The 122,566-nt window shown below is 47.5% G+C and overlaps 1 protein-coding gene across 1 annotated transcript; it reads left to right on the forward strand.

The window, feature by feature from the left end:
• Positions 1-17,536: 17,536 nt before the first annotated feature.
• On the forward strand, positions 17,537-85,462 carry ASS1 (argininosuccinate synthase 1). Its single transcript, XM_044269193.1, has 16 exons — positions 17,537-17,589; positions 34,798-34,874; positions 35,271-35,386; positions 36,860-36,928; positions 39,712-39,900; positions 45,872-45,928; positions 46,119-46,193; positions 56,728-56,798; positions 57,647-57,677; positions 63,198-63,288; positions 65,595-65,679; positions 66,841-66,905; positions 76,696-76,827; positions 79,388-79,544; positions 82,541-82,606; positions 85,137-85,462. Exons 3-16 carry the CDS (start codon positions 35,279-35,281, stop codon positions 85,180-85,182), a joined length of 1,242 nt encoding a protein of 413 aa, XP_044125128.1. The 5' UTR covers positions 17,537-17,589; positions 34,798-34,874; positions 35,271-35,278; the 3' UTR covers positions 85,183-85,462.
• The last annotated feature ends 37,104 nt before the right edge of the window (positions 85,463-122,566 follow it).

Here is a 122,566-nt window from a genome sequence, read left to right on the forward strand (position 1 = left end):
GGAGCCGCTCCTTGGCTATCCTGGCTGTGTGCTTCGGGTCGTTGTCATGTTGGAAGACCCAGCCACGACCCATCTTCAATGCTCTGACTGAGGGAAGGAGGTTGTTGCTCAAAATCTCCCAATAAATGGCCCCATTCATCCTCTCCTTAATTCAGTGCAGTCGTCCTGGCCCCTACCCAAAAAGCCCCCCCAAAGCATAATGTTACCCCCCCCCCCCCCCCCCCCCCCGATGCTTCACAGTAGGGACGGTGTTCTTGGGATGCAACTCATCCTTCTTTTTCCTCCAAACTCGACGAGTGAAGTTTAGACCATAAAGTTCTCCTTTGGTCTCCTCTGACCACATGACTCTCTCCCCGGCCTCCTCTGGATCCTCCAGATGGTCATTGGCAAACTTCAGACGGGCCTGGACATGTGATGACTGGAGCAGGGGAACCTTCCGTGCAATGCAGGATCTGGAACCATGACGGTGTAGTGTTCTACCGACAGTGACCTCTGACCTGGGGTCCCCGCTCTCCTCAGGTCATTGACCAGCTCCTCCCTTGTAGTTCTGGGCTGATTCCTCACCTTCCTTATCATCAGTGATACCCCACGAGGTGAGATCTTGCATGGAGCCCCAGTCCGAGGAGACTGACAGTCGTCTTCAGCCTCTTCCGTTTTCTAACAATTGCTCCAACAGTTGATCTATTTTCACCAAGCTGCTCGGCCATTGCCCCGTCGCCCTTCCCAGCCTTGTGGAGGTCCGCACTTCTGTCTCTGGTGTCTTCTGACCGCTCTGTGGCCTTGCCCATGGTAGTAGTTGGCGTCTGACTGACTGTGGGGTGGACAGGGGTCTTTACAGAGCTCAGACGGGTGCAGTAGAGGTGGGCTTTATAAAGGCGCAGTAACAGGTCTCTGAGCCCGAATTCTGGCTGTTTCTCAGGTGTTAAGATCCTTCTGTTCAGCAGCAACAAAGACAAAGACATTCTATACAAATCACACAATGGGATCTCCTGGATTATTTCCATTCTGCCTCTCGGATGGGAATCCCCTACAATGCGAGTGTCAGACCCTCCATGGTTTCTAAGCGGGAGAACTTGCAGAATCGCAGGGGGTCCAAATACTTCTGCTCCTCACTGTATGTGAAGTCTGAAAACCCCGGGTGACCACCCTGCGCCATGTTCGGATCACTCCCACGGCGGACAGGAACAGATCTGTTAATAACAATATATTAGGGAATCGATGCTTAGGTCCTTCCCCATCATATTCTGCAAAGTAACGCCAAAGGTGAATCGGCCTTTAACCCCTCCTCCACGCTGCCTGGCCCCTCCCCCTGTTACGGATTGACTGTTGTTAGTGTTTTATCGTGGCAGTGACCTCTGGAGTTTTCTGTAGATCTTAGTCTCGGTGGACAGTATATTATTGTCGGCACTGGCGGCATCTTCAAGCTTTAGCACTTTCCTCGTGTCTCATCTACGGAAAGAAAACTCTCATTGTTTGTTTACTCAGCAGCTGCCTCCACGTCATCCGTCTGTAAAAAGTATAAAAAAAAAAATCTAAAATATTAACCCCCATAATATGCACTGCGCCTCCCGCTGCCCGACCCTGATATAAATAGGAAGAGATTTCCTCTCCAAAGCTGTTACATGAGTATTTTCGGAGAATTTTATGCGCTGTTCTACAATATGTTACAAGTTTTTAGGGTTTATTTTCTCCACTTTTTATGTTGTTTTTAGAGGTTTAAAAAGAAAAATCTATATATAAAAAATTACTGCCAAACTGTATAGATCTATTTTATTCTCCATGTTCCAGGGCGCCCGCGCTCATCCCCCCCCCCCCCCCCGTAATTATCCATGTGCCATAACCATAAAAAAATAATAGCTGACGTTCAGTGTTCCTGTGCCAATAAGGATCAGGCACCGCCCCCGCTGTAGGGGCTGGGCTCCACCCCTGCTTTACCAGAGGCGGGGCTTAGAGGCCAGGAGTGTGCCATTACCTCTAGGCCTCTGCGTTTTGTGTGCTTCATTGTGTAGTCTATACCTAGAGCGCCCCCTGTGTCACAGTACATCATAGGCCGGCCTGTGTACCCCGACTGTTCGCCGGCACAGAGAAGCTTTGACAATAAGGAAGTTTCCAAACGCATGATACAATACGCCGTTCAGTTCTGAGAACTGCCGTATCGCTGGAAATAAAACTACTACCAGAACCCCCGGCCCCGTCTCTTATTCTCTGTTGGGATAGCGCCGCCCCGGTCAGATTGGTTGTCATGGGTGATGCCAGCGCTTTGGATACTTTGTTTTCTTTGTACAGATTCTGGGCTACATTGTATCTTCTTCTCCAGTCACCTCCAAGGCAACAGTAACAATTCTGAATGCCAAGTGGAATCTGACAGTCATGTGACCTAGTCTCTTAGCAGGAGGTGTCTCATGGCCTCCCACAATGCACTGTGACTGCAGCTTTGGATGTGACTGGAGTGTTAGATGATAACTCAGGATAAGGGCTCGTTCGCACAAACTTTTTTGCGTTCCGTATACGGGTCGTTTTTTGAGTTGCGTATACGGTCCAATCCATTTCAATGGCAAAAAAACCTGAATGTACTCCGTATGCATTCCTTTTCGGTTCAGAGATAGAACATGTCCTGTTATTGCCCGCAAATCACGTTCCGTGGCTCCATTCAAATCAATGGGTCCGCAAAAAAACGGAACGCATACGGAATGTACTCCGTATATATCCTCCATATCTGTTCTGTTTTTACGGAACCATCTATTGAAAATGTTATGCCCGGCCCAATTTTTTCTATGTAATTACTTTATGTGCCATATGGAAGAACGGAATGGAACCGGAAACGCAACTGAAACGAAAAACGGATCCGTTAAAAACCACCCGCAAAACACTGAAAAAGCCATATGGTCGTGTGAACAAACCCTAACGACTCATGCACACAAACGTATTTTCTTACCGTTCCTTTTTTTGCGGACTGTTTACGGAACCATTCATTTCAATGGGTCAGTGCATTCCATTTCCGTACGTCCGTATTTCCATTCCGCAAAAAAAATAGAACATGTCCTATTGTCTGCATTACGGACAAGGATAGGACTGTTCTATTAGGGGCTAGTTGTTTCGTTCTGTAAAATACGGAATGCACATGGACGTCATCCGTGTTTTTTGCAGACCGCAAAATACATACGGTCGTGTGCATGAGGCCTAAGTCAGTATTGTTGTCCTACGTGTCCTTGAGAATGGCCGTCAGTGTGGTTGTTGGAAAAAGGGGGCATCCCTTTAGTTTTGCTGATCAGTGGGGCCCCCGGGGGTCTGACGCTCTCCCATCACACATTGGTGGCCATTGATATGTTCTCCCAGAAGATTGCAGAGTGAAAGCTGTCCTAATACATGTGGCATTTGGACTGTTCCCATTTTCAGGATCTCTGCTTGCTGTCAGTCTGAAAACTGTCCTCCTGACTTCTCACAGCTGAGGGTTTGTTACAATGTATCCAGTCAGTCCTCTTTGAGGTGAACACATCAGCAGTAGTTATCTCCTGTCCTGTTTGTTACAATGTATCAGTGCTGTAATCCAGAGAAGAGTCTTTAGAGTGGATACAATTGTAACAAACCCTTGGCTGTGGTCAAGACTAAGGCCTCATGCACACCTGCGTTCTTGTCTCCCGGCATAGAGTTCCGTCGTCGGGGCTCTATGCCGGAAGAATCCTGATCAGTTTTATCCTAATGCAATCTGAATGGAGTGAAATCCGTTCAGGATGCATCAGGACGTCTTCAGTTCCGGACCGGAACGTTTTTTGGCCGGAGAAAATACTGCAGCATGCTGCGCTTTTTGCTCCGGCCAAAAATCCTGAACACTTGCCGCAAGGCCGGATCCGGAATTAATGCCCATTGAAAGGCATTGATCCGTATCCGGCCTTAAGCTAAACGTCGTTTCGGCGCATTGCCGGATCCGACGTTTAGCTTTTTCTGAATGGTTACCATGGCTGCCGGGACGCTAAAGTCCTGGCAGCCATGGTAAAGTGTAGTGGGGAGCGGGGGAACAGCATACTTACCGTCCGTGCAGCTCCTGGGGCGCTCCAGAGTGATGTCAGAGCGCCCCATGCACATGGGGCGCTCTGACGTCATTCTGGAGCGCCCCGGGAGCCGCACGGACTGTAAGTATACCGCTCCCCCGCTCCCTGCTCCTACTATGGCAACCAGGACTTTAATAGCGTCCTGGCTGCCATAGTAACACTGAACGCATTTTGAAGACGGATCCGTCTTCAAATGCTTTCAGTTCACTTGCGTTTTTCCGGATCCGGCGTGTAATTCCGGCAAGTGGAGTACACGCCGGATCCGGACAACGCAAGTGTGAAAGAGACCTAAGGCTACTTTCACACTCGCGTTTGGTGCGGATCCGTCATGGACCTGCACAGACGGATCCGTTCCGATAATAGAACCGTCTGCATCCGTTCAGAACGGATCTGTTTGTATTATCTGTAACATTGCCAAGACGGATCCATCTTGAACACCATTAAAAGTCAATAGAAAACGGATCTGTCCCCATTGACTTACATTCTGTGCCAGGACGGATCCCTTTAATCTGCAGGCAGCGTTTTGGTGTCTGTCTCCAATGCGGAACGGAGACTGAGCGGAGGCAAACTGACGCGTTCTGAGCGGATCCTTTCCCAGTCAGAATGCTTTAGGGAAAAACTGATCTTTTTTGGACCGCTAAGCCCTGAACGGATCTCACAAACGGAAAGCCAAAACGCCAGTGTGAAAGTAGCTTTAGTCAGGACTGGTTTTCAGCTTCTGGTAAAAACAATAATGCTTTAACTCACTGACAGCAAGCAGCGTTTTTGAAAATATGTAGGAATACAAACAAGGTATGGCTACTTTCACACTAGCGTTCGTCGGTCCGCTCGTGAGCTCCGTTTGAAGGGGCTCACGAGCGGACCCGAACTCTTCCGTCCAGCCCTGATGCAGTCTGAATGGAGCGGATCCGCTCAGACTGCATCAGTCTGGCGGCGTTCAGCCTCCGCTCCGCTCGCCTCCGCACGGACAGGCGGACAGCTGAACGCTGCTTGCAGCGTTCGGGTGTCCGCCTGGCCGTGCGGATCCGTCCAGACTTACAATGTAAGTCAATGGGGACGGATCCGTTTGAAGATGCCACAATATGGCTCAATCTTCAGGCGGATCCGTCCCCCATTGACTTTACATTGAAAGTCTGGACGGATCCGTACGAGGCTATTTTCACACTTAGCTTTTATATGCTAAAATAATGCAGACGGATCCGTACTGAACGCTAGTGTGAAAGTAGCCTATAATGAGAGAGTTCCATTATATGATCCTGTGCAGTTCATCACTTCGGCTTCGTTCACATCACCGTTCAGCCTTTCCGTCCTGCTTCATTTAGGAGCAGGAGAACGGAAAGGACGGACTCGGCACATAGGGGCCCACTATAGTCTGTGGGGTCCTTAGGTTCTCAGTTATGTGCCGACCCCATTATAGTCTGTGGGGTCCTTAGGTTCTCAGTTATGTGCCGACCCCATTATAGTCTGTGGGGTCCTTAGGTTCTCAGTTATGTGCCGACCCCATTATAGTCTGTGGGATCCTTAGGTTCTCGGTCATGTGCCGACCCCATTATAGTCTGTGGGATCCTTAGGTTCTCAGTTATGTGCCGATCCCATTATAGTCTGTGGGGTCCTTAGGTTCTCAGTTATGTGCCGACCCCATTATAGTCTGTGGGGTCCTTAGGTTCTCAGTTATGTGCCGACCCCATTATAGTCTGTGGGGTCCTTAGGTTCTCGGTTATGTGCCGACCCCATTATAGTCTGTGGGGTCCTTAGGCTCCGTTCAGCTCAGTTATGTGTCCGAATCCGTCCTTTCCGTTCTCCTGCTCCTAAACGGAGGGGACGCAGAGTCCGTCTGATCCTCACTTAACATTCGTATCTTTAACTCTATTAAGTAACGCAGGAAATAACAATGTAGCAGCAGAGCCAGAAGATTACAGTGAGGAGGGGGGACGTCTGTGCCATTGCCTTGTTGGGGGGGTATATAACATAAAGCATCGCCAGATATATGTCCTATGTGGAAGACCTTAAAGGGGTCCTCTCACTTCAGTAAACGGCCTTTATCATGTAGATGATACTAGGCCCTTACCATGCCCGGTGCTATAATAAGGCAGACCAAGTGGCCGCCTTAAGGCGCTAGGAAGGGGGGGGGGGGGGGGGCAGAAAAATAAAACTTTTTTTATGGATCACTTGCATGCCGCCGGCCTCCTGCGGCTGTTCTCTGTGTGGTGGTCCTCATATCTTCTCTCTGGGCTCCCGAGTCCTGACAAGTTGTTTGAGGACCTTTCCCACTTGGCCGCAGCTGTGTCAGCCAATCACTGGTCTGACACATGACACAGCTGCGGCCACTGATTGGCTGAGTGGGAAAGGCCCTCAAAGTCTTGTCGGGAGCCCAGAGAGAAGATACCAGGACCACACAGAGGAGAAGGGGCTGCTGCAGACGACCAGGGCAGGTCAGGAGCATAATGTTTCTTTTTACACAACATTAATATAGAGGGGGGGAAATGTGACACAAAGGGGGTGATGTGACATGGAGGGGGAGAAAATGTCACATCACGCCCTCCTTTTTACATCACCCCCACAGAGTGGGGGGGGGGGCAAAATGTAGCTTCGCTTGTCTGTGCAAAAATCCTTGCACCGGCCCTTACTAATGTATTGTGATTCTCCATATTGCTTCCATTCATTTCCCCATCACATTATACACTGGTTGTTTCCAGGGATTACGACCACCCAGGGACCACAGGACTATGGAAGCGCACATGTCCCGGCCACAGCTGCATCGCAGATACGGAAACGAGCAGCGTATAATGCGGTGGAAAAATAGACCGCGGCAACATGGAGAATCACAATACATTAGGAAGGGCCTTGTTTTCACTGCCTCTATAGTATAAATGGCGTTTACTGAAGTCAGACCACCCCTTTAAGCGAGACGTCCCGGATATCTACCTTTACTCAAGGACTCGCAACACAAAGTCCATTTCTCAAGTGATAACTTGCATGGCGGACATCCTCCACCCACCGCAACGTGAGTGGTTGAGGCTGTAAACCGAAGAGCGCTGCGGCCAGGCACAAAGTGCCATCAGCGGGATCCTAGCGCCCAGCGCCCGACGCGTACGACTCGTTTCAATCTATAAGGTAGATTCCCAGATCAGATTCTTATGGACAAGAAGTCAATAATGTGGCAGGAATCTGAAGATTGGGGGGGGGGGGGGTTGGAGAAACGACAGCGCAGGGCTGAAGAGTGTACGGTATGCGATGCAGACGAGGGGGGGGCTAAATATATGGTAAGGTAATCAATTCTAAATGACTATGCTTTCCAGCAGCCGCCATAGACACAAAGGACTGGGCATGCTCTGGGACCTGTGCAGGGAGGGAGAGTAGATAAGCAGTGACCATCGGGGCAGCTACAATACTCAGCATTCTCCATTTATTTCTGAGAGTTTTTAGATGAGCAGAGCAAGCATGCTGGGAGTTGTAGTTTCACAACAGCTGGAGTGCCGGAGGTTGCCTACCCCTGACCTACAGTGAATGATGGACTCTGCGGTTGTCTATAAAAAGCTAATATCTGTCATTGTAATCCTGCCTGTGATGATAATAAGATGACTATCGAAGGGAACTGTGCAGATCAGGAAATGGCGCCAATTATTAGGTTTAGTGGCCAGTGTGAGAACTGCAGGATTTTATGATTTTTCAAAAAAATATAGTGAAATGAAAAACATCACCAAAACTTATTTTACACGATGTTTTCTGATAGTTCACTGTTTAAGGCCTCGTGCACACGCCGTTTATTTAGTCTGTGTCCGTTTCACTGATTTCTTTGGGCCTGAAGAAAATTTGTGGACGGCTTACAAATTTGTGGTCTCCACATCCATTTTTCCGCATGTCCATCCGGCAAAAAAAAAAAAAGACAGAACGTTAACTATTCTGGTCCATTTTTGCGAACAAAAATAGACATTAGTGTGGGACGCACGCGGTCGGTATCCATGTTCTGCAGAGCCACGGCTTGCGGACCACAAAACACATACGGTCGTGTGCATGAGGCCTTAACAGAATTAGATTCCTGCCGATCCAGGATGAGTGGGGGACGTCTCCTTATTTCACATCGTTTCTGATGGATTTGTAGAACAGGATAATTCACAATATAAAGACTATGCACCCGGGGCGGGCGCGGGCGCGGGTTGAAGGATTTTGGTGTCCAAAATGAAGATCTATTAACCTGTGGGATCGCTGAGAAGTTTGCAGAATGACACAGTGGATGTAATAAATTGTCAGAGGCCTCAGAAGTGACACCAGAAGGTTGTCAGCTTGTGTTATCTCCTGTACAGGACCGGCTAAGATGGCAAAGGCCCCTTTCACACGGGCGAGTATCCCGCACGGAATCCGGACACATTCATTTCTATGGGGCTGTGCACATGAGCGGTGATTTTCACGCATCACTTGTGCGTTGCATGAAAATCGCAGCAAGCTCTATTTTGTGCGTTTTTCACGCAACGCAGGCCCCATAGAAGTGAACGGGGTGCGTGAAAATCGCAAGCAAGTGAAAATAATACAATCTACAGAACATTCTGTGAAGAAGTTCGGGTTTGGGTACCAAACATGCGCGATTTTTCTCACGCGCGTGCAAAACGCATTACAATGTTTTGCACTAGTGCAGAAAAATCGTGCATGTTCCCGCAACGCACCCGCACCTTTTCCCGCAACGCCCGTGTGAAAGAGGCCTAAAGGCGGATGTGACCAGGGCCTTAGACGGGGGCGACCTGCCTTGTACCACAATAGCGAGAATGTGATGGAAGCTGTGGATGAACAAGAGGGTGAGGAGAACCCACGGTTTCCAGACCCCCAGATGCATGGACCCAAGGGGCACTCACCAAAGCAGAGCTGACGGGGTGTGAGGCATCAGCCCAATGTATGCGCCCAATCTCGCCCACCAGGGATGACTCCGACCTGCTCCACTTCAGAGGGTGAGACATCACAGAGGTGTCAGGATAAATAAGGGGTATGTGGCGATTATTTTGCTTTTACCTCGAGACCTAGTAAAATAGTTTATAAGGCTGAAAAAAGCCCCCTGTCCATCCAGTGCGGCCTGTCATCCTGCAAGTTGATCCAGAGGAAGGATTAGAAAAAGCAAATATGTGCGGACGAGTAGACAATGCATAGAATGATAAGGTCACAGTCCGTTTATGGAGAAGTCCTCCGAGTCTGACCCAGTTTACATCCAAAGACGCGCGTGGTGATCTGAAGTTCAGATGGAGTCCTGCTGGGCCGGATCATGGAGATGTCCGTGCCCTGGGACATACTCACTGGTCCTTGGTGGGACAGAGACCATGTTGTCCCAGTGGATCCCTTCTTGCTATACAGCAGCTGGATATCCTACCAGGATTACTAATCACCAAAAACTACTTCCATAGAACCTCGTAGAAGGAGCAACGTCTCACACAGAACGACTCCACCTGCGAATCCAAAAAAGCCTTGACTACCCCTCCCCCACTGACCGCTGCTGGATCATGTGCAGGTGACATTGAGATAGTTCTACATGATGGGAGTATTGTGATAGATGAAGGTTATGCTCGCAGGATGGCGACACTGTTTTTGACCAGCGCTGTTGCAACCTGCTGACATGTCTGTGTCCCTGTCAGGTGATAGCGGCGGCAAACAAACAGTGCAGCGGCCTTGACTCGGGACAAAGCAATGAACACATGTATCATCCTAACCCCAGCATAGGAGGGCATAAAGTAGTCATCATAGTGGACAGGGACATCCTGCAACTTATACCATCGAAGAACACTACAGTCATCCTCCCCCTGAAATGGCTGATAACAGGGGTCAATAGACTGTATTCTCCTGTCCTACAGTCATCCTCTTCCCTGAAATGGCTGATAACAGGGAGCAATAGACTGTATTCTCCTGTCCTACAGTCATCCTCACCCCTGAAATGGCTGATAACAGGGAGCAATAGACTGTATTCTCCTGTCCTACAGTCATCCTCTCCCCTGAAATGGCTGATAACAGGGAGCAATAGACTGTATTCTCCTGTCCTACAGTCATCCCTCACCCCTGAAATGGCTGATAACAGGGAGCAATAGACTGTATTCTCCCTGTCCTACAGTCATCCTCTCCCCTGAAATGGCTGATAACTGGGGGCAATAGACTGTATTCTCCTGTCCTACAGTCATCCTCACCCCTGAAATGGCTGATAACAGGGAGCAATAGACTGTATTCTCATGTCCTACAGTCATCCTCATCCCCTGAAATGGCTGATAACAGGGGGCAATAGACTGTATTCTCCTGTTCCTACAGTCATCCTCTCCCCGACATGGCTGATAACAGGGAGCAATAGACTGTATTCTCCTGTCCTACAGTCATCCTCTCCCCTGAAATGGCTGATAACAGGGGCAATAGACTGTATTCTCCTGTCCTACAGTCATCCTCTCCCCTGACATGGCTGATAACAGGGAGCAATAGACTGTATTCTCCTGTCCTACAGTCATCCTCTCCCCTGAAATGGCTGATAACAGGGAGCAATAGACTGTATTCTCCTGTCCTACAGTCATCCTCTCCCCTGAAATGGCTGATAACAGGGGAGCAATAGACTGTATTCTCCTGTCCTACAGTCATCCTCTCCCCTGAAATGGCTGATAACAGGGGGCAATAGACTGTATTCTCCTGTCCTACAGTCATCCTCTCCCTGAAATGGCTGATAACAGGGAGCAATAGACTGTATTCTCCTGTCCTACAGTCATCCTCTCCCCTGAAATGGCTGATAACAGGGGGCAATAGACTGTATTCTCCTGTCCTACAGTCATCCTCTCCCCTGAAATGGCTGATAACAGGGAGCAATAGACTGTATTCTCCTGTCCTACAGTCATCCTCTCCCCTGAAATGGCTGATAACAGGGAGCAATAGACTGTATTCTCCTGTCCTACAGTCATCCTCTCCCCTGAAATGGCTGATAACAGGGAGCAATAGACTGTATTCTCCTGTCCTACAGTCATCCTCTCCCCTGAAATGGCTGATAACAGGGGGCAATAGACTGTATTCTCCTGTCCTACAGTCATCCTCCCCCCTGAAATGGCTGATAACAGGGGGCAATAGACTGTATTCTCCTGTCCTACAGTCATCCTCTCCCCTGAAATGGCTGATAACAGGGAGCAATAGACTGTATTCTCCTGTCCTACAGTCATCCTCTCCCCTGAAATGGCTGATAACAGGGAGCAATAGACTGTATTCTCCTGTCCTACAGTCATCCTCTCCCCTGAAATGGCTGATAACAGGGGGCAATAGACTGTATTCTCCTGTCCTACAGTCATCCTCACCCCTGAAATGGCTGATAACAGGGAGCAATAGACTGTATTCTCCTGTCCTACAGTCATCCTCACCCCTGAAATGGCTGATAACAGGGAGCAATAGACTGTATTTCTCCTGTCCTACAGTCATCCTCTCCCCTGAAATGGCTGATAACAGGGAGCAATAGACTGTATTCTCCTGTCCTACAGTCATCCTCACCCCTGAAATGGCTGATAACAGGGAGCAATAGACTGTATTCTCCTGTCCTACAGTCATCCTCACCCCTGAAATGGCTGATAACAGGGAGCAATAGACTGTATTCTCCTGTCCTACAGTCATCCTCTCCCCCTGAAATGGCTGATAAACAGGGAGCAATAGACTGTATTCTCCTGTCCTACAGTCATCCTCTCCCCTGAAATGGCTGATAACTGGGGGCAATAGACTGTATTCTCCTGTCCTACAGTCATCCTCACCCCCTGAAATGGCTGATAACAGGGAGCAATAGACTGTATTCTCCTGTCCTACAGTCATCCTCTCCCCTGAAATGGCTGATAACAGGGGCAATAGACTGTATTCTCCTGTCCTACAGTCATCCTCTCCCCTGACATGGCTGATAACAGGGAGCAATAGACTGTATTCTCCTGTCCTACAGTCATCCTCTCCTCTGACATGGCTGATAACAGGGAGCAATAGACTGTATTCTCCTGTCCTACAGTCATCCTCTCCCCTGAAATGGCTGATAACAGGAAGCAATAGACTGTATTCTCCTGTCCTACAGTCATCCTCTCCCCTGAAATGGCTGATAACAGGGAGCAATAGACTGTATTCTCCTGTCCTACAGTCATCCTCTCCCCTGAAATGGCTGATAACAGGGAGCAATAGACTGTATTCTCCTGTCCTACAGTCATCCTCTCCCCTGAAATGGCTGATAACAGGGGGCAATAGACTGTATTCTCCTGTCCTACAGTCGTCCTCCCCCCTGAAATGGCTGATAACAGGGAGCAATAGACTGTATTCTCCTGTCCTACAGTCATCCTCTCCCCTGAAATGGCTGATAACAGGGAGCAATAGACTGTATTCTCCTGTCCTACAGTCATCCTCTCCCCTGAAATGGCTGATAACAGGGGGTAATAGACTGTATTCTCCTGTCCTACAGTCATCCTCACCCCTGAAATGGCTGATAAGGCTACTTTCACACTAGCGTTCGTCGGTCCGCTCGTGAGCTCCGTTTGAAGGGGGTCACGAGCGGACCCGAACGCAGCCGTCCAGCCCTGATGCAGTCTGAATGGAGCGGATCCGCTCAGACTGCATCAGTCTGGCGGCGTTCAGCCTCCGCTCCGCTCGCCTCCGCACGGACAGGCGGACAGCTGAACGCTGCTTGCAGTGTTCGGGTGTCCGCCTGGCCGTGCGGAGGCGAGCGGATCCGTTCAGACTTACAATGTAAGTCAATGGGAACGGATCCGCTTGAAGATGTCACCATATGGCTCAATCTTCAAGCGGATCCGTCCCCCATTGACTTTACATTGAAAGTCTGAACGGATCCGCGCAGGCTACTTGCGCACTTGCGAATTTTTTTAAAGTTATTAATGCAGACGGATCCGTACTGAACGGAGCCTCCGTCTGCATTAATGTGATCGGATCCGTTCAGAACGGATCCGATCAAGCGCAAGTGTGAAAGTAGCCTAACAGGGGGCAATAGACTGTATTCTCCTGTCCTACAGTCATCCTCTCCCCTGAAATGGCTGATAACAGGGGGCAATAGACTGTATTCTCCTGTCCTACAGTCATCCTCTCCCTGAAATGGCTGATAACAGGGGGCAATAGACTGTATTCTCCTGTCCTACAGTCATCCTCTCCCCTGAAATGGCTGATAACAGGGGGCAATAGACTGTATTCTCCTGTCCTACAGTCATCCTCTCCCCTGAAATGGCTGATAACAGGGAGCAATAGATTGTATTCTCCTGTCCTACAGTCATCCTCTCCCCTGAAATGGCTGATAACAGGGGGCAATAGACTGTATTCTCCTGTCCTACAGTCATCCTCTCCCCTGAAATGGCTGATAACAGGGGGCAATAGACTGTATTCTCCTGTCCTACAGTCATCCTCTCCCCTGAAATGGCTGATAACAGGGGGCAATAGACTGTATTCTCCTGTCCTACAGTCATCCTCTCCCCTGAAATGGCTGATAACAGGGAGCAATAGACTGTATTCGCCTGTCCTACAGTCATCCTCTCCCCTGAAATGGCTGATAACAGGGGGCAATAGACTGTATTCTCCTGTCCTACAGTCATCCTCTCCCCTGAAATGGCTGATAACAGGGGGCAATAGACTGTATTCTCCTGTCCTACAGTCATCCTCTCCCCTGAAATGGCTGATAACAGGGGGCAATAGACTGTATTCTCCTGCCCTACAGTCATCCTCTCCCCTGAAATGGCTGATAACAGGGGGCAATAGACTATATTCTCCTGTCCTACAGTCATCCTCCCCTGAAATGGCTGATAACAGGGAGCAATAGACTATTCTCCTGTCCTACAGTCATCCTCTCCCCTGAAATGGCTGATAACAGGGAGCAATAGACTGTATTCGCCTGTCCTACAGTCATCCTCTCCCCTGAAATGGCTGATAACAGGGGGCAATAGACTGTATTCTCCTGTCCTACAGTCGTCCTCTCCCCTGAAATGGCTGATAACAGGGAGCAATAGATGGTAGAGCAGGACATTTACTGCAGTTTCAATGCAGCCCACTGGAGGGAGTAAATAATGCAGAGATCTAGGGGTAAGTCCTCTTGGTTGCTATATTTTGGGGGGTGTTCACACATGACACATGCCGCACCCCTAACGTGCCCCCACATGCTCAGAGCTGCTCTACTCCCCAGGCTGAGATCATTACCGTGGTGTTACCCATCATGTATGAGACCTGGCAGGAGGTGTATAGACTGGATGTGGATTCCTGTTCCTGGTGGGGACCTGCGTCACCTGCTAATTTCCCAATTCTCTTTGGGTTGCGCCACCCGCCTGGCCCGTGGCCACGCTGTTTGATCTGCAGTCACATTATCAGTTCACCCCACATCACATGGCCGCCCCTCTCTGGGTGTTCAGCCGTCATGTCATCAACCGGGAGAGGAAAAAAACCAGGAAGACAAGACAGCGAGAAGCAGCAGCAAAGTCTGATGTGACCAGGGCAGTTTCTAGGGAAATTTACCAACAGGGCGAACATCAAAAGAGTCCTCCACTGATGGGGGCGGCGGCATTCAGTCTGCAGTGCCGGATCCAGTCAATTCCGGCAGGCGGTTTTCAGCTGGAACAGCCCGCCAGAATCACTAACGCAGTTGTGAAGGTAGCCTAATACTGCGCCACATACCTCTGACATCCAGTGACGTCTCCTCTGATGTAGATGTTCTCTTTCTTTATCTTCTCCATTCAGACCAGACCGCCATGATGACTTCTTTCAGCCATCTCTTCTCTTTTTAGAGTTTGACAGACATCTTAGTTTCCTGCTTTTCCGTCATCCTCCCACCTTCTCAACATCCCATCATGCACCCCCAAAACTAGACTGCATAAACCCCCAGAAAATACTAGTTACACACAGATAGCGCCCCCTTCAATAATTATTGGAACACAATGCTCTTGTCACGGTGCGCTCTGTGCGGAGGCGGGGACGCCCAGGGCGCGCTCGCGTCATCAGCGCGCCCAGTGTTGCCCATTCCCATGGTAACCGCAATGGGGCTGAGTGGCGAGCTGCTCACTCGGCGCTCGGCTGTGTTGGAACTCGGGAGTCATGTGACGCTGGCCACGTCACATGACTCCACCAGATTGCCTGTTATTGAGGTCCTTCCTGCGTTTACTGACCTGGTTTGCTGGTCTCCTGCTCGTGTTGTGTCTCATCCCTTGGTCTTGGCGTTCCCTCCTGGTTTTGACTTCGGCTTCTTCCTGACGATCCTCCACTTGCTCCTCTGCTAATTTGCTGCTCTCTCGGTTACTGACTCAGAGACGACAGGAACGTTTTCTTTTTCCCCAGGAGACGGTCTAGCCGGAGGTCTGTCCTATGAGGAGAGCCGATATCTCTTCTGAGGAACCCATGCAGGTCAGGATGACTCCTCGAGATCAGCGTCCCCGATGTGGGGCTTGTTTCTATTGTGCAGACTCGGACCATTGGATTAATCAGTGCTCCAAGAAGCCTTCCTGGATTAATCTCTTCGTGCCCCCAGTAGAGCCAATGTCCCCGGGATGCCCTCATGTGTTCCAATGACCCGTACTGTGTGCCACTAGAAAAAACACTCAGTGCCCCCAGTTGAGCTTAGGTGCCCATAGTGCCCCTATAACTTGTGCCAGTATAAAATACTCTTATATAGTGCCCCCAGAAGATGCCCCATAGTGTCCTCCATACTGTGCCAGTATAAAATGCCCCTATAGACTGCCACACAGATGCCCCCATAATGCTCCTCTACCCCCTTCCCCATAGTGGCACCAAAATAGGTTATGCATTAAATGCAATATAACAAACAAGGACAGGCGCCTCTGGCGTCTCACTAAGCTCTCAAACCGGTGTTAAAATGGAGAGATTAGCCAACATGTCCTACGTGGGGACGTGTCTGAGCCCGAGCGCCAAGGTTTCTGGAGGTGTAGAAACTCCTGGTCTGAATGCGCCTGTATTTCCACCCACAGGCAGCCCTGGGGCACCTGTGAGGCCCGGGCTCTATCAGCCGGTCTCGGGTGGGGCCCGAGCTCTCTGCCTCCTCCCATTGTGCACGGTCACAAGCTGGAGGTTACTGGGAGATTGCTGCGAGTCGGACCTTGCTCTCCTGTAATTTGCCCACTGGCTCCTGGTACTGCCCACACGGCCCAGGTAGGTTTAGCCCCCCCATATTGTGCCAGTATATAGGGCCCCCTTCTTGCCACAGTATACTATAAATAATAAAACCAATAGACTCATATACTTACCTTCATGTCAGCGATGCCATGCAGCCTCTTCCGGCCTGTGTCCTGTGCTGTACGGCTCAGGCAGCGCGATGATGTCATCGCGCCGCCTGCACCGGCCTCTGATAGGCTGCGGGCATTGTGCCTATAGCCTATCAGAGGAACGGGCAAGGGAGACGCCTCCTCCGCACCGTTCATCTGCATCCTGAGGACGGCGATACAGATGAATATGGAGATGAGCGCTTTCACAATGGAGGCGCTCATCTCCACTCCTGCTGCCTCCGGACAGAAAGGGCCCTGCTGACGGCGCCCCCCCTCTTCTGTCCTGAGTGATGCGCCCCGTGTGGTCGCACCCCTCGCCCGCCTGTAGAAACGGCCCTGGATGTGACCCCCAGCTGCAGCCACTGATACACTGTAACAAACTATCAGCCTATGAGAGGGATGTATTCACCTCAATGAGGACTGTCTAGACTGCATACACGTGTAACAAACCCTCAGCTGTGAGAAGTATTCGATCTGGACAAGTTTTTAGCTAATGGACGTAAACAAAAATGTTTCCATTCAGTGGAAGCAAGTAGAGATTTTGAAAATGATGAACACAAAGAACTTTTCATTATACAGTGATTGGCCTTTACTGTCATAAGAATGGGAAACCCTATATACAATACCACACTGTTATGGGGGATCTGTGGATGACACTGTTATGGGGGATCTGTGGATGACACTGTTATGGGGGATCTGTGGATGACACTGTTATGGGGGGATCTGTGGATGACACTGTTATGGGGGGATCTGTGGAGGACACTGTTATGGGGGATCTGTGGATGGCACTGTTATGGGGGATCTGTGGAGGACACACTGTTATGGGGGATCTGTGGATGACACTGCTATGGGGGATCTGTGGAGGACACTGTTATGGGGGGATCTGTGGATGACACTGTTATGGGGGGATCTGTGGAGGACACTGTTATGGGGGATCTGTGGATGGCACTGTTATGGGGGATCTGTGGATGGCACTGTTATGGGGGATCTGTGGAGGACACTGTTATGGGGGATCTGTGGATGGCACTGTTATGGGGGATCTGTGGAGGACACTGTTATGGGGGATCTGTGGAGGACACTGTTATGGGGGATCGGTTGCTGATGACTGATACCAGGCAGCATGGGGTTTATATAATGGGGACTATTTCTAGCACTGTCAGGGGTTGGAACTTGGAGCAGCAGTTTTGCCCCTCATTTGGATAACAGAGAGAACAGGTAGAGGGGCAGGTACTGGGCAGATGATGTCACAGCCCCGCCCCTCCCCTGCTATGTAAGGATCTGGAGGAGGCAGCAGCACAGGATCCAGCAGAAGCAGCTCTGTGAGTACCATGCGCCCTGTCTGCTGCCTCCTCTATGGCCCCCTCTGCTCCTGCCTGATGCCCCTGCCTCCTCTGCTCCTGCCTGGTGCCCCTGCCTCTTCTTCTGCCTCCTCTGCTCCTGCCTGGTGCCCCTGCCTCCTCTGCTCCTGCCTGGTGCCCCTGCCTCCTCTGCTCCTGCCTGGTGCCCCTGCCTCTTCTTCTGCCTCCTCTGCTCCTGCCTCTTCTTCTGCCTCCTCTGCTCCTGCCTGGTGCCCCTGCCTCTTCTTCTGCCTCCTCTGCTCCTGCCTGGTGCCCCTGCCTCTTCTTCTGCCTCCTCTGCTCCTGCCTCTTCTCCTGCCTGGTGCCCCTGCCTCTTCTTCTGCCTCCTCTGCTCCTGCCTCTTCTTCTGCCTCCTCTGCTCCTGCCTGATGCCCCTGCCTCTGCTTCTGCCTCCTCTGCTCCTGCCTGGTGCCCCTGCCTCCTCTGCTCCTGCCTGGTGCCCCTGCCTCTTCTTCTGCCTCCTCTGCTCCTGCCTCTTCTTCTGCCTCCTCTGCTCCTGCCTGGTGCCCCTGCCTCTTCTTCTGCCTCCTCTGCTCCTGCCTGGTGCCCCTGCCTCTTCTTCTGCCTCCTCTGCTCCTGCCTCTTCTCCTGCCTGGTGCCCCTGCCTCTTCTTCTGCCTCCTCTGCTCCTGCCTCTTCTTCTGCCTCCTCTGCTCCTGCCTGATGCCCCTGCCTCTGCTTCTGCCTCCTCTGCTCCTGCCTGGTGCCCCTGCCTCCTCTGCTCCTGCCTGGTACCCCTGCCTCCTCTGCTCCTGCCCCCTCCTCCTGTCTAGTAATAGCCTGAGCTACTGCCATGCAGGGGTACGCAGGCAGGGAGTGGGGGCCACTAGTCAGAGCCTCAGCTCCTATCTGTTTGCTTCAGGCTTTGGTGTAGCTGTGTGGCTCTCCAGTTATAGAACTACGACTCCTTTTATGTCTTAGGCATGTCTCTGTATCTTGTAGATATCACACCGAACTCCAGGCGGCTCAGGAGTCTAGTATTAGATACATGGACACTAATAGAAAGCATTGTGGGAAGTCAACGAATTGTTCTATATTGTATTAAGCAACTGTTCACACTAAAAAGTTATCATCTGTATTGTGTATGTGTCGCTGCAGAAGGTCATTATAGCTCCTAGTTATTCTGTCTGGTTACAAGGGAATAATGGCTGTAATATAGGAACACAGTATACACTGAGCTCCCCCTAGTGGTGGCTGTATAATCTGTATGTAGTGAGCTCCCCCTAGTGGTGGCTGTATAATCTGTATGTAGTGAGCTCCCTCTAGTGGTGGCTGTATAATCTGTATGCAGTGAGCTCCCTCTAGTGGTGGCTGTATATATCTGTATGCAGTAATCTCCTGAGCTCCCTCTAGTGGTGACTGTATATATCTGTATGTAGTAATCTCCTGAGCTCCCTCTAGTGGCGGCTGTATATATCTGTGTATTTTTGTGCAGTACAACATGTGACTCCTGTATGGGACACTCACAATCAGTGCAGTGTGTAATATATAAACCTGTTTGGGCAGGAATCCTATATTAGTCATTATGTAAACCTGTTTCTGCCAGGTCTCCTTCTAACACCCCTAGTAGTCCTTCAATCATCCTCTTCCTTCACGCTGCTTCTTAGTTATAATTCCTTCTTGGAGATCTGGGTGACAACAATAGAAGGCTTTATATTTACTTTGTATTTTTTTTATTTTGGAGGAACCTGTCCATTTAGGATTAGTGCACTCGGGGGATGCCTGTGATTCATAAGATCTAATGTTCTGCTATTAAAGGGGTGCTCTGACTTCAGCAAATCACATTTCTCATCTAGATGCAGTTAGTACCAGGCACTTACTAATGTATTGTGATTCTCCATATTGCCTCCTTTGCTGCGTCGTTCATTTTTCCATCACATTATACACGGCTCGCTTTTTCCTATATTGTGCGAGCACGACCACTGCTGCTGGATTGCTGGGTGGTCGTAATCTTGGATATGAGCAGTGTATAATGTGATGGAAAAATGAACCCAGCCAGCAAAGGAGGCAATATGGAGACTCACAATACATTAATAAGTGCCTTGCATTAACTGCTTCTACATGATAAATGCCGCTTGCTGAAGTGAGAGGACCCCTTTAATTCCAGACAAGTCGTTTTGTGTCTCGCACTTTCACTTTCTACACAAGAGATTCAGCACTAATGATGGCCGACAAGTGCACACACCGTGCGCTCACAGGCAGCCTTCCCTCTAACCTTGGCGGCTGCTGAGTGGGGTCGGCTCAGAGGTGGGCGACAGGACAATCAAACAAGAGATCATCGCCGACATGTTGGCCAAACACTGAATCTCGCACACAAGTTACTCTGCTTACCATGGAAAGCAAAACTGTTTATTCTTCTCATGTCATAAAATGTCAATCATCTGCCAATCTCCTTTTGGAAGTTTATCATGTAGGCAACACCATACAACCAAGATATAGCATCTGAAAAGAACATGCAACTAAGGCCTCTTTCACACTTGCGTTGTCCGGATCCGGCGTGTACTCCACTTGCCGGAATTACACGCCGGATCCGGAAAGACGCAAGTGTACTGAAAGCATTTGAAGACGGATCCGTCTTCACAATGCGTTCAGTGTTACTATGGCAGCCAGGACGCTATTAAAGTCCTGGTTTCCATAGTAGTAGTGGGGAGCGGTATACTTACAGTCCGCGCGGCTCCCGGGGCGCTCCAGAATGACGTCAGAGCGCCCCATGCGCATGGATGACGTGTCCATGCGATCACGTCATCCATGCGCATGGGCCGCCCTGACGTCACTCTGGAGCGCCCCGGGAGCCGCACGGACGGTAAGTATGCTGCTCCCCCACTCCCCGCTACACTTTACCATGGCTGCCAGGACTTTAGCGTCCCGGCAGCCATGGTAACCATTGAGAAAAAGCTAAACGTCGAATGCGCCGAAACGACGTTTAGCTTAAGGCCGGATCCGGATCAATGCCTTTCAATGGGCATTATTTCCAGATCCGGCCTTGCGGCAAGTCTTCTGGATTTTTGGCCGGAGCAAAAAGTGCAGCATGCTGCGGTATTTTCTCCGGCCAAAAAACGTTCCGGTCCGGAACTGAAGACATCCTGATGCATCCTGAACGGATTTCTCTCCATTCAAAATGCATTAGGATAAAACTGATCAGGATTCTTCCGGCATAGAGCCCCGACGACGGAACTCTACGCCGGATCCGGACAACGCAAGTGTGAAAGAGCCGTAAGCCAATCCTATTAACTTCTTCCCTTCAACCTTGGAGAAGTAAACCTAGTGGAAGACGAGAGGTACACGTGTGATGCAAATCAACTGGTGGAGTGGAATAATACAGTAAAACTCTGACTGTACTTACCAACAAACGTCAACTGTTCAAACTTTGCAACGTCTATCTTTTGCTGTGACCCATTTGGAAAAGACTTTGTCTATAGGTCAATCCTTTGTCCAGAATTCAGGAAGAACTTGATCCTCATGAGCATTTCCAAGTGTGGCCCTTCGAAACCATTGCGACTTTTTGTCTTGATCATATTCATTAGAGTGAAACCACGTTCACAGTCACAACTGGAGGCAAGGAAGCCTCCTCAGATATCTGCTAGGGCGGCAACATCTGTAAATTGCTCCTCTTTTAACACAAATTGCACAAGATCTTGAAAGGACTGAATCCGGCCACATTTTGTTTTCTTGGCTAGAACAATACCAGGATTTAAGAGTTGCTCTGTTACTGTCTTCACTATATCTTGGTCATCATCTTTGTAGGGCAAACAATCTCCAGAGTATCTTGAAACAAGTGTTGCAATTTCCTGACAACCTTTCTGATAATGTAATGCACCACTGAATGTAGACATATCGAAAATTCTCCATTCCATCTGCTTATTTTCTAGAAAACGACATTCCAAATGTAGACATAAGCGCCCCACAAACCTAATAATCGGAGCCATGTTGACTTCATTTTCATTATCTTCCATTATGTTACACACTTGCTCACTCCAATGTACTGTCTCACCCAAGAACTGTGAACGTAGCATCGAGAGTAGTAAGATAGTGGGGTTTTTTAACTCTTACTTAACTCTGCTTGCTGGCTGACAATGTCGGGAAAAAACATACAGAGCAGCAGAAAACTGTGGGTCCAACATTTTCTTCTGACCGTATTTAGCAATTGGATCGTTGTGTTTCTCTACTTGTTTGTTGCAATACGCAAGTAACACTTCAAGATTTCTCATTACTGCCCGTAAAGCCATGTGTGGACAGGACTGGTGCAAGGATTTTTGCCACCCTAGGCAAAAGCTAATTTTGCCGCCCCTTGACTCCGCCTACTGACCACGCCTCTTTTTTGTCACCCACCTATTTATACAGACTTTACCCTTCATTGTGGTAAGGTCATGTTTTCTCACAGATCCACAGATCCCCCACAGGCGTCATCCACCACAGATCCCCCCCCCCCCCCACAGGCGTCATCCACCACAGATCCCCCCCCCCCCACAGGCGTCATCCACCACAGATCCCCCCCCCCCCCCCACAGGCGTCATCCACCACAGATCCCCCCCCCCCCCCCCACAGGCGTCATCCACCACAGATCCCCCCCCCCCCACAGGCGTCATCCACCACAGATCCCCCCCCCCCCACAGGCGTCATCCACCACAGATCCCCCCCCCCCCCCACAGGCGTCATCCACCACAGATCCCCCCCCCCCCCCACAGGCGTCATCCACCACAGATCCCCCCCCCCCCCCACAGGCGTCATCCACCACAGATCCCCCCCCCCCACAGGCGTCATCCACCACAGATCCCCCCCCCCCCCCCACAGGCGTCATCCACCACAGATCCCCCCCCCCCCACAGGCGTCATCCACCACAGATCCCCCCCCCCCCCCACAGGCGTCATCCACCACAGATCCCCCCCCCCCCCCCCACAGGCGTCATCCACCACAGATCCCCCCCCCCCCCACAGGCGTCATCCACCACAGATCCCCCCCCCCCCCCACAGGCGTCATCCACCACAGATCCCCCCCCCCCCCACAGGCGTCATCCACCACAGATCCCCCCCCCCCCCCCACAGGCGTCATCCACCACAGATCCCCCCCCCCCCACAGGCGTCATCCACCACAGATTCCCCCCCCCCCCCCACAGGCGTCATCCACCACAGATTCCCCCCCCCCCCCCCCCACACAGGCGTCATCCACCACAGATTCCCCCCCCCCCCCCCCACACAGGCGTCATCCACCACAGATTCCCCCCCCCCCCCCCACAGGCGTCATCCACCACAGATTCCCCCCCCCCCCCCCCACAGGCGTCATCCACCACAGATTCCCCCCCCCCCACCCCAGGCGTCATCCACCACAGATTCCCCCCCCCCCACCCCAGGCGTCATCCACCACAGATTCCCCCCCCCCCACCCCAGGCGTCATCCACCACAGATCCCCCCCCCCCCCACAGGCGTCATCCACCACAGATCCCCCCCCCCCCACAGGCGTCATCCACCACAGATCCCCCCCCCCCCACAGGCGTCATCCACCACAGATCTCTCCCCCCCCCCCCCCCCCCCAAGCGTCATCCACCACAGATCCCCTCCCCGCCCAGTGCCACCTCCTAGCTAATTTATTTAGTTCACTTGCCCCTGTGTAATCTTGCACAGGCGCACTGGCAGAGGCATCATCGAACGAGGTGCGCTGGAAGACGGCGCATGCGCACTTTGCTCGACGATGCCTCTGCCGAGATTACACAGAGGCAAGTGAACTGAATAAATTAGCCAGGGGACGGCACCTCCAGCAAGAGTGCGCTCTACGCGGTGGCGTACCCTGCTTATGGGTGGCACCGGCCCTGTGTCTAGATAACGAACTTCATTTAATGCCTTAAAAGAGAGTGTCTCACGTTCCAGAACTTCTGAGAGTTCTTTTAACTCTTTCTTGACAGATGACCTACTAAACATAGTATAAACTGTTCTAAGAAACATCTCAATCTCGCCCATAAGTGACACTTTCTTGCATGCATCCTCCATTCCCAAATCCTCTGAGCTCCACAATGTTGTTCAAGCAAATCAGGGATGTCGTTACCAAGTCGAGCAGCAACACCATTTTGCTTTCCAAGCATAACAGAGGCTCCGATGCGAACATCACCATTTTCTGCAAATCCAAGTGATTATCAGAATAAAACTGCTTACTGCCACTAATCACAGCTGGTCATCTTGTAATGCCGGAAAAATTGTGTTAAAAGGATGGAACTTTGCATACAAAATAAGCCTTTTGCCTACTGATTTATCGGCGCTCTCATCAACTGCAAGCGTATGAATAGTGGCCCTGCGTAATTCAGCCATCATTACAGCTTGAACTGTCTCATCAATACATTCTACAAACTCAAATGCATAGTTTTTCGCACGCCAGGGCTGTGGGATTGCTGGATACTTTGCCGCGTGATCATGTGTGTCTTGGACAGAACGCATGGAGGCATTCATATTTATAGCAAATAAAACGTATCAATTTTTATTTGTTTGCGAAGTGCTATCTCAGCATTTTTTGGGTCTTTCCTCTGCAGTTTGAGCCATCATCTGTAATAAACCTCCCGAATTCTGTCGTCTAAGCTTTGCAACTGCCTCAACGTGGATTTTCTGCTTTATATGCCTCTTCAAGTAATCGCGCTTCCGACTGTCCTGCCACCATTTTCCTGCAGTAAAGTCGCCATTTATACCTGCTTTCAAGCACATTTTGCTGTCCCGAAATGTAATAACTTCACCTAATGTCACCTTCTGTTTTACGGCAGAGTTTGGCATTTCAGTCTCTATGACCTCACATGGCCGTTCTTTTTTTAAAACGACTGCTGGACTTTCATCCATACAGAATATAATCCAGGGGTCTGAATAAAAACAAATACAGTTGCAACGTGCCGGTCCGCAGGGGTAGAACACGTGAGGTGCACGGTGGGCCGGAATGTACATACAGTTCATCGGTTACTCGCGGTTTAGCAGACGCCTCCCTGGCCGGCAGTGCAGTGAGGTGGAGAACAGCGCTGGATTCTCGGGGGCACACTCGGTTACAGGGGACACCAGGTGGTGGTCGAGGTGCCCTTGATGGTGGATGGGTGCTGAGTGCTTGTGCGGCTGGGCCCTTGGTTTAAGTAATGTCGTGACACCAGCACCTTGGTGGTGCAAAATGTTGAGAGTAGTAGTGATGTGGAGTTAGAAGAATGAGGCAGGTTTAAATCCAACGGTAAACTTTACTATAACCAGGCTCTTGATAAGTTTACATCCAGCAATAAAACAGTCTCTGATACACATGCAGGCAGGATGTGAGGAATCCCAGTAACAGGCTGTACTGGTGGTGCTGTGTCAGGCTAGGGCGGTAAGTTATGTACTCACTGATATCCAGTTCCTTAATCTGGTTCTGTTTCTGCAGCTCTTTAGTGGTGAGGCTGCCCGAAGCTAGTAAGTCCTTCACCTTGAATCCAAAGGTCCTTGAAGCCTGAATCAATGGCTGTTGTCCTTTGTGTTTATATCCACTCTGTTTCCCTCAAATTGCCTTGCATCTAAACACAGCTACAGCTGCACTCTCACTCCTTCACCTCCTACTTCCTTCTCTCAACTGACTAACTAGGCCTGAACTGCACTATATATACTGTGGTGCTCCCCCATCTAGTGGTGGATGTATGTAGTGCACCTGACAGCCTGGTAAAAGGGATTTCACATAACACAATGCAGCATGATATTACAGAAGATGACAAAAAGCTTTTGCAGTTCCCACATGAGCTAGTGGGACGCTGCATACCCCCTTCGTTTAATATGTGTCGACCTTGACACATTCTGGACGAAGTCTCCTGAAAGATACAAAAGAGGCAAGCATACAGGTATAAATAACATAAAAATGCACATTATCAAAATACACTTTAGTATAATCTTGGTGACAAGGGGCCGTCATCTTCTTCCAAGACTGGTGAACTGGGGCGCTGACCTGGCACAGCGAACAATGAAAACCAGATAGTCCATAATAAAATAAACACTAATCCTTACAGGAGGCTCACAGGCTATGAGTCCATTCCCTGAGCAAAATGTAGAGGAAAATCACGGAGGCTCAGGTACGTTAAAGCCCATCTCCGGGCACAAGGCTTAAACGTTGCAACAAACAAGTAGAAGCAGTTTGTAGAGAGTCCTTTGGGTAAGGCAAAACATTCAATGTAATAAGTCTCTCACCCGGCCTCTGTGGCTTCAAATTGTAGGAAAGGGTACTACTGTGGAACAGGCAGGGCTGGAAGTCTTCTTCTCGGCCACAGCTGCAGAAATTCTCTGTAATGGGCAGGCGGCTGTCCCTTAGTAGTCCGGTCGACTCTCCGAAGTGGTAGTGACTCCATAGACGTTGGTTCAAGAGAACTGGGTACATCAGGGATTTCCGAGGATCCTCCATGAGGTAGTTCTTCTGGCTGAGGTGGAACTGTATTTACCTTTGCGGGTACAGGAATGTTAAGCCACAGCATAAGGAATCCACTGTAGAGGATCTGATTCCAGTAACAACTTCTCAATGGCCTGCATTGGTCCTTCTGGTTCAGCTGGTTTTTCAGGCACTTGCACTGTGGATGGAATTTCCTCTTGAACAGCTCTTTTTAGACACAACTTAAGATGGTTGCGATGCACTATTTGTGGTGCTCTGTTTTCCTTAGTGATTTCAATAGACCTCATTCTCACCATTAGGAATAGCTGTGATGATGTAGGGTTCTCTTTCCCATTTACTATCCAGCTTGCTAGTGCAATGGTTGTTTCTCAGCCACACATGGTTACCAATTTCTAAAGGTTCGGCTTTAGCAGACTGGTTATAGTCGTTCTGTTTGCTTGCGTGCATTTGCCATGCGGATTTGGACAATCTCCTGGGCATCAGCTAGGCGTTTCTGATGTTCACTCACCCAATCAGTTTGGGGTAGAGGATTATTTAAATCTGGAACTTGCACATCCAGGGTGTGATCTGCAGGCAACTTTCCTTGGCGGCCAAACATAAGATAATATGGAGTATATCCAGTAGAACAATGGATGGTATTGTAAGTATACATCTATTGAGGTAGTAGAGTTGGCCACTCGGTTGTCTTAGCAGGTGGTACAGCCCTCAACATTTCAATGACGGTTTGATTCATATTTTCCCAAAGTCTGTTACCTTGCGGATGGTAAGCTGTTGTTCTGATCTTCTGACAATTGTGAAGTGAACACAGTTCATGGAACAATTGGGACTCGAAAAGCGGATCCTTGATCCGTAAGAATCTTTTCAGGCCATCCATAGGGCAACAGGAAGTTTTTCCAGAAAACATTGGCGGTGGTTTTGGCCATTAAGTCTTTAACAGGTACGGCTACTACAAATTTGGTGTAGTGATCAATTATTGTCATGGCGTAGGTATACCCTGAGCGACTTGGTTCTAACTTCACATGGTCAATGGCCACTATTTCTAGAGGAGTTTTGCTCACGATGGAATGTAATGGCGCCCTTTGGTCATGTCTTTCATTTGTCCCAATGGCACAAGTAGAAAATTCTCGACGCCAACTCTCGATATCTCCTCTCATTCCAATCCAATAAAATCTGCGGCGGATAGTAGCCTCAGTTTTTTGTACCCCAAAGTGTCCTGACTTATGGTACATTTCGAGAACGATTCTGGCATCTCGACGTGGTATTAGGATTTGGTACAGCCGATCATTGGTAATTGGATCTAGAGTTCTTCTTAACATCAAGCCCTTTTGCATGAAAAGTTGCTTTCAAGGTCTCCATAGTTTGAGTACCTCTGGATCTGCATTTCTCCGGCGGATTCGTTCCGGGGTTCTTCCACTGGTGAAGAAGTCTTGAAGTTCACCTAAGACTCTGCTTTCTTGATCCAACCTTCTTTTTCAACTTGGGATTTTGGATCTGTCTGGTGTTGGAATTGGAAAACTTCTTTACCTTTTGGCAGTGATGACGTCTTGGGCAAAATGTCGGTAAAAAGCAGGCATCTCCACTTCTTCCCATACATCTATCTGTTCAGTAGGATCTTCTTTGGTAGGCAGCCGAGATTTTCATTTGACTTGCCTGTTCTGTACTTGACGGTGAAGTCATAGTTGGCAAGACGTGAGGCCCATCTTTGTTCTAAGGCTCCTAACTTGGCTGTGTTGAGATGCGCCAGTGGGTTGTTATCAGTATAGGCCACAAATGGGGTTGCTGTGAGATAGTCTTAAAAATTTTCAGTGACGGCTCAGACAAGTGCTAGGAACTCTAACTTGAAGGAACTGTAATTCTGGTCATTTTTCTCAGCACCTCTAAGAGATCTGCTAGCATAAGCAATTACTCTCTCTTTACCTTCTTGCACTTGAGACAGGACAGCTCCCAGGCCTCTCTGACTGGCATCAGTGTAGAGATGGAAGGGCTGTTGATAATCCGGATCACCCAAGATAGGTGGTTCTGTCAACTTCTTCTTCAGGAGTTGAAAAGCGATTTCCCTTTCTTCATTCCATTCAAACAATATCTGGGACTTCTGGAACTTTTTAGGATGTCCTCTGAAGAGCTCTTGTATCAGTTCAGCAATCTGAGCGAAGTGAGGGATGAAACGTCAGTAGTATCCTGCAAAACTAAGAAAACTTCTCACCTCTTTTACTGTAGTAGAAGTAGGCAAATTCTGGGCTGCCGCTATCTTTTCAGGATCTGGCTTGACACCTTCAGAACCGACAACATGTCCCAGGTACTTAACCTCTGACTTTAATAGATAGCACTTAGATGGCTTGATCTTGAGTCCATGCTTGATGAGGACTTGGAAAACTTCTTCTGCAAGATGTTTCAAGTGGTCCTCATAGGATTTTGAATAGATGATAACGTCATCCAGGTATAGAAGGACAGTTTCAAAGTTTGTGGCCTAAGCATCTCTCCATTAGTCTTTGGAAAGTTCCAGGGGCATTGCAAAGTCCAAAGGGCATGTAGTTAAATTCAAATAGGCCCATAGGGGTAGTAAATGCAGTTTTTTTACGGTCTTCAGGGGCTATGGGTACCTGCCAGTACCCACTGGTAGAGAAGTAAGCTGAGGATCCTAATGATGTCAGAGACTCCTCGATTCTTGGTAAAGGATAGGCATCCTTGTGGGTGATTTGGTTAATTTTTCTGTAGTCCATGCAGAATCATATGTTACCATCTTTCTTTTGGACAAGGACTAAAGGTGCAGCCCATGGACTATGGCTGTCTTGGATGATGTTTGAATGGAGGATGTGAACCGGTAGAGATGGTGTGCTTGATTACACTGACTTCACCATAATCCGTAGGGTGTTTACTGAAGGCATGATGATGCTCTTGCACAACTTTTAAGACTCCTTCCATTTGGTCCTCAGGGGTAGAGATATCCCTCACATTGAGTTCTTTCCACCATAATGTATCTGAAGGGTATTTTTGTGTATTTAGCTTCTGAGCAGATTGTTCAGTGATAGCTGAAGGCCTGCTGATAACATCTTGGAAAGTGACTTGTAGTAGTTGAGCCACGGGGCAATGCTTGGTCAAAGTAATACTGTGATCGCTTAAATTCAGAAGATAAATAGGCACTCTACCTTGAGATACAGTCACTAGGCTCCTCGCAGCTCAGACTAAAGGATGGTCTTCTAGAGTGATGGGTTCTACCAGGGCCCGGTAGTCTTGGCCTTGGATCCCAAGAGCAGCTCGGCACCACAGGAGTGTTTCAGTATTTGGTTTAAGGATTACTGGTTGGTTACCTCGGATGCGGGCACAGCAAATCTCTCCTTTCTCCTTGGCAAATTTCTGTTGCACACTTAACACACGGATAGTCTGCTGTAGCATCTTTTTGGAGGCAGGTGCGGCGGTAGGCATAGATTTGTGCAAAGCGTTAAGCATTTCAACATAACAGTTCCTAAGGACGTTCATGCCTAGGACTACCGGAGGGTTGTTGTCCTCCCTGACCTGTACAACAATGATACCTTGCTGGGGCAGTGTAGTTCCTCCTATTAGGAGAGTTGGCTCCCAGTAACCATGCACTGGCATGGGTTTGCCGTTGCTGGCTATAAGACTCAGCCAGGATTCTGGTGGTTGTGTCAACTGGTTCTGATCCCAGTATTATTTAAATGTCGACTGTTGAATAGTTGTGACTTGAGAACCGGTGTCCAATAAGGCAACAAAGGGAACCCCATTTATTTGAAGAACCACTTCTGGACAAGATCCTACATATCTAGGCATCCAGAGGGGGTCTTTTGGACCTACTGGTTTAACTCCCGAGGGACGGTCCTCGACCTCGAGGGTTGACCGTTTAACTGCCAGCACATCATTTTGGTATGGCCTATCTTGTGACAGTATGTGCAAGTGGGTCGTCTCCGAGCACTGGAGCGGTCAGGAGGACGTCCTCCAGAATTTCTGGGATATGTCTCTTTATAATCCGGAGGGAAGAGTCTCCTGGATACCGGTGTCTCATCCTCCAGAAAGAAGGGCTTTTCCCACTCTAGTTTTTTGCACACTTTCTCCAGACTTTTGGTCAGAAAGTTGACTTGCGCTGTCAAGGCGGCAACTGCATCAGGAGCCGGGGCTGGAGTTGCTTGACTGGCTAAGGAACAACATTTTGGAGATACAACTGGCGTATCCATAGGTATTTCGCCAGGCCTAGTAGGCTTTGATGGTGTTTGTCCTCATAATACTGATGGCTAACTCTTTGAAGTCTAGGAAAGTGGAACTTGGATGCTGAGCCGATAACATCCTTAACTGACTTTTTAAGGCTTCTGGGCTAACACTTTCAATGAATTGCTCTCGCGTATCAATGGGCGCGCGTACGCACGTCACGCTCCCCTCTTGTGTGCGGCTTCTCCCTCCAGTGTGTCTGACTGACAGAAGAGGCGGCAAGAAATTGTGCATACAGGGCCGGCCTTCCCGGATCACTACGATGAAAGTATAGTGGGCCGTTCGCGTTATTTTGTATATAGGGGCGGCACTCTATTTTTCCGCCATACAGGCCGTTTTGCAGAGTGATGGCGCCATTTTAGGTTCAAGGTTGAAGTCAATTCAATCACAGCAAGTAGTTCTAGTGACACAAAAATATGCGATTTTCTCAATTTTAACTGTGCGATTTCAAAGCAGTCAATTGGCACAGTATATCCTCGCAGTTTAAACATTTCTTTAGCCCAGTAAAAACAGTCAAACAATTGGGGCTCAGTCACATACGGCACAGAGGATATTGATCCTGTTCGTGACGCCAGTTTTTATGCAACGTGCCAGTCCACAGAAGTAGAACACGTGAGGTGCACGGTGGGCCGGAATGTACATACAGTTCATCGGTTACTAACGGTTTAGCAGTCGCCTCCCTGGTCGGCAGTGCAGTGAGGCGGGGCACACTCGGTTACAGGGGACACCGGCCAGGTGGTGATCGAGGTGCCCTTGATGGTGGATGGTTGCTGAGTGCTTGTGCGGCTGGGCCCTTGGTTTAAGTAATGTCGTGACGCCAGCACCTTGGTTGTGCAAAATGTTGAGAGTAGTAGTGGTGTGGAAGAATGCGGCAGGTTTAAATCCAACGGTAAACTTTACTATAACCAGGCTCTTGAGAACAGTTTACATCCAGATAATAAAACAGTCTCTGATACACATGCAGGTAGGATGTGAGGAATCCCAGTAACAGGCTGTACTGGTGGTGCTGTGTCAGGCTAGGGCGGTAAGTTATGTACTCACTGATATCCAGTGCCTTGCATCGAACACATCTTCAGCTGCGCTCGCACTCCTTCACTTCCCACTTCTCCTCTCAACTGACTTCACTTCCTAACTAGGCCTGAACTGCACTATTTATACTGTGGTGCTACCCCCATCTAGTGGTGGATCTATGTAGTGCACCTGACAGCCTGGTAAATAGGAATATCACAGGATGACACAATACAGCATGATATTACAGATGATAACAAAAAGCTTTTGCAGTTCCCGCATAAGCCAGGGGGGACGCTGCGCAGTTTCCTTAGAGGTAATGTGATTTGGAATATTCAAATTTTGCTCAGTTCCAGTCTATATAGCAATATACACACACAAAAAAACTTAAATTTTGGCGTTTACTCCTCTCCTTCCTAATATGCTATTTTCTAAATTCCACTGTCCCTCCATACCACAACAATGTCCATGATTAGAATAGAAGAGCCACTTACCTGCACTAGGACTGTGATCTCTTCAGTTTGATGTTCATGCAGGACGCACTATTTTGGAAGGACCTTTAAAAAAAGAGACTGTAAGAATACATCTACCAGGTTATGAGAAGCCCAGTATCCCCAGTGACCCCTCAGAACTTACCTCTGCCCCCGGCGCTGCCGCCTGGCCTGCGGAACGGAAGTGGAGAACGAACAACTGCAGGAGGGGACGGACGGTGCGACAGAACCGCGCACAAAATGTCTCCTGCGGAGGGAAGACCTTGCTAAGTGCTGCTAACCCAACACTGGCTAGGACGTCTGACGAGTGACGACTAACTTATACATCTTCTTGTATATAGTGATGTGGACCATGCTGGTATAACCTGGGTATCTCCTGTATATAATTATATATGTACAGCTGGTATAACCTGGGCATCTCCTGTATATAATTATATATGTACAGCTGGTATAACCTGGGCATCTCCTGTATATAATTATATATGTACAGCTGGTATAACCCGGGCATCTCCTGTATATAGTTATATATGTGCAGCTGGTATAACCTGGGCATCTCCTGTATATAATTATATATGTACAGCTGGTATAACCTGGGTATCTCCTGTATATAATTATATATGTGCAGCTGGTATAACCCGGGCATCTCCTGTATATAATTATATATGTACAGCTGGTATAACCTGGGCATCTCCTGTATATAATTATATATGTACAGCTGGTATAACCTGGGCGTCTCCTGTATATAATTATATATGTACAGCTGGTATAACCTGGGCATCTCCTGTATATAATTATATATGTGCAGCTGGTATAACCTGGGCATCTCCTGTATATAGTTATGTTTCCCCCCCATTTTCCTTGGCTGAGAACAGCAACATTGCCAATGCAAAACCTGAAGCGAATGCTGTTCCAGAGAGACTCGCTCTCTCTAGCCTCTAAGATGGCGCCGCCAACCAGCATTCCCTTCAGGTTGTGCATTGGCGAGTCTGCTGTGATAAAACCTCCCATACAGCACGTGCTGTTTTCGTGGCTTTCCTAGGTAACGAGGCTCCTGCCGCCCACATGAAGGACTTGTCACTATCCGGCTCGGCCAGAGAGACTCCTTCATTCACTCTGAGCTATAGGATACGAAATAACGAAGTGTTTAGTGTTCTCCAGTGATGCCCACCACTGACGTTCTAGTGCCACTCTTGTCCCCGCTGTTCTCCACTTCTTGTCACGAGTGAACATTCTAGAAATACCAGTAGAGACCAGTTCAGCAGTCACCAATCTCAGTGACGTTTCCTGGGATTTTACTTATTGTTATCTAATTGTAGCCGGTAAGAGAGACTCGCTCTAGCCTGAGCCTCTGGCCTGGCTCTAAGATGGCGCCGCCGCCACTACCGCGCCCTGCTGCTCAGTCCTCTTCTTCCTGCAAAAAGGAGGAGGCAGCAGTAGCGCGGCAATGTGTGGCAGGCGGCGGCGCACCGCTTCGCTTAGCCGCAAAGGATTACGAGGAGGACGTCAGCGTGAGGGGCGCGCTGTGGCTGAGCGGGGATTCGAAAGTTGTGAGCGGGGCCACAATAATTGCTGAGTGGCCGCCCACCCGCGCAGCTTACAGGGAACACAGGATTACACCTATACAAGCACAGACACAGCCCAAGGCATACAAAACCCTCTCCTAATGTGATGAATCCAGTGTAGCCTCGTCTCTCTAATAAGAGGTGACACATACGATCTGTGCAGACTATACACATGACTGAACCCGTGTACTGGCCATCCTGACGCCACAAATCTACCTACAGGCTACAAAACGTCTGGATATCACCGGGCACATGTACAAAGACAATTCTATATAATTATAATACTGCCCCCTATGTACAAGAATATAACTACTATAATACTGCCCCCTATGTACAAGAATATATCTACTATAATACTGCTCCTATGTACAAGAATATAACTACTATAATACTGCTCCTATGTACAGGGATATAACTACTATAATACTGCCTCCTATGTACAAGAATATATCTACTATAATACTGCTCCTATGTACAAGAATATAACTACTATAATACTGCCTACTATGTACAAGAATATAACTGCTATAATACTGCTCCTATGTACAAGAATATAACTACTATAATACTGCCTCCTATGTACCAGAATATAGCTACTATAATACTGCCCCCTATGTACCAGAATATAACTGCTATAATACTGCTCCTATGTACAAGAATATAACTACTATAATACTGCCCCCTATGTACAGGAATATAACTACTATAATACTGCTCCTATGTACAGGAATATAACTACTATAATACTGCCCCCTATATACAAGAATATAACTACTATAATACTGCCTGCTATGTACAAGAATATAACTACTATAATACTGCTCCTATGTACAGGAATATAACTACTATAATACTGCTCCTCTGTACAAGAATATAACTACTATAATACTGCCTCCTATGTACAGGAATATAACTACTATAATACTGCCTCCTATGTACAGGAATATAACTACTATAATACTGCACCTATGTACAAGAATATAACTACTATAATACTGCTCCTATGTACAAGGATATAACTGCTATAATACTGCTCCTATGTATGAGAATATAACTACTATAATACTGCTCCTATGTACAATAATACGCGCTGTTTCGGTCAGAGCTGCAGTTTCGGGCATATGCTCACTGGACTGTATGGAGCTGTACCTGTGTGGCCCCTTGCGTCCTGTGGATCGGGGGTCCTGGGGCTTCATTTAGTATGATAGTGTAGCATTGTGGCGTCGCTTATCTCTCCGGTTTTCTTTCTGATGTATCATCTGGTAATATTATTAGAGTCATTGTTGCCATTTCTGGTGAATGTTTCGGAAGCTCCGCCCCCTGCACTGTTCATTATAAAGTGTCGCATGATTAGAGCTTTTCTTCCTCCAAATCATGTGATTTGTGCTTTGGCGAGTTCTTTTTAGAAACCCCTTTGGCGGCCATGTCACAACAGATAAAACTGAGGAACTGCTCTATGAAACCGCCGCTGATCTCCTCACCACCACCTGGTCCTGGAGAGCAGCGGTGACAGCCATGTTTCTCTGTTCACAGGTGGTCAGGATATCTGTCCGGGATCAGGCGGCAGCTCGGCGACAGACACTGAATCATCTCCCATCATAACGACCTAGGTAAATGAAGGCGGTGGAGCACCAGAGGATCCTGCGGGGCCCGGGCTCTGACACCAGAGTGGCCCCAGAGGTCCAGGAGAAAAATATCACTTGGAGTCAATAACTTGCAACCAGAGTCTTTATTATTGATGATATGGGGGTTGGGCCCCTAAATAATCCCCTCTGGTAATCTGATGGGCCCAAAGAACCCCAGTCGGACGATAGAGGGATAGATATGAGATACAGTTTCCTGCTATATACTCGCTGTTGGGGGCCCCGGGGGGTGGGGGGAGACGGGTCTTGTTCCCCCCCCCCCCCCTCCCCTGCTGTGATTTCTCTCTGGTCTGTGCAGACAGCGCCACCTTGTGTCCACATTTTCATAAACCATCACATTAGTTTTTCTTTCTGTCTCTGCAGCAGGCGACATGTCCCAAGCTAAAGACACGGTGGTCCTGGCATACAGCGGGGGTCTCGACACCTCCTGCATCCTGCTGTGGCTGAAGGAGAAGGGCTATGACGTCATCGCTTACCTGGTGAGCTCCATGTTGTGATGTCACCTGACCTGGTACAGAGGACCGCCCTCCTGCATAGCTCCATGGTCCCAACGTGGGAGGGGCTATCATAATTGGGGACATGCTCGTGACAATTTGGCTTGCCACATTCCAAAAACAAGGGGGACTTGACTCTTTCCAGAGCCCCCAAGTCCTCCTTTTGGTGGACTTCCCCTTTAAATCTGGTTATCATATGTCGAACCTTAGGGGGGCGCCCCCCAGCAGCACTGTGTGGGGGAGGGACAGTGACTACTGGTTCCACAGTATGGTGCTGGGAGCGGCTGTACATTTCTCCGAAGCAGGGAGTGGCAGATCCCGGGGAGGGACAGGTTCATTCTCTTCAGGATGTCTTGGTGCCCGGATGCGCTGAACAAACACGAAGCAGAGTTAACTACATGGGCCCTCCGGCTGCGGTATTCGGGCCCCTGATGTGATCCCTAGACTGTCCTGCAACTTTCTAATCTTACTTTGAGATTCAATTCCTAACAATTTTTAAGATCTCTGGTTGCTGTCACTGAACAAAAACATTCTTCTTCTTACCAAAAATCAATCCTGAGCCAATACTTCTTACATCTGAGGTTTCGTTTCAATCGCGTCTAGACAATCCTCTGTGATATAAACACACCCACAGGACAAATCTCTAACTTGTTACAATGTATCGAGTCTACAGAAGTTTGGATGGATTAGATGAAACTGTAACAAATCCTCAGCTATCAGAAGTCTAAATTGTGTTGGCCTCTGAAAGTAAATGAAAGTTCTCTTTTAGTGACGATCAGTTCGCAATGTTCGCCAACAAACACATGCGGGCTGCCATCTTGACATCGGCGATGCACAGGTAAGCCCTTAAGTACCTGTGCCGGGAGCCAGTCTGAAATCAAATGGGAGTAGGAAGTTCCGAGGACAGCCCACGGGGGTCTTCATCGGGCTGTTCTCGGAACTGCCTGCTCCCGGTGACCACATTTGATTTCAGATCGGCACAGGTAAGGGCTTACCTGTGCATCGCCGGACGGGTGAGTCAAGATGGCAGCCCAGATGTGTGCGTTGGCGAACACTGCGAACTGAACATCACTGTTCTCTTTCACTGACAGCAATCAGAGATCATGAAAACAAGAAGGAATTGAAACCCCCCAAGTCTATTAGAAAGTCCTTTAATCCTGCATCAATAGGACCCTACAGGTGTCTTATCTATGTGTGGTCACCCAGCTTTCCCCGGCCCCTGAATGGCTGCAGTGATTCACCCTCTGCTCCTATAGTGAGCTGTGTGGTCAGACACCAGGAAAGCTGGGTGACCTGTATAATCCCCTTTATGAAGGAGTTTGCAGTTTATTTTTGGGAACATAGCAAACGATAACATGGGGGAGGGGGACCTGGGCCCCAATAATTCAAAAAAGTAAAGGGGTCACATGTGGTTCTGGACGTCCAATATGATCATTTTAATTTTCCACTCCTAATCAGGCAAACATTGGGCAGAATGAAGACTTCGAGGAGGCGCGGAAGAAAGCGATAAACCTGGGAGCAAAGAAGGTAACGGCAAGATGATAATTTACTGTCCTACAGTCATCCTCTCCCTGACATGGCTGATAACAGGGGGTAATAGACTGTATTCTCCTGTCCTACAGTCATCCTCTCCCCTGAAATGGCTGATAACAGGGGGCAATAGACTGTATTCTCCTGACCTACAGTCATCCTCTCCCCTGACATGGCTGATAACAGGGGGCAATAGACTGTATTCTCCTGTCCTACAGTCATCCTCTCCCTGACATGGCTGATAACAGGGGGCAATAGACTGTATTCTCCTGTCCTACAGTCATCCTCTCCCCTGAAATGGCTGATAAGAAGCAATAGACTGTATTCTCCTGTCCTACAGTCATCCTCTCCCCTGAAATGGCTGATAACAGGGGGCAATAGACTGTATTCTCCTGTCCTACAGTCATCCTCTCCCTGACATGGCTGATAACAGGGAGCAATAGACTGTATTCTCCTGTCCTACAGTCATCCTCTCCTCTGAAATGGCTGATAACAGGGGGCAATAGACTGTATTCTCCTGTCCTACAGTCATCGTCTCCCCTGAAATGGCTGATAACAGGGAGCAATAGACTGTATTCTCCTGTCCTACAGTCATCGTCTCCCCTGAAATGGCTGATAACAGGGAGCAATAGACTGTATTCTCCTGTCCTACAGTCATCCTCCCCCTGACATGGCTGATAACAGGAGGCAATAGATTGCATTCTCCTGTCCTACAGTCATCCTCTCCTCTGAAATGTCTGATAACAGGGGGCAATAGACTGTATTCTCCTGTCCTACAGTCATCCTCTCCCCTGAAATGGCTGATAACAGGGGGCAATAGACTGTATTCTCCTGTCCTACAGTCATCCTCTCCTCTGAAATGGCTGATAACAGGGGGCAATAGACTGTATTCTCCTGTCCTACAGTCATCCTCTCCCCTGAAATGGCTGATAACAGGGGGTAATAGACTGTATTCTCCTGTCCTACAGTCATCCTCTCCTCTGAAATGGCTGATAACAGGGGGCAATAGACTGTATTCTCCTGTCCTACAGTCATCCTCTCCCCTGAAATGACTGATAACAGGGGGCAATAGACTGTATTCTCCTGTCCTACAGTCATCCTCTCCCCTGAAATGACTGATACCAGGGGGGCAATAGACTGTATTCTCCTGTCCTACAGTCATCCTCTCCCCTGAAATGGCTGATACCAGGGGGGCAATAGTCTGTATTCTCCTGTCCTACAGTCATCCTCTCCCCTGACATGGCTGATAACAGGGGGCAATAGACTGTATTCTCCTGTCCTACAGTCATCCTCTCCCCTGAAATGGCTGATAACAGGGGGCAATAGACTGTATTCTCCTGTCCTACAGTCATCCTCTCCCCTGAAATGGCTGATAACAGGGGGCAATAGACTGTATTCTCCTGTCCTACAGTCATCCTCTCCTCTGAAATGGCTGATAACAGGGGGCAATAGACTGTATTCTCCTGTCCTACAGTCATCCTCTCCCCTGAAATGGCTGATAACAGGGGGCAATAGACTGTATTCTCCTGTCCTACAGTCATCCTCTCTCCTCTGAAATGGCTGATAACAGGGGGCAATAGACTGTATTCTCCTGTCCTACAGTCATCCTCTCCCCTGAAATGGCTGATAACAGGGGGCAATAGACTGTATTCTCCTGTCCCACAGTCATCCTCTCTCCTCTGAAATGGCTGATAACAGGGGGCAATAGACTGTATTCTCCTGTCCTACAGTCATCCTCTCCCCTGACATGGCTGATAACAGGGGCAATAGACTGTATTCTCCTGTCCTACAGTCATCCTCTCCCCTGACATGGCTGATAACAGGGGCAATAGAGTTATGGGTTACTGTTCCCTTAAAGGGAACCTGTCATCAACTTTATGCCGACCTCACCGAGGGCAGCATATATCAGTGAGAGAAATGCTGATGTCAGCGCTGTGTCACTCATCAGCTAAAAGTCAGTGGTTGCCGAGAACCAGAATCCTAATCATTGCAGCCCAGGCCTTGTAAAGAGTCACATCTACCTGAGAAGAGTCCTGGTTATTATGATCTCCTGCTCTCCGACCGTCTGCTGATGATTGGCAGTTCTCTCCTAGAGAGAGAGGGAGAAAACTGGGTATTAGGCCCCATGCACACTGCCGTGTTTCACAGCCGTGTGCGGGCCGTGGAACCGCGGCCTGGATCTCTCCTGAGAGCAGGAGCGCACGGCGTCACTGGTTGCTATGACGCCGTGCGCTAGCTGCTGCCGGCACAGTACAGTAATACACTGGTATAGATCATACCAGTGTATTACTGTATTGCGGCGGCAGCAGGGAGCGCACGGCGTCATAGCAACCAGTGACGCCGTGCGCTCCTGCTCTCAGGAGGGATCCAGGCCGCGGTTCCACGGCCCGCACACGGCTGTGAAACACGGCAGTGTGCATGGGGCCTTAGACTGCCAGTCATCAGCAGGAGATCATGGATAACCAGGACTCTTCTCCGGTGGCCGTGACTCTTTTCCAGGCCCAGTCTACAATGATTGTGATGTTGGTTTTCGGCAACCACTTACTTTTAATTCTTAAATGACCGACCGCTGAAATCAACTCCCCTGTCTCTTCTGTATTCTGCCGTTAGTATGGGCAGCATAAAGTTGATGACGGGTTCCCTTTAAGAATTTGTCGTTTCTGTGTCCCTTCCGTTTTCTGCCGTGTATCTGGGGTGTTTCCTCTAGACCCGCCCCCTCGTTCTCACTGTTGCCCCCCTGTGGTAGAGGACTTTGGAGATATGACCACTCTTTCCTTCAGGTCTTCATTGAGGACGTACGGAAGGAGTTTGTGGAAGATTTCATCTGGCCGGCTGTCCAGGCCAACGCCATCTACGAGGATCGCTACCTGCTGGGCACCTCGCTGGCTCGTCCTTGTATAGCCAAGAAACAAGTTGAGATCGCCAAAAGAGAGGGCGCCAAGTACGTCTCCCACGGGGCCACCGGGAAGGTGAGTGTCCTTTTAATGTTCAGATCTGGGGGCTTGTAAGTGTAAATACCCCCCCCCCCCCCCCACCACCACCACACCGCCATCCCATTCTGTGCTCTTTCCCAATAACTGCCCTTCCTGAAGGATTCTGCTTCTTCGATAAGAAAGGAAATACCGTGAGATCAGATGGAAATGAAAGAGTAAAGCAAACATGACCTCAAGCGCGTGATGTAAAAGCAATAAAACAATGCGCAGAAATCTCAGCAACTGTTTATAAAGCACAGCGATCCGCCCTGCACCACTGCATCCGCCCTGCACCACTGCACCCGCCATCCGCCCTGCACCACTGCACCCGCCATCCGCACTGCACCCGCCATCCGCCCTGCACCCGCCATCCGCCCTGCACCACTGCACCCACCATCCGCCCTGCACCCGCCATCCGCCCTGCACCACTGCACCCGCCATCCGCCCTGCACCACTGCACCCGCCATCCGCCCTGCACCACTGCACCCGCCATCCGCCCTGCACCACTGCACCCGCCATCCGCCCTGCACCACTGCACCCGCCATCCGCACTGCACCCGCCATCCGCCCTGCACCACTGCATCCGCCCTGCACCACTGCACCCACCATCCGCCCTGCACCACTGCACCCGCCCTGCACCACTGCACCCGCCATCCGCACTGCACTACTGCACCCACCATCCGCCCTGTACCACTGCACCCGCCCTGCACCACTGCACCCACCATCCGCACTGCACCCGCCATCCGCCCTGCACCACTGCATCCGCCCTGCACCACTGCACCCACCATCCGCCCTGCACCACTGCACCCGCCCTGCACCACTGCACCCGCCATCCGCACTGCACTACTGCACCCACCATCCGCCCTGTACCACTGCACCCGCCCTGCACTACTGCACCCGCCATCCGCCCTGCACTACTGCACCCACCATCCGCCCTGTACCACTGCACCCGCCCTGCACCACTGCACCCGCCATCCGCCCTGCACCACTGCACCCGCCATCCGCCCTGCACCACTGCACCCGCCATCCGCCCTGCACCACTGCACCCACCATCCGCCCTGCACCACTGCACCCGCACTGCACCCGCCATCCGCCCTGCACCACTGCATCCGCCCTGCACCACTGCACCCACCATCCGCCCTGCACCACTGCACCCGCCCTGCACCACTGCACCCGCCATCCGCACTGCACTACTGCACCCACCATCCGCCCTGTACCACTGCACCCGCCCTGCACTACTGCACCCGCCATCCGCCCTGCACTACTGCACCCACCATCCGCCCTGTACCACTGCACCCGCCCTGCACCACTGCACCCGCCATCCGCCCTGCACCACTGCACCCACCATCCGCCCTGCACCACTGCACCCGCACTGCACCCGCCATCCGCCCTGCACCACTGCATCCGCCCTGCACCACTGCACCCACCATCCGCACTGCACCCGCCATCCGCACTGCACTACTGCACCCACCATCCGCCCTGTACCACTGCACCCGCCCTGCACTACTGCACCCGCCATCCGCCCTGCACTACTGCACCCACCATCCGCCCTGTACCACTGCACTCGCCCTGCACCACTGCACCCGTCATCCACCCTGCACCACTGCACCCACCATCCGCCCTGTACCACTGCACCCGCCCTGCACCCGCCATCCGCCCTGCACCCGCCATCCGCCCTGCACCCGCCATCCGTACCAACAATGAAGGGAGAAATCCCAACATAAAGTCCAGGAGCAGGAACCTCATTCTACATTGTAATGTCTACGAATGGCCACCAGATGGTGATGCAGGCCAACATTTGGTTTCTGAAGAGACCCAGTGAACTATCTACATAGGGAGACGTGTGTGTCAGGACATGCTGGAAGTTCAAAGTAGCTCCTCAAGCACAGGTTGCAAGTTATATATAAATGTACATATACAGTAGAATGCAATAGTCTGTGCACTCCCGGTCACAATACCTGTCACTGTGAACAGTTAAAGGGAACCTGTCACCAGGATTTTGGGTATAGAGCTGAGGACATGGGCTGCTAGATCGCCACTAGCACATCCGCAATACCCAGTCCCCATAGCTCTGTGTGCTTTTATTGTGTAAAAAAACTGATTTGATACATATGCAAATTAACATAAAAGAGTCATATCTTACTTGTGTGACCAGAGAAGAGTCATATTTTCAAGCTATGACTCATCTCAGGTTAATTTGCATATGTATAAAATCATTTTATTTACACAATAAAAGCACACAGAGCTATGGGGACTGGGTATTGCGGATGTGCTAGCGGCGATCTAGCAGCCCATGTCCTCAGCTCTATACCCAAAATCCAGGTGACAGGTTCCCTTTAAGAAAGTTGAAGATGAAATGGTCTCCAAAAGGCATAAAGTCACAGATGACGCGTTCTCTTTGTATTTTAAGCAAAAACATTTTTTTATTTTCATCTTTTACATTTTCAGAATAACAAAAAAGTTAAAGGGCCCCAAGCAAAACTTTAGGCCCCATGCATGGTTATTACCTAGTAGCGCCCCCTTTGGCAAGTTTCACAGCTTGTACATGCTTTTTATAGCAGCCAAGTGTCTCCCAGTTGTTTGAGGGATTTTCCCCAATTCCTCCTTGTAGGCGTCTTCCAGTTCTGTGAGACTCCTGGGCCGTCTTGCATGCTCTGCTCTTTTGAGGTCTATTCACAGATTTTCAGAGATCAGGGGACTGTGAGGGCCATGGTGAAACCTTCAGCAGATCAGTGGACTGTGAGGGCCATGGTAGAACCTTCAGCAGATCAGGGGACAGTGAGGGCCATGGTAGAACCTTCAGCAGATCAGTGGACAGTGAGGGCCATGGTGAAACCTTCAGCAGATCAGTGGACTGTGAGGGCCATGGTAGAACCTTCAGCAGATCAGGGGACAGTGAGGGCCATGGTGAAACCTTCAGCAGATCAGTGGACTGTGAGGGCCATGGTAGAACCTTCAGCAGATCAGGGGACAGTGAGGGCCATGGTAGAACCTTCAGCAGATCAGTGGACAGTGAGGGCCATGGTGAAACTTTCAGCAGATCAGTGGACAGTGAAAGCCATGGTAGAACCTTCAGCAGATCAGGGGACTGCGAGGGCCATGGTGAAACCTTCAGCAGATCAGTGGACAGTGAGGGCCATGGTGAAACCTTCAGCAGATCAGGGGACTGTGAGGGCCATGGTGAAACCTTCAGCAGATCAGGGGACTGTGAGGACCATGGTGAAACCTTCAGCAGATCAGGGGACTGTGAGGACCATGGTGAAACCTTCAGCAGATCAGGGGACAGTGAGGGTCATGGTAAAACCTTCAGCAGATCAGGGGACTGCGAGGACCATGGTAAAACCTTCAGCAGATCAGGGGACTGCGAGGACCATGGTAAAACCTTTAGCAGATCAGGGGACTGCGAGGGCCATGGTCAAAGCTTCAGCAGATCAGGGGACTGCGAGGTCCATGGTAAAACCTTTAGCAGATCAGAGGACTGTGAGGACCATGGTGAAACCTTCAGCAGATCAGGGGACAGTGAGGGCCATGGTAGAACCTTCAGCAGATCAGGGGACAGTGAGGGCCATGGTAGAACCTTCAGCAGATCAGGGGACTGTGAGGGCCATGGTAAAACCTTTAGCAGATCAGGGGACTGTGAGGGCCATGGTAAAACCTTTAGCAGATCAGGGGACTGTGAGGGCCATGGTAAAACCTTCAGCAGATCAGGGGACAGTGAGGGCCATGGTGAAACCTTCAGCAGATCAGGGGACAGTGAGGGCCATGGTAGAACCTTCAGCAGATCAGTGGACAGTGAGGGCCATGGTGAAACTTTCAGCAGATCAGTGGACAGTGAAAGCCATGGTAGAACCTTCAGCAGATCAGGGGACTGTGAGGCCATGGTGAAACCTTCAGCAGATCAGGGGACTGTGAGGGCCATGGTGAAACCTTCAGCAGATCAGGGGACTGTGAGGGCCATGGTGAAACCTTCAGCAGATCAGGGGACTGTGAGGCCATGGTGAAACCTTCAGCAGATCAGGGGACTGTGAGGACCATGGTGAAACCTTCAGCAGATCAGGGGACAGTGAGGGTCATGGTAAAACCTTCAGCAGATCAGGGGACTGCGAGGACCATGGTAAAACCTTCAGCAGATCAGGGGACTGCGAGGACCATGGTAAAACCTTTAGCAGATCAGGGGACTGCGAGGGCCATGGTCAAAGCTTCAGCAGATGAGGGGACTGCGAGGGCCATGGTAAAACCTTTAGCAGATCAGAGGACTGTGAGGACCATGGTGAAACCTTCAGCAGATCAGGGGACAGTGAGGGCCATGGTAGAACCTTCAGCAGATCAGGGGACAGTGAGGGCCATGGTAGAACCTTCAGCAGATCAGGGGACTGTGAGGGCCATGGTAAAACCTTTAGCAGATCAGGGGACAGTGAGGGCCATGGTAGAACCTTCAGCAGATCAGGGGACAGTGAGGGCCATGGTAGAACCTTCAGCAGATCAGGGGACTGTGAGGGCCATGGTAAAACCTTTAGCAGATCAGGGGACTGTGAGGGCCATGGTAAAACCTTTAGCAGATCAGGGGACTGTGAGGGCCATGGTAAAACCTTCAGCAGATCAGGGGACAGTGAGGGCCATGGTGAAACCTTCAGCAGATCAGGGGACAGTGAGGGCCATGGTGAAATCTTCAGCAGCCCAGGGGACAGTGAGGGCCATGGTGAAATCTTCAGCAGATCAGGGGACTGTGAGGGCCATGGTCAAAGCTTCAGCAGATTAGGGGACTGTGAGAACCATGGACAAAGCTTCAGCGATACTAAGCGCGGCCACTATACAATGTGTGGCGCTGTGCTTGGTGAGCGGGGAGAAGGCCGGGACACTCACAGGAACGCTGGTGCCTTCTCAGACAGCTGATTGTCAGGGGTCCCGGCTGTTGGATCCCCACTGATCAGATACTGGTGACCAGTATAAAACTCCTGAAAAACCCTTTTGACTTTATGTTTCAACTTTCTTAACTGTTCACAGTAACAGTAATTGTGACCAGGGGTGCCCGAACGTGTGCATGCCGCTGTATGTACCCTCATACAGGGTCATCAGTGTTCAGCACTGCGGACAGTTCCCAAACCACCCAGGGCAAAGTACCATACACAGGGGAACTGCATAAATAACAACTCCCAAATAGGACTATATGGGGAGATTGCTCCTCACTGCCTCCCTGGGGATTGCAGCAGCCTGCATTCTGTCTATGGAGCTGCAGACACAACATCCCATCACCGTCGCTGGGTGGGCAGATGAGCCGACCTCGCCGCTCCCTACAGTCCAGTCCCTCCTACATCCACCTATTTAATGAGTGCAATGACCAGACTGTTATATCAAGATGTGGCCACAAGAGGGAGACACAGATCACTCCCCAGACCATCCTCAAGCAATGTCATGTAAGGGGTTAACCCCTCTCCCGAAATAATCCATAGATCCCTCATCATCCTCTGTATCCGATCCTGCACTGACATCATATAGGAACATTTGTAAACCAATGTAGCAGAGTTGCATTTCTTAATGTGTTTCTATGTGTTAATATAGATGTCTCCTGCAGTCCTATGTAACACCACAGATAACACAGTGATAACTCTCTGAGTACAGATAATGTAGTAGATGTCACCTGCAGTCCTATGTAACACCACAGACAACACTGTGATAACTCTCTGAGTACAGATAATGTAGTAATGTCACCTGCAGTCCTATGTAACACCACAGATAGCACAGTGATAACTCTCTGAGTACAGATAATGTAGATGTCACCTGCAGTCCTATGTAACACCACAGATAACACTGTGATAACTCTCTGAGTAAAGATAATGTAGTAGATGTCCCCTGCAGTCCTATGTAACACCATAGAAAACATCTTGATATCACTTTGGGTGGTGCCACGTGACAGACTCGGCTCTGCTGCATTAGTACAGTGTTCGCTCACCTCTTGCTCTCTCTTTCAGGGTAATGATCAGATCCGCTTTGAACTGACCTGTTATTCTCTGTATCCGGAGGTGAAGGTAAATCTCATGTTCTCTGCATCCACCTGTGACCAATGGAAAACCTTCTCATGGGGGCGTCAATACTACTGCAAATGTACTATTATATCTGTCCACTCAGTGCTGTATACATATATCCGTGCACCCCACATACAATGCATAGAGTGGAGCCGGGTGACATTAGTTACTGACATTTTCCTTCTCTCTGCAGATCATCGCTCCATGGAGGATGCCGGAATTTTACAACCGTTTCAAGGGACGCACCGACTTAATGGACTATGCCAAGGTACAAAACCTATATAATATGTTCACGTCAATAGGAGCAGTATTATAGTAGTATTATTATTGTACATAGGAGCAGTATTATAGTAGTATTATTATTGTACATAGGAGCAGTATTATAGTAGTTATATTCTTGTACATAGGAGCAGTATTATAGTAGTTATATTCTTGTACATAGGAGGCAGTATTATAGTAGTTATATTCCTGTACATAGGAGCAGTATTATAGTAGTTATATTCCTGTACATAGGAGCAGTATTATAGTAGTATATTCCTTGTACATAGGAGCAGTATTATAGTAGTTATATCCCTGTACATAGGAGCAGTATTATAGTAGTTCTATTCTTGTACATAGGAGGCAGTATTATAGTAGTTATATTCCTGTACATAGGAGCAGTATTAGAGTATTATAGTCTTGTTACTAGGAGGCAGTAATTATAAGTAGTTATATTCTTGTACATAGGAGCAGTATTATAGTATTATATGCTTGTACATAGGAGGCAGTATTATATGAGTTTATATTCTTGTACATAGGAGCAGTATTAATAGTAGTTAGTCTTGTACAATAGGAGCATATTATAGTAGTTATATTCCGGTACATAGGAGGCAGTAATTATAGTAGTATATTCTTGTACATAGGAAGCAGTAATTATAGTAGTTATATTCTTGTACATAGGAGCAGTATTATAGGAGTTATATTCTTGTACATAGGAGGCCAGTATTAATAGTAGTTAGATGTCTTGTACAGAGGGGGCAGTATTATAGTATTATATTCTTGGACAATAGGAGGCAGTAATTATAGTAGTTATATTCTTGTACATAGGAGGCAGTATTAAGAGTAGTTATAGTTCCTGTACATAAGGAGCAGTATTATAGGAGTTTAGCATAGGGCAGTATTATAGTAGTATATTCTTGTACATAGGAGCAGTATTATAGTAGTTATATTCTTGTACATAGGAGCAGTATTATAGTAGTTATATTCTTGTACATAGGAGCAGTATTATAGTAGTTATATTCTTGTACATAGGAGCAGTATTATAGTAGTATATTCTTGTACATAGGAGCAGTATTATAGTAGTTATATTCTTGTACATAGGAGCAGTATTATATAGTTATATTCTTGTACATAGGAGCAGTATTATAGTAGTTATATTGTACATAGGAGGCAGTATTATAGTAGTTATATTTGTACATAGGAGCAGTTATAGTAGTTATATTCTGTACATAGGAGCAGTATTATAGTAGTATATATTTGTACATAGGAGCAGTATTATAGTAGTTATATTCTTGTACATAGGAGCAGTATTATAGTAGTTATATTCTTGTACATAGGAGCAGTATTATAGTAGTTATATTCTTGTACATAGGAGCAGTATTATAGTAGTTATATTCTTGTACATAGGAGGCAGTATTATAGTAGTTATTCTTGTACATAGGAGCAGTATTATAGTAGTTAGATTCTTGTACATAGGAGCAGTATTATAGTAGTTATATTCCTTGTACATAGGAGGCAGTATTATAGTAGTTATATTCTTGTACATAGGAGCAGTATTATAGTAGTTATATTCTTGTACATAGGAGCAGTATTATAGTAGTTATATTCTTGTACATAGGAGGCAGTAGTATAGTAGTTATATTCTTGTACATAGGAGGCAGTATTATAGTAGTTATATTCTTGTACATAGGAGGCAGTATTAGAGTAGTTATATTCTTGTACATAGGAGGCAGTATTATAGTAGTTATATTCGTGTACATAGGAGGCAGTATTATAGTAGTTATATTCTTGTACATAGGAGCAGTATTATATAGTTTAGATTCTTGTAACATATGAGCAGTATTATAGTAGTTATATTCTTGTACATAGGAGGCAGTATTATAGTAGTTATATTCTTGTACATAGGAGCAGTATTATAGTAGTTATATTCCTGTACATAGGACAGTATTATAGTAGTTATATTCCTTGTACATAGGAGCAGTATTATAGTAGTATATTCTTGTACATAGGAGGCAGTATTATAGTAGTTATATTCTTGTACATAGGAGCAGTATTATAGTAGTTAGTTCTTGTACATAGGAGCAGTATATAGTAGTTATATTCCTTGTACATAGGAGGCAGTATTATAGTAGTTATATTCTTGTACATAGGAGGCAGTATTATAAGTAGTATAGTCTTGTACATAGGAGCAGTATTATAGTAGTTATATTCTTGTACATATGAGGCAGTATTATAGTAGTTTATATTCTTTACATAGGAGCAGTATTATAGTAGTTATATCCTTGTACATAGGAGCAGTATTATAGTAGTTATTATTACGTGTACAGAGGGGAGGGGCATATGGAATGTAGTTATAGTTCAGTAAATTCTGTACATAGGGAGCAGTAGTATAGTAGTTATATTCCTTGTACATAGGATTGGAGTATATAGTAGTATTATTATTGTACATAGGACCGGCAGTATTATAGTAGTTATTTCTTGTACATAGGAGCAGTATTATAGTAGTTATATTCTTTTGTACATAGGAGGCAGTATTATAGTAGTTTATATTCCTGTACATAGGAGCAGTATTATAGTAGTTATATTCTGCTACATGAGGAATGGCAGTATTATAGTAGTTATATTCTGTACTAGGAGCAGTATTAATAGTAGTTATATTCTTGTACATAGGAGCAGTATTATAGTAGTTATATTCCTTGTACATAGGAGCAGTATATAGTAGTTATATTTTGTACATAGGAGGCAGTATATAGAGTAGGTTATTCCTTGTACATATGGAGCAGTATTATAGTAGTATATTATTACACTAGTACATAGGAGCAGTATTATAGTAGTTTATATTCTTGTACATAGGAGCAGTATTATAGTAGTATATATCCTGTACATAGGAGCAGTATTATAGTAGTTATATTTTGTACATAGGAGCAGTATTATAGTAGTTATATTCTTGTACATAGGAGCAGTATTATAGTAGTTATATTCTTGTACATAGGAGCAGTATTATAGTAGTTATATTCTTGTACATAGGAGCGTATTATAGTAGTTATATTCTCTGTACATAGGAGCAGTCTTATAGTAGTATATTCTTGTACATAGGAGCAGTATTATAGTAGTTATATTCCTGTACATAGGAGCAGTATTATAGTAGTTATATTCTTGTACATAGGAGCAGTATTATAGTAGTTATATTCTTGTACATAGGAGCAGTATTATAGTAGTTATATTCTTGTACATAGGAAGCAGTATTATAGTAGTTATATTCTGTACATAGGAGCAGTATTATAGTAGTTATATTCTTGTACATAGGAGCAGTATTATAGTAGTTATATTCTTGTACATAGGAGCAGTATTATAGTAGTTATATTCTTGTACATAGGAGCAGTATTATAGTAGTTATATTCTTGTACATAGGAGCAGTATTATAGTAGTATTCTTGTACATAGGAGCAGTATTATAGTAGTTATATTCTTGTACATAGGAGCAGTATTATAGTAGTTATTCTTGTACATAGGAGCAGTATTATAGTAGTTATATTCTTGTACATAGGAGCAGTATTATAGTAGTTATATTCTTGTACATAGGAGCAGTATTAGTAGTAGTCTTGTACATAGGAGCAGTATTATAGTAGTTATATTCTTGTACATAGGAGCAGTATTATAGTAGTTATATTCTTGTACATAGGAGCAGTATTATAGTAGTTATATTCTTGTACATAGGAGCAGTATTATAGTAGTTATATTCTTGTACATAGGAGCAGTATTATAGTAGTTATATTCTTGTACATAGGGCAGTTATAGTAGTTATATTCTTGTACATAGGAGCAGTATTATAGTAGTTATATTCTTGTACATAGGAGCAGTATTATAGTAGTTATATTCTTGTACATAGGAGCAGTATTATAGTAGTTATATTCTTGTACATAGGAGCAGTATTATAGTAGTTATATTCTTGTACATAGGAGCAGTATTATAGTAGTATTCTTGTACATAGGAGCAGTATTATAGTAGTTATATTGTACATAGGAGCAGTATTATAGTAGTTATATTCTTGTACATAGGAGCAGTATTATAGTAGTTATATTCTTGTACATAGGAGCAGTATTATAGTAGTTATATTCTTGTACATAGGAGCAGTATTAGTTATTAATTTGTACATAGAGCGTATATAGAGTTATATCTGTACATAGGAGCAGTATTATAGTAGTTTATTCTTGTACATAGGAGGCAGTATTAATAGTAGTTTAAAATTTATTGTCATAGGAGCAGTATTAGTATTATATTCTTGTACATAGGAGCAGTATTATAGTAGTATATCCTTGGTTACAATAGTTTTTTTTTTGTACAAGATATATGTAGTTATATCTTGTATTATAGGTGTACATAGGGCAGTATTATAGTAGATATTCTTGTACATAGGAGCTAGTATTATAGTAGTTATTATCCTTGTACATAGGAGCAGTATTATAGTAGTATATTCTTGTTACATAGGAGGCCAGTATTATAGTAGTTATATTCTTTGTACATAGGAGAGTATTTCTACTAGTATAGTCCTTGTACATAGAGGCATGTATTATAAATAGATATATCTTGTACATAGGAGGCAAGGCAGTATTTATAGCAGTTATATTCTTTACATAGGAGCAGTATTATAGTAGTTATATTCTTGTACATAGGAGGCAGTATTATAGTAGTTATAATTCTTGTACATAGGGAGCAGTAGATTATAGTAGTTATATTCCTGACATTAGGAGGCAGTATTATAGTAGTTATATCTTGTACATGAGGGAGAGCAGTATTATAGTAGTTATAGTCTTGTACATAGGAGCAGTATTATAGTAGTTATATTCTTGTACATAGGAGCAGTATTATAGTAGTTATATTCCTGTACATAGGAGCAGTATTATAGTAGTTATATTCTTGTACATAGGAGCAGTATTATAGTAGTTATATCCTTGTACATAGGAGCAGTATTATAGTAGTATTATTCTTGCACATAGGAGGCAGTATTATAGTAGTACATTTTCTGATAGGAGGGAGGATGAGAGTCATAGCTGTCCTACATTTTTAGTGCAGACGGGAGACTCCTATACATTTCCCAGGCCATATAACTCGATGAGACGGATTATTCGCTGGTTCTGGAGCAGTTATTGCCTGTGATGAATTCATTATTCCTCATTAGTCAGGATTGCAGTTGTCACTGATTCTTCCTCTGGTCCCAGTCCTGTGATCAGTGACTTTGCTTCTACATAGAAGGGGGTAATTATCTCTTATACGGTCCTGGGTGCAGGTTGTGTCTGTGTGTGGGATTGTGATGAGCAGGGGTCGGGTGTGACAGATTTGCCCCCTGGCACAGCCCGAGCTGCTGATTATTACCCATTCAGAATAAACAAAGAGCGTCATTAATTGACTAACAAGCTCTTGAAAATGAATGAGATCCCGGGAGCAGTGGAGCCGCTGGAGTGCGACGCTTCTCCCGATGTTACAAGGACAGTACAATATGCTGCTCTGTCCCATCTGGGGCCCATACTGCCGGCCCAGCTGTGCACGATCCAGAACATCCCCTGTGATACAATACATTCATGCCTATGCCTGCCTCTGTTCCTGGGAAAGCTGTGTGTGCAGCCATGCCGATTATAGGCATATAATTATTCTCTGCCAGCACAAGAGCTTACAATCTAACAGCTCTGTGTTACACAGTATTATACAAAATCAGATCGATTAAGTGAAATTGGATAATACTTTAAAACTTTAGATTTACTCTGTGCATTTTGCTACAAGCCCTAGGACTTGGCAGTATTATATGGGCACTATGAGGCGGGGTTGGGTATTGTATTGCGGTATTATTGGAGTACTGTATGACTATTGGGCAGTGTATGGTATTATTTTATCCTGAGTATCATTTGGAACTCCAAGGCAACCTTCTTTGGGGACTGTGGCAGTATTAGTTGGGGACTGAATGGCAATGTTGTTTTGGCATGTAGTACAGTTTGACACTATACTAATGCTTTATTTGGGCTCTGTATGGCGGTATCATTCAGTCACTACACGGCAGCATGATTTGGGCACTGCAGAGCAGTATTAGTCCTGAGTATTATTTGGGTATTGCACTGGTGGTATTATTTCACAAAGTAAAGAAGCATTATTTGGGCACTGTATGGCAGTATTAATTGGAGGACTGGATGCCAGTGTTCTTTTAATACTGTATAATGGTATAGTTTAGGCACCATGTGACAATATCATTTAGGTTTTGCAATGTGGTACTGACACTGTATATAGGCATAATTTGGGCACAGAATGGAGGTATTTCACACTGTATATAGCCGTAAGTTGAGAACACCATGGCGGTATTATTTCACACTGTGCATAGGCATAACTTCGAGCTTAGTATGGCAGTATTATTTTTACTCTGTATATAGGCAAACTTGGGCACTGTATGGTGGTATTTTACGGTGTATCTAGGAATAACTTGGGCATAATATGGAGCTTTCTTTCCCACTGTGTATATCTATAACGTGAGCGTGGCTTGGCGGTATCACTTGGCCGTTGCATGCTGCTGTATGGACTTTTTGAAGGCTCCATCATTGTAGATGTAGTTTTCCTTACTTCTAAAAATATATGGGCCCCACACAATGCCCTGTCTAGGGGCCCACACATGGTTTGATTTGGCCCTGGGCGATCTCCAGACAATAGTTGTATTGGAATTTCTCATGTGAGGTAAAGCCCCCCTCATGGCATCTCCTTCGTGTCCTCCATGGCCCCGAGCCACCTCTTGTCAGACATCTGAAGGAGCTGTGAGATCGCTATCAGGGAGACCCTCACTCCCTCTCCCACCTGTGCCCCCCTATAATGGTGGCATTCAGACCCTGGGGCAGCGGATAGATAAGTAAAAGCCTGGCTACTGATTAACTGTCCACGCTCACACCGACATGGGGCCGTCAGTGCATTCTGAGGGGCTTCCAGGCCATTCACTGCAGGGACAATTCATTCCAGGACCATGAAAGCAGACAAATTGGAGTATTGTTACTGCAGGTTATAAAAACCTCAGAGGACAAAGAGAGCAAAGGAAATAATGTTACAGGGTATCGCAAGGTATCTAAGCACTGGACACTGGGTTACAGTATGTCAAAGCGTATCTGAGCACTGGACATAGGGATACATTATATCACAGGGTATCCGAGCACTGGACATAGGGATACGTTATATTACAGGGTATCCGAGCACTGGACATAGGGATACATTATATTACAGGGTATCCGAGCACTGGACATAGGGATACATTATATTACAGGGTATCCGAGCACTGGACATGGGGATACATTATATTACAGGGTATCCGAGCACTGGACATAGGGATACAGTATATTACAGGGTATCCGAGCACTGGACATAGGGATACATTATATTACAGGGTATCCGAGCACTGGACATAATGATATATTATATTACAGGGTATCCGAGCACTGGACATAGGGATACGTTATATTACAGGGTATCTGAGCACTGGACATAGGGATACGTTATATTACAGGGTATCCGAGCACTGGACATAGGGATACGTTATATTACAGGGTATCCGAGCACTGGACATAGGGATACGTTATATTACAGGGTATCCGAGCACTGGACATAGGGATACGTTATATTACAGGGTATCCGAGCACTGGACATAGGGATACGTTATATTACAGGGTATCCGAGCACTGGACATAGGGATACATTATATTACAGGGTATCCGAGCACTGGACATAGGGATACGTTATATTACAGGGTATCCGAGCACTGGACATAGGGATACATTATATTACAGGGTATCCGAGCACTGGACATAGGGATACATTATATTACAGGGTATCCGAGCACTGGACATAGGGATACATTATATCACAGGGTATCCGAGCACTGGACATAGGGATACATTATATTACAGGGTATCCGAGCACTGGACATAGGGATACATTATATTACAGGGTATCCGAGCACTGGACATAATGATATATTATATTACAGGGTATCCGAGCACTGGACATAGGGATACGTTATATTACAGGGTATCTGAGCACTGGACATAGGGATACGTTATATTACAGGGTATCCGAGCACTGGACATAGGGATACGTTATATTACAGGGTATCCGAGCACTGGACATAGGGATACGTTATATTACAGGGTATCCGAGCACTGGACATAGGGATACATTATATTACAGGGTATCCGAGCACTGGACATAGGGATACGTTATATTACAGGGTATCCGAGCACTGGACATAGGGATACATTATATTACAGGGTATCCGAGCACTGGACATAGGGATACGTTATATTACAGGGTATCCGAGCACTGGACATAGGGATACATTATATTACAGGGTATCCGAGCACTGGACATAGGGATACGTTATATTACAGGGTATCCGAGCACTGGACATAGGGATACATTATATTACAGGGTATCCGAGCACTGGACATAGGGATACGTTATATTACAGGGTATCCGAGCACTGGACATAGGGATACATTATATCACAGGGTATCCGAGCACTGGACATAGGGATACATTATATTACAGGGTATCTGAGCACTGGACATAGGGATACATTATATTACAGGGTATCCGAGCACTGGACATAGGGATACGTTATATTACAGGGTATCTGAGCACTGGACATAGGGATACGTTATATTACAGGGTATCCGAGCACTGGACATAGGGATACGTTATATTACAGGGTATCCGAGCACTGGACATAGGGATACATTATATTACAGGGTATCCGAGCACTGGACATAGGGATACGTTATATTACAGGGTATCCGAGCACTGGACATAGGGATACATTATATTACAGGGTATCCGAGCACTGGACATAGGGATACGTTATATTACAGGGTATCCGAGCACTGGACATAGGGATACATTATATTACAGGGTATCCGAGCACTGGAGATCTGGACGCAGGAATACGTGATACTGCAGGGCCTTATAGTGAACAATATTCACCATCCATATATAGTCAGCAGTTGTTGTGGCTCAGTGGTTAAGAGCACCAATGACTTCCAGGTACTTGGCTGAATGAAGGGGACGTGATGCTTGATGCACCGTTTGCACGGTTTCCCTGGGGTGCGGTGACCCCGCTCGCCCTTGTTTTTCCTGTATTGTGGGTGTGTTTTTTACCCACTGAGCCCCGGGAGACGCATAGACGGCGTCTGCTGCGATGTGCAGACAATGGCGTGTGCCGCAGCTCAGACATCTTCATTATGTCAGGTACTCTGTATACAGTATGAACATCCGCCGCAGCCTTTCTTCTTCATGTGGGTGGCATGGCCTCTGACGGTGTGCAGGGGGTCGGCGGCTTCATTGTTGTGTTTATCGTGGGTGCATTGCTTACCCTTCATCGCCTAGCCCAATCAGGGGGACGCATCCGGAGAGAGCCTGCTGACCACCTAAGGGGGTCCACCTAGGTCCCAGTTGGGAACCTCTTCTTCCCGTGATGGGTTTGTTAACATATTAGGGTCCCCACTGAGACGGAAGCGGCTCTGAGTTATTCGGAGTAGTTGGTGTTCACAGAGAAAATGGAGATTTTTCATGTTTTTTATTCTTGGAAGGGAGGAATACATTTTCTTGGTGATTCCGTGAAGTGTGAGGGTTTTGCGCAAGGGGCCCGGCTGGTGTTTAGAATGCATAGAATCTGTCTGCTCACTCGCTTGGACATGAAGTGCGTCCCCTCGCTGCCGCTGCCGCGCTTTATCCGCTTACATTTGCTGTGCATTCTGGAAATGCAAAAAGTGTAAAACCCAAACTCATGCATTCTGATGAGCGCCGGGCCCTTGGCTCCAAACCTCTACCCCTAGGGGGTGGGTAAGGGCAGACATCAGCACCCTTCCCATCCCACGTTTTCCAATACTGTGGTGCCCATAAGGATTTGTGGGTTCAGAGATGCCTCGCGCTGCTCCTCCAGGGGCCCCACGGCCATCTTTGAGGGACATCAGCTATGTCCTAACCCTATGGGACCTGTCGCACACACATGCTCATCATACGCTGCCCCCAAACCCATTGAGCTCATTATAAGGCCGTCCCTGTTATAAATCACTCAGCTTACTTATAAACCAGAGGACAATGGCCGCCGCCACACAGCGTGGAGGATGACAGATTGACTTGGGAAGCGACAATTCACTTTATAGATTTGTTTCCTGAAAACTTCAGCCTCAGGACGATCAGGGGCGTAGCCCGGACCTCAATAGACCTGAACCTGCACAATAAACCGCATTCGTGCTCCTGCATATGGCGTATGACCACCCAGGGCCCCTCCTCGATTGGTATAATGGGCCATAGTGGAGGCTGATGGGGTGCTGGATAGCGCCTGGATGTACCCACACCGCTAAAAAATCTTTTTATAATATGTTATTTCTAGGCTGAGATATTACTGTGTAAAGTTACAGGCCTGAGGCTGCACTACTGATGCCAGAGAGAAAACCCAATGACTGGTCACAGCACTGTACACATGGAGCTGAGGCAACGATTAATATGTAATACATCTCCTTCCAGAAACATGGGATCCCCGTACCGGTCACCCTAAAGAGCCCCTGGAGTATGGATGAGAACATCATGCATATAAGGTAACGGAGGCCAGCATGACACTCGGGGTGCGGGCTAATGACACTCGGGGTGCGGGCTAATGACACTCGGGGTACGGGCTAATGACACTCGGGGTACGGGCTAATGACGCTGACACTCGGGGTACAGGACAATGACGCTGACACTCGGGGTACAGGACAATGACGCTGACACTCGGGGTACAGGATAATGACGCTGACACTCGGGGTACAGGATAATGACGCGCTGACACTCGGGGTACAGGATAATGACGCTGACACTCGGGGTACAGGATAATGACGCTGACACTCGGGGTACAGGATAATGACGCTGACACTCGGGGTACAGGATAATGACGCTGACACTCGGGGTACAGGATAATGACGCTGACACTCGGGGGTACAGGATAATGACACTGACACTGGGGGTACAGGATGATGACGCTGACACTCGGGGTACAGGATGATGACGCTGACGCTCGGGGTACAGGATGATGACGCTGACGCTCGGGGTACAGGATGATGACGCTGACGCTCGGGGTACAGGATGATGACGCTGACACTCGGGGTACAGGATAATGACGCTGACACTCGGGGTACAGGATAATGACGCTGACGCTCGGGGTACAGGATAATGACGCTGACACTCGGGGTACAGGATAATGACGCTGACACTGGGGGTACAGGATAATGACGCTGACGCTCGGGGTACAGGATGATGACGCTGACACTGGGGGTACAGGATAATGACGCTGACACTGGGGGTACAGGATAATGACGCTGACACTCGGGGTACAGGATAATGACGCTGACACTCGGGGTACGCTTGGGGTGAAACGCAGATAATACATTTGCTCTGTATCTCGTTGCAGCTATGAAGCGGGGATCCTGGAGAACCCTAAGGTGAGTGATGACGATGGTGGTGAGTGGTGTCATGCTGGCAGCCATGCTGTGTGAGGACTGCTATAGTGGCTGCGTCCCCTCCGTCTGGTACACAGCTGTGGTCATCTGACATGAGGGGATGTTACCGGTTTTCTGTCCCGGAGAGCTTACAATCTAGCCTGAACCCTCTAAGCATGCAGCCTTTATGCGGTCTTTACCCTCCTGTCTGTCGTGGAGTTGCTGCAGGTAAACAATCTGTCAGCACTGCTTACACCATCATTCAGGATGAGCGTGCCCCAGGGGGTGAGCGCCGCTGCTCCACTGCTCCGCAGCCCGAGGGGAACGTCCACTTTGTTCCAATATTTAGGTTAACATTCAGTCTTTGATCAGTTTCTCACCTCAGTGCTCGCAGGAATCCGGTAAATCTGCGGAGGCATTTACAGTTCAATCAGTTGTGGGAAAGCAAGATGACGGATAATCGAGCACAGAGGGCGAGAAATCTAAGGGTCACCCATCCCAAAAGACATCTATCATCTATCTGTGTAATATCTATCTATCTATTTATCTCCTATCTATCCCTGTAATATATATATATATATATATATATATAGACAGAAGAATAACACCGCAGCACTCCATTTAGTGAAAAAAGTAGGACCCTTTATTCACCTGTGCGACGTTTCGGTCCGCTTGCTGGGACCATTATCAAGCAATAATGGTCCCAGCAAGCGGACCGAAACGTCGCACAGGTGAATAAAGGGTCCTACTTTTTTCACTAAATGGAGTGCTGCGGTGTTATTCTTCTGTCTATATGATACACCTTGGTGAGGTGACTCCACCGCTGGCACCCATACCATCTACCACCAGGAGTGCTGCCTTGAATTTCCATTGCTATATATATATATATATATATATATATATATAATATATATATATACCTCCTATATCTATCTATCTATCTATCTTATATCTATCTCGTATCTGTCTATCTTATATCTATCCCTGTAATATATATCTATCTACCTCCTATATCTATCTATCTATGTATCTTATATCTATTCCTGTAATATCTATCTGTCCATCTATCTCCTATTTCTCTCTATCTCATATCTATCTATCTGTCCATCTATCTCCTATTTCTCTCTCTATCTCGTATCTCTCCATCTGTGTCTCTTTCCGCTCTACTCCCTTTCTTTTTTCTCTTTTCTCGCACCTCATCTTCTCAAACCAACTGCAGGGATTTATAAAAAGCAGATGGTTGGGCCATTTTCTGCCTCCTTGAGACCTGATTGAGGGGCAATGAGGCATTCTAATGTTAGAAAGATAGAAATTTACTTGCTTTAACTTCATATGGCGCTTTGAAAGAGTTCATTCAGACTCGGACACAACAACATCAACTGGGTGAATAAAGCATTGACGGCACAAGCATCCTGACACCAGCCTTCACTTCACGCCCCATTTCCTCCTAATCTCCCCGCGCTGCCCTCGCGCTCCCTCTCCTCTCCCCGCTCCTCTTTCTTACATTTCACTTTTATTAGAGGGTTTTTTATTTTTAGATACAGTCTTTATTTTTTATTATTTGCTTCTCTGTATTTTGCTTCACTTTCCTGGGGGGGGGATTTGTCATATGAACTGAGAGTGGGAACAGGAGTATCCGCACCACGCCGACAACTCGGACACCATTTTATTTGCTTTGTAATTATTTGATTTAATAGGGTTGTCAAGAAAATGGACACAAAGAGAATTTGATTTCCAGGGTTTAGCAAAAAGTCTTGGAATCTTGGAATTTCACGTCTCAACTTTCACTTGGCTTGAACCCCCTCTCTTAGCCTGAACCCCTTCACTTACTTTGAACCCCCTCTCTTAGCCCGAACCCCTTCACTTCGTTTGAACCCCCTCTCTTAGCCCGAACCCCTTCACTTAGTTTGAACCCCCTCTCTTAGCCCGAACCCCTTCACTTAGCCTGAACCCCCTCTTAGCCTGAACCCCTTCACTTAGCCTGAACCTCTTCACTTAGTTTGAACCCCCTCTCTTAGCCTGAACCCCTTCACTTAGTTTGAACCCCCTCTCTTAGCCTGAACCCCTTCACTTAGTTTGAACCCCCTCTCTTAGCCTGAACCCCTTCACTTACTTTGAACCCCCTCTCTTAGCCCGAACCCCTTCACTTGGCTTGAACCCCCTCTCTTAGCCTGAACCCCTTCACTTAGTTTGAACCCCTTCACTTAGTTTGAACCCCCTCTCTTAGCCCGAACCCCTTCACTTGGCTTGAACCCCCTCTCTTAGCCTGAACCCCTTCACTTTGAACCTCCTCTCTTAGCCTGAACCCCTTCACTTGGCTTGAACCCCCTCTCTTAGCCCAAATACCCTTACTTGGCCTGATACCCTTCTTTTGGTATGAACCCCTTATTTTAGCCCAAACCTTCTCGCTTGGCTTGAACCCCTTCGGCTAGGGCGTTGCTAGGGTCAGAAAACATTCGGGGCACAAGCCGACTGTGTTGAAATTGCACATTAAAGGCAAGCTTAAGGGGGTGTTCTGGTTTACGCAAATAAAGTGCAGGACTGCAGACATTATATAATACAACATTCGGTAACTTTCCAATATCTGTTATGTTTCACTTCCTCACCACTGCAGATATTTTTGCTTGGGCCCTTTAATAGTGATGGGAGTGGACCCTGGGCAGCCCCACAGATCATCCCCCCCACCCCCCTTGTTCTTGTTCCGCTGATCCGCTACTTGCGGGCTGCGCGGGCATGAGTTCAGGCACTTCGGTGCGCAATCCTATCCTGCGGCGCGTGATCCTGCGAGACCCGTGACCTCCCGCGGCGGAGTTCGCGGGATCATGCACCGCAGGATGGGACTGCGCACCGAAGTGACTGATCTCATGCCCGCAAGTAGCGGATCAGCGGACCAAGTACAAGGGGGGTGGTGGGTCGCCCAGGTCCAATCAATATTAAAGGGCCCTGGAATAGCCAAATAAAAAAAATTATTGCTACCAGCCTAACAACGGCCCTGTTTAGCCCAAATCCCTTCACCTGGTTTGAACCCCTTCACTTTGCTTGAACCCCATCACTTATTCCGAATCCGTTCACTTGGCCTGAGCCCCTTCTTTTGAAATGAACCTCTTCTCTTAGCCTGAGCCCCTTTTTTTTCCCAAAGCCCCTCAGTTGCCCTGAACTCCTTCTCTTGGCGTGAAGCCCCTCAGTTGCCCTGAACTCCTCCTCTTGGCGTGAAGCCCCTCAGTTGCCCTGAACTCCTCCTCTTGGCGTGAAGCCCCTCAGTTGCCCTGAACTCCTCCTCTTGGCGTGAAGCCCCTCAGTTGCCCTGAACTCCTCCTCTTGGCGTGAAGCCCCTCAGTTGCCCTGAACTCCTCCTCTTGGCGTGAAGCCCCTCAGTTGCCCTGAACTCCTCCTCTTGGCGTGAAGCCCCTCAGTTGCCCTGAACTCCTCCTCTTGGCGTGAAGCCCCTCAGTTGCCCTGAACTCCTCCTTCTCTTGGCGTGAAGCCCCTCAGTTGCCCTGAACTCCTCCTTCTCTTGGCGTGAAGCCCCTCAGTTGCCCTGAACTCCTCCTTCTCTTGGCGTGAAGCCCCTCAGTTGCCCTGAACTCCTCCTCTTGGCGTGAAGCCCCTCAGTTGCCCTGAACTCCTCCTCTTGGCGTGAAGCCCCTCAGTTGCCCTGAACTCCTTCTCTTGGCGTGAAGCCCCTCACTAGGCCTTAGCTCCCCTTTCCAGCCCCAGCCTGAGCCTATGTGGAATATCAGAGGCTGCTGGCCAAATGGAAACCTGTATTTTTTTTTTTCCGAGATCCTTCCTATTCCAAACTACAGTCGGACAGAATTTTACATTCCCCGCACCCCAGGCCCCCAGCGTTCCCCTGTCTCGGCCCCATTCCTGGCAGGGAATGCTGCTCCAGCGGTTTTTGTAGGTGTCTGTGTGTTTTTTCCCGAGCATGGAGCGCAGGGTGCCGGGTGATTGACAGGCATTACCACGCCCACAAGTCAGCAACCGCGAGCAATCAAATGGGCCACAGCAGATTTTAGCCGCTAACCCAGAAAGGGCGTGAATGAGGAGCGCGGAGAGAAGGCGCCTTCTTATTGTGACTCTGCCAAGCCTGGCATTAGGCTGATATGTTTTTAGATGAGTTTCTGCTTTGTTCCTCTCCGCTCCCCCTGATGTATTAACCTCGGGGACACGGTGCGAGCGCGTTCCTGCAGAGCACCTGCTGGGGTCACCCGCTCTGATTTCATTCTCTATTTTTGCAGAATAAACGGCTGTGATATAGACGGCGCTGTCTTCAGGCAGAAAGACTTCAATCTGGCGGCTTCTGATCGTGCGTCGGGTACAGGCGCTCGGCCTACGTGCCATTATAGGGCGCTGCTGTCAGCAGTTATTAGATGGGTATTATAATGGGGGGGGGGACAAAATGGCCTCCACTGTGTGGCTATAACTTGTACCGGATCCTTCCCCTGCCGTAATGGATGCAGCGAATGCCCTGCGCCAATATGGATGCCATGCTGACACACTCACTCGCCGGGTTACATTTCTGTTAAAGTCGTTACTAGGGATGAGCGCATCGACTTCAGATGTTTCGCAGGAGCTCCGTACAATATTAGAATGTATTGGCTCCGATGAGCCGAAGTTATTACTTCGCGAAGTCTCCCGAGACTGCGGGTAATAACTTCATAAATTAATTTGTACTGTAAAAAAAACATTTCCCGAACTCTGGTTCGGTTCCAAGGTAATATTCTCATATCTTACACTAGTAATATGGTGTGGACATGGAAGTGGCCAATCAGGTGGCAGCTTTCACTGTTTTCACGCAGGTTTGAAAATGAAAGAAACAACCTGATTGGTTGATTGAGGGCCTCACTTAGAACAGATAAGGTCAGTGTTGCCCATAGCCAGGGTTGGGCCCACCAGAGGAAATGATTGTGAGGGCCCACCCTCTGTGCATACAGGACCTTAGGGGCCCACCCTCTGTGCATACAGGACCTCAGGGGCCCAGTTTTACTAGGGGCCCACCCTCTGTGCATACAGGACCTCAGGGGCCCAGTTTTACTAGGGGCCTACCCTCTGTGCATACAGGACCTCAGGGGCCCAGTTTTACTAGGGGCCCATCCTCTGTGCATACAGGACCTCAGGGGCCCAGTTTTACTAGGGGCCCACCCTCTGTGCATACTGGACCTCAGGGGCCCAGTTTTACTAGGGGCCCACCCTCTGTGCATACTGGACCTCAGGGGCCCAGTTTTACTAGGGGCCCACCCTCTGTGCATACAGGACCTCAGGGGCCCAGTTTTATTAGGGGTCCAATATTGTCAGAGCTTGGGCTCACCGGAGCTTCCAGTAGGCCAGTCTGACCCTGCCCATGGCAACCAATGAGATTTTTGCTCTCATTCAAATGCAAGAGTTGCCCAACCAATCAGCTTTCGTGTTTCTGTTGCAGGTTAGAGGAAGGAGCGTTCTGATTGGTTGCTGTGATCGTGTCCGCCATACTGCCACCTCAGGTGTTCTTACCTCATAACTTCTCGTGTTATTTCCCTGCAGAACCACGCACCCGATGAGCTATATGTGAAAACGAAAGACCCCCGCACCTCCCCGAACACCCCTGACATCTTGGAAATTGAGTTTAAGAAAGGTGAGTCTGTGGCATGGCTGGAATCGCACAAGGGCCCTGGCTCCTGAGGGGGCCCCAAAGACTTGGGCCTCTTTCACACGAACGATACGGATTCTCTCTTGATCTGTTCAGAAAAAAAACTGATGGTTTTGCACAGAAGTTTAATCAGTTTTTTCCGCGTGGGTGCAATAAGTTTTTGATGCGCATGAAAAAAAAAAATCAAGAATTACAAACGACATCTCCATCCGGTTTTCACTGAAGCCCCATTCTCTTCTATGGGGCCGCAGAATATAGAACCTGCTGCCATGTTTCCTGAACGCAGAAATGATGCGTGAAAAATGAAATGGTCAGAATTCAATGCGTTCACGTCACGCGCCATGCCCGGACGGAAATCTCGCCTGTGTGAAAGAGGACTAATAGATCAATGTATACAATCGTGGTAGGCGGGGGCCCTTTTAAAGATTCCACATTAGGGTCCAGGTGAAGTTGTGTTTTTGGCCTTTATAAATAAAGTTATTTGAAACAAGAATGTGACATCCAGCTACATAGTGCGGCCGCTATGAGCCGGGCCGGAGACCCTTCGTTATTACATGCCGCACTGTAATTCTGATAATCTAATCATAACGGAATATGCTGTAAAATACTGGATATAAATAATATAATAATAATGCTGGAATTAATAATAACATTCAGTAATATAATAATTAAAATAAATCTAATGTTTATGATCCAATAGAATTATATTGTAATAAAACCCTATAATAATGAATACAATAGTACAGAATATTTTTTATTTATTATAAAATTAGTAATAAATATTGAATAGAAATAATAATAAATTATATTTTTTCATCTTTAATTTTCCGGTGTTTTCCCGCCCGCCACCTGACAATCACCCGCACTATAACACGTGCTCCCTGATATGAAGTCTATGCATCTGTGAAATCTGATTCAGACCATTTTTTCATCCCCCCCCCCCCCCCCCCCTCGAATCCATTATTCTTACTGGAAAAACGCTGTCATAAATAAATGCAGAATTCAGTACGGACTGACACGGCGGAGCCCGGGCGATGGTACCGGCGTCTGGCAGCTGCGCCGTCACGACACCTCCAGCGACTCCTTTACACATGGCCTTATAGTAACTTCTGCTATTGTCCCGGCGAGAAATTAAAGTCCCATCGTGCTCCAGACGGGACAATGGCGGCTCCATTCACCTCCCGCTCCATCAGATTATCTATTTGAAGTTCTAATCTAATTATTGACTATTTGAAAACTATAAGCCGCGGCGCAGGACGGGCGGACTACAGACGATAGAAGGAAAAAAAAAAAAAAAGACCCTTGTTCGAAAGAAAAAAAAAAAAAACCCTTTAAATATAAATGGGATCTGCAGACTGATGAAGGCGGCTTAAAGTTCATTATTGCAAAGAATTACATTTAATAGCATCAGAGGTGATTGGCGTTGAATGGCGCAATCAATACTAATGGGGGCAACAGATGGAGAAAAGATTAGGCACAAAACTAGCCCCGTCTCCGCTTTGTGGCGAAACAAGCCCTTGTCAGATTCATGATACATTTATTGCTCATTTCACTTTGCAAAAAGAATAATGCGCCCTTTCTTTTCATAGTCTGTCCTCTCCCTCCCACCCGTAGCCCTTCCATCCGAAAATCCCCCCTCGCCCTCCCCGGGGCTCAGCCCGTACACCACACCCTTCCCTCTGCCTTTCTTGTGGAAGGTGTAATAATTAATTCATGGGGTCTCCCGATGGCTGCGAGGCTTTAACTTTTTTTTTTTACTGATTGACCCCCCTCCTTCTTCTTCTTTTAAGCGTTGACAGGTCTAGAACTTGGTTGGCGCTCACTGAAACAGACATTATGGGAGGGTCGGAAACCCACCAAGCAACTGGCCACCAGCTTTTCCCCCTCCTCTGTCCCCATTTGTCAGGCTCAAATCTCTGAGTGGTGAGACAGAAGGTGCGGGGCCGTAAGACAATGGAGGACCGTGAAATGCAATTAAGAATGGGGCTGGTGGCAATTTCACAGTGTATGAAATGAAAGACAGGGTGACAGTAGAGACAGGCCGTGGGCCCAGGGGGGGCGCAGGGGGCTCATTTTATTGCACTTTCTATTTTACCCTAAATCTGTAACCTCCCCCCCTCCACCTTCTGGTTCTTAAGGAGTTATTTAGAGTTCATATCTGTCTCATCCATTAAACGCTGCTGTGTGCGGCACGGCCTCGTTGGTAAGCGCTCGGATCCCCTGAGGGGCTCATTCTCTGCCTGTAAATGCGGATACGAGCCTTGATTGTCTTTTTTTTTTCTTGATCACAGGTGTCCCCGTGCAAGTCACGAACCTTCAGGACGGAAAACAGCATCGCACCGCGCTGGAGCTCTTCTCCTATCTCAACGAAGTTGCGTAAGTTGGAGACACGTGTCGTGAGGCACGCCTGTTTGGAGGTCCCGGGACTAACATTAGGGAATGGCATTATCTGCTGTACCCTGATGCACTAGTCGGGGTACCTCCAAACTGGGGGATACAGTTTACAAGTCCCTACGGAGTGCACATAATTACCGCCATCATGGAGACTGCGGCGACCTTCAGTGGCTTCTACCTTAGAGCCTAGAGCTTCTGCTCCACAAGACCAGCAAAGTGGAGGTGCCCCACGGATGGCGCAGCACCATGGGGTCCAGGCATGATTGCCGCCATCCACTTTCCCAATTAGTGCTCCACATACACCACAACAGTATCAAACATGGAAGGGAAAGTGACTGCACCCCGAAAGTGACTGCACCCTAACTTCATACAGGGTCACGGTGCAAATAGGGAAAGCCATGACTTTTTGATCGGTTTTAGAATCCATTGATCTTCATGCCGCTCAGCAAGTTCACTTCACCTTAATGCAGAGTGGGCCTACCCCACCTCCTATGTCAAACTGGGTACCTTGGGCCCATCTCCAGTTATACAGAACAAGGCTGTAGCAATAAACCCTTCAGATCTGTTCCTGTCGGCCCGCGCCAGGGTCTCCGGGTCCTATGATCAGCCAGTGCCACCATGCCCCCTGACACGAGTCCTCCCATCCTGAAGAATGTGGCATGGTCAGTTGCACAGCATGATGGTCCAGAAGAACAGACAGCCACCGCCGCCAGGCCCTGACCGGGCCCCCCGCCCCTGCAAAGTGACATCAGGCAAGGCCTCTATGACCCTGCGGCCACCCTTTAACCTGCCAACCCTCAGTGCCACATTAAATTCTCATATGGTGTTGCGGCTTCCATGTTTCCCCCCAGAAACAATGCGCTCCCGTCACAAAGCAGTCATACCAGCTATAAAGAGAGGATATTATAATGCACTTATAGACTCGAGAGATGATGAAGAGCAGGCACAATAAACATCAACCTTGTAACCGCCTATTGTGACTCAAGAGCTTTCTCTTCATCAGTGGCAGTGAGCGCCCCCTACTGGAGGACGCAGCGGCTGCGCAGATCTCAGCGGGGGAACCCCGCTCCCTGTATGGGGGAGATTTGCAAGGTTAGATGGGTGAAATGTGGCCGACCACTGACGCTTTTTTCCTCTCCGCAGGGGCAAGCACGGCGTGGGGCGGATCGATATCGTGGAGAACCGATACATTGGGATGAAGTCACGGGGTAAGTGTCGGGGATTAGAGGCATCATTCCACCGTGACTGGGTTTCCCATGCCATCATACTAACCTTCCGCATCAGGTAGGGTCAGTCATCCCACCAGCCATTCTTGGTAATGTGGCCAAACGTCCATTGTCAGACCCTCATTAAAATAGTCGCCTTTCCTAGATTTCTGGATGGTGTCGGCTGTCACGTGGCTGCCCCCCCATCAAAGTGCCGTTACCTAATGTACTAACCCATGCAAAGGCTAGAGGACAATACACACATTGCATACAGGGACGAATCTGTGGTTCCTCTATGGAGGTTTAGGTGACCATCTTACAATGCTGACAATATGCTGCCACCTATGGAAGAGCAGCTCTGAAGCACAAGCTGCTTCTCTACAAATTGAAATCCTTAGAGAAGAAGATTCATGAGCGGGATTTCCATAGAGGCCATGCATATTACTATCACAGCACCCCCTACTGCTCGGTGGAGCGACTGCAACAATAACCGTATGCATCTGCTACTAATAGATACAAACATATCACATGCATCCTTATAATCCTAGCTTTCTGCCAGGAGAGGGGTTGAAGCAGTATCCCATCTACATGCGTAAAGGGCTGTTCCCATCTTGTAAAGTGATGGTATGTTGTTTGGCCCCCATCGATCCTGGGAATGAAGGGGCCACAGCGCTGATTTAGCTCTGCCTCCCGTCCTAAGATTTCCTTGCATGGGAGGTGGCTGGGAACAGTCAAGGGAACGCAATGCTACAGCAGTGCTGTGGCCCCTTCGTTCTACGGGCTGGTGGGGGTCCCGAAGGTTGGACCATCATCGGTTATATCCCAGCAATAAGTCAGAAGTCGGAATACCTCTTTAAAAGGGTTGTCCAGGAACAGAAAAACATGGCTGCTTTCGTCCAGAAAAGGCGCTGGACCGGTCCATGTGTTGTGTTTGGTATTGCGACTGCAGTGAATGGAGCTGCGATACCACACGCAACCTGTGGACAGGCGTGGCGCTGTTTTGGGCAGAAAGTAGCAATGTTTTTCTGATCTTGGACAACCCCTTTAATATACTGAATCTTTTTGCCGTCAGTGAATGGAAACGTTCTAGATTAGATACATCTCACAGCTGAGAGTTTGTTGCAGTTGTATTCAGTCTAGACCATCCTCTTTGGACTCCAGACTGATTTACGTTACCTGCACTGATGCACTGTAACAAACTATCAGCATAGAGGATTGTGTAGACTGGATACAATTGCAGCAAACTCTCAGCTACGAGAAGTAATAGCCTCTGGTGTTCCCATTCACTGACAGGAAGCAGAGATCTTGACGATAGTACAGAATTATAGCCCAGAGTCTACTGGAGAGAGGGCTCCTCCTGCAGGCGTGTGCGCGGCGCTCTCCCTGACAATGGACTGATCCCTCCGCAGCTGAAATTACAATAGATTTGATGCATATTATGTCTTTCACAACCTCATTATCAAATTATGTTTTTTGCACTGAAGGAGGCCTAATTAAGTCAAGTGAATTAAATCTGTGGGAGGGAAAAGTGCGGCACGTTCAGGCTTTTAATTCTGCCAAAAGAACAAAAGCTTGTGTTTTTTCATTTTCCTTTTTGTCTTTGTGGGGTTTTTTTTTTTGTTTTTTTTATAAAACAGAAGCGACGATTTCATTCACCGCCTGAATGGAGAAAAGTTTCTAAAAAGTTTGTTTTGTATCTTGGCTAAGAAAGGGTCGTCCTCGTAGCAGGGGGTCTGTGTAATTCCCTAGATTGGCACATTAACATCTAAAAATCAGTGTTGTTGTTATATAGACGGGAAAGACTGAGGAGCTGTTGTGCCTAGATGGATCATTGTAGATGGACGGAATACACGGAATGGCAGTCCTGGGTTAACATGTTCCTGGTGGTCTAGGGTGGCTTAGGGGTTAATGATTATATTTCTGGTGGTGAAGGGTGACAAGGGTTGATTATTATATTCCTGGTGGTCTAGGGTGACTTAGGGGTTGATGATTATATTCCTGGTGGTCTAGGGTGGCTTAGGGGTTGATGATTATATTCCTGGTGGTCTAGGGTGGCTTAGGGGTTGATTATTATATTCCTGGTGGTCTAGGGTGGCTTAGGGGTTGATGATTATATTCCTGGTGGTCTAGGGTGACTTAGGGGTTGATGATTATATTCCTGGTGGTCTAGGGTGACTTAGGAGTTGATGATTATATTCCTGGTGGTCTAGGGTGACTTAGGGGTTGATGATTATATTCCTGGTGGTCTAGGGTGGCTTAGGGGTTGATGCTAATATTCCAACTGGTCTAGGGTGGCTTAGGGGTTGATGATTATATTCCTGGTGGTCTAGGGTGGCTTAGGGGTTGATAATTATATCCCTGGTGGTCTAGGGTGGCCTAATAGTTATGGTGATATTCCAATATTCCTAGTCTAGGGCAGTGAAAGGGGTTAATGTTAATATCTCAGGTGGTGTAGGACATTCAGGGGGTTAATTACTGTATCTCTGGTGGTCTTGGGTAGTGAAGTGATTAATTACAGTATTCTTCGTGGTCTTGCGCAGTGAAGGGGTTAGTGCCAATATCCCTGGTGATCTAGATCAGTGAAGTGATTTCAGTATACCTGGTGGTCTAGTACAGTCAGAGTTTAATTACTGTATCTCTGGTGGTCAAGGGTACTGAAGAAGTTAGTGTCAATGTACCTGGTGGTCTAGGGCAGTGAGAGGGTTAAAGTATTCCTGGCAGTCCACAGCAGTGAAGGGGTTGATGTAAGAATACCTTGGGTCTAGAGCAGTTAAATGTACGATTCCTGCGCAGGGCAATAGAGATGAGAACCGGGGAGACAGGACGGGGCGTCTGTCGGCAGCATTCGTCCCCACCATCAAGGGGGAAGCTTAGGGAGTCTGCATGGGAGCACACCTCCCCTGTGCTGTGCAGCCCTGCAGCTTAGAGGGGACATTGGTCCCTGGTGGTCTTAGACCACCAGGAAGATTAAAATAAACCACTTCATAAACTAAGGTAATAAAGAGGTTAATGGCACTGACCCTTGTGGTCTAGGGTCATGAAGGGGATACGGTTAACATTCACCAGTGGGTTAATTGAAAATGTCCTGGTCTAGGGTAGAGAAGGGATTCATTATACTAACTGTGGCGGTCAAAGGAAGTGAAGGGGTTAACGGTGGACCAGGATGGTGAAGGAGTTAATTGTTAATACTTGTCTTCTATCAGCTGCTTAAAAGGGTTTCTGAGATTCTGATATTGATGACCTATCCTCATCAATATCAGATCTGTGGGGTCTGACGCCTGGAAACCCCACTGATTAGCTGCTGGAAGAGGCCGCAACGCTTCCTAGGCCACCATGTTCATGGGTCACAGGGCCGAGGTGTAGCCAAGTCAAATGTAATACCAAGCACAACCACTATGCAATGGACGGCGCTGTGCTTGGTGAGCTGCGGGTATCAAACCCCTGCCGGTAGCTCATCAATATCAGAATCTCAGAAAACCCCTTTAAGACAGCCAGACATCTTAGACAGTGTTATGGCCAACACGCCAGGATTGGCCGAGCATGTAGAACGGAATAAGCCGCTGCTAGATCAGGACGTTTAAGATTCAGCGAGTTCCGGACCCCCTCATAGACGGTCGCTTCTCGTGTATGGCCAGCTAGTCCGGTCTGTGACGGGGCATGCCCACCATGAGAGCTCTGCCTGATCATTATGGATGAACCCACAGGACCCCTCTAGGTTGGCCATCCCTGCAGTGTGGCGGCCGCTCTATTCCTGGTGCCGTTCCCTCGGCGGTATAATCAGTTTCACTCATCAGATACAGCGGGGAGCAACATGTTTATTCATCAAACGATAAAAATAATTCACTGAAAAGCCGAGCGCCGAGCTTGTAACAATGCCAAAAATCTGTTAAATTACACCCCGTCCCCGAAAATATGAAGACGCCATGAAGATAATGAGAAGGAACTGCCGAGTAAAAGACGTGATTTACTGTATCACTTCAATATACTGCTGTATCTAATCCTATCCTGTGTGATACTGTCTGCTGAGCTGTGTATCTAATCCTGTCCTGTGTGATACTGTCTGCTGAGCTGTGTATCTAATCCTATCCTGTGTGATACTGCCTGCTGAGCTGTGTATCTAATCCTATCCTGTGTGATACTGCCTGCTGAGCTGTGTATCTAATCCTACCCTGTGTGATACTGCCTGCTAAGCTGCTGTATCTAATCCTGTCCTGTGTGATACTGCCTGCTGAGCTGTGTATCTAATCCTATCCTGTGTGATACCGTCTGCTGAGCCGTGTATCTAATCCTATCCTGTGTGATACCGTCTGCTGAGCTGTGTATCTAATCCTATCCTGTGTGATACTGTCTGCTGAGCTGTGTATCTAATCCTATTCAGTGTGATACTGTCTGCTGAGCTGTGTATCTAATCCTATTCAGTGTGATACAGTCTGCTGAGCTGTGTATCTAATCCTATGCTGTGTGATACTGCCTGCTGAGCTGTGTATCTAATCCTATCCTGTGTGATACTGTCTGCTGAGCAGTGTATCTAATCCTATCCTGTGTGATACTGTCTGCTGAGCTGTGTATCTAATCCTACCATATGTAATACTGTCTGCTGAGCTGTGTATCTAATCCCATCCCATGTGATACAGTCTGCTGAGCTGTGTATCTAATCCTATGCTGTGTGATACTGCCTGCTGAGCTGTGTATCTAATCCTATGCTGTGTGATACTGTCTGCTGAGCTGTGTATCTAATCCTATCCTGTGTGATACTGTCTGCTGAGCTGTGTATCTAATCCTGTCCTGTGTGATACTGTCTGCTGAGCTGTGTATCTAATCCTATCCTGTGTGATACTGCCTGCTGAGCTGTGTATCTAATCCTACCCTGTGTGATACTGCCTGCTGAGCTGTGTATCTAATCCTATCCTGTGTGATACTGCCTGCTGAGCTGTGTATCTAATCCTATCCTGTGTGATACTGTCTGCTGAGCTGTGTATCTAATCCTATCCTGTGTGATACTGTCTGCTGAGCTGTGTATCTAATCCTATCCTGTGTGATACTGTCTGCTGAGCTGTGTATCTAATCCTACCCTGTGTGATACAGTCTGCTGAGCTGTGTATCTAATAATATCCTGTGTGATACTGTCTCCTGAGCTGTGTATCTAATCCTATCCTGTGTGATACTGCCTGCTGAGCTGTGTATCTAATCCTACCATATGTGATGCTGTCTGCTGAGCTGTGTATCTAATCCTATCCTGTGTGATACTGTCTGCTGAGCTGTGTATCTAATCCTACCCTGTGTGATACAGTCTGCTGAGCTGTGTATCTAATCCTATCCTGTGTGATACTGTCTGCTGAGCTGTGTATCTAATCCTGTCCTGTGTGATACTGTCTGCTGAGCTGTGTATCTAATCCTGTCCTGTGTGATACTGTCTGCTGAGCTGTGTATCTAATCCTATCCTGTGTGATACTGTCTGCTGAGCTGTGTATCTAATCCTATCCTGTGTGATACTGTCTGCTGAGCTGTGTATCTAATCCTGTCCTGTGTGATACTGTCTGCTGAGCTGTGTATCTAATCCTATCCTGTGTGATACTGTCTGCTGAGCTGTGTATCTAATCCAATCCTGTGTGATACAGTAATGCTCGTGTTTGCGGTCATCACGTCTGTGTACATATATGTGAACATGTTTGTATGTTGCAGGGATCTGGGATGGCGTGTAGCAGGCAGTGTATTACACTGACGGCATCCTTTCATGGCGGCCTGGCGGGAGGCATCGCTTCCAGTGCTGTCAGGGTATTCAGCGCACTTTCTCTTAGCTGCTGACAGCTGTCACAGCAGAGAAAATATGAAAACAAGAACCCCCACCATCCGCTGTACAACTCTGCCAAACAGGCCGCAGTGTACGCCCGCACTCTGGAGGCTTATCCTGTGCACACCTGACAAGGCTCGTCTGAGGGCCAAGTAAGGAAATATAGGGCCACACAAGATCCACCTAGGGAAATGGCCAAATAGATGGCTCAGCAGCACATGATGGGGGGTGTAGTGCTTTAGGCTTCTATGAGACAGTATCACAGTTTTAGCTACAGCAGCTCAGTAGACGGTATCACAAAAGACTAGCTTAGAAATGTCTATGGGTTCCTATACATCTCCTTCCCCCTGGTGGGTTCCTATACATTTCCCCCCCCCCCCGATGGGTTCCTATACATCTCCTTCCCCCTGGTGGGTTCCTATACATTTCTCCCCCCCCCCCCCCAGTGGGTTCCTATACATCTCCTTCCTCCTGGTGGGTTCCTATACATCTCCTTCCCCCTGGTGGGTTCCTCTACATTTCCTCCCCCCCCCCCCCCGGTGGGTTCCTATACATCTCCTTCCCCCTGGTGGGTTCCTATACATTCCCCCCTGGTGGGTTCCTATACATCTCCTTCCCCCTGGTGGGTTCCTATACATTCCCCCCCCCCGATGGGTTCCTATACATCTCCTTCCCCCTGGTGGGTTCCTATACATCCCCCCCCCCCCCCGGTGGGTTCCTATACATCTCCTTCCTCCTAGTGAGTTCCTATACATCTCCTTCCTCCTGGTGGGTTCCTATACATTTCCTCCCCCCCCCCCCCCCTAGTGGGTTCCTATACATCTCCTTCCCCCTAGTGGGTTCCTATACATCTCCTTCCCCCTGGTGGGTTCCAATACATTTCCCCCCCCCCCCCCCCCGATGGGTTCCTATACATCTCCTTCCCCGTGGTGGGTTCCTATACATTCCCCCCCCCCGGTGGGTTCCTATACATCTCCTTCCCCCCCGGTGGGTTCCTATACATTCCCCCCCCCCCGGTGGGTTCCTATACATCTCCTTCCCCCTGGTGGGTTCCTATACATTTCCCCCCCCGGTGGGTTCCCATACATCTCCTTCCTCCTAGTGAGTTCCTATACATCTCCTTCCTCCTGGTGGGTTCCTATACATTTCCCCCCCCCCCCCCGGTGGGTTTCTATACATCTCCTTCGCCCCGGTGGGTTTCTGTACATCTCCTCCTTTCCCCACGGTGGGTTCCTGTACATCTCCTCCTTTCCCCACGGTGGGTTCCTGTACATCTCCTCCTTTCCCCACGGTGGGTTCCTGTACATCTCCTCCTTTCCCCACGGTGGGTTCCTGTACATCTCCTCCTTTCCCCACGGTGGGTTCCTGTACATCTCCTCCTTTCCCCACGGTGGGTTCCTGTACATCTCCTCCTTTCCCCACGGTGGGTTCCTGTACATCTCCTCCTTTCCCCACGGTGGGTTCCTGTACATCTCCTCCTTTCCCCACGGTGGGTTCCTGTACATCTCCTCCTTTCCCCACGGTGGGTTCCTGTACATCTCCTCCTTTCCCCACGGTGGGTTCCTGTACATCTCCTCCTTTCCCCACGGTGGGTTCCTGTACATCTCCTCCTTTCCCCACGGTGGGTTCCTGTACATCTCCTCCTTTCCCCACGGTGGGTTTATATACATCTCCTTTCCCCCCCCCCCCCCCCGTTGGGTTATATACATCTCCTTTCCCCCCCCCCCCCCCCCGTTGGGTTTATATACATCTCCTTTCCCCCCCCCCCCCCGTTGGGTTTATATACATCTCCTTTCCCCCCCCCCCCCCCCCGTTGGGTTTATATACATCTCCTTCCCCCCCCCCCCCCGTTGGGTTTATATACATCTCCTTCCCCCCCCCCCCCCCGTTGGGTTTATATACATCTCCTTTTTCCCCGTGGGTTCCTATACATCTCTTTCCCCCTGGTGGGTTCCTATACATCTCCTTCTCCCCAGTCCGGACCTGTCATCTCCAGTCTCCATTTCCTGCAGTTAATTTTACCATTGACTTTCGTGGACTCTGAAGGGAGTAATTTTGGAGACGCTGGAGATGGGAAGGCTTTAACCCGCTCACCCCGGCAGATTATTTTGCGCCTGGTTTAGCACGACATCTCTCCTGACAACTCCCGTCCTTAATAAGCTTTCAAGATGTCAGCTAGGTCAGCAGCAAACAGAGATCTCAGTTGGATGGACGGGGTGCAGGCGATTTACTGACGTCTCGCTGCCACCACGTGGGGGGCTCATGGTCTGTGACATGGACACTGTCCTACCGACACCCCACTAGATAGTTATCACGTCAAGTGGTTCGGATAATGAGGGCATTATTTTATACAAAATACCCCGACAACTAAAATCTCACTTTTAGGGGGGAGATCTTGTTTAAAGATGTGTGTAATGTTCATTCAAAGAGAATCCTTTCCTGGTTTCTATTGTACCTGTTTCTGGGAAAGCTGGATGATCATCAAAGTTAGAAAAACATGGCGGCTTTCTTCCCCTGGCTGCCCCACAACTCTCCTTGGGGTTGAGCTGCAGTACCGCGCACAACCTGTGGACAGCCGTAGCACTGCTTTACCAAACCTGTAAAATGTGAGTGTACAGTGGTGGTCTGCAACCCGTGGCGCTGCAGCCTGTGCATAACTACCACTCTGCCATGCATACTGGGAGTTGTAGTTTTGCAAATGGAAAATCCTGGGTTACAGATCAGTGTCAATGTACATCTAGGAACATTTGCCCTTTAAGTGCCTGGGAAAGTTGGATGCCAACTCCTGAAGGCTGCTGGGGCATGCTGGGGGTTGTAGTTTTTTTAACAACTGAAAAATTCCAGGTTAGAGATGCCAGTATCAATGTAAATCTAGAAATAGCTGCCATTCAGTTGCCTGGGAAAGCGGGGCATGCTGGGAGTTGTAGTTTAGCAACAGCTCGAGAAACCGTAGGGATGGAACTCCTGCTTTCCCAGAAGCAGATGACTCTGATGTTACCTATGTACTTAACCCCTTAGTGACCACGCACATTATTATTTTTTTTAATGCATTCCAAGAGCTATAACTTTTTAGTTTTTTCATCAATGTACTTGTATGAGTTTTTTTTTTTTGCGGGACAAGTTCTAGTTTTTAATGCACCATTTTGGGTACATGCTAAAACCCCCTATGTTTACGTCAGTAAAAAGGTGTATTAGTAGTCACTATGGGGTTAAAAGGGGAAATGTCCCCGCTTTGATACGTTCGCAGGCCCGGGTGCCGAGATCTCGTCACCGTCTTCAGCCCGGCGTTGGCTCGGTGCTCAGAACCCACCAAGTTAGAGGCTTCGTGTCCAACATAGTTTAACATTGTTCTGACAGGCGGAGAATTAACCTGTCACTCCGCTCGGCTGCCTCCCAAAGCCGGCGGACACTTATCTAAATGAGCAGTTATCCTCGGGAGAGAGATACTTTCAGCTCCGTCGCCTGGCGTAGCGCTCTCCATCACGACGTGAGCCCGCGAGCCTCCCAATCAGGGCCGTTTAAATAGTATTATTTCCTAAGCGCTTATGCTTGGCCGAAAGTGAGAGTGAAGTAGAGGCATAAAGGGAGGGGAGGCGAGGAGGGGGGTCTATAGAGAACCGTTATTTCAGGCCCTTCTCCTCCATGCCTCCTCTCCTTCTCCTTGGCTTTAATTACAGCCTTCCTGCGGGAGTCCGGTGGGCTCGAGACGGTGAAGCGATCAGTTCTTGAAACCTGTCATTTCAGCCTCTTCAAAAAAGAGGAATCTACACATTTTCACCACAAGGTGCGGAGTGGTCTGTCTTTGCCCCCAGCGGGGTAGTAATGACACACACACTTTGCAGCAAGCTGAGAGTGAATGAAGTCCGTCTGCAGTTCTACTGTCACGGGCCTCATTAATGGTGTCATTTGACAGCAATTTGGGTTTCACGTATCTTTGTCTTTTTCTCTTTTCTTTCTCCCTTCCCCCCCGCCTGGGAAAAAAACCCAAAAAACTATGGCTAGGTATCTACGAGACACCGGCTGGAACCATCCTGCACCACGCACATTTGGACATCGAGACGTTCACCATGGACCGAGAGGTGCGGAGGATCAAGCAGGAGCTGTCACGGAGGTTCTCCGAGCAGGTCTACAATGGTAGGTGACCCGCGCCTCTCCAGGGTTTCCCGTGTCACTGGCTTGTCAACAGAGTAACATCATCTTATAAATGTCTGCGCAGAGCAGCAATGACGTCTCCGAGGCTTAAAGGCGCATTCCAAAATAAACCTCCATTGAAACGTCCACTAGGTCCCACATTCTACAATGATCAATATCATAATATATCTTTATAACGTTGAGAGGTGCCTTTGATTGACATAGAGCTTCAAATCCTCTGCATTAGGTTAGATGATTAAATCCTGGTTCCTGCAGTCACCACTAGGGGACGCTCACTGCAGACAGATTTATTATTGAGCTCAATGTACAAACAGTATACAGTGAGCTCCCTCTAGTGGTGACTGTATAACCTGTATGCAGTGAGCTCCCTCTAGTGGTGGCTGTATAATCTGTATGCAGTGAGCTCCCTCTAGTGGTGGCTGTATAATCTGTATGTAGTGAGCTCCCTCTAGTGGTGGCTGTATAATCTGTATGTAGTGAGCTCCCCCTAGTGGTGGCTGTATAATCTGTATGTAGTGAGCTCCCTCTAGTGGTGGCTGTATAATCTGTATGTAGTGAGCTCCCTCTAGTGGTGGCTGTATAATCTAGATAACATAAAGATATATTAAATAAGGACTTCCCTTTTGTCTGACCAGTTTAACAACTTTAAAATTTATAAAATGTTTAGGATATCTGGCCTAGCTGAGCTTTTGTTACAGTGTATCAGTGTAGGCAGTTTTCTGTAAGCTAAAAAAACCACAGTCCAAATCTCTCCCCAGCCTTCCAAAAAGGACACTCTGCTGGGCCTACTGGCCCTTTCTTCAAGACCTGCCCCATTGGGTCACATGACTTTCATAACAAAAAAACAAAACAAACAGCGCCCGATCTCCCTCCTTATCAGAGGATATTGAGAAGAGAGGATCTTCCATCTGATAGCAGCTTCTTCTGCTTTTCTCCTCAGTGATGCAACTATTCTGCTTGCTCTGAGGTTGCTATGGCAGCATCCATTAGAGGACTTCCTGTCATATGACCTGCACTTTTATAAATGTGCTGTTAGGAGTGGAGGTCACGTGACAGGAAGTCCATGCAGTGTTAGTCTATTTATGCCACCAGGGCAACGCCAGAGCAAGCGCGATAGTCTGCAGTATAGAGACAGGGAGGAAAACAAAAAGACAAGGCGATTTTTGCACGTTTATTTTCCATCTATGAACTGTTTTAGTACAGAAGGGGCAGATTTAGGCAGTAGGAAGGCTCTTCCCCAGACCATACGCACCTCCTCTGTTATCAGTAGTTCTATGCAGCCTTTTCCCAACCAATATGGCTGCCATTACTGCTCCCTCAGGGGTCATTACCCATCTTTCCCTGAGTGAGAAATCAGTCTGGTTATACAATTATACATTGTCCAGTGGACGGGGAAGCTCTAGAACGTCAGGAAAGCTGGGTGACAACTCTTGTGGGGCCTTGAATGTCAGCCATACTGGTTGTCACCCAGCCAGCTAATAGAAGGGGAAGTTCTCTTCGGGGACTTTTTCTTTTGCCGTGTTACATAAAGCTTCTTTTCTGTCTGCGTCCAGTTAATTGATCAGGTCGCATAGCCCTGGGGAGCGGCCGCGATGCTGGAGACTTAGGGACAGATGTGCTCTGGTATTCCTTTCCCGGGAGGAAAGTGGAAGTCCTTTCTTCTGACTGTGACTAATGTTACCTTAGGAGAATGCTGTGGAAGGTGAGCTCACCTGAGCCGGCTCCCAGCGAGCACCCGTCCATATGGCCCCTGATTCCTGACCCTGATAAGGCGCGAGGTCAGGCCGCAGCCTGGCGTCTTTCATCCAGGGCCCTAGCTCAGCTCTGCTTTTCTAGGATTACAATCCCAATGTTTCAAGTCACCGCCGCCCTTATTCCCGCGGTTCACGGACGGCGGTAATTGGAGCGCAGGGTGCAACCATTTCCAGAAAATAACCCAGATTTCACATTGTAGAAAGTGGAGGCTAAAAGTGAAATGACGCGCCGGCTGCTCCCAGGGAAAGCGACGTTGTGACACAATCCGCTAACATTCACTAATACGGTTTGGAAGGAAAATGATCGCGGAGGTTTTTTGGAAGGAAAATGATCGCGGAGGTTTTTTTCCCGCCTCGTCTTCATATTGTAAACTCTGCAGTGTCAGAGGCATAGGAAGGATATCGGGGTCACCTATCGTGTGCTACAAAATACCGCCAGATGTTCACAAAACTATATTCTGTATCACAAAACAGAATTTCAACAGCACAAAAGTGCTAATTTGTTACAACCCGTGTCACGGAATGATACTTTGTATCGATTTCCATGGAATAATTAGGCAGAATTCATCCAATTCTTGTACAGCGATCCTACGCTGCCCTGTAGAAACTCCAATAATCTGGCATGTCCTGCCCGACTAGCGAGTCCTCCGGTTCGGTGCCAGACTGATGGAATTTTCCAGACACAGTTCTAGGTGCACATTATCATCTATAGATTATCTCAACCACATAGGTAAATACCTGGAGGTCCCGGAGTCGCGCTCTCATCGGTTCTCCGATCTCATCCGCAGGTTACTGGTACAGCCCTGAGTGCGATTTTGTCCGTTCCTGTATCTCCAAATCCCAGGAGCTGGTGGAAGGCAAGGTGCAGGTGTCTGTGCTGAAGGGGCAGGTCTACATGCTGGGCCGAGAGTCGCCCCAGTCTCTGTATAACGAGGAGTTGGTCAGGTAAGATGCAATCGCTTTCTGCGCAGCGTAAGGGTCTATTCACACGCAGTAGATTTAGAAGAAATTTCTGCAAATGAAGATCAGCTTCATCCATCTGAATGGGATTACTGGAAGCCCCATGAAGATGAATGGGACAGTCGTAGAAGTTCACCCGGCATCTCCTGTCACATTAAGGGGGTTTTCTGGTTTCAGTGGTGCACCTGACAAAGCTAGCGATTGGCTGCAGTGGTCATGTGATGTCACCACTGCAGCCTTGCCTGGAGAACTGGAGCGGTGGCCTATTCTTCATTTCAGGCACATCCCAGGGATTGTCCAGTGTCCTTCTGAAACCAGAAAACCCCATTAATAGCTGGAAGATGCACGAAGACACAGGCTTGTAACATCCCATCATCAGCTTCAGCTCTCTTGGTTAATTTTTCTCCTGTCGCCTCTCCTCTTGATAATGGCAATGAGAGGCGGGGCCAGACTACACAGTGCCTATCTGTGTAGTCTGGACCCGCCCCCTCACAGCGGTTTTTCGTCATCAGCTCTCTTGCTTTATTTTTCTCCTGCCGCCTCTCCTCTTGATATTCGCAATGAGAGGCGGGGCCAGACTACACAGTGCCTATCTGTGTAGTCTGGACCCACCCCCTCACAGCGGTTTTTCGTCATCAGCTCTCTTGCTTTATTTTTCTCCTGCCGCCTCTCCTCTTGATAATGGCAATGAGAGGCGGGGACAGACTACACAGTGCCTATCGTGTAGTCTGGACCCGCCCCCTCACAGCTGTTTTTTGTCATCAGCTCTCTTGCTTTATTTTTCTCCTGCCGCCTCTCCTCTTGATAATGGCAATGAGAGGCAGGGCCAGACTACACATCTGTGTAGTCTGGACCCGCCCCCTCACAGCGGTTTTTCGTCATCAGCTCTCTTGCTTTATTTTTCTCCTGCCGCCTCTCCTCTTGATAATGGCAATGAGAGGCGGGGACAGACTACACAGCGCCTATCTGTGTAGTCTGGACCCGCCCCCTCACAGCTGTTTTTCCTCATCAGCTCTCTTGCTTTTATTTTTTTCTCCTGCCGCCTCTCCTCTTGATATTGGCAATGATAGGCGGGGCCAGACTACACAGTGCCTATCGTGTAGTCTGGACCCGCCCCCTCACAGCTGTTTTTTTGTCATCAGCTCTCTTCCTTTATTTTTCTCCTGCTCCTGCCGCCTCTCCTCTTGATATTTGCAATGAGAGGCGGGGCCAGACTACACAGTGCCTATCGTGTAGTCTGGACCCGCCCCCTCACAGCTGTTTTTTGTCATCAGCTCTCTTGCTTTATTTTTCTCCTGCCGCCTCTCCTCTTGATAATGGCAATGAGAGGCGGGGCCAGACTACACATCTGTGTAGTCTGGTCCTGCCCCCTCACAGCTGTTTTTTGTCATCAGCTCTCTTGCTTTATTTTTCTCCTGCCGCCTCTCCTCTTGATAATGGCAATGAGAGGCGGGGCCAGACTACACATCTGTGTAGTCTGGTCCTGCCCCCTCACAGCTGTTTTTCTGCAGTTGACCACTCGCACTACTGTGCAGCAAGCAACTTAGGGGATGGGGCTGCAGGAGGCAAATGAGGCACCAAAGCTAATCTGTTAAATGATTAAAGGCCGTTTTAAAGTGAAACTGCACCTTAACACAAAAATAAGGTGTCTACACTGGTTAGTATGAGACTATGTAAGAAGTGTATGTTTATAGTGGGTGTTATAATATCCATCATCTTGTATGGTTTTTGGCTACCGAGTCGGCCATGATGATTTAGTCTTACCTACCCATGCCCCAGGATTTCCCACGATCTGTGGACGGGCCTACAGCAGCTCCGATATCCCACCTCTGTTTATTTTACCTGAGCAGAGGGCTCTCCAATTATCTCCACCGCCTACTTACCTTGGGTGCCCCCCCCCTTCCTTCCACCCCCTCCTGTCCGTTTCCAAATTATCGGCTTCTCAATCCACATCCATCCCCTCTCATTATGTCACTCTCGCTCTTGGGGAGATGAGATGAATAAAGTGAAAAGAGTGGGGGGGGGGGGGGAAAAAAAAAACAACAACAAGCCGCTAAAGCGAGCGCGATCAGAGAGACGGCTTTTATACTCGCCGCGTCTCCAACCATTTGCCTTTCTTCTTCTTGACTTTTGCATCTTTGCTTTGAAAGCTTTTGAATGACAGCGTAACGGGAAGCGGGGGGAACGAGCATGCTGCTACAACCAGCGCCGGGTGGAAATGCCTCCGCTCAGTGGGTATAAAGTAATGTAATTATAGAGCAGGTCAGAGTCACTTCAATGAGCAAAAATAAAAGGCGCCGCTTTTCTTCTGTGTCTCTTTCCTTCATACTTTACTTTCACGTCAAGGGAGGTAAAATCATTCTCCAGGCTTTTTTTTTTTTGGTGGTAATTTCTATGGTGAAAGGGTTTGGGGTAGGCGCTGGAGCTGGCGCGGCATGCCGGCGGTTTCGGTTTACAATTCATATGTTTCAGTCTCCCCCTTTTATTGTAAGTGTGATACTAATGGCGACCAGGAAACGAGATGGGAAAAGGGGGGGTCTTAAAGAGCCGCCCCCTTAACTAAAACAATTGCTGTTCTGTATACATGGCTGCCATTGTCACCCAGCTTTCCCAGTGACCCCCCCCCCCCCATGGATATCTGCCATTCAGGATTATGAGAAAGTCAGAGCTGTAGTTGTAAGTTAATTCTTCTCGACCAGTATGGCTGCCATTACCCATCTGGCCACTCACCTTTCCCAGATTTGTGGATGACCCCCCTTCCCAGTTATATAGTTCTACACCCCCAGATCCCACAGTGACAGATCTGCCATTCAGGGGCACGGTAAAGCTGAACCAGTATGGCCACCCAGCTTTCCCAGACCTCTGAATGGCAGGTATTTCATCTGCACTGCCTAATGTCAGACGCCATTCTGGGGTCTGGAAAAGCTGGGGGACACCCCCTGCACCAGCGGTTTCATGTGTTCCTCTTTTTCCCCCCACAGCATGGACAAGCAGGGAGATTACGAGCCGTGCGATGCCTCTGGATTCATCAGGATTAATGCCGTCAGGTGAGGTTTATTCTGGTCTGGGGTACAGTACATTACATATAACGTTTTGCAGCAGAGCAGTAAAGTGAAACGTGTGCCCTGTTTGGTTGCTATGGGCAACACGGACAAAGTAAAGGAGACCACGCGTGTGCAGACTGGAGTAGTCATCCACAGGGACCAATCAGATTCCAACTTTTATTTCATCCATATTTGCTAATACTTTCCCCCCAAACCCCTCCCACTTTGGTGTATGCCCCGCCCCTTTTCATGATGTGCCACGCTCTTTCAGGGGGTATGGGTCCCGGGCCTGATACAGTTAGCGCTCATGGAGGGCGGCTTTCTGGAAGCATGCAGCCACCCATGCGCTGTGCCAGAGGTTCGTCAACTCCTCCAGGATGGCGTTATCTCATTGGTTGCTATGGGCAACAACTCCAGCCACTCACTCCCACCCGCCATGCTGAACGGACCGCCTTTATCTGACCTTGTCACCCTTAGCGACCAATCAGAGCACGGCTTTCACTTTCCAGCCTCTGGATAAAATGAAAGCTGCCTTGTGATTGGTTGCTATGGGGGACGAGGCCTGTTAGACCAACGCGTTTTTTTTGTCAGCCGGCATTTGTGCAGGATCAAAGCATGCCGCAGATGCAAACGTACCCTTAAAGGGGTCCTCTCACTTCAGCAAATGGCATTTATCATGTAGATGCAGTAAATAGAAGCCACTTACTAATGTATTGTCATTCTCCATATTGCCTCCTTTGCTGGAATGATTCATTTTTACATCACATTATACACGGCTCGTTTCCATGGTTACGACCACCTTGTAAACCAGCATCGGTGGTCGTGCTTCCACACTGTAGTAAAAAGCACCGACCTATGTGCGCTCCCACGTTCCTGGCCACCGGAGAGGCTGGCACTTAGTCCTATAGTGTGCAAGCACGACCACCAAGAATGGGTTACAGGGTGGTCATAACCATGGAAACGAGCCGTGTATAATGTGATACAAAAAGAATGGGGTTTAGTAAATAGGACGCCCAGATATCATCATGGCAAATGCAGTGACGCAGGGGTGGCCGACCCGTGGCTCTTGAGTGTCATGCGGCTCTAGCTGTGGAGCCGGGGAGCAGTCCGGCCGCTCACTCTCCACCCCAGGGTCAGATCTACCTTGCAGCTCCAGCTCACTCTCCACTAGGTCCTGATGCACACAGTGTGAGGACATAGTACCTGGGGACACAGTGGAGCCTGTCAGACCTGCAGAGTAGCAGGAGCCCAGAGCCTGATCAGGAGAGGGAAGAGATTTTCTTAAATTATAGAACTGAGCATGGGGGTCTGATCTGGGCAATGGGGGGAAGATCTGAGCATAGGAGGTTCTGATCTGAGCATGGGCAGAGTCCTGGTCTGATCTGAGCAATGGGGGTTCTGATCTGAGCATAGGAGGTTCTGATCTGAGCAATGGGGGGAAGATCTGAGCATAGGAGGTTCTGATCTGAGCATGGGCAGAGTCCTGGTCTGATCTGAGCAATGGGGGTTCTGATCTGAGCGATGGGCGTCCTGATCTGAGCAAGGGGGGTAAGATTTGAGCATGGCGGTTTAGATTTGAGCATGGGGGGTCTTGTTTGAACATGGGGGTCTTGTTTGAGCATGGGTTGGTCAGGTCTGAACATGGGAGGGGATCTGAGCATTGGGGGGGAATCTGAGCATTGGGGGATGGAGATCTAAGCATGGGGGTTCAGATTTGAGCATGGGGCAAGATATGAGCATGGCGGTTTTGTCTGAGCATGGGGGGTCAGGTCTGAGCATGGGGGGTCAGATCTGAGCATGGGGGGGGGGAGATCTGAGCACTGAGGGTCTGACACTGGGAGTCTGATTTGTGTTGTCTGATCCGAGCATTGGGGGTCTTATTTTGGGTGACTGATGAGGTTTGGGGATCTTATTTTAGGTCTGATGAGGATTGAGGATCTGATTTAGGAATCTGATCTGAGGTCTGGTGAAAAATATATATTTTTTTCTTATATTATTATTTTTTTGTTAAAACCTAGGTGCATCTTGTAGGGCGAAAAATACGGTATCTAGTGTGTAAATGTATAGCTTGTGGCCCCTGGTAGTCATGTTTTTTTTGGGGGGGGCTCTTTGTGTCTGTAAGGTTGGCCACCCCTGCACTGTATATAGATGCTCCGGGGCTTGATGTAGAGCCCATACATACAGAACCAGCACATGAAGGGGTGGTTACGTGGTCGGTGGCTCCACCTGGTGACCGCGCTGATAGGGTTAACCCTCCGTCAGGGTCTCCGCAGCATTTACATAAAAAGCTTTCTCTCCATTAATTGGCTTTCTTCAAGGCTCTGAGCGGCTGGTGATCGGCCTTCGCCTTCCCGTCTTCCAAGGCGTCTCGGAATAATACCCCCCCCCATCTGTAATAACGCGCTCCCTCGACTTATTAACAAATAAAATTGACCTTGTGCCTCATTTGCATTGACTTATATGAATGCCTCAACCTTTCGCTAATTGACTCCTCCTCTCCCCTCCTTTGTTTTCTCCTCTGTGGTTTCTACAGGTTAAAAGAATATCACCGATTGGGGAAGAAGGTCACAGCAAAATGAGGAGAAAAAAAAGGCGAACAAAGCCGCGGCGATGGAAGAGGAGTGCGGCGGCCGCGAGCTTCTTTCTCCCAGCCCGTTTCTACTTCCCCGCAGTCACTGATTGGTCACAGAGATCAATGAAAATGTTTTGTGCAGTAAATCGCAGGTTAGACAAGTCCGACTTCTGTAAGAAGAGCAATTACTGGAGGTTGCGTGAGGTGTAAGGGGTTAACAGCGCAGATATTAAAAGGAAATCATTTCTGGAGAGTCAATTAAAAATAAATAAAAGCCGTGAATTCAGTGTGATTGTGAATGGCGGCGACGTCGGCGGTTACTGGCGGGTAAAGGGCTGTTCAGAGGATCAGAGCTGAAAACCGGATCGTAGCGTTAATAGAGTAAATGGAAGAAGAGATGTCAAAGGGACGGACGGACGGACGGAAAGACAGAAAGCAGATAGACAGATATGAGATACATAGATCTAAGATAATAGATGGATATGAGATAGATAGATGGATACATAGATATAAGATAATAGATAGATATTGGATAGATAGATGGATATGAGATACTGTAGATAGTCCCTTAATAAATGTGGTCTGTGGATTCATATGGGGGTGGTGCACGGAATTATCAGAGGACACAAGGAAACACTGACACCAAAAAGATGAAAAAACATTGTGAAACAATAAAAAAATAATCATTTTGAAGGCTGTAGAGATTTTACTCATTCTGGTCTAAAACATTTTTTCCGGTTGGTCTTTATAACAAATGTTCCCCAGTCTTTGTTCTGCACCTTCACCGTCGGTGTGGCTGCGACCATTTCCTTCTGCTTTACAGCAAAGTCCGTCAGGGAGCTGCTCTGACGGCTCCATCTGCCGCTCTGAACTCCTGACCGCTCCCTACAGCTTAAGGCTGGGTTCAGACCTGAGCGTACTGAACGTACGCTCTGTATGCGCGATTGTACGGGGGCGTTTGCAATCGCGCATACAGAGACAAGCGGACGCCCATTGTCGCGCGTTCCCGCTGAAGTCTATGTACGTGAACGCGCGTCAAGACGCCCCAAAGAAGCTCCTGCACTTCTCAGGGCGTCGGGCGTTTTACAGCGTGATCGTACGCGCTGTAAAACGCTCAGGTGAGAACCATTCCCATAGGGAATCGTTGGTTCTTGCCTGTTGAGCGTTTTACAGCGCGTAGGAACGCGCTGTAAAACGCTCAGGTCTGAACCCAGCGTAATTCTTATCAGACGGTGGTGAGTGTTTAGGAGCCGTCAGAGCAGCTCCTGACGGACTCACAAAGCAAAGGCTGTAGAACTAAAACTGTTAAATTTTTTTATAAAAGCCAATTTAAAAAATAATTTTTAGCCCAAAATGAGTAGAATGCGATCACAGACGACTTTAGCCTTTACGGCTTGGTCCATTTTAACAGGGATTATAACGGCCATCAGTGCGTCCATGACATTCCCTTACTCTGACGTCCGATCTCCTGAGAAATCCGATAATCCGACACCTGGGAGTGGCCGAAAATCCTGCACCTCTGATCATACGGGATTGAAGGGATACTCTCCCCATAAAATACTGCGTACACATTCCTTACATACCGCCTCATAGGGGGAAAATGAGGGAAAAAATAAATCTGAAATCATCCCTTAAAGGGCAAGAGTCCTAATTGCAGGAAGCAATGATCCTTCAGAAGCGGATGTTTCCAGGCATTAGTACTAGTCCGTGCACTCGTGCAGACGCGCGCACTGACCTTTTCACGCGCCCACCGCCTCCTGACAGCTCCCACAGGCCGTGTCATCAGGAATGCATTATAGCCAAAGGACCCCTTTAAGGCTCTGTGGTGATCTAGTATTCCTCGCCTAATGGGAAGCTCTGCAACTTTCTAATAGACGACGTGTTTCAATTCCATTTTCAAGATCTCTGCTTGCTGTTGGTGAATGGAACCTTTCTCCTTTACATCTAAAGATCTAATTACAGAGGAGGGTTAGTTAGAGTGCATCTAGGCCAGGGATCAGCAACTACAACTCTCATCATGCAAACATGCTCGGCTGTTCTTCTACCTCCCATAGAGCTGAATGAAGCATTCTGGGAGTTGTAGTCCCTGTGAAGTGAACACAGCAGCAGTGCCAATCGCTGTCCGGTTTGTTACAATGTGTCGGCACAGGTGACGTGTATCATTGTGTTTAGTCAGGATATCATTGTAACAAGCTCTCAGAAGTGTTGGGTCAGGACTGGCTTCTCGGATGTTACGTCGCTGGACGTCTCCGCTCTCTTGCGTCGGGGAAATTCACATATGAAGCGATGAGAGGCAGGAGCGGCGGCTGCATTTGTCATTTTCTTGGTTATCACCCACAAGTTGTCCCATTATGTGCCCTGTGCAGAGCGGGTCAGGGCCCCCTGCTGGCGCACATCTCGCCTCCCGGCGCGGCGGATTCCCAGGCTGATCTGTAAGCCTGTCAGGCCTCGTGAGATGACCTCGATCAATATCTCATCTCGGGGCCTCTCCTAGCGGAAGTGATAGTCTATTGCCCGGCTCTAATGGATCCTCTCTACTGGAAGAGGCTAATCTCCCTCAGCTGCTCCGTCACCGCAGGTGTCCTGGATCTGCGCAAGGTGCCACCGTCCTCACCGGGGCCGCCGGGGGAGAGAATAGGACATGAGCGGCCGCCCGGCGACAGCGGACCCAGCCGACCAGATAACACCTTTTTAATGGCTCCTTTATAGGTTAACCCTGCGGCTGCTGGGCAGAAAACAATCTATACACAATATGTATCTATACGTGAACGACTCCGGGAACAGTATACCATAAAATCCCCCCCCCCCATGTAATAGTACAGAGTGCGCTGCTGAGCTGTGTATCTAAGCCTGGCATGTGTGATACAGTCCTATGAGCATCTGTATCTCATCAACTGCAAGACTATTTTCTATATCTAATCCAAATATGTGTGATACAATCTGCATAAGTGCTGTATCTAAGCTTATCATATGTGGTACTGCCCGAAGAGCCGATGTATCTACCCTGATTACCTGTGATACTATCTGCTCAGCTGGTGTATCTAAGCTACCATGTGTGATACTTTATGCTCAGCTATGTTTCTGCGATACTGTCTGTTGAGCTGTGTATCTAATCCTATCCTGTGTGATACTGTGTGCTGAGCTGTGTATCTAATCCTATCATATGTGATACTGTCTGCAGAGCTGTGTATCTAATCCTATCCTGTGCGATACTGTCTGCTGAGCTGTGTATCTAATCCTATCCTGTGTGATACTGTCTGCTGAGCTGTGTATCTAATCCCATCCTGTGTGATACTGTCTGCTGAGCTGTGTATCTAATCCTATCCTGTATGATACTGTCTGCTGAGCTGTGTATCTAATCCCATCCTGTGTGATACAGTCTGCTGAGCTGTGTATCTAATCCCATCCTGTGTGATGCAGTCTGCTGAGCTGTGTATCTAATCCTACCCTGTGTGATACTGTCTGCTGAGCTGTGTATCTAATCCCATCCTGTGTGATACATGTCTGCTGAGCTGTGTATCTAATCCTATCCTGTGTGATACTGTCTGCTGAGCCGTGTATCTAATCCCATCCTGTGTGATACTGTCTGCTGAGCTGTGTATCTAATCTATCCTGTGTGATACTGTCTGCTGAGCTGTGTATCTAATCTAATCATGTGTGATACTGTCTGCTGAGCTGTGTATCTAATCTACCTGTGTGATACTGTCTGCTGAGCTGTGTATCTAATCCTGTCCTGTGTGATACTGTCTGCTGAGCTGTGTATCTAATCCTAGCCTGTGTGATACTGTCTGCTGAGCTGTGTATCTAATCCTATCCTTGTGATACTGTCTGCTGACTGTGTATCTAATCCTATCCTGTGTGATACTGTCTGCTGAGCTGTGTATCTAATCCTATCCTGTGTGATACTGTCTGCTGAGCTGTGTATCTAATCCTATCCTGTGTGATACTGTCTGCTGAGCTGTGTATCTAATCCTATCCTGTGTGATACTGTCTGCTGAGCTGTGTATCTAATCTAATCATGTGTGATACTGTCTGCTGAGCTGTGTATCTAATCATGTGTGATACTGTCTGCTGAGCTGTGTATCTAATCCTGTCCTGTGTGATACTGTCTGCTGAGCTGTGTATCTAATCCTACCCTGTGTGATACTGTCTGCTGAGCTGTGTATCTAATCTATCATGTGTGATACTGTCTGCTGAGCTGTGTATCTAATCATGTGTGATACTGTCTGCTGAGCTGTGTATCTATCCTGTCCTGTGTGATACTGTCTTCTGAGCTGTGTATCTAATCCTATCCTGTGTGATACGTCTGCCGAGCTGTGTATCTAATCCTATCCTGTGTGATACTGTCTGCCGAGCTGTGGTATCTAATCCTGCTCCTGTGTATACTGTCTGCTGTAGCTGTGTGATACTGTCTGCTGAGCTGTGTATCTAATCTATCATGTGTGATACTGTCTGCTGAGCTGTGTATCTAATCCTGTGTGATACTGTCTGCTGAGCTGTGTATCTATCCTATCCTGTGTGATACTGTCCTGCTGAGCTGTGTATCTAATCCTATCCTGTGTGATACTGCCTGCTGAGCTGTGTATCTAATCCTATCCTGTGTGATACTGCCTGCTGAGCTGTGTATCTAATCCTATCCTGTGTGATACTGCCTGCTGAGCTGTGTATCTAATCCTATCCTGTGTGATACTGTCTGCTGAGCTGTGTATCTATCCTATCCTGTGTGATACTGTCTGCTGAGCTGTGTATCTAATCCTATCCTGTGTGATACTGTCTGCTGAGCTGTGTATCTAATCCTATCCTGTGTGATACTGCCTGCTGAGCTGTGTATCTAATCCTATCCTGTGTGATACTGCCTGCTGAGCTGTGTATCTAATCCTACCCTGTGTGATACTGCCTGCTGAGCTGTGTATCTAATCCTACCCTGTGTGATACTGTCTGCTGAGCTGTGTATCTAATCCTCTCCTGTGTGATACTGCCTGCTGAGCTGTGTATCTAATCCTATCCTGTGTGATACTGCTGCTGAGCTGTGTATCTAATCCTTCCTGTGTGATACTGTCTGCTGAGCTGTGTATCTAATCCTAATCCCTGTGTGATACTCCTGCTGAGCTGTGTATCTAATCCTACCCTGTGTGATACTGTCTGCTGACGCTTTGTATCTAATCCTAGTGTGATACTGTATGTGAGCTGTGTATCTAAGCCTATCCTGTGTGATACTGCCTGCTGAGCTGTGTATCTAATGCCATCCTGTGTGGATACTGCCTGCTGAGCTGTTATCTAATCTATCCTGTGTGATACTTCCTGCATGAAAGCTGTGTATCTAATCCATCTGTGTGATAATGTCTGCTGAGCTGTGTATCTAATCCTATCCTGTGTGTCTGCATGCTGAGCTGTGTATTAATCCTATCCTGTGTGATACTGCCTGCTGAGCTGTGTATCTATCCTATTTCCTGTGGTACCTGCATGCGGAGCTGGTATCTAATCATACCCTGTGTGATACTGCCTGCTGAGCTGTGTATCTAATCCTAACTGTGTGATAAGCCTGTGAGCTGTGTATCTAATCCTACCCTGTGTGATACCTATCCTGTGTGATACTGCCTGCTGAGCTGTGTATCTAATCCTATCCTGTGTGATACTGCCTCTGCTGAGCTGTGTATCTAATCCTATCCCTGTGTGATACTGCTGCTGAAGCTGTGTATCTAATCCTACTCCTGTGTGATACTGCCTGCTGAGCTGTGGATCTAATCCTACCCTGTGGTGATACTGCCTGCTGAGGACTGTGTATCTAATCCTATCCCTGTGTGATACTGTCTGCTGAGCTGTGTATCTAATCCTATCCTGTGTGATACTGTCTGCTGAGCTGTGATCAATCCTATCCTGTGTGATACTGTCTGCTGAGCTGTGTATCTAATCCTATCCTGTGTGATACTGCTGCTGAGCTGTGTATCTAATCCTATCCTGTGTGATACTGTCCTGCTGAGCTGTGTATCTAATCCTATCCCTGTGTGATACTGTCCTGCTGAGCTGTGTATCTAATCCTACCCTGTGTGATACTGTCTGCTGAGCTGTGTATCTAATCCTATCCTGTGTGATACTGTCCTGCTGAGCCTGTGTATCTAATCCTATCCTGTGTGATACTGTCTGCTGAGCTGTGTATCTAATCCTATCCTGTGTGATACTGTCTGCTGAGCTGTGTATCTAATCCTCTCCTGTGTGATACTGCCTGCTGAGCTGTGTATCTAATCCTATCCTGTGTGATACTGTCTGCTGAGCTGTGTATCTAATCCTATCCTGTGTGATACTGTCTGCTGAGCTGTGTATCTAATCCTATCCCGTGTGATACTGTCTGCTGAGCTGTGTATCTAATCCTCTCCGTGTGATACTGCCTGCTGAGCTGTGTATCTAATCCTATCCCTGTGTGATACTGCCTGCTGAGCTGTGTATCTAATCCTATCCTGTGTGATACTGCCTGCTGAGCTGTGTATCTAATCCTACCCTGTGTGATACTGTCTGCTGAGCTGTGTATCTAATCCTACCCTGTGTGATACTGTCTGCTGAGCTGTGTATCTAATCCTATCCCTGTGTGATACTGTCTGCTGAGCTGTGTATCTAATCCTATCCTGTGTGATACTGTCTGCTGAGCTGTGTATCTAATCCTATCCTGTGTGATACTGTCTGCTGAGCTGTGTATCTAATTCCTATCCTGTGTGATACTGTCTGCTGAGCTGTGTATCTAATCCTATCCTGGCTATGTGATACTGCCTGCTGAGCCGTGTATCTAATCCTATCCTGTGTGATACTGTCTGCTGAGCTGTGTATCTAATCCTATCCTGTGTGATACTGTCTGCCGAGCTGTGTATCTAATCCTATCCTGTGTGATACTGCCTGCTGAGCTGTGTATCTAATCCTGTGTGATACTGTCTGCTGAGCTGTGTATCTAATCCTGTGTGATACTGTCTGCTGAGCTGTGTATCTAATCCTATCCTGTGTGATACTGCCTGCTGAGCTGTGTATCTAATCCTATCCTGTGTGATACTGCCTGCAGAGCTGTGTATCTAATCCTCCCCTGTGTGATACTGACTGCTGAGCTGTGTATCTAATCCTATCCTGTGTGATACTGTCTGCTGAGCTGTGTATCTAATCCTACCCTGTGTGATACTGTCTGCTGAGCTGTGTATCTAATCCTATCCTGTGTGATACTGTCTGCTGAGCTGTGTATCTAATCCTGCCTGCTGAGCTGTGTATCTAATCCTCCCCTGTGTGATACAGCCTGCTCAGCCTCTTATCTCATCGGGTCGGCAGTGGTACTGCCACTATCTGGCCAGTGCAGAAGTTTGGGCGCCCCACCCCTGTGGATGGTTCTAACAAGGTGTCTTTGTGTGCGCTGCGGTGCGGCCGGCTCCGTCGTCTTCTCAGGCCCCGTTACAGTCCCCTGAAAGGCCACATTATGTGCATGCCTCGGGGACAGGCATCTGGAGGGGGGTGCTCCTTTTTTAAGTGAGACTTTGCAGGGTAAATACACACACACCAGTCCACACATCACAAGGCGGCCGCCCCAGGGGACAGCATTCATACATACAGTGTACAAAGATGACAAGGACTTCATAGAAGGAGCAGGGGCCGCCACGTCCATCTGGGCCCTGAGTGCGAGGGGCTTAGAAAACACTCTGACAGTTCCCAGCCCCTCTCACCTGCCCTACTGACCCAGGGGCAAGTGGCGGGGAGGGAGAAGGGGCCGCTGCTGAGAAGCATTACACAGGTAACGTTTTGTACCTTGTATATAGGGGAGGGGGGGCTCAGGTAGGAGCGGAGGTCACGACCACTGACCCCAGACCTTATCACTGCGGCTAATTCATGTCCAGGGAAACCTCATCCTGCCGCAGCAACACTGACCGTACATGAAGGGCCACTAACCTGCCACATAGGGGCCAAAGACTAGGCTGCCATTTATATGGTGCCAATTACATGAAGCCCCCTTAAAAATGCTGTACAGAGCTTTGTGCTGACAGCCCCCTGCACCCCGGACTGAACCCCAACTCAGCTGAGCAACTGCAAAGACATGGGGGGAATTATCTGTACACGGTGCGTGCAGAGCGTATCATCCTGTATTAGGCCTCATTCACACCTCAGTGTTTCACGGACAGCACGCGTCCCCATTCATTGTAATGTGTGTATTCACACATCAGTGTTTTAGCAGTGTCCGTGGATTCGTGTTTTTAGCACAGATGCATGCACGGATCCATCACACCCATTATAGACTATGGGTCCGTGAAAACCACAAATGCCATCCATGCTTCAAGAATCATTAAGAAGAGATTCTTTGAAAATTATTTTTTAGCTGTTCAGTGTCAGTGAAACACGGATGCAACACGTACAGCAAAAAAACAGACACACGGACCTAACATGGATCCTTCACGGACAGCTTCACGGATTTGAGCACGGACATGGACGTGTGAATGAGGCTTTATACTCCAGAGCTGCACTCTCTATTCTGCTGGTGCAGTCACTGTGTACATACATCACTTATCCTGTACTGATCCTGAGTTACATCCTGTATTATACTCCAGAGCTGCACTCACTATTCTGCTGGTGCAGTCACTGTGTACATACATTACGTATCCTGTACTGATCCCGAGTTACATCCTGTATTATACCCCAGAGCTGCACTCACTATTCTGCTGGTGCAGTCACTGTGTACATACATTACTTATCCTGTACTGATCCTGAGTTACATCCTGTATTATACTCCAGAGCTGCGCTCACTATTCTGCCGGTGCAGTCACTGTGTACATACATTACTTATCCTGTACTGATCCTGAGTTACATCCTGTATTATACTCCAGAGCTGCACTCACTATTCTGCTGGTGCAGTCACTGTGTACATACATTACTTATCCTGTACTGATCCTGAGTTACATCCTGTATTATACTCCAGAGCTGCATTCACTGTTCTGCTGGTGCAGTCACTGTGTACATACATTACTTATCCTGTGCTGATCCTGAGTTACATCCTGTATTATACTCCAGAGCTGCATTCACTATTCTGCTGGTGCAGTCACTGTGTACATACATTACTTATCCTGTACTGATCCTGAGTTACATCCTGTATTATACCTCAGAGCTGCACTCACTATTCTGCGGGTGCAGTCACTGTGTACATACATTACTTATCTTGTACTGATCCTGAGTTACATCCTGTATTATACTCCAGAGCTGCACTCACTATTCTGCTGGTGCAGTCACTGTGTACATACATTACTTATCCTGTACTGATCCTGAGTTACATCCTGTATTATACTCCAGAGCTGCACTCACTATTCTGCTGGTGCAGTCACTGTACATACATTACTTATCCTGTACTGATCCTGAGTTACATCCTGTATTATACTCCAGAGCTGCACTCACTATTCTGCTGGTGCAGTCACTATGTACATACATTACTTATCCTGTACTGATCCCGAGTTACATCCTGTATTATACTCCAGAGCTGCACTCACTATTCTGCTGGTGCAGTCACTATGTACATACATTACTTATCCTGTACTGATCCCGAGTTACATCCTGTATTATACTCCAGAGCTGCACTCACTATTCTGCTGGTGCAGTCACTGTGTACATACATTACTTATCCTGTACTGATCCTGAGTTACATCCTGTATTATACTCCAGAGCTGCATTCACTATTCTGCTGGTGCAGTCACTGTGTACATACATTACTTATCCTGTACTGATCCTGAGTTACATCCTGTATTATACTCCAGAGCTGCACTCACTATTCTGCTGGTGCAGTCACTGTGTACATTATACGAGTTCAGCTAACCTCTTCACAGGGTGTCAGTGCATAGCCTTGCTGACTGTTTCCACTATCAATCAGCAGTTGTAAGATATTGTCAGCATTGTATCTGCTTCTTGTAAAGCTGGGTGAATCTCGCATGACCGCCATCACGCCCCACATGCTATATGCCCTGGTGGGCTTTTTTCAGTAACGTCACCCAGCTTTCCGAGAACCCGATCTCCTGAACTGTGGAGCAGATCTGCAGCGGCCGCTCAGGGCCATTAATGCAGTCGTCTGGTGAATTCTTAACCAGCAGAACTCTTCGGAGCCCTGAGCGCGGTTAACACGGGCGCGCCTTCATCGTGTCACATGACATTGAGCCCCTGCGCTGCTGGACATAACACAGATTTAGTGTCACACAGGAGGCATGTTGGGGGTCACAGGGTCACCCATCCCTCCATTGATCTGTTTTTACCGCCCTCTTCATAGGCTTTTTGCCCCCCAGGCCCGGGTCCCCTGGAGCCGTATCACAGTACACTGCGGAGCGCCCTGCACTGGAGGATGCCCAGATGTGAGGCCAAACCTCTGACCTGCAGCAGTCTCCCGGCACATCGATCGCTCCATAAGGCACAGGGGAGGCCGCAGCTCGCACGTCTGAGGGTCCGGTGCTATTGATCCGACCTCTGACGTTACTCTACTGTTTATACTGCTTTACATCTTCAGCCTCGTGTTTGCAAATATCATCAACCGGGGGAAAACAATCTATTGCTTCCAACATAGCCAAAACAGATCCATCATGAACTCCATTGAAAGTGAATGGGGGACAGATCCGTTTTCTATTGTGGCAGTGAAAACGGATCCGTCCCCATTGACTTGCATTGGGGGTCATGCTGGATCCATCTTTCACGCATCCCAGGATGGAAAGCAAACTACAACATGTTGCAGTTTGCTCTCTGGTATGAGAACGCAACTAAACGGAACGGAATGCATTATGGAGCGCTCCGTTCTGTTCAGATGAGTTTCGTCCCCATTGACAATGAATGGAGGACAAAACTGAAGTGTCTTCTTCCGGTATTGAGCCCCTATGACGGATATCAATACCAGAAAACTAAAACGCTAGTGTGAAAGTACCCTTATTAGCCATGTCAGGCCGGTGAGAGGATGACTGTAGGACAGGAGAGTACAGTCTATTGCCCCCTGTTATCAGCCATTTCAGGGGAGAGGATGACTGTAGGACAGGAGAATACAGTCTATTGCCCCCTGTTATCAGCCATTTCAGGGGAGAGGATGACTGTAGGACAGGAGAATACAGTCTATTGCCCCCTGTTATCAGCCATTTCAGGGGAGAGGATGACTGTAGGACAGGAGAATACAGTCTATTGCCCCCTGTTATCAGCCATTTCAGGGGAGAGGATGTCTGTAGGACAGGAGAATACAGTCTATTGCCTCCTGTTATCAGCCATTTCAGGGGAGAGGATGACTGTAGGACAGGAGAATACAGTCTATTGCCCCCTGTTATCAGCCATTTCAGGGGAGAAGATGACTGTAGGACAGGAGAATACAGTCTATTGCTCCCTGTTATCAGCCATTTCAGAGGAGAGGATGACTGTAGGACAGGAGAATACAGTCTATTGCCCCCTGTTATCGGCCATTTCAGGGGAGAGGATGACTGTAGGACAGGAGAATACAGTCTATTGCCCCCTGTTATCAGCCATTTCAGGGGAGAGGATGACTGTAGGACAGGAGAATACAGTCTATTGCCTCCTGTTATCAGCCATTTCAGGGGAGAGTATGACTGTAGGACAGGAGAATACAGTCTATTGCTCCCTGTTATCAGCCATTTCAGGGGAGAGGATGACTGTAGGACAGGAGAATACAGTCTATTGCCCCCTGTTATCAGCCATTTCAGGGGAGAGGATGACTGTAGGACAGGAGAATACAGTCTATTGCCCCCTGTTATCAGCCATTTCAGGGGAGAGGATGACTGTAGGACAAGAGAATACAGTCTATTGCCCCCTGTTATCAGCCATTTCAGGGGAGAGGATGACTGTAGGACAGGAGAATACAGTCTATTGCCCCCTGTTATCAGCCATTTCAGGGGAGAGGATGACTGTAGGACAGGAGAATACAGTCTATTGCCCCCTGTTATCAGCCATTTCAGGAGAGAGGATGACTGTAGGACAGGAGAATACAGTCTATTGCCCCCTGTTATCAGCCATTTCAGGAGAGAGGATGACTGTAGGACAGGAGAATACAGTCTATTACCCCCTGTTATCAGCCATTTCAGGGGAGAGGATGACTGTAGGACAGGAGAATACAGTCTATTGCCCCCTGTTATCAGCCATTTCAGGAGAGAGGATGACTGTAGGACAGGAGAATACAGTCTATTGCCCCCTGTTATCAGCCATTTCAGGGGAGAGGATGACTGTAGGACAGGAGAATACAGTCTATTGCCCCCTGTTATCAGCCATTTCAGGGGAGAGGATGACTGTAGGACAGGAGAATACAGTCTATTGCTCCCTGTTATCGGCCATTTCAGGGGAGAGGATGACTGTAGGACAGGAGAATACAGTCTATTGCCCCCTGTTATCAGCCATTTCAGGGGAGAGGACGACTGTAGGACAGGAGAATACAGTCTATTGTCCTCTGTTATCAGCCATTTCAGGGGAGGGGATGATTGTAGGAGAGGAGAATACAGTCTATTGCCCCCTGTTATCAGCCATTTCAGGGGAGAGGATGACTGTAGGACAGGAGAATACAGTCTATTGCCCCCTGTTATCAGCCATTTCAGGGGAGAGGACGACTGTAGGACAAGAGAATACAGTCTATTGTCCTCTGTTATCAGCCATTTCAGGGGAGAGGATGACTGTAGGACAGGAGAATACAGTCTATTGCTCCCTGTTATCAGCCATTTCAGGGGAGAGGATGACTGTAGGACAGGAGAATACAGTCTATTGCTCCCTGTTATCAGCCATTTCAGGGGAGAGGACGACTGTAGGACAGGAGAATACAGTCTATTGCTCCCTGTTATCAGCCATTTCAGGGGAGAGGATGACTGTAGGACAGGAGAATACAGTCTATTGCTCCCTGTTATCAGCCATTTCAGGGGAGAGGATGACTGTAGGACAGGAGAATACAGTCTATTGCCCCCTGTTATCAGCCATTTCAGGGGAGAGGATGACTGTAGGACAGGAGAATACAGTCTATTGCTCCCTGTTATCAGCCATTTCAGGGGAGAGGATGACTGTAGGACAGGAGAATACAGTCTATTGCCCCCTGTTATCAGCCATTTCAGGGGAGAGGATGACTGTAGGACAGGAGAATACAGTCTATTGCTCCCTGTTATCAGCCATTTCAGGAGAGAGGATGACTGTAGGACAGGAGAATACAGTCTATTGCCCCCTGTTATCAGCCAAGGAGTCATGCAATGTTATGAATATAAAGCTTAACAGGAACATTTTAGTATTATTACCTGTACAGACCTAAGACTTCTCACAGCTGAGGATTTGTTACAGTTCTAATCCAGTATAGAAAAGGTACCTGCCAGATAAACAGCTTGGACTCCAGATCGATACATTTACCTGCACTGATACATTGTAACAAATAAGACAGGACACAGATGACAGCTAAAGACATCAGCAGCACAAATCTCTCTCCTGTCCTGATACAGCACGATATTTCAGTGTAGCTCTGACTTCAGCTTGTGAATAGACCCTTATACTCCAGTCACACCCAAAGCTGTCACCACAATTCAGCAGTTTTTCTACACTCTGCAGATGGGCAGATCTGTGACCAAACAGCCCAGAAATGTCCATGTAACTGTCCTCTGAACTCCCACAATGCATTGCTCTTTTTTTTAGCTTTGGATGTGAATGGAGAAGAGCATTCTTTTCCCGCATTCATTATACAATCAGCTGATGTGATGGGGAAAGGTCGCACGTGCTCAGTTCTCGAGTTGTGTAACATCTCCTGATTTACCCGTAAGAGGCATCCTTGATGGGCCTGGATCTGAGAGCGGCTCAGCGATGGTTTTAGCGCAAGGCTCAGATGGGGGGGAGGGGCTATAGCGTCTTCGCTGTATTATGCCTTTAACAATATAATACTCTGCTAATTATTTGATGCCACTCGATTGGGGGCCCGGAGCGGCGTTCTTATTTAAAGCTGCCCGAGCTGAAATGGCGGGTCCCATCTGTTAACTCCAGCCCTTACTATGGCAGCCCATTATCCCATTGACGGAGTCGCTCAGAATCTTTTTATGCCTTTTATTCTTGATTTGCTTTTTACTTTTTAAGCTTTTTTTTTATTTATTTTTTTTCCACTTCTAAAAAGCGTTGGTGGCCGAGTTTAATTGAGTAACGTCAGATGTGTGCGAAGCGGACCAATAAACCTAATGCACTCGGCCTTTGTGCGTTAGCTCACTCACACAGACATTTTCCACTCCAAAAATCCACTTAAAACACATCAGCCACAATCCAACACAAAACAGCCACTTGTTAGCTAATTGTGCGCTTACCTGCAGGGGCCCCGCTTCCGGAAATACACGCTCACCTAAACAAACACACACTCACCGCCGGGAGCGAGCGCCACAATGGCCGGGAAGACACTAAGACGGACTGACTGTCCATCTATTTATCCATCTCATATCTATCTGATAAATAGACAGATATTAGATAGATAGACAGATATTAGATAGATAGATATTAGATAGACAGATATTAGATAGATATGAGATAGATAGAAGATATTAGATAGATAGACAGATATTAGATAGATATGAGATAGATAGAAGATATTAGATAGATAGACAGATATTAGATAGATAGATATTAGATACATAGATATTAGATACATAGATATTAGATAGATAGATATTAGATACATAGATATTAGATAGATAGATATTAGATAGATATGAGATAGATAGACAGATATTAGATAGATAGATATGAGATAGATAGGGTAAGATTAGATAGATATGAATCCTGTATTACACAGGCCGATTGAGTTTTCCTTCCGGCAATCACTTGCTATTTAGCGGAGGAGACTGCTGCTATTACATGTAGCCTTCTCCTCCTCAGTATAGGGAGGAATGATCGCCATGCCATCGCTCGTCCCCATACTGTCTAGTGGTCGGCAGATCAGGAAGCGCTGATGTTTAAGCATGCTTTAAATCAGAATTGTCTGATGAAGGTGCGTTTGCTCATTTGTTCCGTTTAGCGACCCCGCAAAAAATATAGAGCATGTCCTATTCTTGAGAGGAGCCCGATACGCCACGGACTCCGATACCCTGACCCCCGGGTTTGTCCCCATTTCTCAACCCCCTATTTCCCACATGCTTTGGCAAAACTAATGTATAATTTTAGACTCGCCAATAAAGCTTTATTGATTGATAGATATTAGATAGATATCTATCTCCTATCTATGTATCTCCTATCTATCTAGTATCTTTCTCATATCTATATCTCTATTTATCTCATATCTATCATAACCTTATCTATGCATCTCATATCGCTCTGTCTGCTTGGGTCCAGCAGATTTGTGTTCTTCTCTCCGCTGGTTCCAGGGAGGGATGTGGGTGATGTATTTTGTGTACAGCGTTGCGGCATATGTTGCAGCCATATTCATACATATCTGGGTAGGCAGAGCTCTTCGGGTACCAGGTCCAGGATGTCTGCCCACAGCTCCCAGTTCGCCAGGGTTTTAGCGGGGTAAATAGTGCGCCATGAGCCCCTATGGCGGTCGGTGTAATTCTAGTTTCTGCGGGCTTCCTCTATGGTTGGCGCCTGCAGCACTGCAGCTTCAAATCATCAGGTGCCAAGCAGAAATCATGGGATTGGAGGTTTTGGGGTTGGACTGTCCCATCTGTCAAGGCGACAGGAATCTACACACCCCTCCGCCGGTCGCCTCTACCCCCTCCACGGGCAGAGCTGTCAGCGCACAGGGCTCGCTGCATTTCACTTCCATTATGGCACCGGAGCCGCAGCAAATAGCACCTGTCAGGGCTATCATCTACGTAGTAATTCACTGTACTTCACCCCCCCCAACAACATTCAAATAGCAGGTCTACCCACTGGGCCAATTTCGCCAGCTCCTTCCCTTGTGTGTTTTTTCCCCTCTCTTAAAGATACAGCACACATATTTATCCCCTGCAGCTTAATGCTTGTCTGACTGTAGCCAAGAACATTAGCCAAGTGGTTCCCCCCCCGAGAGACGATTTTCTCTCATTCTTCTCCTACCATTATTTCCTTCCTACATTTCATGTGCCACGGTTACCCAATGAGAAGGCGCTATAGTCGCTGGTGTTTAGTCCGCCATTATTTTCGGGGTGCAGATAAAGCGGGTCACACGATGAAGTTCACTCATTAGGATTCATTATTAGATACACTGCCTGTCCAAAAAACAAGTCGCCCTCTGGATGTAACTAAGCAGATAGCCCTGAGCCTCCTATTGGATAATTACCGCATGGGGGCGATTATCTTTCAGCTGCAATACGTTATTTAACCCCAACTGGTGCAATGAGCTGCTTCTCATTTCTTACACGACCATGTGGAAAGCCACATCTCGTGGTCGTGGAAAAGACGTCAGTCTGTTGGAGAAGGGTCAGATCATTGGCATCGAGCAGAGAAAACATCCAAGGAGATTGCAGAAACTACTAACATTGGGATAAGAACTGTCCAACGCATTATTATAAACTGGAAGGATAGTCGGGACCCATTGTATTCGAGGAAGAAATGTGGCGGGGGAAAAATCCTGAATGATGGTGATCGGCGATCACTTAAACGTTTGGTGAAATCAAATTGAAGAAAAACAACAGTAGAACTCAGGGCTATGTTTAATAGTGAAAGTAAGAGCATGTCCACACGCACAATGCGATGGGAACTCAAGGGATGGGGCCGTAAGAAAACCACTAATCAGTGAGTAAACCAGAAAAAAAGCCGTCAATTTGCTCGGGAGCCTAAAGATTGGACTCTGGAGCAATGGAAGAAGGTGATGTGGTCTGATGAGTCCAGATTTACCCTGTTCCAGAGTGATGGGCGCATCAGAGTAAGAAGAGAGGCAGATGAGGTGATGCCCCCATCATGCCCAGTGCCTCCTGTACCAGCCTGTGGGGGCAGTGCTATGATCTGGGGTCCTGCAGTTGGTCAGGTCTAGGTTCAGCAACAGTATGTGCTCCAGGAATGAGGTCAGCGACCACCTGAACATACTGAAGGACCAGGTTATTCCAGCAATGGATCTGTTCTTCCCTGATGGCACGGGCATATTCCAAGATGACAATGCCAGGATTCATCGGGCTCAGATTGTGAAAGAGCGGTTCAGGGAGCAGGAGACATCATTGTCACACATGGATTGGCCACCACAGAGTCCAGACCTTAACCTCATTGAGAATCTCTGGGATGTGCAGGAGAAGGCTTTGCGCAGCGGTCAGACTCCACCACCATCAATGCAAGATCTTGGTGAAAAATGTATGCAACACTGGATGGAAATAAATCTTGTGACATTGCAGAAGCTTATCGAAACAATGCCACAGTGAATGAGTGCCAGAATCAAAGCTAAGGGCTTTTTTTTGGTGGCGACTTTTTTTGGGGGACAGGCAGTGTATATTATCACTGACCCCACTGAAAAAGTAATCCCGCCCTTATGTTTACAAGGAGAACTATCAATGACTGCAATGCTTGTGTTCAGGCCTTGCTATCATGATGGCAGTAGTGGTCAGGAGCCATGCTCTACTGCTGGTCGCACTGCCACCTCAGGTGTTGTGAAGATGTGGCTCCGTTACTATGTTTCCTCTGACTGCACTGAGGCTCTCTGAGGTGGTAAATCCATTTCTACTAAATAGGACTCCATTTTATGTAGGATTAGTGGTCACTAGATGGCGCTGTATTTTTCTTCAGGAAGTGGTCACTAGATGGCGCTGTATTTTTCTAGGAATAGAGTTAACTAGATGTTGGGTTACTGGTCAGTAGATGGCAATGTATTTTTACTAGGACTAGAGTTACAGTAACTACATGTTGAGTTAGTGGTCACTAGGTGCTGCCTGTTTTTCCAGGATTACTGGTCAGTAGATGGCACTGTATTTTCCTTGATTTAGTAGTCACTTGATATATTTGTAAGATTACTGACCACCAGATGACTCTGTATTTTTCATTACAGTAGTGTTCACTAGATGGTACTGTAATTTATGTTCTGTTTTTTCTTGCACTAGATGGTAATGCATTTTCTTATGTGACCAGATCATCAATGTTGGCTTCCTTGTGGGTTTTTCTTCCTGCTTTCACCAGATCATCTATGTTGGTGTCCTCGTAGGTTTTACTTTGCTCTTTCACCAGGTCATCCCGGTTGGCTTCCTTGTATTTTTTGATTCTTGCTCTCATCAGATCATTCATGTTGGTGTCCTTGTAGGTTTTGATTTTCGCTCTCACCAGATCTTTCATGTTGGCACATTTGTAGGTTTTTATTCGCACTCTCACCAGATCATCCATGTTGGTGTCCTTGTAGGTTTTTCATCCCACTCTGTCCAGATAATCCAAGTTGGCATCCTTGTAGGTTTTTCTTTCTGCTCTCACCAGATCATCCATGTTGGTGTCCTTGTAGGTTTTTCTTCGCTCTCTCACCATGTCATCCAGGTTGGCATCTTTGTAGGTTTTGATTCTCGCCTTTACCAGATCATCCATGTTGCTGTCCTTAGGTTTTTCCTCCTGCTATCACTAGATCATCCACATTTGTGTCCTTGTAGATTTCTCTTCCAGCTCTCACTAGATCATCCATGTTGGTGTTCTTGTAGGGTTTTCTTCCAGCTCTCACTAGATCATCCATGTTGGTGTTCTTGTAGGGTTTTCTTCCTGCTCTAACTAGATCATCCATGTTGGTGTTCTTGTAGGCTTTTCCTCCCACTCTCACCAGGTCATCCATGTTGGTGTCCTTGTAGGTTTTGATTCTCACTCTTACCAGGTCATCAATGTTACCTTCCGTGTATGTTTTTCAACCTGCTCTTACCAGATCATCCATCATCCATGTAGGTGTCCTTGTAAGTTTTTCTTCTCGCTCTCACCAAATCATCCATATTGGTGTCCTTGCTGTTTTTTATTTGCACTCTCGCCAGATCATCCATGTTGATGTCCTTGTAGGTTTTTCCTTCCTCCTCTCTCTAGATCATTAAAGTTGGCATCCTTCTAGGTCCTGCTCTCACCAAATCGTCTATGTTGGTGTCCTTGTAGGTTTTGATTCTCGCTCTCACCAGATCATCCATGTTGGCGTCCTTGTAGGTTTTTCTTCGCTCTCTCACCAGATCATCCAGATTGGCGTCTTTGTAGGTTTTTATTCTCACTCTCATCAGATTATCCATGTTGGTGTCCTTGTCGGTTTTTGTTCCCACTCTCACTAAATCTTACAGGTTGAGGTCCTTGTAGGTTTTTCCTCCTGCTCTCACCCAATCATTTATGTTTGTGTCCATGTAGGATTTTCTTCCCGCTCTCACCAAATCATCCAGGTTGGTGTCTTTGTAGGTTTTGATTCTTGCCCTCACCAGATCATCTAGGTTGCTGTCCTTAGGTTTTTCCTCCCGCTCTCACCAGGTCATCCATGTTGTCGTCCTTGTAGGTTTTTACCTCCTGCTTTCACTAGATCATCCACAATGGTGTCCTTGTAGATTTTTCTTCCCGCTCTCACTAGATCATCCACGTTGGCAACCTCGTAGGTTTTTCCTCCCACTCTCACCAGACCATCCATGTTGGTGTCCTTGTAGGTTTTTCTTCCTGCTCTAACTAGATCATCCATGTTGGTGTTCTTGTAGGCTTTTCCTCCCACTCTCACCAGGTCATCCATGTTGGTGTCCTTGTAGGTTTTGATTCTCGCTCTTCCAGGTCATCCATGTTGCCTTCCGTGTATGTTTTTCCACCTGCTCTCATCAGATCATCCATGTCGGTGTCCTTGTAAGTTTTTCTTATCGCTCTCACCAAATCATCCATATTGGTGCCCTTGTTGTTTTTTATTCGCACTCTCACCAGATCATCCATGTTGATGTCCTTGTAGGTTTTTCTTCCTCCTCTCTCTAGATCATCCAAGTTGTCATCCTTCTAGGTCCTGCTCTCACCAAATCATTCATGTTGGTGTCCTTGTCGGTTTTTGTTCCCACTCACTAAATCATCCAGGTTGGTGTCCTTGTAGGATTTTCTTCCTGCTCTCACCAGATCATACATATTGGCATCCTTGTAAATGTTTCTTCCCGCTCTCACCAGATCATCCATATTGTTGGCCTTGTAGGTTTTTCGTCCTGCTCTTACCAGATCATCCACATTGGTCTCCTTGTAGATTTCTCTTCCCACTCTCATCAGATGATCTATGTTAGCGTCCTTGTAGGTTTTTCTTCATCCATGTTGGTGTCCTTGTGAGTTTTTCTTACCGCTCTCACAAGATCATCCATGTTGGTGTCCTTGTAAGTTTTTCTTCCCACTCTCACCAGATCATGTCACTTCATACATCTCGTTATCTCTTTAGACCCCAGAGAATAAGCTGCTGATAAAAGAGGGCAATTCCTTTCACTGCAGCTCAAAGAATCTTACCAAGTGGAACTTCCTCTTCTCACCCTGGTGCTCTCAGAAGATTAACATCTCTCACTCCAGGCTACAACCTGTCAGGAGGACACAGCCACAAGCTCAGCTGTATTATCACAGGTGGAAGAAGAAGAAGAGACACATTCCACAAATCAATGGGATGCTGGAGAGAAGATACCAAGTAACAAACTGTAACAATCAGTATAACATAGGGAGCCAATGCCCCGCCCCCACTTAAACACCAGCTAATTAGTAAAATGTTAAAAATGAACACATTTTACAGTCTCTGTACAAAAAGGATAGCGGGGAGTTACCCTAAACGCCTTTTTCATGGTGACGTCTTGTAGTAGGAGGCCAGATTCCATCCCAGATGCAGCATTCATACTGCCATATTGGAAATCCTCTTGTAAATGTCCCTGTCAATAGACCCTTTCATTTTAGGTGATGCCGTCATGGGTAGAAGTTAAAGGACACATCTGACCCGCATAACGGTCTCACCATTAAAGTACCTTAAAATGAGGCAAAATGGGCAATCACCCCCCCCCATCAATTACTAACACAGACTGCATTATCTGCTAATAACTTGGCGGAAAAAAAATGTAATTTTTTTTTGGGGGGTGGGTATGAATTTGTTTTTTCTTTTTTTACAAATTTTCTTAGCCCTATTGACTTGTTGTGATACATATCCATTTGTATTCCACATACTGGTATTTTTTCATCACCATCCCTAATTAGCCAACAGTTCAGGATTCTTCGGGATTTTCTCTTTAATTATATATATATATATATATATATATATATATATATATATATATATATATATATATATATATATATTTTATTATTATTTTATTTTTATTTTTTTACAAAAATGTATATTTGTATTTTTTTTTTCATTTTATTTGATTTAAATATTTACGGTATATATTCCTTCTATTATTGATTTGTCATTTTTAGATTTACTTTCCAGAAAATGAATATTTATAGTTTATAAAATGTTTTTTTTCTATGTATGCATATGAATATTTTTTTATAATAATTTTTTTAATAATTTAAATAGTTTAAAAAAAATTATGAACATATATTTTCAATTTGTATCATTTATATTTTTTTATGTATACATGTATATTGCATTTTAGATTTTATTTTATCAAATGTAAATATTTTTCTTAAAATAGTGAATATATATTAACATTTTCTAAGGGTATATATAAAATCTTTCTTTTTATGCTTCTTTAATTCAAATGTTTATTTTTTTATAATGAATATATATATATATATATATATATATATATATATATTTATTTTTTTATGCACATATATAAAATCTTTCAACTTTGTGTTTTTAGATTTTTTATCAAATTTTTATATATTTAATTTTTTGTATATAAATAAAATATTTCTATTTTTCATTTTTTCTTTTCTATCCACTATCTACACCGTTTTTGCCCTTTTCCTATAAGCTGCTATTAGCGATAAGATTTTAGTGCTGAGAACACAAATAGCCGATACCACGATGTACGGAGAACCATCTGCTGAGCGCCAGCTCTGAAAGGAATTGAAAAGAAATCCTTAAGCAGCAACCCCCCCCCCCCCCCCCCCCAAGGTCTGCAATAATAATAAAAAATATACCAAATATCTCCAGTTGTCCAGACTGGGGGAGAAAACTACAGTCAAACAGCCATAATTTTCTCTGTGGGGTTTTTCAGTAATTGAACCATTATGATACAAATAAAACCTGCATCAGCGCGGAGGTAAAGGGAAGCAGGCGCGATCTAGATGCAGGGATTACGGTATGTCATAGGCGCGCCGCTCACACCCCTCACTCAAATCACTCCATTTCTTATTTTCTGAAGTCGTTTGCGCTTTGTCAGCCGCCGGCTGCTGCACGCGCTAGATAGAATAAAAAAAATTGAAATAAAAAAAATTAACATTTTTCATTTGTGGTGATTGTCGGCGGTTTAATTTTTTATGTTTCTTACATCGGAAATTTGTTTCTTCGTGTTTAAAGGACGCAATTTCCTGGCAATGAATTATCGTGTCTCGGTGACGCTCTGATTGAGATCCTGCAATTTCTGTCTCCAGTTAATGCTCCTTCCTGACTCGTTAACTCGTTAAAAATGGAGATGTCGCTTTCTGTGGAGGATGACAGGCGGCGATTATAAGGGGAGCAAGGACCCCAGGCCGACATCACAAATTATAAATGCCCAGTCGTCCAGCACCTGACTGTCCGGAACACTGCCATGTACCCAGGTGCAAAAGTAAAAGCGCCCCATTGGATTGGAAGCAGCTGTAATTCCCTCCCTGCAGTGTATTATGGTGGCAGGTGTAGGCGCCTAGTGTGTCGGGTCAAAGCCTAGTGTCGGCCACCCACCGGGAGAACTGCTCAATATTACCGCTAATGTGTGCGAGGTGTTAATGCCGCCCGGCTCTGCCCTTTCGTGGAGTTGTCCCTAAAATGGAAGATCTGCTCTCAATCTTACCTGCATCCTGGTGTATCTAAAGTGTGATACTGTGCTGTATCTAAGCTGGCCATACACATTAGTCTTATCAGTGGAACAGCAGGTTTGGGTGATAGTCTAAGGTGTATGGGGAGCCCGATTCTTTTGTTCTTCTGAAAGAAAAGGTGAACCAGAAGTGTCTGACGGCAGCTTTCTCACCTCTCCCATAGAATACATGTCCGACCGAGCCAAACATGTACGAGTATGGGGAAGCCGGGGAAATCGGAAGAGATAGCGGTCAGCCAAAGCTACTGAATGTGTATGGGCAGCTTAAGCCTATCCTGTGTGATACTGTCTGCTGAGCCGTGTATCTAATCCTCTCCTGTGTGATACTGTCTGCTGAGCTGTGTATCTAATCCTCTCCTGTGTGATACTGCCTGCTGAGCTGTGTATCTAATCCTATCCTGTGTGATACTGCCTGCTGAGCTGTGTATCTAATCCTATCCTGTGTGATACTGTCTGCTGAGCTGTGTATCTAATCCTATCCTGTGTGATACTGTCTGCTGAGCTGTGTATCTAATCCTATCCTGTGTGATACTGTCTGCTGAGCTGTGTATCTAATCCTCTCCTGTGTGATACTGTCTGCTGAGCCGTGTATCTAATCCTCTCCTGTGTGATACTGTCTGCTGAGCCGTGTATCTAATCCTATCCTGTGTGATACTGTCTGCTGAGCTGTGTATCTAATCCTATCCTGTGTGATACTGTCTGCTGAGCTGTGTATCTAATCCTCTCCTGTGTGATACTGTCTGCTGAGCCGTGTATCTAATCCTATCCTGTGTGATACTGTCTGCTGAGCTGTGTATCTAATCCTATCCTGTGTGATACTGTCTGCTGAGCTGTGTATCTAATCCTCTCCTGTGTGATACTGTCTGCTGAGCTGTGTATCTAATCCTATCCTGTGTCATACTGTCTGCTGAGCCGTGTATCTAATCCTATAATGTGTGATACTGGCTGCTGAGCTGTGTATCTAATCCTATCCTGTGTGATACTGGCTGCTGAGCCGTGTATCTAATCCTATCCTGTGTGATACTGCCTGCTGAGCCGTATATCTAATCCTATCCTGTGTGATACGGTCTGCTGAGCCGTGTATCTAATCCTATCCTGTGTGATACGGTCTGCTGAGCCGTGTATCTAATCCTATCCTGTGTGATACAGTCTGCTGAGCTGTGTATCTAATCCTATCCTGTGTGATACAGTCTGCTGAGCTGTGTATCTAATCCTATCCTGTGTGATACTGTCTGCTGAGCTGTGTATCTAATCCTATCCTGTGTGATACTGTCTGCTGAGCTGTGTATCTAATCCTATCCTGTGTGATACTGTCTGCAGAGCTGTGTATCTAATCCTATCCTGTGTGATACTGTCTGCAGAGCTGTGTATCTAATCCTATCCTGTGTGATACTGTCTGCTGAGCTGTGTATCTAATCCTATCCTGTGTGATACTGTCTGCTGAGCTGTGTATCTAATCCTATCCTGTGTGATACAGTCTGCTGAGCTGTGTATCTAATCCTATCCTGTGTGATACTGTCTGCTGAGCTGTGTATCTAATCCTATCATGTGTGATACTGTCTGCTGAGCTGTGTATCTAATCCTATCCTGTGTGATACTGCCTGCTGAGCTGTGTATCTAATCCTATCCTGTGTGATACTGGCTGCTGTATCTAAACCCATCATGCATGCTGTGATGCTTCTGTAGAAGATGGAGCGTGGTGTCTGTGGATCGCTGGCATATGTCCATGCCATGGGTGTAAGGTGGACAGGTGTGTGTGTGTGGGGGGGGGGGGGTGCATTGTCCCATGACTAACTGTCTCTCTTTACAAACTAATTACCAATCAATTAAAGGTTTCTTCCGCTTTAACATAAACAACTGAGGACAGGAATGTCCCCCAGGCCCTCGGCTGTGATGATGAGGGCTGTTGTGATGTTGTTCTTCAGGTCAGCTGTGTGAGGCTGTGATGATGGGGGTTGTCATACTGCACTCTCCTTGGTGTCATTGATCCGGTTCAGTGAGAGTTGTGATGCATCAGAGGAGGATTCCAGCACCACTACCCCCATCATGCTTTACCTCCTAAAGAACCCGGATATCAATGTGCAGAGGCTGAGACTGACCAGAAAAGCGGTAAAGACTTGTTTATGGTGCAGGCGACCACAGCTTTATTATCGGAGACAAGGGGTCACGGCCGGGCCCCTAATCTAATACAAGTTAGCGAGAACAATTTAGAGTCAGTTTAGGACACCTTGCAGCTTGATAATCATAAGGTACCTCGTGTAGGTGTGATATATAGACCACCCGGCCAAATCAAAGAATTAGATGATCTACTAGTTGAGGAAATAGCTGAAATGACATTGAAGGGGGAAGTTATCATTATGGGAGACTTCAATCTTCCTGATGTAAACTGGAAAACCAAAATAGCTAGTTCTGCCAGGAGTACAGATATTCTAAACTCCCTACTGGGATCATCTCTACAGCAAGTAGTGGAGGAGCCACCCCGGAGGGAGGCCATTTTAGGTTTAGTATTCACAAATGGGAATTTGGTATCTGATATTACTGTAGGGGAAAGCTTGGGATCTAGTGATCACCAGTCAGCGTGGTTTACTAGAAGTACAGTGACTGAGTCACACCACACAAAAACAAAAGTTTTAGATTTTAGAAAAACAGACTTTTCTAAAATTAGATTAGTGGTATACGAGTCCCTATCAGACTGGAACAGTTTCATTGGAGTCCAGGAGAAATGGGACTACTTAAAAGAGGCACTATTGAAGGCAACAGGTAATTGCATTGGGCTTGTCAGTAAAAAGCAAAAAAAAGGAAGAGACCACTGTGGTACTCAGCAGAAGTGGCCAAAATTATTAAAAACAAAAAGATAGCATTTAGTAATTATAAAAAAGACAAAAAACGAGGACGACAGGCAAATTTATAAGATTAGGCAGAGAGAGGCCAAACAGGTTATAAGAGCTTCTAAAGCACAGGCAGAAGAGAAATGAGCTCAGTCAGGGAAAAAAAGGCGATAAGGCATTCTGCAGATACATAAAAGAAAAAAGGAAACTAAAACAAGGAATTACCAAATTAAAAACTAAATGGAGGAAGATAAAGAACTCGCTGACTGCCTCAATGAATACTTCTGTTCAGTTTATACAAAGGAAAATGAAGGAGAAGGACCTCAGTTAGGAAGGAAGACTAATGAATCTTTTGACGCATGTGTCTTTACAGAGGAAGAGGTTCTGAGTCAGCTGTCTAAAATTACTACAAATAAGTCCCAGGGGCCTGATGGGATACACCCAAAGCTATTAGAAGAGCTCAGCGGTGAACTAGCAAAACCATTAACAGATTTATTTAACCAATCACTGGTAACAGGAGTCGTCCCAGAAGATTGGAAATTAGCCAGTGTTGTGCCCATTCACAAAGGTAGTAGGGAGGAATCGGGCAACTATAGGCCAGTAAGCCTGACATCAATAGTGGGGAAATTAATGGAAACCATACTCAAGGAGAGGATTGTGGAACATCTAAAATCCCATGGACTGGAAGATGAAGAACAGCATGGGTTTACTTCAGGGAGATCATGTCAAACTAATCTTATTGATTTTTTTGATTGGGTGACTAAAACAATAGATGGCGGAGGTGCAGTAGACATCGCTTATCTGGACCTTAGTAAGGCTTTCGATACTGTCCCACATAGAAGGCTTATCAATAAAGTGCATTCTTTGGGCTTGGTCTCCCATATTGTTGGATGGATTAGGCAGTGGCTGAGGGACAGACAACAGAGGGTTGTAGTCAATGGAGTATATTCAGACCATGGTCTTGTTACCAGTGGGGCACCTCAGGGGTCTGTTCTGGGACCCATATTGTTTAATATCTTTATCAGCGACATTGCAGAAGGCCTCGATGGTAAGGTGTGTATTTTTGCTGATGACACAAAGATTTGTATCAGGGTTGATGTTCCTGGAGGGATACACCAAATGGAAAAGGAATTAGGAAAACTAGAGGAATGGTCAAAAATCTGGCAACTAAAATGTAGTGTTGATAAGTGCAAGATAATGCACCTGGGGGGTAAAAACCCAAGAGCAGAATATACAATCAGTGATACAGTCCTAACCTCAGTATCTGAGGAAAGGGGTTTAGGGATCATTATTTCAGAAGACTTAAAGGTAGGCAGACCATGTCATAGAGCAGCAGGAGATGCTAGCAGAATGCTGGGGTGTATAGGGAGAGGCATTACCAGTAGACAGAGGGGGCGCTCATGCCGCTCTACAGAGCACTAGTGAGACCTCATCTGGAGTATTGTGCGCAGTACTGGAGACCATATCTCCAGAAGGATATAGATACTCTAGAGAGAGTTCAGAGAAGAGCTACTAAACTGGTCCATGGATTGCAGGATAAAACTTACCAGGAAAGATGAAAGGACCTTAACATGTAGAGCTTGGAAGAAAGACGAGACAGAGGGGAGATGAGAGAGAAACTGCTAAATACATAAAGGGAAGCAACAAGGGAAAAGAGGAGAGAAGATTCACAAGAAGAAAAACTGCTACAAGAGGACATAGTGTTACATTAGAGGGGCAAAGGTTTAACAGTAATATCAGGAAGTATTACTTTACTGAGAGGGTAGTGGATGCAGGGAATAGCCTTCCTGCAGAAGTGGTAGCTGCAAATACAGCGGAGGAGTTTAAGCATGCATGGGATAGGCATAAGGCCATCCTCCATATAAGATAGGGCCGGGGCTATCCACAGTATTCAGTATATTGGGCAGACTAGATGGGCCACATGGTTCTTATCTGCCGACACATTCTAGGTTTCTATATGTTTCCATAGCTGAGGGCCACAGCCACCTCTGTCTTGGAACTGCTGCACTATAATTGGTCAGTGTATCTATAGATCCGAGCACACCATCAGAGCTTCAGACTGACGATCACAGCTCTGCAGTGTGATGTCATCATGTTAAACATATTACATCATCAGGGATGACAGCTGGCAAGGCATGCTGACAGTTGTAGTTTGCAACCAAAGTATACCTCTCACTGCTGTGATTTTTACTATACCAAATTCTGGGGTGGGAACCCTATGCACAGCGGAGAAAACCCGGTGTGAACCAATTTGTTCTACAGTTGTAGTTTGCAGACAGCTGCCTGTAAACAGTCCTGATTCCAAAACCGCTATAAAATACGCTGCAGTTGCCCCTAGCAACCGATCTCATCAAGTCTTCCATTTTACTAGTGCAACCAACCAGAGTCCAGGCAGGATCGGCAGCTGGAGGCAATGGCTTCATGGTGTCATTCTTCATTTTGATGGCCTCTACTGTGCCGCCATATGCCTCCAATTTCTGTGGTGTCCTATATGTCAGATACCATAAATATGGTGGTAGGGTCCATCTATCGCCAGTAGACACTGAGCCTATATGGCGGCACATGGAGGCTGTAGCAGAAGGACATGGACTTGATGACGTCATCAAGTCCCCCTCTGGATCATGATGTATGGTTTTATACACTGCGCTGGTAACCTCACGCCCACCAGTACCTCATGTCCTCGCTGCATCTGCGTCAGGTACCAGGTTCCTCCAAAACATGGCGGATATCAGGTAAAGTGTGGCCCCAGTGTACAAGGTCCCCGCAGGGCCCGGAGCGCTCCCCTCACCTACAAAGGAATAGAGAAGATGTAAGCATATTACAATAATGGCAGCCGGGTGACAGATCAGAGGAAAAAACGAATAAGGATGTAAAAGCCATAACTTGCAGCGCAGTCAGTAGGGGGGCGCTGTGCGGGCAGAATCGGTACCGTATGAGGATGGAGTATCATACACGGTAGTAGTTATTTACTGCGAGATATCAGTCCGACATAAGGATCATATAACATTTGATTTTCCCGCTCGGCTGACATTATTATCCTGTGTGTGGACACCTACAGACGTGTGATAAGTACCGCCAATCGTTCACTTATCGCCACCTACAGTAGTGGAGCCGACAAGGCTGGCGTCTGGTTTATGGGATCACAGGGGTACAGTGGGTGCTTGGTTTGCCCTATCCTCTTAGACCCACCCACAACTTTTTGCCACACCCATTACTGATGATGTCACCATGCTGTGGTGACATCATCACATTTAATTCGGACCTCCCCCGCCAGCTGGTAGTGAACCTCCCCACCAAAAATGAAACGGTATTGGTATCTGATATCGAAGCCCCTCCAATACACCCTAAAAATGGCGGCACAGCCACCGGAAGACAGTGCAGTCCGGCAGCATCGTGCTAAAGAGTATGGAGACGTCATCACAGATTTAGATCCATACCCGACCACAGGCAAAACAATTGCCGCCCCCAGACACGCAAGATATTAAAAGCTTTCTGTTTTTTTTTTATGTTTTTGAAAAGAATATTTTTGAAGTCGCTGCCAAAGAGGAAAGGGCATAAAAAAAAAAATCCAGAACCTGCTCCCGACATACGGTCAAAGGTCTTCGCGTCCCACAGAGATGTAAAGATCATCAGATGACTGGTTGCTAGCAGCAACCACTGCATTTCATGTCTAACCCTGAGCAACCAATCATATTACAGTTCCCATTTTTACTGGACAGCCTGGAAAATGAAAGGAGGAATTTGATTGGTTGCTAGTGATCAGCAGCCCCATATCTTGGCAACACTACTATAGTGAAAGCAGCGAGCTGATTGGTTGCTAAGGGCAACTGCCTTTGGGTAAAGTTGAGGCCTAGTGACCACTGCTACCACTAATAAGACATTACAGATGATTTAACCCTGTGTTGTCCTGGCAGCGGACGCTTGTCCTCCCTCACCCACGGTGCCCGCTCCTCCCTCCCTCGCACTGCGATCTTGGCAGACTTTTCATGGCACCTTTCCATGAATCATCTTCCTCAGCGCTCTGCCAGCGTTCTGTAATTGATGTCGTATTAAGTTTACTTATCGCAGAGCTCATTTCTCCCACTTCTTGTGGCGGTAACATTCAGCTGAGTAATCGGCGGCAGACGTGTAAATCCGCTTCGCAAGATGTCTGAACAGCTGGAGATCCTGACTGAACCGCCCAACTGCCACCACGTGGAAAACCATGTACAGTGGCAATTCAAAAGTCTGCGAACCCTTGGTCACAATTCCAGTCACTGTGAACAGTTTAAAATATAAAATGATCTCCAAAAGACAAAGTCACAGATGACACATTCCCTTTTTAAGCAAAAACTCGTACCTAGTAGCGCCCACTTTTGTCAAGTATCGCAGCTTTCAGTTGTTGTTTGAGGGCTTTTCCTCCATTCTTCCTTGTACACGTCTTCCAGTTCTGTGAGACTCCTGGGCCGTCTTGCATGCTCTGCTCTTTTGAGGTCTTTCCACAGATTTTTGCTGATATTCAGATCAGGGGACAGTGAGGGCCATTTTTAAAACCTTCAGCAGATCAGGGGACAGTGAGGGCCATGGTAAAACCTTCAGCAGATCAGGGGACTGTGAGGGCCATGGTCAAACCTTCAGCTGATCAGGGGACAGTGAGGGCCATGGTAAAACCTTCAGCAGATCAGGGGACAGTGAGGGCCATGTTAAAACCTTCAGCAGATCAGGGGACAGTGAGGGCCATGGTAAAACCTTCAGCAGATCAGGGGACAGTGAGGGCCATGTTAAAACCTTCAGCTGATCAGGGGACAGTGAGGGCCATGGTAAAATCTTCAGCAGATCAGGGGACAGTGAGGGCCATGTTAAAATCTTCAGCAGATCAGGGGACAGTGAGGGCCATGGTAAAACCTTCAGCAGATCAGGGGACAGTGAGGGCCATGGTAAAACCTTCAGCTGATCAGGGGACAGTGAGGGCCATGGTAAAATCTTCAGCAGATCAGGGGACTGTGAGGGCCATGGTCAAACCTTCAGAAGATAATGGGACAGTGAGGGCCATGGTAAAATCTTCAGCAGATCAGGGGACTGTGAGGGCCATGGTAAAACCTTCAGAAGATAATGGGACAGTGAGGGCCATGGTAAAATCTTCAGCAGATCAGGGGACTGTGAGGGCCATGGTAAAACCTTCAGAAGATAATGGGACAGTGAAGGCCATGTTAAAACCTTCAGCAGATCAGGGGACTGTGAGGGCCATGGTAAAATCTTCAGCAGATCAGGGGACTGTGAGGGCCATGGTCAAACCTTCAGAAGATAATGGGACAGTGAGGGCCATGGTAAAATCTTCAGCAGATCAGGGGACTGTGAGGGCCATGGTAAAACCTTCAGAAGATAATGGGACAGTGAGGGCCATGTTAAAACCTTCAGCAGATCAGGGGACAGTGAGGGCCAGGGTAAAACCTTCAGCTGATCAGGGGACAGTGAGGGCCATGGTGAAACCTTCAGCAGATCAGGGGACAGTGAGGGCCAGGGTAAAACCTTCAGCTGATCAGGGGACAGTGAGGGCCATGGTAAAATCTTCAGCAGATCAGGGGACTGTGAGGGCCATGGTAAAACCTTCAGAAGATAATGGGACAGTGAGGGCCATGGTAAAATCTTCAGCAGATCAGGGGACAGTGAAGGCCATGGTAAAAGCTACAGCAGATCAGGGGACTGTGAGGACCATCGTGAAACCTTCAGCTCATCAGGGGACAGTGAAAGCCATGGTAGAACCTTCAGCAGATCAGGGGACTGTGAGGACCATCGTGAAACCTTCAGCAGATCAGGGGACAGTGAGGGCCATGGTAAAACCTTCAGCAGATCAGGGGACTGTGAGGGCCATGGTAAAATCTTCAGCAGATCAGGGGACAGTGAGGGCCATGTTAAAACCTTCAGCAGATCAGGGGACAGTGAGGGCCATGGTAAAACCTTCAGCAGATCAGGGGACAGTGAGGGCCATGTTAAAACCTTCAGCTGATCAGGGGACAGTGAGGGCCATGGTAAAATCTTCAGCAGATCAGGGGACTGTGAGGGCCATGGTCAAACCTTCAGAAGATAATGGGACAGTGAGGGCCATGGTAAAATCTTCAGCAGATCAGGGGACTGTGAGGGCCATGGTAAAACCTTCAGAAGATAATGGGACAGTGAGGGCCATGGTAAAATCTTCAGCAGATCAGGGGACTGTGAGGGCCATGGTAAAACCTTCAGAAGATAATGGGACAGTGAGGGCCATGTTAAAACCTTCAGCAGATCAGGGGACAGTGAGGGCCATGGTAAAATCTTCAGCAGATCAGGGGACTGTGAGGGCCATGGTCAAACCTTCAGAAGATAATGGGACAGTGAGGGCCATGTTAAAACCTTCAGCAGATCAGGGGACAGTGAGGGCCAGGGTAAAACCTTCAGCTGATCAGGGGACAGTGAGGGCCATGGTGAAACCTTCAGCAGATCAGGGGACAGTGAGGGCCAGGGTAAAACCTTCAGCTGATCAGGGGACAGTGAGGGCCATGGTAAAATCTTCAGCAGATCAGGGGACAGTGAGGGCCATGGTAAAACCTTTAGCAGATCAGGGGACAGTGAAGGCCATGGTAAAAGCTACAGCAGATCAGGGGACTGTGAGGACCATCGTGAAACCTTCAGCTCATCAGGGGACAGTGAAAGCCATGGTAGAACCTTCAGCAGATCAGGGGACTGTGAGGACCATCGTGAAACCTTCAGCAGATCAGGGGACAGTGAGGGCCATGGTAAAACCTTCAGCAGATTAGGGGACTGTGAGGGCCGTGGTCAGGTCTGGCGTCAGCACCCGGCAAACCCGGGGCCCACTGCTCCTGGGGGGGCCCCACTGAGCTGCTACGAGCACTTCCATTAATGACACTACTGTCATGTCACTTACGCAGTACCCCTGGTGAGGCCGACTGCTGCAGAGCTTCAGACATGCCCCCTCTACACAAGAGTGCTGCCTGAGGAGAGAGACCGCAGGGCTGGAGCAGAAGTGTGAACACTGCACTGCGACTGTCTCTTCTCTGTGGGACAGGAGGGTGGGCAGGCTGAACTCTTCGAGTTGCTGCTGGATGTTGCTTTGTGCTATTTGCTTGTTTTACTGCCTCATTAAGCAGTTTGCCTCCATGACACCTGCCCCCCCCCCCATATCCTGTTGTATCTCATCCTCATGGAGCCCCTGCTGTCTCCTTTACTCGATCATGTATCCAGAGCTCCTGTTCCACCCTCCTATTGCTGCCCTGCACAGACCTCTTGCCCCTACTTCTTGTATGAATCCCCCTCAGAGCCCCTTCCACCTACTTGCTGTACCCCTCCTGCCCATCCAGGGGCCGGGCCCCTGTCTCACTCCTCTGCCTGTCATTATGGTAGCATCTGAACCACACTCACCATAAGGACCTTCTAACGTCACAGGGTCATGTGACTGTGCCCCCCACCCCATACTATGCCCCTTTATACCCTGCATTGTGCCCTCTTACCACACCCTGTACAGTGCCCCTAGTCATTCCCTGTACTGTGCCCCCTTATACCCTTTTATCCGGTCACTGTATGGCGGTGTTATCCGGTCACTGTATGGCCATAACTGTATCCCTTTCCCTGACCACGCCATCCGTTTTTAGACCTGGCATGAGTGGGGAAAAATTGCAGACTGCGGTGCTAAGGACCTTTGCGCCACAATCTGTGTCATAAATACGCCTAACATAGACGTATTTCTATATAATAAATGACCCCCTAATTGTATTATTATTTGTGGGTAGGGCTAATATCTTTATATTATATAGATTCTAGTGTATTATACTGTGCCCTGTATTTCCCAATAGATAAATGATCCTATGATCCTTGGGAGACACAGTCCTCACCCCCGACCACCAGGACCAGGGAGCGCTCTGTCAGTACATGGCGGCCTCCCCTCTCCGCCGCGCTGCTCCGCTGTGTACTGGGGCTTATTCTGACACTAGGGCTGGGTTCACATGCCATTTGTGCCATCCATTTAATGCATACCGAAAATGTCTGCGTAATCAGATGCCTCAGACTAATGCCGTACAGTGGCGTCCGTTCACCATACAATCCTCAGACTGATGCCGTACAGTGGCGTCCGTTCACCGTACAATCCTCAGACTGATGCCGTACAGTGGCGTCCGTTCATAGTACAATCCTCAGACTGATGCCGTACAGTGGCGTCCGTTCACCGTACAATCCTCAGACTGATGCCGTACAGTGGCGTCCGTTCACCGTACAATCCTCAGACTGATGCCTTACAGTGGCGTCCGTTCACCGTACAATCCTCAGACTGATGCCGTACAGTGGCGTCCGTTCACCGTACAATCCTCAGACTGATGCCGTACAGTGGCGTCCGTTCATAGTACAATCCTCAGACTGATGCCGTACAGTGGCGTCCGTTCACCATACAATCCTCAGACTGATGCCGTACAGTGGTGTCCGTTCACCGTACAATCCTCAGACTGATGCCGTACAGTGGCGTCCGTTCACCGTACAATCCTCAGACTGATGCCGTACAGTGGTGTCCGTTCACCGTACAATCCTCAGACTGATGCCGTACAGTGGCGTCCGTTCACCATACAATCCTCAGACTGATGCCGTACAGTGGCGTCCGTTCACCGTACAATCCTCAGACTGATGCCGTACAGTGGCGTCCGTTCACCGTACAATCCTCAGACTGATGCCGTACAGTGGCGTCCGTTCACCGTACAATCCTCAGACTAATGCCGTACAGTGGCGTCCGTTCACCATACAGTTCCATTATTTTAAAAAAACATATGTTAACGTATGCATTTTTTACAGGACTCTTCAGGATAGAAAAACGTGGAGCGCTGCACATTTGTAAACATCAAACCAATACGGAAAACGTGATGTGAACCCGCGGCTAATGCCTACAACCAGACATTTAACACTTCAGATGCTGTGGTCAAACCTGACCACGGCATCTAAAAGCATGCTTCTGGGTATGCTCTGGCGGCGATTGTAGGAGCGGGAGCATATCCAGAAGGCTGCTGCACCGTTGTCTGTAGCCGGGCTCTATAGGAAAGTAGTACATTTCTCCTAGACTCCAATGCTAGTGCCCTGGAGTCTATGGGAATAGGAAACTAATGATTGCTTGCTAAAAATCCCTAAAAAAAAGTAAATAAATTTTTTTTTTAAATATAAAAATTCCTCTTTCCCCCCCAAAAAAAGAAAAGAAAAATACACATCATGGGTATCACCACCTGCGAAAATACCCATACTATAAAAATATCTTCTTTTTTTTTTACCCCATACGGCAAACGTAAGCGGGAAAAAAATGGCCAATGTCATTTTTGGTTGTTTCCTTTCCCACAAATTTTTTTTATAAAAAGTGATCAAAAAATCATACATACCCCAGAAAGGTATCAATGAAAAGTACAGCCCTCACGCAGCTCCATACACGTAACTAAAATATATATATAGAGGGGTCAAAATATGGCGACGTAAAAATAAAACTGACTTCTTCCAAGGTTTTTATTATTTTATCGGTATCAAAACACAAGAAAACTATACATATAAGGGATCGCCGGATTCGTACTGACCTGTAACCGGCCAATACCAGACGTCATAAATAGAAAAAGCCATAAAACTTTGGCGGAATTGCTATTTTTTCTCCACAATTCCAATCCATTTGGAAAAAAAACATAATTGGCAATTTAAATGGTGGCATTGAAAAGTACAACTTCCCTGCAAAAAACAAGCCCTCATACGGCTACATGGACGGAAAAATAAAAAAGTCATGGTTCTGGGAAGGCAGGGAGAGCAAAATAAAAACGGAAAAACCGTAGAAAGGGTTAAGAGTGTGTTTTATCTTAAACTTGCTGAACTGTTTTGCAGACAAGGAAGTGAAAAATAAATTGGCCGGGGCCGTGTGCATGGGCCCGAAACGGCACATCCAATACAAATGCAGCTGAGATGGGGGTTTGTCAGGTGGCGAAATGCTGAGTCTGCACTATTACTCCCCTATGAGATTCATTGTGAAAGTATGAGCGCCCTGGGGTGTACAGTGTTGCACCTAGTGCACTTAGGGGGAAGCATCTGTCAGCAGTTCTGTCCCTATGACACTGGCTGACCCTCGGCAGCTGAAGACATCTGTGTTGGTCCCGTGTTCATATGTGCCCGCACTGCTGAGAAAAATGACGTTTTAATATATGCAAATGAGCCCCTAGGAGCAACGGGGGCGTTGCTGTTACACTTGGAGGCTCTGCTCTCTCTGCACTTTCACAGGGCCAGACAGTGTAAACGTCATCACACCTGTTCCTGTCATAGGGACAGACCTACGGACAGACCGGGCAGGACACGGGCTCGCAGCCTTTGATAACGGTGTGTGTCGTTGCGATCATACGTTTTTTTCCCCTGACGTTTCTCTCCAGCAGGACGACCACGAAGGGAATGTCACTTCCGGTCACTCTTCTGCTGGTCATGTGCAGGGTCATCCTGCTACACTGAGATGACAGCAGGGAAGATGCAGCATGCCGCCTGAGCGCTGAGACTGGGCAGAAGCGCGATTGCCATGCTGTGCGCAGGTGGAGAGAAGGTGCGGGGCAGCTGTGGTGGAGCGCTGACCCAGTGCGGAGGACGACGACAGTCCTGTCAGGGGCCCCGCACCCTTCATCGTAATATCATCTCTGGTCTGACAAATTCAGCACTGCTGCATCTGAAAAAAATGCATTTAAAAAATATATATTTTCTATGTATTTTACCATTCAGTGTGGACCACAGCCATAATGTGCGTCCATCCCTCATGCTTTACACTACAGTCCATCTACGATCATATTAATAATGTGTGTCCATCCCTCATGCTTTACAGCTCTGCTCCACCAGACACCAGCTAGGATCACATCCATAAGGTATAGTCACCCCTCATGCTTTACACTACAGCTATGCTCCACCAGATCCCAGGTATGATCGCATCCATCCCTCATGCTTTACACTACAACTCTGCACCCAGTGCCCAACTATGATCACATCCATAATGTATATCCAGCTCTCATGCTTTACACTACAACTCTGCACCACCACAGCCTAACTATGATCACACCCATAATGTATATCCATCCCTCATGCTTTACACTACAACTCTGCTCCACTAGAGCCCAACTGTGATTACATCCATAATGTACGTCCATCCCTCATGCTTTACACTACAGTCCATCTACAATCATATTAATAATGTGTGTCCATCCCTCATGCTTCACAGCTCTGCTCTACCAGACACCAGCTAGGATCACATCCATAAGGTATGGTCACCCCTCATGCTTTACACTACAGCTAAGCTCCACCAGATCCCAGGTATGATCGCATCCTTCCCTTATGCTTTACACTACAGCTCTGCTCCACCAGAGCCCAGCTAGGATCACATCCATAAGGTATGGTCACCCCTCATGCTTTACACTACAGCTATGCTCCACCAGATCCCAGGTATGATCGCATCCATCTCTCATGCTTTACACTACAACTCTGCACCCAGTGCCCAACTATGATCACATCCATAAAGTATGTCCATCTCTCATGCTTTACACTGCAACTCTGCACCACCAGAGCCCAACTATGATCACACCCATAATGTATAGAAACATAGAATGTGTCGGCAGATAAGAACCATTTGGCCCATCTAGTCTGCCCATCTAGTATATCCATCCCTCATGCTTTACACTACAGCTCTGCTTCACCAGAGCCCAATTGTGATTACATCCATAATGTACGT

The sequence above is a fragment of the Bufo gargarizans genome, chromosome 9 (assembly GCF_014858855.1).
Source record: "Bufo gargarizans isolate SCDJY-AF-19 chromosome 9, ASM1485885v1, whole genome shotgun sequence".
NCBI classification, from domain to species: Eukaryota; Metazoa; Chordata; class Amphibia; order Anura; family Bufonidae; genus Bufo; species Bufo gargarizans.

Coding starts and splice junctions, on each gene's coding strand:
- ASS1 (XM_044269193.1), top strand. CDS start 35,279: ATGTCCCAAGCTAAAGACACGGTGGTCCTGGCATACAGCGGGGGTCTC. Junction 39,901..45,871: donor CCCACGGGGCCACCGGGAAG/GTGAGTGTCCTT, acceptor TCTCTCTTTCAG/GGTAATGATCAGATCCGCTT. Junction 56,799..57,646: donor GAGAACATCATGCATATAAG/GTAACGGAGGCC, acceptor ATCTCGTTGCAG/CTATGAAGCGGGGATCCTGG.